Source organism: Moschus berezovskii, chromosome 14 (assembly GCF_049115385.1).
Source record: "Moschus berezovskii isolate FMDL1 chromosome 14, NW_MosBer_1.0, whole genome shotgun sequence".
Taxonomy (NCBI): Eukaryota; Metazoa; Chordata; class Mammalia; order Artiodactyla; family Moschidae; genus Moschus; species Moschus berezovskii.
Window position 1 is genome coordinate 58,853,320 of NC_142473.1, and position 104,243 is coordinate 58,957,562.

At 45.6% G+C, this 104,243-nt stretch overlaps 1 protein-coding gene and 2 pseudogenes across 1 annotated transcript; all 3 read left to right on the top strand.

The window, feature by feature from the left end:
* The first annotated feature begins 16,586 nt into the window (after positions 1–16,586).
* On the top strand, positions 16,587–30,802 carry LOC148775631 (2-acylglycerol O-acyltransferase 2-like). The gene is made up of 6 exons (XM_088843499.1): positions 16,587–16,750; positions 23,351–23,529; positions 26,661–26,865; positions 27,182–27,356; positions 28,431–28,630; positions 29,888–30,802. The coding sequence occupies exons 1-6, from the start codon at positions 16,660–16,662 to the stop codon at positions 30,040–30,042; spliced, it is 1,005 nt and encodes a 334-aa protein (XP_088699625.1). The 5' UTR covers positions 16,587–16,659; the 3' UTR covers positions 30,043–30,802.
* A 21,807-nt stretch (positions 30,803–52,609) lies between these two features.
* On the top strand, positions 52,610–64,510 carry LOC148775632 (2-acylglycerol O-acyltransferase 2-like; annotated as a pseudogene).
* A 10,001-nt stretch (positions 64,511–74,511) lies between these two features.
* Positions 74,512–88,298, top strand: LOC148775633 (2-acylglycerol O-acyltransferase 2-like; annotated as a pseudogene).
* Positions 88,299–104,243: the final 15,945 nt, after the last annotated feature.

Here is a 104,243-nt window from a genome sequence, read left to right on the forward strand (position 1 = left end):
CTTCAGTCTTGAGCTTGACACAAAGGGAGGTCCATAATATCAGTTTGTCAATGAAAGGATTCTGTTTCAGCCTTGTTCTCTTCTTCCACCGTACTCCCCAACTGGGAACACTGATCAAAGCCTCCCATTTAATCCCAGCCTGGCCCTGCAGCCCTGCTTCCATGTTTCCCCTCCCACATGGTGAATCCCGTGGGCCACAGAATAGCATATTGCCTGTTCCTCCCTGACCAATAAGCTCCAAATTACCACCTCTGCCCTGTTCTGGGGGAGACAAGGGGGAGGCTGTGTACAGACACAGGACAGACCAGGAGGAGAGGGAAAATGAAGAGTGAATGATCCTCTGTATCTGCAAGCAGGGAAGACGAGGACATGCCTCTGATGAGAGGTATTCTGGGCCACTGGTCAGTGACACACACATAAGGGAGGGGACAGGATGGGAGCATAGGGCCAGTATTGTAAGCTGTAACAGCTATATGGGAAAATAGCTTTTCTTCCAACAGAAGCTAACACCACCAATAACTATGAACGTGGTCCATCTCAAGAATGCAAATATGTGTCCAAGCCTGACCTAACCTTTATCAGTGACCATGTGCAAGTCACCACCCCTCCAAGCCTCACTTTTGTTATTAGAGAAAGAAGCATTACCATGTGCACCCCGAATCTTAGGAGTGGAATAGAGTTAATTAAATAATTAACCATTCTACACTTTGTGAGGAAGAGTGGGAAAGTGAAAGTCACTCTGGCATGTCCAAATCACTGGGATCCCATGGACTGTAGCCTGTCAGGTTCCTCTATCCATGGACTTTTCCAGGCTAGAATACTGGAGTGGGTAGCTGTTTCTTCCCCAGGAGATCTTACCGACACTGGGTTTGAACTCAGGTCTCCTGCATTGCAGGTGGATTCTTTACCATCTGAGCCACTAGGTAATGTTGGGGGGCAGGTGTAATTAGAATTTAGGTTGTACATGTGCCCAGCATCTCATGATGGTCTGTTCTGACCTGATCAGGTGGGTGCTATATGTTCCCAAGAGAAGTGGGAATCAAGAGAAATAGGTTTGAAATGGGGAATGATGATTTCCACAAGAGAAGACGAAGGAGGTAGCAAGTGGGCACGACCATGAAGGCAAGGTAAGATTAGCTAAGGAGATAAATTCCTGCCCACAGCAATTTTCCATTCTTGGGTAAGAAACCATCATAGACCTTAGTGTTTGAAGGCAGCAAGGCGTTATTATGTCTTTACTCTTGTAGGTGGCTGGGTGGTTCTTCTATGAGTTCCTGCTCTCTCACCTACTGTGTTCTGGGACCTGCTGACTTCTTTCCTTGGACACCTTGTCTCCTCAGATTGGTCAGTGACTGTCCCCTCCTTTGTCACATCAGTTCCACACCCGCCACAATCCCAATCCCTTTCCATCCCAGCTCACTCTCCTGATCACAGTCAGTGACTCGTGCTGTGGGCTCGCTTGGGGTGAAAGGTCATGAGCATTAATGGATGAGTGATCAATTATGTACCCTGGGCACTGGGAGCAACTGAGGCTTCCCACTAACTTCATTCATGAGGAGGCAGCCACCTGTTCTAGTGTGGGGGGGAAAGAGCTTTGATTTGGACTGGAGGACCCACTCTCAACCTCATTCACAAAGCTCTGGCAGAAGGCTTCAGAGCCCTGCTTGTGGGCTTGTCAATTACCTGGTAGTTGCCACTGACCAGACTTCTCCAGAGCAAGCCTGTCACGAAGGAGAGACAGAGGCTGAGAGAATGAGAGAGCAGCACACACCTTCTAGTACCTAAACTCTCAGTCACTTGGCATCAGTTCTGCCTTATTCTCTCAGTTGGATTCGAGTCCCTAAGTCCATTTTACACTCAATTGGAGGATGTGACACCTGGAGGTGATGTCACTGGAGGCATCTTGCCGGCATTACCACAGTGATAGCCCATGAGCCCTCAGAGGCTAGATTAGGCAACTCAAGTGCTGTGGGTGCTGCTGGAGGCAGTCTGCCTGCAGGACAAAGGCTGAGATTTTCACACCGCAGAGCCCTATGTGGGGCAAAGTTGTGAGCACAGGTCAGAGGTAAGAATCATGGTTGTGATCCCAGGCCTGGCTGGAACACAGTACAAGGTGCCAATCAGACTTAGGTCACCTGGATGGGGGTTGAGGGATGGGGAGAGACTGGCTGGGCCAGAGGGAAGGAGATCCCCTCATTCACCACAACCTTGAGCCACACACAAAAAAAGCAGAAATCCTGAACTCAGAGGAGTGCCGCCTAGTGAGGAACCCAAATAGTTACATCCGCACTGGAGTTTATGTGAACAAAGATGTGCTTCAGTGTGTTAAGCACTGACACTGGGCTGCTTGTTCTGCAGTCGGCATTACCATGGATACAGAGAGCCAGGGGCTGCACAGCTAGGGTCCAACACTACACAGACCCTGCTCCCTGACAGCCCGCAGTGCTCTCAGTCTGCCTGTAGGGACTTGACCTCATAGGAAGATCTCCCCCCAACAAGCAGGCTGACTCAGACAGTCCAAGGACCACAGGAGCTGTCAGGTATGGCAGGGAGGCTCAGAGGCCCTCAAGATTGGGTAGAGCTGGAGTCTCCTCTTGAAATCAGGCTGCTGTTGACCTGGAACAAGTTCTCAGACATCATGACCCACAGCGGACAAAGGACCTGCTGGGGTCTAACCTGGTGACACTCCTGGATGGTAATGAAGTGACAGTTGACACGGGGTCAGTCAGAACAGATCTGTCTGCAACCACGTGGGCTGGTCAAGCTTCACCCTTGCATGTGGAATGGACTTTGCTAGGGTCAGGAGATGGGAGAGGTTGGAGCATGGGAGCTGCGAGAGAGCAAAGGCAAAGAGGAGGGAGCAGTCAAGGCACACGTGGGTGAGATTTTGTGGTAAGAATCAAAGTCAGAGTTTTAGGAAACAGGAGGCCAAGGTTTAGGCCTTTGTGCAGCAAACTTCTATGGAGATGAAGTGGGCTGTCAGACAGGGTCCCTGTGAATTACTGCCTGCTGTCTGGGGGACTACTGTCCTGTCCAAGGGTTAGGAATTCATCCCGGGGTAGGGAGGAGGCCTGGGAGGTGCCTGGGCTGAAGCGAGTCATGGACCAGATAGAAGGGCAGTGGATGCCTCAGGCTGGACCGAGCGTCTGTCTTAGTTTCCCCACAGCAGGGCAGAGTCAGCTGCCTGAGCAACTTGCTAGTGAGCGCCTACTCTGAGCTGGCTCTGGGTGTCCGCTACACATGCAGGATCTCAGTGTAACTAACTGACCTCCTCATAGAGATGAGGCTCACAACAGAGGCTAAAGACCTTTCTAGAATCCTGGTCCCATTATGAAAGCTGTCTGCCCAGGTGTCCTGCTCTCCCCTTGCCTTCTGTGTCTTCAGTCTTGGTGGAATTGTACACTGAAAACCGCAATGGAATCAGCTGGGTTCACGCCCCACCCACCTGACCCACCTGCTGGCTGCATGTCCCCTCACACACTCATTCCCTCCCATCTGCATCTATAAATGGTTCATCCACAACTGAGGGTCCAACTAATGCCTGCTCTTCCTCATCTGTTCTTTTCATAAATGCTTCCAAATGGTTTTAAAGACCTGAGAGGGTTTGTATCACTCACCAACTAGGTATGGACTTTTTAAAAATTCCATGTCTTCCTCTCACTCCCTACCAGAGAGCTGACCTGAGTGTTTCCTTCTTCTACAAGTTGAACTGGTGCCACGTCCCTCAAGTTACATCCCTAGTGAGAGCTTAGACAGAAATAGATGGGCAGGAAGATTCCTTCTCTCAGCTATTTTATGAGGGGCCCTGAATGTAACAAGAACAGCATCAAGCACTGGTCTTTTTTTTTTAATTTTAATTTTATTTATTTTAAATTTATTTTATTGGAGTCAAATTACCTTACATTAATATATTGGCTGGTTTTGAAATACATTGACACGAATCTGCCCCGGGTGTACATGTGTTCCCTTTCTTGAACACCCCCCCCACTTCCCTATTCCCCATACCCTCCCTCCAGGTCATCCCCGTGCACCAGCCCCAAGCATCCTGTATCATGCGTCGAACCTGGACTGGTCACATATGATAATGTACATGCTACAATGTCATTCTCCCCAATCATCCCACCTTCACCCTCTCTCATAGAGTCCCAAAGACTGTTCTGTATACCTATGTCTCTTTTGCAGGCTCGTATACAAGGTTAAGGTTACCATCTTTCTAAATTCCATATATATGCGTTAGTATACTGTATTGATGTTTTTCTTTCTGGCTCACTTCACTCTGTATAATAGGCTCCAATTTCATCCACTTCATTAAAACTGATTCAAATGCATTCTTTTTGATGGCTGAAAAATACTCCATTGTGTATATGTACCAAAGCTTTCTTATCCATTCATCTGCAGATGGACATCTAGGTTGCTTCCATGTCCTGGCTATTATAAACAGTGCTGCAGTGAACATTGGAGTACATGTGTCTCTTTCAATTCTGGTTTCCTCGGTGTGTATGCCCAGGAGTGCGATGCTGGATCATATGGCAGTTCTATTTCCAGTTTTTTGAGGAATCTCCACACTGTTCTCCCTGTGAGAATGGGTTAGCATAAGAACGGCCATCTTAGAGGCCGGAAAAACCATTTTTACTGAGTACGTGACTTGAGGGGTGAAGAACTAGATAAAACCTGGAAGACAAGTTAATCTTAAGTACCAGGAAGGCAAGTTAACCTTAAATACCAAGAATGTGGGCAGCTTCGATGCTGAAAATTAGGTAAACAGGTCTGATAAACTTATCTCCTTAAGACTCCAGGAGAGAGATAGGCACAGCTGTGTGTGTGTGTAAAGAAAATTCCTGTGAGTTAGGTAATTTAGAAATATCATGATCTGAAAATGCTATATAACCCCTTGGCTCTGAGTGCTCGGGGTCCTTGTTGAAACCCGCTGCGTCGGGCGGACACTTGGACCCCAGCTAGCTGGAAATAAACTTCCCTGTGTGTCTTGCATTATCGTGAGTGTCCTCTGTTCCTTTGAGGGAAGGGCGACTCCGGACTCTAACACTCCATAGTGGCTGAACTAGTTTGCATTCCCACCAACAGTGTAGGAGGGTTCCCTTTTCTCCACACCCTCTCCAGCATTTATTGCATGTAGACTTTTGGATAGCAGCCATTCTGACTGGTGTGAAATGGTATCTCATTGTGGTTTTGATTTGCATTTCTCTGATTATGAGGGATGTTGAGCATTTTTTCATGTGTTTGTTAGCCACCTATATGTCTTCTTTGGAGAAATGTCTGTTTAGTTCTTTGGCCCATTTTTTGATTGGGTCACTTCTTTTTCTGGAATTGAGCTGCAGGAGCTGCTTGTATATTTTGGAGATTAATCCTTTATCAGTTGCTTCATTTGCTATTATTTTCTCCCATTCTGAGGCTGTCTTTTCACCTTGCTTAGAGTTTCCTTTGCTGTGCAGAAGCTTTTGATTTTAATTAGGTCCCATTTATTTATTTTTGCTTTTATTTCCAATATTCTGGGAGGTGGGTCTTGGAGGATCCTGCTATGATTTATGTCGGAGAGTGTTTTGCCTACGTTCTCCTCTAGGAGTTTTATAGAATCTGGTCTTACATTTAGTTCTCTAAGTCATTTTGAGTTTATTTTGGTGTATGGTGTTAGGAAGTGTTCTAGCTTCATTCTTTACAAGTGGCTGACCAGTTTTCCCAGCACCACTGGTCTTATCAGTAAATATCAGTGCTGCAGGTTTAAAAGGGCTACCACCCTCACTGTCAGGATGCATTTAGCAGGAGGCTTCCTGTGTGCTCTTTTGGATCTGTCATGAATCCTCTGTTCCTTATTAAATCCTGAATATTCAGGAATTAAGAGGAGTGGCAAACCGCTCCTGGGGCTGAGAAATGCATGCATTTCCTTCGTTAGTTTTTCCATATGGTGATAAGTAACTATTTATGACCCTCTTCCTTTTTATGAACCATAGTGTAAAAGTGATTATTTACAACCCTCTCTCTTTGATATGGATTGCTTTATGTTTCCTTGATAGTTTTTAAGTCTGGACTTTTGATCTTTATCTTTGCTGAACAAAGCCACCTTGTAAGACAGTATATATGTCCACACTATGTTGAACAAAACACCCTGGTTCCATCAGAACTTGGGTCCCCGTATCTTTCTTTCTTTCTCTCTCTCTCCCCAGCTAATTCTCTGGAGCATAGCAACCTGTTATGCTCACTCTTCTGCCTGGGCTTCTAAGACCCTCTCAAAAAGGCGCACTGTGCCTTCAGCCCCTTGAGAGGGCATCCGGTGCCTTCGTGAGCGACGCAAGCCCTGTGTCAAGAGCTTTATTGGTTTTCTGCGCAAACCAAGGAATATCAGCCTCTTTCTCTCTTTTACTTTCTTATCGTTGACTCCAGACCACCAGGTTCTGGTCCATTAAAGGACCTCAACAAGTAGCAGCCTGGTACACATCGCCAATTCGGACGGAGTGACTCCAAGGACCTATGGAGGTCGGTAAGTACTAAGACATGGGTCAAAGGGCTGGAAAGACCCATCACTTTTCTACTTTACTTCGTCACTTATTTAAAGTTCAGGGACTTGCAGTTTCACACCAGCTAATAGACGCTTGCCTTCAGAGAGCGGTTGAATGTAACCCTTGGTTCCCTGATGAATGTAGTTTTGATTTAGAGATTTGGCACCAGGTCAAAGAGAATGTTGAATGAGTCGCCAGACAAGGAAAACATTCTGATAGATTTCTGTCCCTATGGGCTCTCATTAAAGCTGTGATTCTGCCATTTCAAGGTAATTTTAGCCCTCCTGATATTCGGCAACAAACAGAACACTTATTACATGAATATGAATTAGATGAAGCAACCTTCCAAAAGGCCCAATTAGAACAACACAAAATATTTCAGAGTTTTCCTACAAGCCCTGCCCCAGTTGCTCCAAGTGCTCCTCCCCTGCCAGAGGGCACAAATCCCAAACTCTCTCCCTTGCTAGAACCTAATGATTCTAGCAGTTCAGTTCAGTTCAGTCACTCAGTCGTGTCCAACTCTCTGAGACCCCATGAATCACAACACGCCAGGCCTCCCTGTCCATCACCAACTTCTGGAGTTCAATCAAACTCATATCCACAGAGTTGGTGATGCCATCCAGCCATCTCATTCTCTGTCGTCCCCTTCTCCTCCCGCCCCCAACCTTTCCCAGCATCAGAGACTTTTCCAGTGAGTCAACTCGTTGCATGAGGTGGCCAAAGTATTGCAGTTTGCAAAGTATTGCAGTTTGCAAAGTATTGCAATACTTTGGCCACCTCATGCAACGAGTTGACTCACTGGAAAGCAACGACTCCCCTAAGACACCTTTTGACATTAAAGCTGACAACACCTTTCTGAATGACAATAAGTTTTTACCACATACTCTTAATTGTAAAAATTTGCTGCCTACTCACTCTCCTTCACGACAGAGGCTCTCTGAATTGCTGGCTTTGCAATCACAAGTCTCTGAAGCCGATGGTTTCTCCGCCTTTCCAGTTTTTAGAAATCCTAACGATCAAGGGTACATAATACCTCAATATGAGGGTATTAACTTTTATCACATGCAACAAATTAAAAAAAATATAACTATGTATGGCCCATTTTCACCTTTTACTAAAGCACTTCTAAATTCTATAACATCCTCTATTGGAAATTTTATTCCCCATGATTGGTGAACTTTAATAAAAGCTCTCCTTAAACCAGGAGTATATCTTCAGTGGATAATGTGGTTTCATGATATAGCCAGAGATCATACTAACAGAAATGCTCAAGCTGGCGCTCCCGAAAATCAAATTACTTTTGAGATGCTAACTTGTACAGGACAGTTTGACGCTATAGAAGCTCAAATACAGTGCCCTCCTTTGTTACATGAACAGTTAAAAACAGTGGTCCTTGAAGCTTTGGATCGAATTACTCCTCAAGGGGAGCCTACAGGTAGCTACACTAAAATTTTCAGGGACCTAATGAAACTTATGCTGATTTTTTAGCTAGATTCAGTTCAGTTCAGTTCAGTCCCTCAGTCGTGTCCGACTCTTTGCGACCCCAATAATCACAGCACGCCAGGCCTCCCTGTCCATCACCAACTCCCGAAGTTCACTCAAACTCATGTCCATCGTGTCGATGAGGCCATCCAGCCATCTCATTCTCTGTTGTCCCCTTCTCCTCCCACCCTCAACCTTTCCCAGCATCAGTCTTTTCCAGTGAGTCAACTCTTCTCATGAGGTGACCAAAGTATTGGAGTTTCAGCTTTAGCATCAGTCCTTCCAATGAACACCCAGGATTGATCTCCTTTAGAACGGACTGGTTGGATCTCCTTGGAGTCCAAGGGACTCTCAAGAAGGAATATAAAGTCTTTTACACTAAATTTCATTCTGCTTAACAAAATAAATTATATGCTCTTATTCAAGTTATTTGCCTACATCCTTACCCCATTAATATAGTCTCTGACTCTATATATTCAGTTTTTGTATTAAAAAAATATAGAAACCACCACCATAAACTCGAATCAACCTATTATTTGACAACTCTTTTTCGAACTACAATCTGTTGTTAGAAACCGTAGTTCTCCCACTTATATTACACATATCCGAGCACATTCTTGCCTTCCCGGCCCCATGACTTACGGTAATGAGCAGGCTGATAAACTGGTTTCCTTTGCTACTCCGGAAGAACAGCATGCTGTGTTGCATAGCAATGCTGGCTCCCTACACCAGCTATGGAAAATCCCATACTGCCAGGCTAAAGAAATTATTAGTGATTGCTCTACTTGTAGACCCCTACATCTTCAACCCATCGCACAAGGTATTAATCCTCGCGGTTGGCAACCTAATGAACTATGGCAAATGGATGTAACTCATTGGCTGAACTTTCTCCATTTTCTTTCTACATGTCTGTATCGACACTAATTCTTCTTTTATTTGGGCCACACGTCTTCACAGTGAGGCTACACAACATGTTATAACTCACTTATTAGCTTGTTTTGCTGTAATGGGAACTCCTAGTTCTATAAAAAGACAATGGCCCCGCCTATATTTCTAGACACTTTAAACAATTTTTACAGTCTTTTTCTATTAAACATATTACAGGTATTCCTTATAATTCACAGGCTCAAGGCATAGTCGAATGAGCACATCACACAGTAAAGCCACAAATAAAAAAATTAAAAAGGGGGGAATACACAGGAACACTACTGTCTTCCTTATCTAAAGCAGACTTCATTAGATTCCAACATAAGATATTTTCTAAACCTATAAGTATTGTTAACACAGCTTTATTTGTTTTAAATTTTTTAAACTTACCACAGGGAGATATCTTAACAAGAGCAGAAAAGCATTTCAAGGAATTGAAGGACACTTCTCTTCCTCTGCCCATTTGGTACCAAGATGGGTTAACGAAACAATGGAAATCTGGGAAACTAATCTCACAGGGAAAGGGGTATGCTTGTATTTCCCCAGATAGATTCAACGAACTCACATGGCTTCCTCCTTGGAAGATTCGACCCAAGAGGGCCCCCGGCCTTCAAAATAGAGATGAAGCAACAAAACCGCCAGGAGGAAGAAATTCCAATATGGGCCATGGTGGCTCTAAAGATCTCCAGGAAGCACCGCTCTTGGCGGCATCAACCTTATGATCTCCCCACTTGGGTACAAATAAAAACCCTTTCTAATCGAGCTGAAAATTTGGTCTCTAAACAGGGAATGCCTTGGAGTCCTGAATACATTCTCCTGGCAATGCTCAGTCTCCTGGCCTGTGCCTCCCCGGTTCAAGCTTTAACTAATCATACTTACTGGGCTTACATACCCAAGCCCCTCTACTACAGGTGGTCAAATGGACGGAGAGAGGACCAATCATTTCAACTAATGACTCTATACATATGCCTTCTCCCTGGAGCATTAAAGGGCCCTCACACCCTGAAGAAGAAGGAAAACCAATTAACATTTCTCTAGGTTATGAAGTCCTTTCTTTGTGCATGGGCCCAGCAGAATTATGCATAAACGTTAGCCAACAAACTTGGACTTTCGCCCTGCCTCCCAAAAAGGATTTTCAGATGTTGCTTGGATTATTTACTGCCCTTTCTTTGTCTGTGAACCATGTTTATACTACTGAGGCTTTAGGGAAAGAGCTAGGGAAAGAACAAAAAGCATCATGCAAAGGGTTTACTTATAAGAACTTTATATACACTCCTGTTCATTGGGACAAATATCAAGGCAAATCTGCAAAATTAATGTTTGTGGCTAACCATACAATTGTTGATTGGGGACCCCATAGTATGTGATTATCTAACTGCTCCGAAAATGTTAATAGCACTGTGTGTGACTATGCTACTCAAGTGGCATGGAATATTAATGACACTATGATGGCGCATTTCCATGACAAAAGACTTCTTGGGTGGCTTGACAGTGGATTAGCCCCACCTTGTCCTAGGATCATCCTCGATAAACAGAGTGGGCCTGAGCAATGGGACATTTGGAAACTTGTTTCGAGCACCAAAGAACTTGGAACTTGAACTGGACATTTCACAGGGACTAGTCGTAGTCGTAGTAACTACTTCTTTCGCTTTAATCAATCATATTTTATACAGGCCTGTGTCCCTCTTCCTTTGTTATAGCCATAGGAAATTTACAATTTAATAAGACTTTACATTCTGTAACTTGTATTAATTGCAAACTATATACTTGTCTTAAGTCCTCTATTTCTTTAAGAAATGATTCCCTTTTGATTCCTCGATCTTGATGTAATTTCTGGTTACCAATAAATCTTCAACGACCCTGGGAAGAAGGTCCCATGGCTGGACTTGAATCCAGATTACTTACTAAACTGCTCCAATGATCTAAACGATTTGTTGGATGGCTGATTCTCGGCATTTTGGGGTTAATAGCTATTTGCACTTCTGCTGCCTTTGCCAATGCTGCTTTACATACTTCGATTCAAACTCATAATTTTATCCAAAATTGGACTGAAGATGCTCATAATATGTGGGCTACTCAGGCTCAGATAGATGAGGATATTCAAGAGGAAATACAGGAACTAAAAACAGCCATCAAATGGGTCGAAGATCAATTAACAGATTTGCAAAAACAAGTGACACTAAAATGTGATTGGAATTCTACTCACTTTTGTGTTCCTCCTCTTCATTTCAATCATAGTGCCTACAATTGGGAACAAATCAGATTTCATTTACAAAACATGCATGATAATGCCTCTCTGAATGTACAATTACTGCAAAAGGAAATCTTTGAAACCTTTTCTAAACGTCTGCCCTCTTCTGCTAATTTGGAATCTTTAGCTGAACAACTAGCTGATCAATTATCTGGGCTAGACCCACGAGAATAGTTTCAAAGTATTACCCACAGCATCAGGTCTGGAACTGTAACTTTGGTGATTGTCTTGGTAATTATATTTGTTGTTTATCGTTGCCTTTCTATAAGGTTGGTTAATACTAAACAATCTCAATTGGTCAGGACCTTTTTTACAAATATAATAAAATAGGGGGAATTGTCAGGAAGCATTTAGCAGGAGGCTTCCTGTGTGCCCTTTTGGATCTGTCATGAATCCTCTGTTCCTTATTAATTCCTGAATATTCAGGAATTAAGAGGAGTGGCAAACCGCTCCTGGGGCTGAGAAATGCATGCATTTGCTTCGTTAGTTTTTCCATATGGTGATAAGTAACTATTTCCGACCCTCTTCCTTTTTTATGAACCATAGTATAAAAGTGATTATTTACAGCCCTCTTTCTTTGATATGGATTGCTTTATGTTTCCTTGTTAATTTGTAAGTCTGGACTTTTGATCTTTATCTTTGCTGAACAAAGCTACCTTGTAAGACAGTATATATACTCACACTAAGTTGAACAAAACGCCCTTGTTCCATAAGAACTTGGGTCCCCGTATCTTTCTTTCTTTCTCTCTCTCTCTCTCTCTGGCTAATTCTCTGGAGCATAGCAACCCGTTGTGCTCACTCTCCTGTCAGGGCTTCTAAGACCCTCTTGAGAAGGCGCTCTGTGCCTTCACCCCCTTGAGAGGGCGCCCGGTGCCTTCGTGAGCGATGCAAGCACTGTGTCAAGAGCTTTATTGGTTTTCTGCATAAACCAAGGAATATCAGCCTCTTTCTCTCTTTTACTTTCTTATCACTGACTCCAGACCACAAGGTTCCGCTCCATTAAAGGACCTCAACACCTCACATTGTGTTAAAAATGTCAGATGTTCTTATAGTAGTTACCCTAGATTAGTGGACCTCCCTTGTGGCTCAGCTGGTAAAGAATCCACCTGCAATGTGGGAGCCCTGGGTTCAATCCCTGGGTTGGGAAGATCCCCTGGAGAAGGGAAAGGCTACCCACTCCAATATTCTTGCCTGGAGAAGTTCATGGACTCTATAGTCCACGGGTTCACAAAGAGTCCACACTATTGAGCTACTTTAACTTCACTTGAATAGTGGGAAATGTTACCTCAATGTGTTATGTTAAAGGTTGATATTTTTGTATTATTTCTTTTTTCTAACCTACCACAAACTTATTTATTTTTAATTGCTTTTGTTGTGTTGACGGTAAATCGTGTCCAACTCTTTGTGATTCCATGAAGTGTAGCCCGTTAGGCTCCTCTGTCTATGGGATTTCACGGGCAAAATTACTGAACTCAGTTACCATTTCCTTCTCCAGGGGATCTTCCTGACCCAATGTCGACCCTTCGTCTCCTGCATTAGCAGGCAGATTCTTTACCACTGAGATACCAAAGAGGCCCATCCATTTGCAAAATACAATATAAATTACCAAAGAAATGAAGAGAACAAACAGTTCAAATCCAGTTTTTAATTGTTAGTTTCATACACATAGAACTGCTTTGCCACATTGCTCTAAGGTTTCTGAGCAGTTACTCTCCAACTCTGTACTTACCTTGTCCGGTACCAGTAATAGGCAGGTGGTGGACAAGGCAGGTCCTCAGACCACTCAGGAGCCACACTGGCCCAGGACATAGAGTGCTCCCTGGTTGTTTCCTTGTAAGGAGGTTGTGAGGTGAAGGGCACAGAACCCTGGTGGACTGCTGAGCACTGTATATGGATCAGTAGGGGGCCCCATCTTAGCCCCTGATGACCAGTAGGATGAGGAGCTCTGAGAAGGGAAGGACTTGTCTGAAGTCACATAGCTGAGAGGTGGCCAATACAAGACTGGTCTCAGCTCTCATCCAGGGCTCTTCCAACCTGTTTTGAGTTAGGACCGTGGAAAATGACTGCTGGATGCACCTTCAGGAAGGCGGGGTGATCCCAGCTGCAGAGTTTCCTGAACAGGGTAACTCATCCTAGACAGATCCAGGTGGAATGTCACCTTTGGCCACTTTAGCCCAATTCAGGACTTATCTGAGAACCTATTTTGGTCCAGCTTCTCCCTCTGCCTAATTTCACTGTCTTTTTGCTCATAAACTTTCCAGTAGGAAGAATGCAATGAATAAAGTCATATTCACCATTCATGAAGAGGAAATGGAAATCAATACTATGCCCTGATATCACTTTCAGTTCAATTCAGTTCAGTTCACTTGCTCAGTCCGATCCAACTATGCAAGCCAAAGGACTACAGCACGCCAGGCTTCCCTGTTCATCGCCAACAATGGGAGTTTACTCAAACTCATGTCCATAGAGTCAATGATGCCATCCAATATCTCATTCTCTGTTGTCCACTTCTCCTCCTGCCTTCAGTCTTTCAAGCATCAGGGTCTTTCCAATGATCTGTTCTTTGCATCAGGTGGCCAAAGTATTGGAGTTTCAGCTTCAGCATCAGTCTTTCCAATGAATATTCAGGATTGATTTCTTTTAGGGTTGACTGGTTGGATCTCCTTGCAGTCCAAGGGACTCTCAAGAGTCTTCTCCAACACCACAGTTCAAAAGCATCAATTCTTCTGCACTCAGCTTTCTTTATAGTCCAACTCTCACATCCATACGTGACTACTGGAAAAACCATAGCTTTGACTAGACAGACCTTGGTTGCCAAAGTGCCATCTCTGCTTTTTAATATGCTGTCTAGGTCGGTCATAGCTTTTCTTCCAAGGAGTAGTGTCTTTTAATTTCATGGCTACAGTCTCCATCTGCAGTCATTTTGGAGCCCCCCAAAATAAAACGTGTTTTTGTTTCCATTGTTTCCCCTTCTATGTGCCATAAGTGATGGGACCAGATGCCAAGGTCTTAGTTTTCCGAATGTTGAGTTTTAAGCCAACTTTTTCATTCTTTTTCACTTTCATCAAGAGGCTCTTTGGTTCTTCTTCACTTTAAGCCATAAGCATGGTGTCATCTGCATATCTGAGATTATTGATATTTCTCCCGGCAATCTTGATTCCAGCTTGTGCTTTTCTAGCCCGGAAATTCTCATGATGTCCTCTGCATATAAGTTAAGTGAGCAGTGTGATAATATACAGCCCTGCCATACTCCTTTCCTGATTTGGAACCAGTTTGTTGTTCCATGTCCAGTTGTAACTGTTGCTTCTTGACTTGCATACAGATTTCTCAAAAGCCAGTCAAGTGGTCTGGTTTTCCCATCTCTTTAAGAAATTTCCACAGTTTGATGTGATCCACATGGTCAAAGGTTTTAGCATCGTCAATAAAGCAGAAGTAGATGTTTTTCTGGAAGTGATTTCTTTTTCGATGATCCAATGGATGTTGGCAATTTGATCTCTGGTTCTTTTGTCTTTTCTAAATCCAGCTGGAACATCTGGAAATTCACAGTTCATGTACTGTTGAAGCCTGACATGGTGAATTTTGCCTGTTACTTTTGACTTTTCCATTCCTGTGGTAGGTGCTGAGTTTTCCAAATTTGCTGGCACATTGAGTGCAGCACTTTCACAGCATCATCTTGTGGGATTTGAAATAGCTCAACTGGAAGTCCATCAACTCCACTAGCTTAGTTCGTAGTGATGCTTCCTAAGTCCCAAGATGTTTGGCTCTAGGTGCGTGATCACACCATCAAGATTATCTGGGTCATGAAGATTTATTTTTTACAGTTCATCTGTGTTATCTTGGCACTTCTTCATAATATCTTCTGCTTCTGGTAGGTCCATACCTTACTGTCCTTTATAGTGCCCATCTTAGATGAAATGATATCACTCTACACACCAGCAAATAAGACCTCTGACTACGCAAGTGCCAGAGAAGATATGTATCTGGACACTGCATATATTCTGTTCAAAGTCTACATTGGTGCTACAGTTTTCTGCAAAGGCCTGGCACTACTGCTCCTTAGCTTGTGCAATCACATACCCAGCAGTCCCTCTGGCTTGTGAGTCAGTGGGAGGAATAAGGGCACAAGGACAGGGACTCGTGAGAATGTCATCACAGTCCGTCAAAGTGGCTGGCTGTGGTAGTGGAAAGCAGCTTTTCATCACAAGAGATATTTAAATCAATAAAGAGCAGAACATGAACTTGATGAAATTATATTTAAAGACTTGTAAACATTTTCAAGCATACTCACTATGATTAGGAAACCACTGTAACCACAATGAAATTTCTAGGACACCTAGGCCATCAGCCATGAAAGGCAGCGTCATAAGCACTGGATGACCAGGATAATCCCTGTGTGACCACTTTGGAAAGCCCTGTGGCTATGTGGAGACTGTAGCATGGACAGGTGAGGGGAAGTCAAGTTCAGTTTTAGACGGGCTGTGATGGAGGTGCCACACAGGTCGTGAGCGAAGATGTCAAGTTCCCACGTACATAGTCAAATCTGGAGCTCGCAGGGAAGTCAGGGCTAGAGATACAGTTTGGAAGTGCTCGTCATGTGGACAGACTCTAAGGCTGTGAGCCTGGAGGAGGTCTCTGGAGCGGGGAGGGTGGAGAGAAGAGGGAAGATCCAAGGACTGAGGGCCCTGAAACACTTAGACTGGTGAAGGAGAAGAGTCACCATGGAGACGCAGATGTAGATGGAGGGGCAGGAGGGGAACCAGGAGAGGGTGGTGTCCACAGATCAAGTGGTTTCAAGGAGGAGGGAAGAAGCAGTTGTGTCTGAGGCAGCTGAGAGGTCAAAATGAGAGCTGAGAATTGATCACTGTATTCAGCAGTGTGAAGGCCACTTGTGAAGTTGTCAAGGGTAGTTCCATGGAACAGTGGCATCTGAGATCTGGAAGTGGGAGGACAGATTGGAGGAGAGGGCATGGAAATTAGACGGCTCTTCTGTGAGTTTTTCTGTCCAGGCAAACTGAGGAAAAAGCCAGATGAAGAGATAGTGGGGCCTAGAGATATTTATATGGTAGCTAATAGTTCTTATATGTAAAGGGGAACCGTGCACCTCTCAGGTGAAAGGAGACAATTACTGCAGCCAGATAGTTGTGTAAGTGTAAAGAGAACAGGATTGCCCTATACTTCCTGCTTTATTTGCCAAGTAATGGGCAAGATTTGAGCAAAGGTGATCTGGCAGATAATGTATTGCCTGAAGAGTCCAGTGCACTTCTCTTCCTCTGTAGTAAGTTTAGTCCAGGCCAGGTGATTTTAAATATTTCACCTAGGATACTGCACCCTGCCAGGGTAGGTGCAATGAGACTCTACGGCTGGCTGGTCACCCTTCCTCTCCACTCCCACAAATACTGAACAACCTCTGGCAGCAACAAAAAGCAGCAGGTGTCTCAGACCACAGCAGAGCTCAGAGAAGCCTCCAGAGCAAGCAGAGGAATCAGCATGGTGGAGTTTGCACCTTTGTTTGTGCCACTGGAACGCAGGCTGCAGACCTTTGCAGTCCTGCAATTGATCTTCTCTTACTTGGCCCTGCGTAAGGAAAACTGAGATGGGTTTGGGAGGCCTTGGGCACTTGCCACTTCAGGTGTACATGGTGCATTGATGCGGAAAGATACAGGTCCTAAGGTGGATGCTGAACCTAGTGCCTGGGGATCACCTGGGCTGAGGGACATCTTGTTCACATGGCCTTGGGGAAGCTTTGCCAGCTAGAATTGTCTGACTGTCCATGCCCACATCAGCCCAGCCTGGGACCTGGGGGTATCTAGAGGAGGACAGAGGGTCAAGTTCCTTGAGTCTGGAATTAGAAGAAGGACAGGTGAGAAAAGGCATCCGAACCCTCTGATGCCATGAACAGTAGCTTGTACCTTGTACCTTATCTCAAGGGCAAAGGGGATCCCCAGGAAGCCTTTAGGTACAGGAGTGACAAGGTCCAATCTGTGGGAGACAAGCTGTAATTTAGGGATCTTCTGTGTTGGAGTGTTGGGGGTGACAGATGACAGGGAGCCTTTGTTAGCAAATCATATTTGAGTCTACTTATCTGAATAGGGTAAAGCTCCTAAATGATAGTGGGTTGTGGTGAAAGAAAGTGTAAGCTTTATTACAGGGGCCAAGCAAGTAGTCCAGAGAGTTAAGCCGCAAAATGCATGAAACCCCTTTGATTACCTGGGACCAGTGTCTAGAGACTGAATGAGGTAAAATTGCTGGGCGCATGAACAGCTCTTAGACAATCGTCTGATTGCTTGTTGATGAGGTAACTGGGAGTCACCATCATCAACCTTCTGGTTTGCCCTGGTCTATGGGCTGGTGAGCAACTTCTTCCATCTGCTGGGAGTTCAGTATTTGCAAAGCTGCTCAATGATGAGTCTCAATATTATCTATGGCTCTTGGGAACAAATTAAATTCTTTGAATTTGTGGAACGGTTAAACTGTTATTTATTGATTGATTGGGAGTGTTTTCTTTCTGTATTTATGATTTCTGTTAATAATTTTACTTTTGAAATTTGGGGAAGGCTTAGGAAGCTGAAGATTTTCTACAAATCAGAGGCAGGCAGAGAACATGAGGGACCTTTCCCAGGAAGGCTGCGTAGGTCCTGCTCAATTACACAGTCACAGTCTACATCAGGGGTCACCATATAGATCCATGATCGAAATCCAGGTCCCTGATTGTTTTTGTGTTTGTACAGCCCATAAGCGAAGTATGTTTTTTTTTCCATTTTAAATGCTTGCATTTTAAATGATTCTGTGCCTATGCGATATCCTCCAAGTTTCCTTTTGAGCCCCAGTGTCTGAAATGCTTACAATTTGGCTCTTTAAAAGATTGCTTACCCTGGTCTATGGAGGCTGGCCTTGGGTGGAGAGAAGGGGCTTTTTCCCAAAGATATTAGGAATAAATCTAGAAGGCGAATTGTACAGGCCTTCAGGAAAGTTAAGTTTTCCCAAGAGGCCAGTAAATGCTGCACGTATAGTGAAGAGATGGTTCATACTGGCCTAGTATGAGCAGTTGTTTGTTGCTGCTGCTGCTGCTAAGTCGCTTCAGTCGTGTCCGACTCTGCGCGACGCCATAGACGGCGGCCCACCAGGCTCTGCCGTCCCTGGGATTCTCCAGGCAAGAACACTGGAGTGGGTTGCACAGTTGTTTGTGTAGGGGCAAAGATGTGGCCAGAAAGTTCCACCGGAACCTGTTACTGAGGACTCAGGCCCCAGCAACAAATAATTTCCAGTGGGTTATTTGTATAATCTGTTTCTTTCCTCTTTTTTAATTCACACACTCACACAGGAAGGTAAGCTCCTTTCAGATAGTTGGTCTTGTTCTCATCGCATCTCAATCTCCAAAAGAGTTAATGTTGAATAATGCTTTGTGAATGAATGAATGTTGGGAGCATGATATGGACATAATAGTAGACTTGAAACCACCACTCATCCTACTGGCTTTCTGTATGAGGTTAGCTAACCTGAATACCCTCTCTGGGTCTTGGTAAAGTGGGATCTTACGTGTTTCCTTCTTGGTATTATGAGGGGAAAGAAGGTGTTTCCTTTCTTTAGGGTCTGAAAAGGCACCCAAGTTAAGATTTTGCCTGCTGACAGTACTTAAAGGAGAGGTCAGAGTGAGGGAGACGTTTAGATGGGGGAGTTCTTTTGGATGAAGTAGAAATACCCACATTTATAAATTATTTTTTCTGACTGAAAAGCAAATGCATGCTATTTTAACACATTGAAACAAAATGTGTGTTCTAAGAGTCAAAGATTTTGCCCAAATCCTACCCTACAATGAACAGCTATTAACACCTTGGTCTTATTCTCTCAACCTAGATGGAAGTTCTAATTTCTGGGTACAGAGTTTCAGTTTAGGAAGATGAAAAGAGTTCTAAGATGAAGGTTGATATAGTTACACAACAATGTGAATTAATTACACCAAATTGACTCTCAAAAATCAATTCGAGTATATGTCCATGAGAGGGGTTGCTGGGTCCTATTGTATTCTAATAGTTTTATAAGAAATCTCCATACTGTTCTACTTAAGGCCTCTGTCATGAGCCCATAATTTGGAAGGAAATAATCTCCCCAGTGTTCATAATAGCACATTAACAATAGCTAGGAGATGGAAGCCACCTCAACATCCATTCAGTTCAGTTCAGTCGCTCAGTCGTGTCCGACTCTCCGCGACCCCATGAATCACAGCACGCCAGGCCTCCCTGTCCATCACCAACTCCCAAAGTTCACTCAAACTTACGTCCACAGAGTCGGTGATGCCATCCAGCCATCTCATTCTCTGTCATCCCCTTCTCCTCCTGCCCCCAGCCTTTCCCAGCATCAGAGTCTTTTCCAGTGAGTCAAATCGTCGCAAGAGGTGGCCAAAGGATTGCAGTTTCAGCTTTAGCATCAGTCCTTCCAATGAACACCCAGGATCGATCTCCCTTAGAATGGACTGGTTGGATCTCCTTGCGGTACAAGGGACTCTCAAGAGTCTTCTCAAACACCACAGTTCAACAGCATCAATTCTTCGGCAATCAGCTTTCTTCACAGTCCAACTCTCACATCCATACATGACCACGGGAAAAACCATAGCCTTGACTAGACGGACCTTGGTTGGCAAAGTAATGTCTCTGGTTTTTAATATATGATCAAGGTTGGTCATAACTTTCCTTCCAAGGAGCAAGCGTCTTTTAATTTCATAGCTGCTATCACCATCTGCAGTGATTTTGGAGCCCCAAAAAATAAAGTCTGACACTGTTTCCACTCTTTCCCCATCTATTTCCCATGAAGTGATGGGACCAGATGCCATGATCTTCATTTTCTGAATGTAGAGCTTGAAGTCAACATTTTCACTCTCCTCTTTCACTTAAATCAAGAGGACTTTGAGTTCCTCTTCACTTTCTGCCATAAGGGTGTTGTCATCTGAATATCTGAGGTTATTGATATTTCTCCCAGCAAGCTTGATTCCAACTTGTGCTTCTTCCAGCCCAGCGTTCCTCATGATGTACTCTGCATACAAGTTAAATAAGCAAGCTGACAATATGCAGCCTTGATGTACTCCTTTTCCTATTTGGAACCAGTCTGCTGTTTTATGTACAGTTTTGACTGTTGCTTCCTGACCTGCATACAGGTTTCTCAAGAGTCAGGTCATATGGTCTGGGATTCCCATCTCTTTCAAAATGTTCCACAGTTCATTGTGATCCACACAGTCAAAGGCTTTGGCATATTCAATGAAGCAGAAATAGATGTTTTTCTGGAACTCTCTTGCTTTCTCCATGATCCGGCGGATGTTGGCAATTTGATCTCTGATGCCTCTGCCTTTTCTAAAACCTGCTTGAAAATCTGGCAGTTCACAGTTCACATATTGCTGAAGCCTGGCTTGGAGAATTTTGAGCATGACTTTACTAGCGTGTAAATTGTGCGGTAGTTTGAGCATTCTTTGGCATGGCCTTTCTTTGGGATTGGAATGAAGACTGACCTTTTCCAATCCTGTGGCCACTGCTGAGTTTTCCAAATTTGCTGGCATATTGAGTGCAGCACTTTCACAGCATCATCTTTCAGGATTTGAAATAGCTCAACTGGAATTCCATCACCTCCACTAGCTTTGTTCGTAGTGATGCTTTCTAAGGCCCACTTGACTTCACATTCCAAGATGTCTGGCTCTAGGTCAGTGATGACATTATCGTGACTATCTTGGTCATGAAGATCTTTTTTGTACAGTTCTTCTGTGTATTCTTGCCACCGCTTTTTAGAGTAATGCATAAACAAGATGCCATAATACAGGCAATGGAATATTACTCAGTCACAAAAAGGAACATATTAACACCATTTTCAGCACATGTGTGAACCTGGAGATGGTCAAACTGAGGGAAGATAGTCAAAGAAAGACAAATATCACATGATATCACTTATATGCAGAATCAAAAAAGAGGTACAGATCTACTTATTTACAAAACAGAAGTAAGAAAAAAACACAATGTTAACAGGGGATAGGGGCGAAGGATAAATTGGGAGATTTGGATTCACAACACTACCCTCTGTATAATAGATAATAATAAGAATCTGCTGTTAAGCACTGGAATCTGTACTCACTACTCTGTAATGATCTGTATAGGAAAGGAATTAAAAAGCAAACCAGTCAATATGTGAATGAGTTTAACAGATTTACTTTCCTATACAACTGAAACTAATACAACATGTAAATGAACTATACTCTAATGGAAACTTTAAAAAAAAGTACCAAAGAGTCACTTTGATAACTGGTATATGATAAACATATTTTGCCATCATTATCATTGAAAGGACAAAACAAAGTGCTCCAAACACAACCCTGAAGCCAGCACAAGGAGGGCAGGAATTTCTGGCCATTGTTCATGGCTTAACCACTGGCACCCGACAGGTTGGAAGTGCTCTGTAGAAAGCGAACCTCTGTGAGCCCCAAACTACTTTGATTTATGCATTTTGCTACTATTCTGACTGGGCTTTCCCAGTGCCTCAGCAGTAAAGAAACTGCCTGCATGCAGGAGCCACAGGAGATGCGGGTTTGATCCCTGAGTTTGGAGAGTCCCTAGTGGAGAGCATGGCAACTAAAACGAGTGTCCTTGTCGGGAGAATCCCATGAACAGTGGAGCCATGAGGGCTACAGTCCACAGGGTTGCAAAAAGTCAGACAACACTGAAGCAACTTAGCACCCATTCATGCAAGATTCAGACTGGGTCGAAAGACCCCTCCTCCAGGAAGTCGGACATGAATGAGTCTCGGTTTACCCTACTTTCAAACAGACTACAGGTGGGGGACGAACTTCTTTATGAGTATGAGCAAAGGGTGTCGAGTGGAGACAACGGAATGGAGAGAATGCAATATTCTCTAACAGAGAGGCTCAGTCAGCATCAGATCAGAGACAGCCCCGAAGACCACCTAACCCTGAGTCAAAACCAGGATTAGCCTGTGAAGAGACTCAGAATCATAAGTCTCGGAGGTATTGCTCACCGGGGCTGTTTCTAGCCCTGCTGCAGTCCTGATGAAGAAGCCAAGCATGAGTTGCCCTCTTCCTCCCTCCTTTCTTCAGTGGGACAGGGCCTGGCAGCAAAGGAAAGAGCTCAGCAAAAGCTAGAGCTCAGGGAGTTGTATCAACAGAGCCGCTTAGTGTAGCTGGAACGTGAGGCATGAGCCGGAACATGGTGAGTGAGACTGGAACAAGAGAGGGTTTGAGCCACCAGTGGGGAGTATGAGCTCAGGCTGAGCTGCTTGAGCTGAGTGTCAAAGTTATAAGAAGTCATGGGGGCACTTTACCTAAAGAGGGAATGTGGTGGGATGTATCTATGGAAAGATGGGCTGGGAGTAGAGAGGAGCTGGGCTGGGTAGAGAGAATACCTTTCCTCTGGGGTTCTAAAGATTGGGTACCAGAAAAGTTCAAGCTATCACATCTCCATCAGGCCTTTAGTGAGCATCTGGTGGATACAGAGAGAAAAAGAGGTGGAGGGGGAAGACTCAAATGAGTAAGCAATCTGGTGCAGTGGGTCAATGCGAGTTTGAAATTAGGCCAACTGGTTTCAAATCCAAGCTCTCAATGTGCTACTGGTGATGTTGACAACATTCTCCCTTCCTCCAAACCTTGGGAAGCTGATCTCTTCCTCCTAGGAGTGGGGCTGGAATGGATAGTGCTGCTTCAGTTCAGTTCAGTTCAGTCGCTCAGTCGTGTCCGACTCTCCGCGACCCCATGAATCACAGCACGCCAGGCCTCCCTGTCCATCACCAAATCCCGGAGTACACTCAAACTCATGTCCACAGAGTCGGTGATGCCATCCAGCCATCTCATTCTCCGTCGTCCCCTTCTCCTCCCGCCCCCAACCTTTCCCAGAATCAGAGTCTTTTCCAGTGAGTCAACTCGTCTCATGAGGTGGCCAAAGTATTGGAGTTTCAGCTTTAGCATCAGTCCCTCCAATGAACATCCAGGATTGATCTCCTTTAGAATGGACTGGTTGGATCTCCTTGCAGTATAAGGGACTCTCAAGAGTCTTCTCCAACACCACAGTTCAAAAGCATCGATTCTTCGGCGATCAGCTTTCTTCACAGTCCAACTCTCACTAGAGCTGGGTAAACAGGGAGAGCTTGTTCCTTCGTATCTCTGACCACTAATGGTCCCTCTTTCTTTTCCCAGACTTTGTCTGTAGCATAGTCTTCATTGGACTCCTGTTCACAAGATTCTGGTTGATCAGTATCCTGTATGCAATCTGGTGGTTCCTGGATCGAGACAGGCCATGGCAGGGGGGCAGGCAGAGTGCTTTCATAAGGCGCTGGACCATATGGAAGTACACGAAGGACTATTTCCCCATCTCGGTGAGTATGGGGCTGACTAGGGAGTGGTCAGGACCACAGTCTCCACGTGTCCATGGGGATGCTTGACCCTCTGTGCAGTGAGTAGAATACTGGGCCAGGAGCAGGAGACAGGCTTCTACCACTATATGGCTAGGGGAAGAATCAACTACTGTCTGACTATAGTTGTCTGACTTCAGTGAGGTGAGGCCACTATGACAAATGATGAATGAACAGGATTTGAGGAATGGCAACCCACTCCAGTAGTCTTGCCTGGAGAATCCCATGGACGGAGGAGCCTGTAGACTACAATCCATGGGGTCGCTAAGAGTTGGACACGACTGCGCGGCTTCACTTTCACTTTTCACTTTCATGCATTGGAGAAGGAAATGGCAACCCACTCCAGTGTTCTTGCCTGGAGAATCCCAAGGACAGGGGAGCCTGTTGGGCTGCCATCTATGGGTTTGCACACAGTTGGACACGACTGACGTGACTTAGCAGCAGCAGTAGGCCATGTAGTGCCGCTCACTTATGTATCTTAGAGGTGTAAATCCCTCAACAGTCTAAGTTTGGGGTGAAGCAATCTGTAATGGAAACAAGATTTTCAGAGCATCTGGATGACACTTTATCAGATGAGGATACTGATACCCTGAGAGAGAAGAAGGTGTGAGCAAGATATAAAGCAGCTTCTGTTACTGCTTTTAAAGTGTGTGCATTGGCTCTGAGAATAGAAACAGAGCAGAGAGCCCTCAGGGTGACCCTGTCTGTTTGGTATGTTGTGTGTCCTTGGACAGAGCTTTGCTTATTCTCAATCTCAGCTTCCTCCGGCATCCACTTAACAGTCCAGTTCCTCCTCTTCTGCCTATCTCTTAATCTCTGATCTCTGGCTCATGGTACCTCACGTCCATTTTGTACACTGAACTCTGGACCAAGGATCAATCCTTAGGGATGCAGGTCCCTGAATTTTAGGGACTGATGTTTGCTCCATTCTGAATCCCTGACAGACTGAACGCTTGGATGTCAGCAGCTGTGATGGCTGATTATCTAGTGGGACCAGGAAGAGGGAGGCAGCGAGCACACAGAGAGGAGCCAGGCAGGGACAGGCGGCCCTCTCTGGACACAGGAGAGAAGGATGTATACAGTGACACCTCTGCGAGTGGACATCATAGGTTCTAATACAGGGTCTGCAACACGCCCGTTGTACGACCTTGGGTGAGTTACACATGCTCTCTGATCTTCAATTTTTTCATGTGTAAAGTGGAAATCCGCCACATTCATCACTGGCTTGCGTGGATTCCAGGAGACATCAGGTGATCCTGGGGCTTGCAAGGACAGCATCTGGCTCTCCTTTCACCCCTGCAACTGCTGTCATTTGTACATCTGGCAGAAAAACTCTGCTGAGCGTCTCTATGCTGTTCTTATCTATGTCTGTTCTGTTCCTCCTTTAACCAGGTTTCTCCCCCAGAGGATTTCTCAAATAGGACACTACTGACAATGTGGCAAACATTTTTGCAGAAATTTCATGAGCACAGTGTTCCGATTTGTAGGCCACTGCAGTCCTGTGGCAACAACAGCTGCAGATGGCGGGCAGTACCAATGAGTGGCCAGCAGAGGGAGAGATGACATGCACTTCCACCGTCCTGTCCTGGACTGGGGCCTGCAGGAGGTGCTGCGGCTCACAGATTCTGGACTCTTGTCACCTCCCAAGACAACTTCCAAATCATCCACACACCTTAGCAGAGCAGGCCCTGCAGGAATCTTTGGTTGGCAGTGGATAGGGGCGTCAGAGAGTCTCTGCTATCTACTGGAAACAAGTGTACAACCTTAGGGTTGTCAGGTGTTTTGTTCTGAGGCCTTACTGAGGACTGTATTCAGAGACAGCCTCTCAGAAATCTCTGAGGAGCTGTTCTGAAAGGGAAGGGAGAAGTCAGTACTTACGGGGCTTTGTTGGAAAAAACAAAACAAAACAAGCCATGTGGCTAAACATCAAAAGATTGCTGCCAGTCAAAAAGCAGACATCTCCAGTTAATGATTTTCATGTTATCCTACAAATGGGGAGATACAAAATCTGGGCTCACTGCAATTATTCCTGTGATGTGCATGCTCACTCTCTGTGACCAGTATCCTATTATCTTCCATCCCAAATTCCTTTCAAGGCCCATTGTCAATTGCAGCTACAGTGGTGGCTGACTTGAAGGCAGGCAAGCAACATCCCTTGTCCTAACAACTCTGCTGGGATTACTCCACTCACAGTCTCTGTGCTGTGATTTTATGAGCTAGTGCCTAATGGTAGAGTTTCTAGAGAATTTAGGAGACTACTTCTGAGCACTGGAGCATCTTAATGCACCTTATGGACTTCCTACAGAGGTAATGGTGGAGAATCAGGCCGTGCTTCCCCAAGGACAATTGATTCCCCCTCATCCTGTGATCAGTTCAGGAGCTGGGTTTATGTGTAAGATATCATTTTCCAGGAACAGAAGTGTCTACACAGTCCAAGACCTGACAGGGGTGCAGTGCTGTTGGCAGGCTGTGACCTGGTATCAGGAAGTGCTGCAGACTTGACAGGATACCTCCCTGACCCCTCTCCACCCACACCTGCGGGCATCACTAGAGACTTCATGGCCCTCCTCCCAGCCTCTACCCCCTATACCCTGGGGTCTCTTACACAGAGTCACAGGGTCTCAGGTTTCCAGCTCTTTACCCAGAATAGAACTCCAAATGCCACAAAACTTGGTGAGAGGCTCACTCCCTCCTGTTCTGGCTCCTTCATTTTGGTCAGGCTCTCCCTGGGACATGGTCTACCTTCATATAGGACAGTGGCTTGTCTCCTGTCTTCTTCCTAGGTGTCCTACCTCTGCATTGTGCAGGGTTCTTCCTTTCCTGGCATACGGCATTGGCCTCATCCATTCGGGGTACTGTGTTCTCTGTCTTCATTCCATAGCCTCCCTGAGTATCTCCTCTGTTTCATGCTTGCACCAGGGACAAGGATCCTCAGACAAGTCATCTCTCATCACAGGACACTCACATGGAGTGTGATAGCACTTGGGCTCAGGGGACACATAGAAGAGGTCAGCCCAGAAACTTAGCAGGCAGACAAGAGTGGGGTTTGGGGGGAGTGGGTGCAGCCCCGATTCATCTGATTGCCGTCCCTACAGCTGGTCAAGACTGCTGAGCTGGACCCCTCCCGGAACTACCTCGCTGGCTTCCACCCTCATGGGGTCCTCGCGACTGGAGCATTTACCAACCTGTGCACAGAGAGCACGGGCTTCTCCTCAGTTTTCCCAGGCATCCGCTCACATGTGATGCTGCTGCACTGGTGTTTCTGGGCCCCGTTCTACAGGGATTACATCATGTCTTCAGGTGAATTTTTCCACTCTTTCTATCCCAGGACTATGGGGGCTGAATTCATGAGGAGGGATTTGTAAGGAGAATGGCCAATTGTTCTGTACTTCTTCCAAGTGAAGGTGCAGTGGACAAGGAGATGAGACCCAAGGAAGCATTTCCCATAGCTCTGTGCTCAGTGATGAGCTTGGTGGGAGAATTGGGAAAAGGGGTAGTGCTTGCTGCCTATCATTAGGGGACTGCCAGCTGGGGAGTGGGGAGAGCCCAAGTCACATACTCCTGAACTGTGCTTGCCACCTTCACACTGTACGTGACCAATTTCCTCTCTCCCCAGGACTGGTCTCATCAGACAAGGAGAGTGCTACTCACATTCTGAGCAGGAAAGGAGGCGGCAACCTGCTGTCCATTGTTGTTGGGGGCGTCAAGGAGTCACTGAATGCCAGGCCGGGAACCTACAAGCTGGTGCTGAGGAACCGCAAGGGCTTCATCAGGCTCGCCCTGATGCACGGGTATTGGGGAGAGGATTCTGGTTCAGCTGGAGATTGGCAAGGATTATAGTTTGGAGGGAAGACTGCAGAGGCAAATGTAGGTCCTATTTTGGCAGGTAAAGTCTCCATTCATTAACAATGAAGAGTGTATGTTGGTGATAGAAGCACTGTCTCAGGCCCACATACCCAGAGAAGATTCTAGAAGGAAAATTTTGTGACTAAAGGGATTAAGTCTTAAAGGTCATATTGCTGAAAGTTTGCATTCCATCTGATATCTAGGAACTCTAGAGAATGGAGCTTGGGACATAACTTAAAGCTATTCTCCTATCTTTAAACATCTGTGAAGAATACAAAGCTAGCTGGAGGAGATTTTTCCCAGAAAGTCTGCAGATTTTTTTTTTTTTTTTAAATCCTGGAGGACTCACAGCAGCATTCTGGTTTGTCTCTCATGATCCAGTAACCAGAAAGGGTTAATCTTGGACTTGTGCTGGTCCTGCTTCTGTAACTTTAACCCTCATCTTGCAGCTTTTGTTACTGTGGGAACATATAATGGGCTACCTAAGGAAGGTAACCTGAGCTGCCCTGCTGTAAAGGACTGTAAGGAAGTGAAAATTAAACATTCTCCTGCCTGAGGATCCCCATTCTTGGGGACATTTGCAAGGATCAAATAGTCTTTTCAGTTTGTTTCCTCACCTATATCCCAATCTATGATCCATGAAGAACTTGGCAACCTGGCCCTTCAGGATGGTTATTTGGAGGCACTAGTGTGCCATCTTCTTGGTCAGCCACTACGAATAAAGTCCCTTCCTCATCCCAACACTTCATCTCAGATCACTGGCCTATCTTGTGGCAAGCAGAGTGAGCATGGACTCAGTAACAATCAAGTGCCAGTCTTTGGCCCTGAGAAGAGCCAAGACCTGCTTGAAGTTCTAAGACAAGACTGTGGCAGTTCTGGGAGAAACTTGAGGCCTCTTACTCTTGTCCCAGGGCTCTGTCCTCTGCTCCAGTTCCTGCTCACTAGGTCCCTTCAGGGGGCTAGTTGACCAGCTATGCCTTCTTGCCCCTCCACACGCCCTCTCTCCTGTCTCCCTCTAGGGCAGCTCTGGTGCCGATCTTCTCCTTTGGGGAGAATGACATATATGACCAGGTTGAGAACTCTCCTGGTTCCTGGTTGCGGTGGTTTCAGGACCGACTTCACAAGAGCACTAGATTCTCCATCCCTCTCTTCTATGGCCGTGGAGTCTTCCAGTACAGCTTTGGTCTTATGCCCTACCGCCGACCCATCACCACTGTGGGTGAGCCTAGACCCGGGCTGGGAGGGAAAGGGCTATAGAGAAAGAGGCCTGGGCTTGTGCTGCAAGGAGACCTGGACACAGAGCAGCGCACCCTTCACTTTGTGGAGCACAAGTTCTAGAGTTTGAGACAGACACAGAGGCAAGTAACCCTATGAAAGGCAGTCTAGAATGAGAAGAGTAACAGGGGCGTGAAGCCCAGTAGCCACTACTGATTCCTGAGCCCCTGCAGTGTCAGGCACTGCACTGGCTCCTAACATGTGGCAGCTTAGTTTTCCCAACAACTTGTGAGGAGGGACTCTCATCCCCATTTTTTTGATTGCAAACACAGACCCACAGAAGGTAAATCACTTCCAAGAGATCAGGCTGCCCTTGGTATCAAAGTTGAGGTTTGATAGGGGTATTTGACTTTTTATTATGCAAGAGAAGGAGGGTATAATTCTGACTACAGGATCTAATGACAGTAATTAGAGAGGGTGGATACATGACCATGGCAGGTCTGTTAGAACTGTGTGTAAAATGGAAATCAGCAGGCTTTGAAGGAGAGCCAGAGGAATTTCCTTGTAAATAGTGGGCATGGGCTCTAGTCCATAGACTTAGCACCATCTTTCAGCTATTTGCTTTCTTCTTGAATTCCAGCTGGGTTCCAAGGCAGTACTAATAGAGCTGTTCACCTCTACTCACCCAGTCATTTCTTAGTTGAGTTCAGGCAACCCCCTCTAACAAACTTTCTTTACATTGTGTGGTGCATTCCATGAATGTTTATAGTGCTGCTTCCTCCAGACCATTCCCAAGAAAGAAGACATGGCAGCTGCTTTCTGATCCACCTCCTCCCATAGCCACAAGTTCTTCCAATCACGGCATCTGAGAATCCCAGATTCATCTTTCCCTGAAGCTAAGCGCACATCCCAAGGGCTTACACCCTGGTACTGATTGTTCCTGGCTATGTGACCTTGAACAAGCTATTTAACCTCCCTGGGCCTCATTTCCTCAGCAGTCAAATAGGAATAATACCAGGTAATATCCCCATAGGGTTGTTAAGATGACATAAGAGATAATGCATGGAAATGCCTGCTGGCTGTGTTGTTGATATATCAGAATCTTGAAGTTGACCTTACATCTTAGTAACACAAAAAAGAATTGAAAGGGAGGGAGTTAGAGTGCTTACCTGGTCAGATGACCATTGCAGTGGGAACACCAAGGTCCCTGTGCCTTCAGTGATTCCTCATCTGGACCACCACTCACCTCTGTGTCTTGCAGTGGGGAAGCCCATCGAGGTGCAGAAGACACCACATCCCTCCCAGGAGGAGGTGGACAGTCTTCACCAGCGCTACATGAAGGAGCTCGAAAATCTCTTCGAAGCCCACAAGCTCAAGTACAACATCCCCAGAGACCAACACTTGGAGATCTGCTGAGCACCTCCCCAGAGTAGGGGCTCCTCCAAAAGGCAGGGCTGGAATTAGGGAGGATGGAGGGAGGTGCTGTGATCTGAGAAGGCTTCCTGGAGGTGTCTGTTGAACACATCTCTAGAGCCTTCACTGACCTCTGAAGCTCCACCCCACACCAGGCCTTGGGTCACAGCTGGCTTCTGGGAGAGGAGACCAACTCTGGCATCAGTGATTTACTCTTTTGCTGTGACTCCTGTGTAATGGGTCCTCTTCATGTCTGCCCACCTGAGAAAAGGGAGAGATGCTGGGAGAGTATGATGTCTGTGTCTCTGTCCTTTGTGATCCTGACACTCAATAAGCGGGACAAAGAGCAGCTCCAGTGAGCAAGTTTCTCTTCCTCTGCCTTGAGTGACAGCACAGACAGACAGCAAGTGCAGGGCTTCTCCTAGAAGCTCCTGCATCCTGCATCGTTCCTGTCCCAACTCCTCCCTCCCAGAGCTGGAGAGGAAGGCCAGGCCACAACCTCTTGATTCATCCAGGCACCTTTGAGTTTCTGATCGTATGAGCCCCAGGCTGGCAGCCAGAGGGGCCCGTGAGGTGCGGAAGGAGAATTCAGCTCTGTCACTGGCTAAATGACCATGAACAGACTTCTTCACCCTTCTTCTGAGTCTCTGTTTTCCTGCTTGACTAAAGTGAGCTCTCACCTCACTCTATGTCACAAGAGTTGAGAGCTCCATGAGATAGCCCCTACTCATCCTTTGTAACTTCAGCCCTGAGCTTGACACAAAAGGGAGCTCCATAAATGTCAGTTTATCAGTGAAAGGATTCTGTTTCAGCCTTCTCCTTTTCTTCCTCCCTACTCCCCAACTGGGAACACTGATCAAAGCCTTGCATTTAATCCCAACCTGGTCCTACAGCCCTGCTGCCATGTTTCCCCTTCCCACATCATGGATCCAATGGGGCACAGAATAGCATGTTGTGTCTTCCTCCCTGACCAGTCAGCTCCAACTTACCACCTCACCTCTGCCCAGTTCTGTGGGAGACAAGGGAGAGGCTATGTACAGACACAGGGCATACCAGCGAGAGAAGGAACATGAAGAGTGCATGGTCCTGTGTGTCTGCAAGCAGGGAGGGCAAAGGCATGATCTGATGAGAGATATTCTGGGCCACTGGTCAGTGATACACATCATAAGGGAGGGTACAGGATGGGAGCGTTGGGCCAGTAGTCTGAGCCCTAAGACACATGTGGGCACTGGGAGCAACTGAGGCTTCCCACTAACTTCATTCATGAGGAGGCAGCCAACCCGTCCTAGTGTGGAGGGGCAAGAGCTTTGACTTGGGCTGGGGGACCCACTCTCAAGCTCACTCACAAAGCTTCTGGCAGAAGGCTTCAGAGTCCGGCTAGTGGGCTTGTCAATTACCTGGTAGTTGCCACTGACCAGACTTCTCCAGAGCAAGCCTGTCACGAAGGAGAGACAGAGGCTGAGAGAATGAGAGAGCAGCACACACCTTCTAGTACCTAAACTCTCAGTCACTTGGCATCAGTTCTGCCTTATTCTCTCAGTTGGATTCGAGTCCCTAAGTCCATTTCACACTCAGGAGGAGGAGGTGACACCTGGAGGTGATGTCACTGGAGGCATCTTGCCGGCATTACCACAGTGATAGCCCATGAGCCCTCAGAGACTAGACGAGGCAACTCCAGTGCTGTGGGTGCTGCTGGAGGCAGTCTGCCTGCAGGACAAAGGCTGAATAGTCCACACAGCAGAGCCCCATGTGGGGCAAAGTTGTGAGCACAGGTCAGAGGGAAGAATCATGGTTGTGATCCCAGGTCTGGCTGGAACACGGTACAAGGTGCCAATCAGACTTTGGGCACCTGGATGGGGGGTGGGGGATGGGGAGAGACTGGTTGGTCCAGAGGGAAGAAGATCCCCTCATTCCCACGACTTTGGGAAAAAAGGAAGCAGAAAGCCTGAACTCAGAGGAGTGCAGCCTAGTGAGAACCCAAATATTACATCCGCACTGGAGTTTATGTGAACAAAGATGTGCTTCAGTGTGTTAAGCACTGACACTGGGCTGCTTGTTCTGCAGTCGGCATCACCATGGATACAGAGAGCCAGTGCTGCACAGCTAGGGTCCAACACTACACAGACCCTGCTCCCTGACAGCCCACAGTGCTCTCAGTCTCCCTGAAGGGACTTGCCCTCATAGGAAGATCTCTCCCCAACACACAGGCTGACTCAGACAGTCCAAGGAGCACAGGAGCTGTCAGGTATGGTAGAGAGGCTCAGAGGCCCTCAAGATTGGGTAGAGCTGGAGTCTCCTCTTGAAATCAGGCTGCTGTTGACCTGGAACAAGTTCTCAGACATCATGACCCACAGGGGACAAAGGACCTACTGGGGTCTAACCTGGTGACACTCCTGGATGGTAATGAAGTGACAGTTGACATGGGGTCAGTCAGCACAGATCTGTCTGCAATCACGTGGGCTGGCCAAGCCTCACCCTTGCATGTGGAATGGACTTTGCTAGGGTCAGGAGATGGGAGAGGTGGGAGTATGGGAGCTGTGAGAGAGCAAAGGCAGAGAGGAGGGAGCGGTCAGAGCACACGTGGGTGAGATTTCGTGGTAAGAGTCAGGGTCAAAGTGAGGTTTAGGAAACAGGAGGCTAAGGTTTAGGAAACAGCAAACTTCTATGGAGATGAAGTGGGCTGTCAGACAGGGTCCCTGTGAATTACTGCCTGCTGTCTGGGGGACTACTGTCCTGTCCAAGGGTTAGGAATTCATCCCGGGGTAGGGAGGAGGCCTGGGAGGTGCCTGGGCTGAAGCGAGTCATGGACCAGATAGAAGGGCAGTGGATGCCTCAGGCTGGACCGAGCGTCTGTCTTAGTTTCCCCACAGCAGGGCAGAGTCAGCTGCCTGAGCAACTTGCTAGTGAGCGCCTACTCTGAGCTGGCTCTGGGTGGATGCTACGCATGCAGGATCTCAGTGTAACTAACTGACCTCCTCATAGAGATGAGGCTCACAACAGAGGCTAAAGACCTTTCTAGAATCCTGGTCCCATTATGAAAGCTGTCTGCCCAGGTGTCCTGCTCTCCCCTTGCCTTCTGTGTCTTCAGTCTTGGTGGAATTGTACACTGAAAACCGCAATGGAATCAGCTGGGTTCACGCCCCACCCACCTGACCCACCTGCTGGCTGCATGTCCCCTCACACACTCATTCTCTCCCATCTGCATCTATAAATGGTTCATCCACAACTGAGGGTCCAACTAATGCCTGCTCTTCCTCATCTGTTCTTTTCATAAATGCTTCCTAATGGTTTTAAAGACCTGAGAGGGTTTGTATCACTCACCAACTAGGTATGGACTTTTTAAAAATTCCATGTCTTCCTCTCACTCCCTACCAGAGAGCTGACCTGAGTGTTTCCTTCTTCTACAAGTTGAACTGGTGCCACGTCCCTCAAGTTACATCCCTAGTGAGAGCTTAGACAGAAATAGATGGGAAGGAAGATTCCTTCTCTCAGCTATTTTATGAGGGGCCCTGAATGTAACAAGAACAGCATCAAGCACTGGTCTTTTTTTTTTTTTAATTTTAATTTTATTTTTTTAAAATTTATTTTATTGGAGTCAAATTACCTTACATTAATATATTGGCTGGTTTTGAAATACATTGACACGAATCTGCCCCGGGTGTACATTTGTTCCCTTTCTTGAACACCCCCCCACTTCCCTATTCCCCATACCCTCCCTCCAGGTCATCCCCGTGCACCAGCCCCAAGCATCCTGTATCATGCGTCGAACCTGGACTGGTCACATATGATAATGTACATGCTACAATGCCATTCTCCCCAATCATCCCACCTTCACCCTCTCCCATAGAGTCCCAAAGACTGTTCTGTATACCTATGTCTCTTTTGCAGGCTCGTATACAAGGTTAAGGTTACCATCTTTCTAAATTCCATATATATGCGTTAGTATACTATATTGATGTTTTTCTTTCTGGCTCACTTCACTCTGTATAATAGGCTCCAATTTCATCCACTTCATTAAAACTGATTCAAATGCATTCTTTTTGATAACTCTAGAAGGAATAAAGGGATGGAGCCAAAGCAAAACCAATACCCAGTTGTGGATGTGACCAATGATAGAAACAAGGTCCGGTGCTGTAAAGAGCAATATTGCATAGGAACCTGGAATGTTAGGTCCATGAATCAAGGCAAATTGGAAGTGGTCAAACAGGAGATGGCAAGAGTGAACGTCGACATTCTAGGAATCAGTGAATTAAAATGGACTGGAATGGGTGAATTTAACTCGGATGACCATTATATCTACTACTGTGGGCAGGAATCCCTTAGAAGAAATGGGGTAGCCATCATGGTCAACAAAAGAGTCCGAAATGCAGTACTTGGATGCAGTCTTAAAAATGACAGGATGATTTCTGTTCGTTTCCAAGGCAAACCATTCAATATTACAGTAATCCGGCCTATGCCCCAACCAGTAATGCTGAAGAAGCTGAAGTTAATCGGTTCTATGAAGACCTACAAGACCTTTTAGAACTAACACCCAAAAAAGATGTCCTTTTCATTCTAGGGGACTGGAATGCAAAAGTAGGAAGTCAAGAAACACCTGGAGTAACTGGCAAATTTGGCCTTGGAGCACGGAATGAAGCAGGGCAAAGGCTAATAGAGTTTTGTCAAGAGAATGCACTGGTCGTAGAAAACACCCTCTTCCAACAACACAAGAGAAGACTCTACACATGGACATCACCAGATGGTCAACACCGAAATCAGATTGATTATATTCTTTGCAACCAAAGATGGAGAAGCTGTATACAGTTAGCGAAAACAAGACCAGGAGCTGACTGTGGCTCAGATCATGAACTCCTTATTGCGAAGTTCAGACTTAAATTGAAGAAAGTAGGGAAAACCACTAGACCATTCAGATATGACCTCAATCAAATCCCTTATGATTATACAGTGGAAGTGAGTAATAGATTTAAGGGACTAGATCTGATTGATAGAGTGCCTGATGAACTCTGGACGGAGGTTCGTGACATTGTACAGGAGACAGGGACCAAGACCATACCCATGGAAAAGAAATGGTGGGGCCTAGAGATATTTAAATGGGAGCTGGTACTGATTATTTGTAAAGGGGAACCATGAACCTGGCAGGTGAAAGGAGACAATAATTTAGCCAAGTAGTTGAGTAGCTGGGAAGAGGGCAAGATTGCCCTATACTCGCTGATTCACTTGCCAAGTAATGGGCAAGATTTGAACAAAGATGATATGGTAGATAATGTATTGCCTGAAGAGTCCATTGCACTTCTCTATCTCTGTTATAAGTTTATCCAGGCCAGGTGAATTAAAAGTTTTCACCTAGGATACTGGTCTCTGCCAGGGTAGGTGCAATGAGATTCTAGGGCTGGCTGGATACACCAGAAGAACACCCCAGCCCCCACAAATGCTTCGCAACCTCTGGCAGCAAAAAAACCCAGGAGGTGTCTCAGACCACAGCAGAGCTCAGAGAAGCCTCCAGAGGAAGCAAAGGAATCAGCATGGTGGAGTTTGCATCTTTGTTTTTGCCACTGGAACGCAGGCTGCAGACCTTCGCGGTCCTGCAGTTGATCTCTTTCTTGGCCCTGCAAAAGGAAAGCTGAGATGGGTTTGGGAGGCCATGGGCACCTGCCGCTTTAGGTGCACATGGTGCATTGATGGGGAAAGATACAGATCCTAAGGTGGATGCTGAACTTAGTGCCTGGAGATCACCTGGGGTGAGAGACATCTTGCTTACATGGCCTTGGGAGAACTTTGCCATCAGGAGTGTGTCTGACTGTCCATGCCCAGTTCAGCCCAGCCTGGGACCTGGGAGTGTCCAGAGGAGGATAGAGAGTCAAGTAACCTTGGGCCTGGAGCTAGAAGAGGGCAGCTATAAAAGGCATCCGGACCCTCTGATGCCAGGAACAGCAGTTTGTACTTTGGCCCTTATCTCAAGGACAAGGGGATCCCCAGGAGGGCTTTAGGTACAGGAATGACAAGGTCCAACCTGTGGGTGACAAGCTGAAATTTAGGGATCTTCTGTGTTGGGGTGTTGGGGGAGACAGATGACAGGGAGCAGTTGTTAGCAAATCAGATTTGACTCTGCTCGTGGGAACAAGGTAATGCTCTTAAACTGACAGTGGCTTGTGGTGAAACAAACTGCAGGCTTTATAGGAGGGGCCAAGGAAGGAATCCAGGGAACTAAGGCTCAAAATGCCTGAAACTCCTTTGATTACCAGGGAACAGGGTCTAGAGACTTTGTGAGGTAGAGTTTCTGGGCACATGATCAGCTCCTAGAGAGTCATCTGATTACTTGGTGGTGAGGTAACTGGGAGCCACCATCATCAACCTTCTGGTTTTTCCTTGTCTGAGGTCTATGGGCTGGTGAGCAACTTCCTTTACCTGCTGGGGGTTCAGTTTCTGCAAAACTTCTCAAAGATGAGTCTTAGTATTATCTTCGGGTGTCAGGAACAAACTAAAATCTTTGAATCTGTGGAATTGTTAAATTCTTACTTCTTTTTCTTGCTTGACTGTTTTCCTTTCTTTCTGTGTTTATGATTTCTCTCAACAATTTTATTTTTGAAATTTGGTGAAGGCTTAGGAAGCTGAAGATTTTCAACAAGTAAGAGGCAGGTAGAGAACATGAGGGATCTTTCCCAGGAGGGCTGCATAGGTCCTGCTTGATTACAAGGTCACAATCTACAAAGGGGTTCAACATGTAGACTCAGGGGCCAAAACCAGCCCCCTGATTGTTTCTGTATTTGTAGAGCCCGTGAACGAAGAATGGTTTTTCCATTTTAAATGCTTGCATTTTAAATAATGTTGTGCCTATGCAATATACTTCAAGTTGCCTCTTGAGCCCAAATGTCTGAAATATTTATGATTCAAAAAGGTTTACTTGGTTCTGGTCAAGTGAGACTGGCAGTGGGTGGAGAGAAGGGGCTCTTCTCCAGTGATAGTAGGAGATGAGTCTACAGGGCAGAATGCACAGGCTGGCATGAAAGTAAGGGTTTCTGGGGGTCAGTAAACACTGCAAATATAGTGACAAGCTCGTTCACGTTGGGCGTAGAGCCGGTGATTGGGGAGGGATGAAGTGGCCAGGAAGGTCACTGAAGACTGGGATGTCACTGAAGACTCCGATCCCAGAAAGAAATAGTTTCCAGTGGGTTACTTGTTTAATCTGTTTCTTTCCTCTTCTCTATAATTCACAAACTCACGCAGGAAGGTAAGCTTCTTTCAAATAGTTGGTCTTGTTCTCATCTGCATCTCCATCTCCGAGAAGAGTTGATGTTGATAAATGTTTGCTGAATGAATAAATCTTGGGAGCATCATATGGACATGATAGTAGAGTTGAAACCACCACTCATCCTACTAGTTTTCTATGTGAGTTTATCCAATCTGGATATCTTCTCTGGGTTTCAGGAAAGTGGAATATTACATTTTTTCCTTCTTGGTGTTATGAGGGGCAAAAAGGGGTTTCCTTTCTTCAGGAATTGGAAAATACACCCGAGTTAGGATTTAGCCTGCTGACAGGGCTAAAGGGTGAGCCCAGAGTGAAGGAGATGTTTAAACGTGGGTAGTTCTATCTAATCAAGTGGAAATGCCAGTGCTTTTAAGTTCTTTATTTCTGACTAAAAAACAAATACATACTATTTTAGCACATCCAAACAAAATGTGTGTTCTGAAAGTGAAAGACTTCCACCAAATCCTATCCTACAAGTAACTGCTATTAACAACTTGGTTTTCTTCTCTCAACCTGGATGGGAATTTCTGTTTCATGGGTACAGAGGTTCAGTTTAGGAAGATGAAAAGAATTCTGAGATACAGGCTAGTATACAACAGTTGTGAATTAATTTATTGCTGCCAAATTGTCTCTCAAAAATCATTTTGAGTATATGCCCAGGAACAAGATTGCTGGGTCCTATGGTTACTCTAGTTTAGATTTACAAGGAATCTCCATCAGTTCAGTTCAGTTCAGTCGCTCAGTCGTGTCCGACTCTCCGTGACGCCATGAATCACAGCACTCCAGGCCTCCCTGTCCATCACCAACTCCCGGAGTTCACTCAAACTCATGTCTACAGAGTCGGTGATGCCATCCAGCCATCTCATTCTCGGTCGTCCCCTTCTCCTCCCGCCCCCAACCTTTCCCAGCATCAGAGTCTTTTCCAGTGAGTCAACTCGCCACATGAGGTGGCCAAAGTATTGCAGTTTCAGCTTTAGCATCAGTCCCTCCAATGAACACCCAGGATTGATCTCCTTTAGAATAGACTGGTTGGATCTCCTTGCAGTATAAGGGACTCTCAAGAGTCTTCTCCAACACCACAGTTCAAAAGCATCGATTCTTCGGCAATCAGCTTTCTTCACAGTCCAACTCTCACATCCATACATGACCACGGGAAAAACCATTGCCTTGACTAGACGGACCTTGGTTGGCAAAGTAATGTCTCTGCTTTTTAATATACTATCTTGGTTGGTCATAACTTTCCTTCCAAGGAGTAAGTGTCTTTTAATTTCATGCCTGCAATCAGCATCTGCAATGATTTTGGAGCCCCAGAAAATAAAGTCTGACACTGTTTCCACTGTTTTTCCATCTATTTCCCATGAAGTGATGGGACCAGATGCCATGATCTTCGTTTTCTGAATGTTGAGCTTCAAGCCAACCTTTTCACTCTCCTCTTTCACTTTCATCAAGAGGCTTTTGAGTTCCTCTTCACTTTCTGCCATAAGGGTAGTGTCATCTGCATATCTGAGGTTACTGATATTTCTCCCAGCAATCTTGATTCCAGCTTGTGCTTCTTCCAGCCCAGTGTTCCTCATGATGTACTCTGCATATAAGTTAAATAAGCAGGGTGACAATATACAACCTTAACGTACACCTTTTCCTATTTGGAACCAGTCTGTTGTTCCATGTCCAGTTCTAACTGTTGCTTCCTGACCTGCATACAGGTTTCTCAAGAGACAGGTCAGGTGGTCTGGGATTCCCATCTCTTTCAGAATGTTCCACAGTTTATTGTGATCCACACAGTCAAAGGCTTTGGCATAGTCAATGAAGCAGAAATAGATGTTTTTCTGAAACTCTCTTGCTTTCTCCATGATCCAGCGGATGTTGGCAATTTGATCTCTGGTGCCTCTGACTTTTCTAAAACCTGCTTGAACATCTGGGAGTTCACGGTTTACATACTGCTGAAGTCTGGCTTGGAGAATTTTGAGCATGACTTTACTAGCGTGTGAGATGAGTGCAATTGTGCGGTAGTTTGAGCATTCTTTGGCATTGCCTTTCTTTGGGATTGGAATGAAGACTGACCTCTTCCAGTCCTATGGCCACTGCTGAGTTTTCCAAATCTGCTGGCATATTGAGTGCAGCCCTTTCACAGCATCATCTTTCAAGACTTGAAATAGCTCAAGTGGAATTCCATCACCTCCACTAGCTTTGTTCGTAGTGATGCTTTCTAAGGCCCACTTGACTTCACATTCCAAGATGTCTGGCTCTAGGTCAGTGATCACGTTATCGTGACTATCTTGGTCGTGAAGATCTTTTTTGTACAGTTCTTCTGTGTATTCCTGCCACCTCTTCTTAATATCTCCTGCTTCTGTTAGGTCCACACAATTTCTGTCCTTTATCGAGCCCATCTTTGCATGAAATGTTCCCTTGGAATCTCTAATTTTCTTGAAGAGGTCTCTTGTTTTTCCTATTCTGTTGTTTTCCTCTATTTCTTTGCATTGATCACTGAGGAAGGCTTTCTTATCTCTCCTTGCTATTCTTTGGAACTCTGCATTCAGATGCTTATATCTTTCCTTTCCTCCTTTGCTTTTCACCTCTCTTCTTTTCACAGCTATTTGTAAGGCCTCCTCAGACAGCCATTTCGCTCTTTTGCATTTCTTTTCCATGGGGATGGTCTTGGTCCCTGTCTCCTGTACAATGTCACGAACCTCCGTCCAGAGTTCATCAGGCACTCTATCAATCAGAAAGGAATCTCCATACTGTTCTCCATAAGGTCTCTGTCATGAGCCCATAATTTGAAAAGATAAAAGCACCCCAATGTTCATAAAACACATTTAAAATAGTTAGGACATCGAAGTCACCTACCTATCCTTTGAGTAATGGATATAGATGATGTGGTATTATGATAATGGAATATTACTCAGTCATAAAATATGAACAAATTAATTCCATTTCCAGTAGCATATATAGACCTTGAGATTGTCAAACTGAGTGAAGATAGTCAGAGAAAGACTAATATCACATGATATCACTTATATGCACAATCGAAAAAAGGTATACTAATGCACTTACTTACAAAACAGAAGTAGAGAAAAAAACTTATAGCTACCAGGGGCTAAGGGAGAAGGATAAATTGGGAGATATAGATGGACAAAGAACACTACTATATATACAATAGATGACAATAAGAACCTCCTGGATAGCACAGGGATCTCTACTCAGTGCTCTGTAATGGTCTATATAGGAAAAGAATTAGACAAAAACAGAGTGGATATATGTATGTGTATAACAGATTTACCTCTCTATACACCTGAAACTACTACAACATTGTAAATGAACTATACTCAAAGAAAACTGTAAAACAACACTAAAATACCAAAGTCATTTCAATGAAAAGTATTTTGTTAAAGGTATTTTACCACCATAAAAATTGAAAGGATAAAATAAAGTGCCCCAAACACAACACTGAATTCAACAGCACGAGGGCAGGAATTCCTGTCTGTTTTACACGTCTGTGCCGCTGGCACCTGGCACTGTAGGTACTCTGTAGAAAGAGCCTCTGTGAGCCCTGACCTGCTTTGGCTTATGCATTGGACTACTATTCAGACTGGGCTTCCCAGTCGCTCAGCTGTAAGAATGTGCCTGCAATGCAGGAGCCATAGGAGGTATGGGTTCTATCCCTGGGTTGGGAAGATACCCTGGAGGAGGGCATGGCAAGTCCTTCCAGTATTCTTGCTGGAGAATCCCACAGACAGAGGAGCCTGGCTGGCTATAGCCTATACAGTTGCAAAGAGTCAGACACAACTGAAGCAACTTGGCACCCACACATGCACTATTCAGACTGGGTCAAAAGTCCCCTTCTCCAGGAGGTAGGCTATGAATGACAGGCCCGGTTTACCCTACTTCACGTGGAGAATGAACTTCTTTAAGAGTATAAGCACAGGGTGCTGAGTGGAGGGAATGGAACAGAGAAGATGCAACATTCTCTAACAGTGAGGCTCCATTGGCATGAGATTAAAGACAGATCCACAGACCACCTGACTCGGAGTCAAAGCAGGGATTCATCTGTGAAAGGGACTCAGAATCATAAGTGTGGGAGGAGTTGCTCACTGGGGCTGTTTCTAGCCCTGCTGCAGTCCTGATGAACAGTCCAGGCACGAGTTGTCCTCTTCCTCCTTCCTTCCTTCTGCAAGACAGGGCCTGGCAGCAAAGGAAAGAGCTCAGCAAAATCTAGAGCTCAGGAAGTGGTATCAGCTGAGCAGTTTTGTGTAGCTGGTGTAAGGTCGCGGAAACAGGCGTCTCAAGCTGTAGGGAAATAACCCAGACACCAAGGGAAAGTAACAGGCTTTATTGGCAGTGCACTCCAGGGCAGAATCCACTGACCGCAAGAATGGCCACGAGGAGTTCTGCCCCGAACAAAGGCAGGGTGCGATTTTTATGCCTTCGGGGCAGGAAGTGGCATCATATAACCTGGACAGGCCTAAGATAAGGTAAAGCTCGGGAATGCGAGATTGTGAGTGGTCAGCTAGACCGGGTTGGTCACTCTGGAGGTCAGGAAGGGCGGGATAGATCTCTGCAGAGGGTTATTACGTCAGGAATTCCTCAGCGGTTTGGCGGGACTTTTTCCCTCCAGCAGGGGATGGAGAGGGGAAGAAGGAGCCAAGATAGCCACCGGGAAGGGGAAGCCAAGAAGGCCACCAGGGTCCGACCTTACAGTTGGAACATGAGGTGCATGTGGTGAGTGAGACTGGAACAAGAGAGGGTTGGGCCACCATTGGGGAGCATGAGTTCAGGCTGAGCTGCTTGAGCTGAGCCTCAAAGTTATAGGAAGTCACGGGGCAATTTTAACTAAAGGAGGAATGTGGTGGGATTTATCTATGAATAGATGGGCTGGGGGTAGACAGGAAGTAGGCTGGGTAGACAGAAAACCTTTTCTCTGGGGTTCTAAAGAATGGATACCAGAAAGAGTTCATCCTGTCATATCTCCATCAGGCATTTATTGAGCACCTGGTGAATACAGCCAGAGAGTGAGGTGGAGGGGGAAGATGCAAGTGAGTAAGCAATCTGGTGCAGTGGGAAAATGCGAGTTTGAAATTAGGCCTGCTGCTGCTAAGTTGCTTTAGTTGTGTCCAACTCTGTGCAACCCCATAGAAAGCAGCCCAGCAGGCTCCCCCATCCCTGGGATTCTCCAGGGAAGAACACTGGAGTGGGTTGCCATTTCCTTGTTCAATGCATGAATGCGAAAATGAAAGCACGCAGCCATTCTCCTCTAAGCGCAGCCGCCGGTTCTCCCTCCAAGCGCACAGTCATTCTCCCTCTAAGCGCCGCAGCCGGTTCTCCCTCTAAACGCCGCAGCCGGTTCTCCCTCTAAGCGCGGGCGCCGGTTCTCCCTCTAAGCGCAGCCGCCGGTTCTCCCTCCAAGTGCACAGCCGTTCTCCCTCTAAGCGCTGCTGCCCAAGCCGCCCTGCCCAGCCCCCGCCTGCTAGTGAGGGGCGCGGGCGTCTGCACCGCTTCTCTGCTGAGAGTTTCCTCTGGGCACTTAGTCTGTGAGTTTTAATTATTTATGTCTTTTGTCTCCCAGTTATGCGGCCCTCTGAGGTTCCACTCGCCAGTGTTTCCAGGTGTTTGGAAACTTCTCTCTCTCTCTTTTTTTTTCTTTTTAAGCCCCCCTCCCAGGAGGGAGCTCCATCCCTCCCTCTTTTGTCTCTCTTTTTATCTTTTTATCTATTTCCTCCTTCCTTTCGACGACTATGGGCTGCTTTTCTGAGTGCCTGATGTCCTCTGCCGGTATTCAGAAGGTTTTTTGTGGGATTTACTCAGCGTTCAAATGTTCTTTTGTTGATTTTGTTGGGGGAAAAGTGGCCGCCCCGTCCTATTCCTCCGCCATCTTCCCATGCTCTTCCCAAGTAGTTTCCAATGGCAGAACTAATAGAGCTGTTCATTCCTGCTCACACAGTCATTTCTTAGTTGAGTATAGGCAAACCAACTACCAAACTTTCTTTGCATTACGAGGTGATATTCTCATGTATGTTTATAGTGCTGCTGTCTCAGGACCATTCCCAAGAGAAGAAGACATGGCAGCTGCTTTCTGATCCACCTCCTCCCACAGACACAGTTTCTTCAAATCAGGGCGTCTGAGACTCCCAGATCCACCTTTCCCTTGAGGCTAAGAGCACATCCCCAAGGCTTATACCATGATACTGATTGCTCCTGGCTATGTGACCTTAAACAAGTTACTCAATCATCCTAAGCCTCATTTCCTCAGCAGTCAAACAGGAATAATAGCAGGTCTCTCTTCCTAGGATTGTTAGGATGACAGAAGAGATATTGCATGCACATGCTCATCTCATAGGCTAGCAAAGAAATGCCAAAAATTCTCCAAGCCAGGCTTCAACAGTACGTGAACATACGTGAACTGTGAACTTCCAAATGTTCAAGCTGGTTTTAGAAAAGGCAGAGGAACCAGAGATCAAATTGCCGACATCTGTTGGACCATCGAAAAAGCAAGAGAGTTCCAGAAAAACATCTACTTCTGCTTTATTGACTATGCCAAAGCCTTTGACTGTGTGGATCACAACAAACTGTGGAAAAGTCTTGAAGAGATGGGGATACCAGACCACCTGACCTGCCTCTTGAGAAACTTGTATGCAGGTCAAGAAGCAAGTTAGAACTGGACATGGAACAACAAACTGGTTCCAAATTGGGAAAGGAGTACATCAAGGCTGTTTATTATTTAGCTTCTATGTAGAATACATCATAAGATACTGGACTAAATGAAGTACAAACTGGAATCAAGATTGCCAGGAGAAATATCAATAACCTCAGATATGTAGATGACACCACACTTATGGCAGAAAGCAAAGAGCTAAGGAGCCTCTTGATGAAAGTGAAAGAGAGTGAAAAAGTTGGCTGAAAACTCATTTCAGAAACTAAGATCATGACATCCGGTTCCATCACTTCATGGCAAATAGATGGGGAAACATTGGAAACAATAAGAGATTATTTTTTGGGGTTCCAAAGTCACTGCAGATGGTGACTGCAGCCATGAAATTAAAAGACACTTTCTCATTGGAAGAAAAGCTATGACCAACCTAGTCAGTGTATTAAAAAGCAAAGACATTACTTTCCCAACAAAGGTCCATCTCGTCAAAGCTTGATTTTCCCAGTAGTCATGTATGTTTGTGAGAGTTGGACCATAAAGGAAGCTGAGCACCAAAGAAATGATGCTTTTGAACTGTGGTGTTGTTAGAGAAGACTCTTGAGAGTCCCTTGGACAACAAGGAGATCCAACCAGTCCATCCTAAAGGAAATCAGTCCTGAATATTCATTGGAAGGGGTGATGCTGAAGCTGAAACTCCAATACTTTGGCCACCTGATGCAAAGAGCTGACACCTTGGAAAAGACCCTGATGCTGGGAAAGATTGAAGGCAGGAAGACATGGGGACAACAGAGGATGAGATGGTGGGATGGCATCACCGCTGCAATGGACATGAGTTTGAGTGGTCTCTGGGAGTTGGTGATGGACAGGGAAGCGGGGCATGCTGCAGGCTATGGGTTGCAAAGAATCTGACAGAACTAAGCGACTGAACTGAAACTGAATGCGTGCAAATCCCTGCTGGCTGTATTGTTGATATATCAGAATCTTGAGGTTGACCTAATAGAATTGAAAAGGAGGGAGAAAGAGTGCTTACCTGCTCAGATGACCATTGTAGTAGGAAAACCAAGGGCGCCTGTGCCTTCAGTCGTTCCTGCTCTGGGTCATGACTCACCTCTGTGTCTTGCAGTGGGGAAGCCCATCGAGGTGCAGAAGACACCATATCCCTCCCAGGAGGAGGTGGACAGGCTGTACCAGAGCTACATGAAGGAGCTGGAAAATGTCCTTGAAGCCCACAACCTCAGGCACAATGCCCCCAGAAACCAAGACTTGGAGATCTACTGAGGGCCTCCCAGAAGAGGGGCTCCTCTAAAATGCAGGGCAGGCATTAGGGAGGATGGAGGGAGGTGCTGTGATCCCAGAAGGCTTCGTGGGGGTGTCTGTTGAACACATCTCCAGAGCTTTCACTGACCTCTGAAACTCCACCCCACACCAGGCCTTGGGTCAGAGCTGGCTCCTGGGAGAGGAGACCAGATTCTGGTATTAGTGATTTACTCTTCTGCTGTGACTCCTGTGTAATGGGTCCTCTTCATTGTCTGCCCACCTGAGAAATGGGAGAGATCCTGGGAGAGAATGATGCCTGTGTGTCTGTCCTTTGTGATCCTGTCACTCACTGAGCGGGACAAAGAGCAGCTCCAGTGAGCAGGTTTCTCTTCCTGTCTTGAGTGACAGCACAGACAGACAGCAAGTGCAGGGCTTCTCCTAGAAGCTCCTGCAATCTGCATCCTTCCTGTCCCCCCTCCTCCCTCCCAGAGCTCGAGAGGAAGGCCAGGCCACAACCTCATGATTCATCCAGGCACCTTTGAGTTTCTGAATCATCTGCGCCCCAGGTTGGCATCCAGAGGGGCCCATGAGATGGGGAAGGAGACTTCAGGTCTATCACTGGCTAAATGACCACACGCAGACCTCTTCATCCTTCTTCTGAGTCTCTGTTTTCCTGAGTGAGTAAGGTGAACTCTGACCTCAGCTCTGATATCACATGAGTGGAGAGCTCCGTGAGATAGACCCTACTCATCCTTTGTAACTTAAACCTTGAGCTTGACACAAAAGGGAGCTCCATAATGTCAGTTTATGAGTGAAAGGATTCTGTTTCAGCCTTCTTCTTTTCCTCCACCCTACACCCCGACTAGGAGCACTAGTCAAGCCTCCCATTTAATCCCAACCTGGCCCTGCTGACATGTTTCCCCTTCCCAGATGGTGGATCAGATGAGCCAGAGAATGGTAAGTTACCTCTTCCTCCCTGACATGTCAGCTCTAACTTACCACCTCTGCCCTATTCTGTGGGAGACAATGGGAAGCCTATGTAGAGACAGACCATCCAGAGACGGAACATGAGGAGTGAATGGGCCTATATGTCTGCAAGCAAGGCAGATGGGGACATGTCTCTGATGACAGATATTCTGGCCCACTGCTCAGCAACACACATCATAAGTGAGGGGACAGGATGGTAGTATAGGGCCAGTACTATTGAGCTCTAACACCTGGTGTGGGAAAATAATTTTCCTTACCACAGAAACTAACAACTCTAATAACTATGAATTAGGGCCATCTCAAGAATGTAAATACGCATCCAAGCCTGGCCTAGCCCTTTTCAGTGACCATGTGCAAGTCACATCCCCTCCAAACTTCAGTTTTGTTATCAGAGAAACAAGTATCACCTGTGCACCTCGAATCTTAGGAGTGGAATAGAGTTAATGAGATAATTAACCATTCTACATCCTGTGAGGAATGGTGGGAAAGTGAAGTCACTCAGTTGTGTCCAACTCTTTGGGACCCCATGATACAAGCCTGCCAGGCTCCTCTGTCCATGGACTTCTCCAGGCCAGAATACTGGAGTGGGTAAGCTGTTCCCTTCTCCAGGGGATCTTACCAACCCAGGGGTGATCTGAGGTCTCCTGCATTGCAGATGAATTCTTTACCATCTGAGCCAACAGGGAATGTTGGGGGCAGGTGTAATTAGAAGTCAGGTCATATATGTGCCCAACATCTCATGAAGGCCTGTTCTGACCTGACCAGGTGGGTGCTATTCTTTCCCAAGGGAGGTGAAAATCAAGAGCAGGAGGCTTGAGAAGGAGAATGATGGTTTCCACTAGGGAAGAAGGAAGAGGTAGGAGGTGGGTGGGGCCACAAAGGCAAGGCAAGATTTGTCAAGGAGATTAATTCCCACCCATTGCTATTTTCCAGTGTTTGGTAATGAAGCACTGAGATCTTAGTGTCTGAAGGGAGCAAGAAGGTATCATGTCCTCACTTTTATGGGTGGCTCGGTGGTTCTTCTATGAGTTTCTGCTCTCTCACATACCATGTCTTGGGACTTGCTGATTTCTTTCCCTGGATGCCTTATCTCCTGAATTTGGTAAGTCAAGTTCGCCTCATTTGTCAAGTGAGCTCCGCACTACCCCATGATCCCGATCCCCAGCTCTCCAACTAACGGTCCTGCTCACAGTCAGTTAGTTACTCCTGTCGTGGGCTAACTTGGGGTAGAAAGACCGTGAGCATTAATGGATGGGTAATCAACTACATGCCTTGGGGGCTGAGAGCAACTGAGGCTTCCCAATCAGTTCATTCATGATGAGGCAGCCAACCTGTTCTAGTGTGGGGGAACAAGAGCCTTGATTTGGACTGGAGGACCCACTCTCAAGCTCACTCACAAAGCTTCTGGCAGAAGGCTTCAGAGCCCTGCTTGTGGGCTTGTCAATTACCTGGTAGTTGCCACTCATCAGACTTCTCCAGAGCAAGCCAGTCATGAAGGAGAGACAGAGGATGAGAGAATGAGAGAGCAGCACACACCTTCTACTACATAAACCCTGAGTCACTTGGCATCAGTTCTACCTTATTCTCTCACTGGCATTCGAGTCCCTAAGTCCAAGCCACACTCAATAGGAGGATGTGACACCAGGAGGTGATTTCGCTGGAGACATCTTGTCGGCATTACCACAGCAATAGCCCACGAGCCCTCAGAAATTAAACTAGGCAACTTCAGTGCTGAGGAGGCTGCAGGAGGCAGTGTGCCTGGAGGACACAGGCTGAGATGCCCGCACATCAGAGTCCCAAGTAGGGTAAGGTGTGAGCCCAGGTCAGAGGTGGGAATCACGGCTGTGAGCCCAGGACTGGCTGGGATGCAGTAGAAGGTGACCATCAGACTGAGGGCACCTGAGGTGACACTGTTGGGAGGTGACACTGTTGGAAGTTGACTAGTAGGACAAATGATAAGCAGTACAAGTCTCCAGCAGCCAAGTGGCCCCACACAACCTCAGCATCTCAGAGAACTGGGCTTTACTAGGTATCAGGAGGAGGCAGAAGTGGGAGCATGGGAGCTGCTGAGGGAACAAAGGCAGAGAGGAGGGAGAGGGCAGAGCACATGTAGGTGAGACTTCCTGGTGAGGGTCAGGGTCAAGGTGAGGTTTAGGGAACAGGAGGCTGAGGTTTAGGCCTTTGTGCAGGGAAGTTCTATTGAGATAGAAGGGGGCAGGGCAGACGGGGTCCCTGAGGATGCCTGGTCTGCTGTCTGGGGTCTGCCTCCAGTCCAGGGGTCAGGAATTCATCCCCAGGTTGGGAGGAGCCCTGGGAGGTGCTTGAGCTGGAGCAGGTCATGGACCAGATGGAGGGGCAGTGGATGCCTCAGGCTGGACTGAGCATTTGTCTTAGTGACCCCATAGCAAGGCAGAGTCAGCTCCCTGAGCCACTACCCAAGAACCCACTACATGCTGGGCTCTGGGAGGATGCTACACACAGAGTATCTCAATGTAACTGACAGTGACCTCTTCATGCAGATGAGGTTCGTATCTAGAATCCTGGTCCCAGTGTGAAAGCTGCCTGCTCAGGCATCCTGATCTCACCTTGCCTACTATGGTCTCAAACTCGGAAGAACTGTACATTGCAAACAGCAATGGCACCAGCTGCAGGCACGGACTCCCAACAGCACCTGCACTGTGTGCCCACACAACTCTCTCTCCCTCCCGTCTTCACCTATAACAGCTTCATCCCTAAATGAGGGTACAGCCAATGCCAGCTCTTCCTTATCCCTTCTGTTTGTAAATGCCTGGAAATGGATTTAAAAGACCTGAGAAGGTTTGCGTCAATCACCAGCTTAGTTTGCACTTTTTTTAGATTGATGTCTTCCCCTCACTCTCTGCCAGAGAGCTAACCTGAGTTTCCTTCTTCAACAAGTGGAACACTTGCCAGAAAAGTCATGTTATATCCCCAGTGAGAGAATGAATAGAAATAGATGGGCCGGAAAATTCCTTCTCTCAGTTATTTTAAAAGGGGCCCTGAACAGAACAAAACATCAAACCCTGGTCTTATCAGTAAATATCAGTCATGAAAGATCAAAAGGGCCACCTCCCTGAAATAGTGTTAAAAATGTCTGATGTTCTTTTTGGAGTTGCCCTAGATTAGTGGGCTTATCACCTCCATATGTTGTGGTACAGGTCCAGATTTTTGTATTATTTCTTTTTTCTAACCCGCCATGGCCTTTTCTTTGTTGTTATTTAATCACTAAGTCATGTCCATCTCTTTGCGATCCCATGAAGTGTAGCCCACCAGGCTGCTTTGTCCATGGGATTCCCCAGGCCAAGATACTTAACTTGGTTGCCATTTGCTCCTCCAGGGGATCTTCTTGACCAAGGGATCAATCCTGTGCCATCTGCATTGGCCAGCAGAATCTTTACACCTGAGCTATCAGGAAACCCATCTATTTGTAAAATACACTATAAATTACCCAGAAATGAAGAAAACAAAGAAAATGAGTTCAATCCAATTTTCATTTATTGGTTTAATTACACAGAGAACTGCTCTGTCACGTTGCTCAAAGGTTTCTGAGCAGTTCCTCTCCAACTCTGTACTTACCTTGTCAGGAACCAGTAACAGGCAGCTGGTGGACACAGGCAGGTCCTCGGACCACACAGGAGCAGCACTGTCCCAGGAAGTATGGTGCTGCCTGGTTGTTGAACTGTAAGGGATTGTGAAGTGAGGGACACAGAAACCCCAGTGGACTGCTAAGCACTGCACACAGGTCACTAGGGGCTATCATCTCAGCCCCTGATACCTGGTAGGATGAGAGGCTCTGGGAAGAGAAGGAGTTTTCTGAGGTCACACAGCTGGAAAGTGGCGAATGCAGGACTGGTCTCAGCTCTCATCAGGGCTCTTCCAACTTGCCTTGAGGGGGGACCCTGGAAAATGACTCCCAGATGCACCTTCAAGGAAGGAAGGGTGGTCTGAGCTGCAGAGCTGCCTGCACAGGGGCAACTGATCTAAGACAGATCCAGGCTGGATGTCAGCCTTGGCCACTTTAGCCCAGTTTGGGCCCACTCTGATGGGCCACTTTGGTTTGCCTTTGCCCTCTGCCCAATTCCACCGTCTTCCTTCTTCACAAACTTTTCACACAATGGAAATGCAATGAATAAAGTCATGGTCACCATTCATGATGTTAAATGGAAATCAAGACCCCCAACTTGGTATCTCTTTAACACCAGCAAATAAGATGTCTGAATTTACCAAGGAGGAGACATGATCTGCATCCTTGGGACACTGATATATTCTGAGTAAGATGTAAATTAGTACTGCTGTTTTGGGAAAGCCTGACACCACTACTCTGTAGCTTGCGCAATCGTGTAGGCTTGGACCCAGCCGTCCCTCTGGCTGTTGAGACTGTGGAAGGGAGAAAGGACACAGAGACTTAGACCAGTGAGAACACTGGCGTCAGCGAGAATCAAAGAGGCTTTCTGTGGGGATGGGAAGCAGCGTTCCCATGCAAGAGATACGTACATCAACAAAAACTAGAACACGAACTTATAAAATGATATTCAAATGAACAGTGAACACTTTTTTTTTCACAGAAACTTTTTAATGCTCAGCTCTTGGCAATATGCATGGGAACAGTGTGTTTATTAAGTCCAAGAGAAAAGATAATTCACTGACAGAATGAAACATTCAAATATCTTCTTTTAAAATTTAGAAGTACTTTAACTATAGACAGATTCAGGTAGAGCAGAATTCTAATCCAGAACCTCCCATATTGTTTCTATCTTTCAGAAAAGTCTCTTCTTGACAGAATTGCTTTTCCTGTAAGTTTAGTAGGTTCTGGAGCAGCTCATTACTGTGTTCACTCAACCCCAACAATTGCCCATGACCAGCTAAGTGGAGAACCATACAACGAAGCCTCCAGCACCACTTTACACCTGTGCAGGGGATCTTTCAACACATGATTTCTGATTTAATGAGACAGCTATCACTGAGAAGGGCAGCAATTTCATCAGACACTGACTGAAGCTTATTTGGGAGAATGGTGTTCTTCCTGAGATATTGATCCATAGCCTCTCTATTCATAGGCCTTTTTCTTCTATTCTGAAGATGCATATTTTCCAGTCCATAAGTAACTTCAAACTTAGCCTGAAGCTGATGAAGGAACAACCTGCTGGACGATCTCCAGCAGAGAGCCCAGGATGGAGGCTGCCATGTTGTCCTGGCCCATTAATATTTTTAAATATTCTCAACCTCTGTTAAGCGTTAAGAAACCACTGTTAAACCTAGTGAAGTACACATGGAACCCCAGACAGAGCAGTGAAAGTTCAGAGTCCTAACAAGTTGACCACCAGTGTAACGTGTAATGACTTTAGACAATTCTATGGCTATGTGGAGACTGTAGCAAGGGCAGGAGAGAGGAAGTCAAGTTCAGTTTTAGACAGGCTGTGCTGGAGGTGCTGAGGAGACTAGCAGAGAGGATGTCAGTACCCACCTTCAAAGTCAAGTCTGGAGCCCAGGGGGAGGTCAGGCTGGAGATGCAGTCTGGAAGTGCTCATCCTGTAGACAGACTCCAAGGCCATGAACCTGGATAAGGTCTCTGCTGGAGAGAGGGTGGAGAGGAGAGGGAGTGTCCAGGGACTGAGGGGGCAGGAGGACCCTCAAGCACTTAGTCTGCTGAAGGACAAGAGCCACTGTGGAGACCCATGAGTATCCAGAGGGGCAGGATGCAATCCAGGAGAGGGTGGTGTCCACAGGCCAAATGATTTCAAGGAGGAGGGTGGGAACAGTTGTGTCTGAGGCTGCTGAGAGGTCACGATGAGAGCTGAGAACTGACCGCTGGATTCAGCAGTGTGGAGGCCACTGGTGAAATTGTCAAGGGCAGTTCCATGGAAGAGTGGTGTCTGAAGTCTGGAGGAGGGAGGACAGAATGGGATCAGAGGGTGTTTAATGCAGATGGCTCTTCTTAAGTTGTGCTGTGCAGGTGAGCTGAGGAATAAAGCAGGAGAGGGAGGAGATGGTGGGGCTGATGGATATTTATATGGCAACTGTGAAGGGAAGATATGTGAAGAGGAACCATTGACCTGGTAGGTGAAAGGAGACAATTACTACAGCCAAGAAGTTCTGTAAGTGAAAAGAGGGCAGGATTGCCCTATACTTGCTGCTTCACTTGCCAAGTAATGGGCAAGATTTGAGCAAATGTGATCTGGCAGATAATGTATTGCCTGAGGAGTAAACTGTACTTCTCTTCCCCCATACTCACCTAGGTTCAGACCAGGTGCTTTTAAAGATTTCTCCTAAGAAACTTGTTCCTGCAATGACACCTTACGGTTGGCTGGTAACCCACCCCACCCCACACAAGTGCTTAGGAAACTGCTGGCAGCAATGAACCAGAGGTGTCTCAGACCACAGCAGAGCTCAGAGAAGCCTCCTGAGACAGCAGATTAAACAGCATGGTGGAGTTCGCCCCCTTGTTTGTGCCTTGGGAACGCAGGCTGCAAGCATTCGTGGTCCTGCAGTGTGTCAGCTGTTTCCTGGCCATGGGTAAGGTGAGCTGTTTGGAAACCGGTAACCTTGGGCACCTGTCACTTCTGGTGCACACAGTGCTTTGATGGGAGGAAAATGCAGATCCTAAAGGGGTTGCTACCTCAGCACCTGGTGATCACGGGGATGAAGGACATCCTGCTCAAGTGGCCATTGGGAGATTTACCAGAAGGAGTGTGTACGACTATCTGTGTCCACGCCCAGGCCAGCCTGGCCTCTGTGACCATCAGGAACAGCACAGGGAGGTCTAGTAGCCCTGAGCCTGGAGCTACAGTAAGGGAAGCTGAGAGATGGAAGGTGAGCCCACCAGTGCCAGAAACAAGAGACTGTACCTTGTCCCTTTTCCTGAGGGCAAAGGGTAGCCCCAAGAAGGCTTTAGGTACTGGAGTGACATGGTCCAATCTGTGTGTGACGGGCTGCAATTGAGGGATCTCAATTGTGTTGTGGTGTCTGGGGGAGGCAGATGACAGGGAGAAGTTGTTACTAAATCAAATTTGGGCCTGCTTTCCTGAGCACAGTAAAGCTCATATACTGATATTTGGTTGAGATAAGTTTTTAGAAAGTGCAATACTTATTGCAGGAGCCAAGAAAGAAGTCTAAGTATGTACGGCTCAAAATTACAGAACCTCCCCCCCCCATGAATTTCAGGGAATGGTATCTAGAGACTGGGTGAGGTAGAGTTTCTGGGCACATGATCAGCTCCTAGACAATCGTCAGATTGCTTGGTGGTGAGGTAACTGGGAGCCATCATCAACCTTCTGGTTCCCCCTGGTCTGAGGTCTACAGACTGATGAGCAGCTTCCTCTACCTGGCGGGGGTTCAGTATCTGGAAAAGAGCTGAAAGATGAGGCTCAGAATATTATCTATAGCCCTTGAAGAGTTACTAAAATTTCTTGATTTGTTGAATAAGTTAAACTATTATTATTAATATTTTCTCTTGTTGACTGTTTTCCTTTCTTTCTTTGTTTATCATTTCTCTGGTGAATTTTACCCTTTAGAACTTTGGGAAACCTTATGGGGCCACAGTATTTCTACAAATGAGGGGCAGACTGAGGATATGAGAGGTCTTTTCTAGGAAGGCTGCATATGTCCTGCTCAGGTACAAGGTCACAGTTAACACCAGGGGTCACAACGTAGGTCCATGGGCCAAATACAGCCCCCTGATTGTTTTTGCATTTGTACAACCCAAGAGTCAAAAATGGTTTTTACAGTTTAAATGCTCTCATTAGAAATGATTTTGTACCTATGCAATATCCTCCTAGTTGCCTCTTGAGCCCCACATTCTGAATTATGGCTCTGAATTCTGAAAGGATTCCTGACCCTGATCTAGGGAGGCTAGCAGTAGGTAGCGAGATGGGGCCCCTTTTCAAAGATTCTTAAGAGATTGTCCACAGGCAAAATGTACAGACTGGCAAGAAAGTAAGGGCTTGCAGTGGGCCATAAATGCTGCACATGTAGTGAACAGCTGGCTCATGCTGGACATACAGCTGGTATTTGGGGGAGGGGCAAAGAAGTGGCCAGAAAAGTCAACAGGGACATGTCACCACAGACTCAAGTCCCAGACAAATACTTTCTAGTGGGTTACTTGCTTACACTGTTCTTTTTTTTAATTCACACTCTCACACAGGAAGGTAAGCTCCTTTCAAACGGATGGTCTTGTTCTCATCTGCATCTCCAGCTCCTTGAAGAGTTGATGTTGGTATATGTTTGTTAAATGAAAGATTGTTGGGAGCATAACGGAGCCAAAATAGTAGAATTGAATGCCAGGTCCCATCCTACTAGCTTTCTGGGTGACCTAGCCAAACTGGTCTCAGTGAAATGGGGTTTTGCATTTTTCTTTCTGGGTGTTAGAAGGGGAAAGAAGGGATCTTCCTTTCTCAGGGACTGGAAATACTCCCAAGTTTGGCTTTGCCTGCTGACAGGAGTTAAAAGGTGAGCCCGAGGTGAGGTATACTGAGGTGTAGGAGAGTTCCTTTGGTCAAGTGGAAATGCCAGCTTTTTAAAATCTTTTTTCTTTTTCTGAGTGAAAAATGAATCCACGCTATTGTTACTCATTCAAACAGAATATGTAGTTTAAAAATGAATCCAGGGAAAAGTGAATCTTACCCTGCAGGGAGCCACTATGAACAACTTGGGTCTTATTCTCTAGACCAGACATGGGAGTTCTCATTTCATGGGTACTGAGGTTCAGTTTGGGAAGATGAAAAGAGTTCCAGAGATGAAGGATGGTGATTGTTACACAGCAATATGATGAATTAATGCCATCAACAATACACTAAAAATCATTTCAGGTATATGCCCGGGAGTAGGAATGCTGGGTCTTATGGTAGCTCTATTTTTGGTTTCATAAGGTATCTCCATTTAGTCCTCTATAGTGCCCATGTCAAGAAAACCATAATATGAAAAGATCCATGCACCACAATGTTCATTGCAGCCCTATTTACAATAACTAAGACATGGAAACAATCTAAATGTCCAATGACAGAGGAATGGATATAAATGGAATATTACTCAGTCATTAAAAAAGCACAAATAATACCATTATAGCAACATGGATAGACCTAGAAATTGTCATAGTGAGTGACGTAAGTCAGACACAGAAAGACAAATATTGTATGATATCACTTATATGCAGTATCAAAAAAGGGTACAAATAAATTTTTTTATTTACATAGCATATGGACATTGAAAACACATTTATGGTTACCAGGGGACCAGGAGGGAAGGGAAAATTAGGGGATTTGGATTGACATATACACACTCAGTTCAGTTCAGTTCAGTCGCTCAGTCATGTCCGACTCTCCGCGACCCCATGAATCACAGCACGCCAGGCCTCCCTGTCCATCACCAACTCCCGGAGTTCACTCAAACTCATGTCCATCGAGTCGGTGATGCCATCCAGCCATCTCATTCTCCATCGTCCCCTTCTCCTCCCGCCCCCAACCTTTCCCAGCATCAGAGTCTTTTCCAGTGAGTCAACTCGTCGCATGAGGTGGCCAAAGTATTGGAGTTTCAGCTTTAGCATCAGTCCCTCCAATGAACATCCAGGATTGATCTCCTCTAGAATGGACTGGTTGGATCTCCTTGCAGTATAAGGGACTCTCAAGAGTCTTCTCCAGCACCACAGTTCAAAAGCATCAATTGTTTGGCAATCAGCTTTCTTCACAGTCCAACTCTCACATCCATACATGACCACAGGAAAAACCATAGCCTTGACTAGACGGACTGCACATTGGGCCTGTCCTATAGCCCTGCTGCACTCCTGATGGACAGGCCAGGCATAGATTGCCCTCTTCCTTCCTCCCTCCTTCAGCAGGAAATGGCCTGGCAGCAGAGCAAAGAACTGAACAAAACCTAAAGAACTCAGGGAGTTGTATCCACACTGAGCAGCTTAGCGTGGCCAGAACAAGAGGCACATGTGGTGAGTGAGGCTGGAGCAAGAGGGGATCAAGTTAGCAGTGGGGAGGCTGAAGTCAGGCTGAGCTGCTGGAGCTGAGCCTCAGCTATGAGAAGTCATGTGGGGACTTCAGCTAACGGGGAGACATATCTATGGAATATAGGATTTATCTATGGGAAGATGGGCTGAGGTAAACAGGAAGTGGGCTAGGTAGAAAGCTTCTTCATTCACAGGACGGATGCTCGAAAGATTTCATCCTGTCCCATCTCTACCAGGCACTTATTGAGCACCTGGTGAATACAGACTACTGAATAGGGCAGAGATGGCGGTAGAGGGAGAAGACTGAAAGGAACGAGGTGTCTGGGAAAAAGCGTCGTGGGAAAAAGCCAGTTTGAAGTTAGGTCTACCTGTTCAAACCCAATCTCCCAGTGTGACATGGGACAGGCTCATCTCTTCTTCCTTTAAGGCAGAGTAGGCCGACCCCTTCCTCTTGGGGCGAGGCCTGGACAGGACTGTGCTGCTAGTGCTGGGCAAATGGGGAGAGCTCGTGCCTTCATACCTCTGATCACTAATGCTCCTGCCTCCCTCCCCAGGCATTGTCTGCTCTGTGGTCTTCATAGGCCTCCTGTTCACAAGATTCTGGATCTTCAGTATCCTGTATGCGATCTGGTGGTATGCGGATCGAGCCAAGCCCTGGCAGGGGGGCAGGCAGAGTGATGTACTAAGGCACTGGGTCATATGGAGGTACATGTAGGACTATTTCCCCATCTCGGTGAGTAATGGGGGTGGTTGTGTTGTGGCCAGGATTGAAGTCCCCAAGTGTCCATGGGGAAGCACGTCCCTGTGTGCAGTGAGCAGAATACTGGGCTGGGAGGCAGGAGACAGGCTTTTACCCCTTTGTGACCTGAGAATAGTCGGTTTCTGTCTGGGTATGGTGTCCCACGTGTAGAGATGTGGAGCCAATACGAGGACTGATGTATGAAAGAGATTTGAAAGTTCTGTGGGCCAGGTAGTATGGCATATACACGTATCTTAGCACAGAGGTGTAAAGTTTTAGTAGTGCAAGGCAGGGACAGGCCCTCATCTGGAGGCAGGCACTCCTCTGGACACGGAAGAGAAGCGTGTATAGCGTGTAACCTCTGAAGGTGAACATCACAGATTCTAATACAGGGTCTGCAACATGCCGGCTGTATGACCTTGGGTGAGTTATACATGCTTGCCGAGCCTCGACGGCTTCATATGTAAAGTAGAGATGCTGCCACATACCTCATTGAGTTATGTGGATTCCATGACACAGCAGGTCCTCCTGGGGCCTTTAAGAACAACATCTGGCTCTCTTTTCACACCTGGAGCTGTGATCAATCCCACATCTGAAAGAAAAGTGGTGCCGAGTTGCTCTGTGCCTGTCTTATCTGCATCTATTCTCTCCCTACTCTGACAAGCTATCTCTCCCAGAGTATTTCTCCGCCTGGGCACTATTGATCTTGTGGGAAACTGAACCTGATTTCCAGAAATTCCACGTGCACAGTGTTCAGAACTGTAGGCCACTGCAGTCCTGTGGCATCAACACCTGCAGAGGGCGGGCAGTACCGCCAAGTGTCCAGCAGAGGGAGAGATGACATGCACTTTGATCTCCCTGTCCTGGACTGAGGCTGGAAAGGGGGCTACTGTTGGCAGATTCTGGACTCTGTCACCCCTCAGGAGAACTTCCAAGTCATCCTCACCCCCTTACAGAGCAGGCCCTGCAGGAATTTTAGCATGGCAGGAGGTAGGGCAGCCAGGGAGAGAGTCTGCTGTCCACTGGAAACTAGTGCACAACCTTAGAGTTGTGAGGGGTTTTGTCCTTCGATGTTACTGAAGACTGTGGTCAGCAGAGAGCCTCGCAGCAACCTCTGAGGAGCTGTTCTAAAAGGCAAAGGAGGCTCAAGACTTATGGGTTTTGCTGGGGAAAAAAAACCACCTATGTTGACAAACATCAAAATATTACTGCCAGTCACAAAAAGCAGACAACTCAAGTAATTGATTTTCATGTTTTTCTCTGTGTGGGGAGGTGCAAAATCTGGGCTCACAGCAGTCGTTTCTTTGGTGTGCATCCTCACTCACTCTGACCAGTATCCTCTTTTCCTCCATCCTGAGTTCCTTTCCAGCCCCATTGTCAGTGGTGGCTACGGTGGCTGCTAGCTTGAAGGCAGGCAAGCAACATTCCTTGTGTCAACCACTCTGCTGGGCCTACTCCATAATACAAACTTTTCCACTGCGATTATATGAGCTACTACCTAATGATAGAGTTTCTAGTGAAATTAGGAGACTACTTCTGAGCACTAGAACTTTCTAAACACACCCTATGGGCTTCCTGAGGAGCTAATGGTGGAGAATCAGGCATTGTTTCCCCCAGGACAAGCTACCTTCACCTCATGCTGAAGATCAGTCCAGGATCTGGGTTTCTCTGTGAAGATTTCATTATCCTGGAACAGCAGTGTCTGCAAAGACTAAGCCCTGAGCAAGAGTATAGTGCTGTGGACAGGCCGTGACCTGCTGTAAGGAAGTGCTGCAGACTTGGCAGGACACCTCCCTGACCCCTTCCCACCCACGCCTGTGGGCATCACCAGGACTTCATGCCCCTCCTCCTGGCCCCCATTTCCTTCCACACAGGAGTCTCTTACACTGAGTCATGGGGGCTCAAGGGTCAGCCCTGATCCGGGTCAGAGCTCTGGATGCCACAGCCCTTGGAGAGATGCTCACTCCCTCCTGTGATGGCTCCTTCATTCTGGGGGAGCTTTGCCTGGGATTAGGTCTCCCTTCACATAGGACAGGGGCTTGGGTCCCTGTCACCATCCCAGGAGTCTCACCTCTGCCTTGGGCAGGGGCCTTCCTTCCCTGGTGGGATGTATCGGCTTCATCCATTCATGGGTCTGTTCTCTCTCTCTTCATCCAACAGTCTCCCAGAGCATCTCCTTTGCCCCAGACTGGCACCAAGAACAAGGATCCTCAGATAAGCCATCTCTAATTTCAGGACACTCACATGGGGGTGTCATATCCCTTGGGGACACATAGAAGAGGTCAGCACAGACAGTTAGCAGAGACTGGGGAGGGCCTGAGGTGCAGCCCCGATTCACCAGGCTGTTCTCCTTGCAGCTGGTCAAGACTGCCGACATGGACCCCTCCCGGAACTACCTCGCTGGCTTCCACCCTCATGGGATCGGGGTGATTGGAGCTTTTACCAACCTTTTCACTGAGAGCACAGGGTTCTCCTCAGTTTTCCCAGGCATCCGCTCACATCTAATGATGCTAAACTTGTGGTTCTGGGTCCCTGTCTTCAGGGAATGCATCATGTCTGTGAGTGAGTCTTCCCAAATCTGGCCAGCCCGAGAGGTGAGGGCTGGAGACATGGAGGAAGGGTGTCAGGGAGGGCTGCTAAGATTTCTGTACTTCCTGAAGAGCATGTGCAGTGGAGAAGGAGGCTAGACCCAAGGAAGCATTTCCCACAGCTCTGTGCCCAGCAATGACCTTAGTGAGGGGTTGGAAAGAAGGGAATGATAGAGTCCCAGCCCTCAGGAAACTCCCAGCTGCGAGAGGAGGGTGAGTGGAGACCTGCCACACGTAGCCCACAGTCTCTCCCTGTCACCCCATACCTAACCACCTTCCTCTCTCCCCAGGGCTGGTCTCAGCAGACAAAGAGAGTGCTGCTCACATCCTGAGCAGGAAAGGAGGTGGCAATCTGCTGTCCATTGTTGTTGGGGGCGTCCAGGAGGCACTGAATGCCAAGCCTGGAGCCTACAAGCTGGTGCTGCAGAAATGCAAGGGTTTCATCAGGCTCGCCCTGATGCACGGGTATTGGGGAGAGGGCTCTGTGTTCAGCCTGAGGTTGGCAAGGATTGTGTTTTTGTGGGATACACCAGAGATTAAGGCAGATTCTATTTTGGCAGGTAGATTCTCAATCCATTGACATTGAAGAGTCTATCTTGGTGATCGATATTTTGTCTCATTTCCAAATACCCAGAGAAGATTCTAGAAGGGAGTTTTGGTGATTAAAGGGAATAAGTGTCAAAGGTCATATTGTTGAGAGCTTGCATTACATCTGAGTCGAAGGGACTTGGACAATAAAGTTTGAGACATAGCTTAGAGCTGTTCTCCTATAGCATCTTTTTTCAGAAAATTTGGAGATATTTTATATCTAGGAGGACTCTCTGCGGCATTCTGGACTCCCTGTCATGTTACAACAGTGAGACAGTGGCCCCGAGACAGGCCAGATCCCAAGGCCTTGGCAGGTCTGAGACACACACAAAGCCTCCTACTCTTGTCCCAGGGCTCCGTCCTCTGCTCCAGTTGCTGCTCACTAGGTCCCTACAGGAGGCTAGGGGACCATTTTTTGTGCCTTCTTGCTCCTCCACACGCCCTCTCTCCTGTCTCCCTCTAGGGCAGCTCTGGTGCCGATCTTCTCCTTTGGGAAGAATGACATATACGACCAGATTGAGAGCTCTCCTGGTTGCAGTGGTTTCAGGACCGACTTCACAAGAGCATTAGAGGCTCCATCCCTCTCTTCTATGGCCGTAGAGTCTTTCAGTACAGCTTTGGTCTTGTGCCCTTCCGCCGACCCATCACCACTGTGGGTGAGCCTAGACTCGGGCTGGGAGGGGAAGGGCTATAGAGAAAGAGGCCTGGGCTTGTGCTGCAAGGAGACCTGGACACAGAGCAGCGCACCCTTCACTTTGTGGAGCACAAGTTCTAGAGTTTGAGACAGACACAGAGGCAAGTAACCCTATGAAAGGCAGTCTAGAATGAGAAGAGTAACAGGGGTGTGAAGCCCAGTAGCCACTACTTATTCCTGAGCCCCTGCAGTGTGTCAGGCCCTGCACTGGCTCCTAAAATGTGGCAGCTTAGTTTTCCCAACAACTTGTGAGGAGGGACTCTCATCCCCATTTTATTGATTGCAAACACAGACCCACAGAAGGCAAATCACTTCCAAGAGATCAGGCTTCCCTCGGTATCAAAGTTGAGGTTTGATAAGGGTATTTGCCTTTTTATTATGTGAGACAAGGAGGGTATAATTCTGACCACATGGTCTAATGACAGTAATTGGAGAAGGTGGATACAAGGCCATGGCAGTTCTGTTAGAATTGTGTGTAAAGTAGCATTCAACAGGTTTTGAAGGAGAGCCAGAGGGATTTCCTTGTAAATAATGGTCATGGGCTTTAGTCCATAGACTTAGCACCATCTTTCAGCTATTTGCTTTCTTCCTGACTTCCAACTAGGTTCCAACGGCAGAACTAATACAAGTGTTCATCTCTACTCACCCAGTCATTTCTTAGTTGAGTACAGGTAACCTCCTCTACCAAATTTTCTTTGCATTGTGTGCTGATATTCTCATGAATGTTATAATGCTGCTGCCTCTAGACTATTCCCAAGAGAAGAAGACATGGCAACTGCTTTCTGATCCACCTCCTCCCACAGCCACAGTCTCTTCCAATCATGGCATGTGAGGCTCCAAATCCACCTTTCCATGAGGCTAAGAGCACATCCCTAGAGCTTGCAACCTGGCACTATTGTTCCTGGCTCAGTTCTGTTCAGTCCCTTGGTCGTTTCCTATTCTTTGCGACTTCATTAATGGCAGCATGCCATGCCTCCCTGTCCATCCCTGACTCCAGGAGTGCACCCAAATTCATGTGCATTGAGTCGGTGATGCCATCCAGTCATCTCATTCTCTGTCATCCCCTTGTCCTCCTGCTTCCAATCCCTCCCAGCATCAGTCCTTCCAATGAACACCCAGGACTGATCTCCTTTAGGATGGATTGATTGGATCTCCTTGTAGTCCAAGGGACTCTCAAGAGTCTTCTCCAGCACCACAGTTCAAAAGCATCAATTCTTTGGCACTCAGCTTTCTTCACAGTCCAACTCTCACATCCATACATGATCACTCAAAAAACCATGGCCTTGACTAATGGACCTTTGTTGGCAAAGTAATATTTCTGCTTTTTAATATGCTATCTAGGTTGGTCATAACTTTCCTTCCAAGGAGTAAGCTTCTTTTAATTTCATGGCTGCAATCAGCATCCTCAGTGATTCTGGAGCCCCCAAAAATAAAGTCTGACACTGTTTCCACTGATCCCCCATCTATTTCCCATGAAGTGATGGGACCAGATGCCATGGTCTTAGTTTTCTGAATGTTGAGCTTTAAGCCAACTTTTTCACTCTACTCTTTCACTTTCATCAAGAGGCTTTTGAGTTCCTCTTCACTTTCTGCCATAAGGGTGGTATCATCTGCTTATCTGAGGTGATTGATATTTCTCCTGGCAATCTTGATTCCAACTGGTGCTTCATCCAGCCCAGCGTTTCTCATGATGTACTCTGCATATAAGTTCAATAAGCAGGGTGACAATATACAGCCTTGACGTACTCCTTTCCCTATTTGGAACCAGTCTTTTGTTCCATGTCCAGTTCTAACTCTTGCTTCCCGATCTGCATATAGGTTTTCAAGAGGCAGGTCAGGTGGTCTGGTATTCCCATCTCTTTCAGAATTTTCTACAGTTGTTTTGATACACACAGTCAAAGGCTTTGGCATAGTCCATAAAGCAGAAATAGATGTTTTTCTGGAACTCTCTTGCTTTCTCCATGATCCAGCGGAGATTGGCAATTTGATCTCTCGTTCTTTTGCTGTTTCTAAAATCATATTGAACATCTCGAAGTTCATGGTTCACATATTGCTGAAGCCTGGCTTGGAGAATTTTGAGCATGACTTTACTAGCGTGTGAGATGAGTGCAATTGTGTGGTGGTTTGAACATTCTTTGGTATTGCCTTTCTTTGGGATTGGAATGAGGACTGACCTTTTCCAGTCCTGGGGCCACTGCTGAGTTTTCCAAATCTGCTGGCATATTGAGTGCAGCACTTTCACAGCATCATCTTTCAGGATTTGAAATAGCTCAACTGGAATTCCATCACCTCAGCTAGTTTTGTTTGTAGTGATGCTTTCTAAGGCTCACCTGACTTCACATTCCAGTATGTCTGGGTCTAGGTGAGTGATCACACTATCGTGATTATCTGGGTCATGAAGTTCTTTTTTGCACAGTTCTTGTGTATTCTTACTCCCTCTTCTTAATATCTTCTGCTTCTGTTAGGTCCATACCACTTCTGTCCTTTATTGAGCCCGTCTTTGCATGAAATGTTCCCTTGGAATCTCTAATTTTCTTGAAGTGATCTCTAGTCTTTCCTATTCTGTTGTTTTCCTCTGTGTCTTTGCAATGATCGCTGAGGAGGGCTTTCTTACCTCTCCTTGCTATTCTTTGGAACTCTGCATTCAGATGGGTATATCTTTCTTCTTCTCCTTTGCTTTTCACTTCTCTTGTTTTCACAGCTATATGTAAGGCCTCCTCAGACAGCCATTTTGCTTGTTTGCATTTCTTTTCCATGGGGATGGTCTTGGTCCCTGTCTCCTGTACAATGTCATGAACCTCCGTCCATAGTTCATCAGGTACTCAATCAGATCTAGTCCCTTAAATCTATTACTCACTTCCACTGTATAATCATAAGGGATTTGATTTAGGTCATATCTGAATGGTCTAGTGGTTTTCCCTACTTTCTTCAATTTAAGTCTATATTTGGCAATAAGGAGTTTATGACCTGAGCCACAGTCTGATCCTGGTCTTGTTTTTGCTGACTGTATAGAGCTTCTCCATCTTTGGCTTCAGAGAATATAATCCATCTGATCTTGGTTTTGACCATCTCGATGTCCATGTGTAGAGTCTTCTCTTGTGTTTTTGGAAGAGGTTGTTTGCTATGACCAGTGTGTTCTCTTGGCAAAACTCTATTAGCCTTTGCCCTGCTTCATTCCGTATTCCAAGGCCAAATTTTCCTGTTACTCCAGGTGTTTCTTGACTTCCTACTTTTGCATTCCAGTCCCCTGTAATGAAAAGTCTACATGTTCCTGGCTACATGACCATAATCAAGTAACCTTAAACAAGTTCTTTAACCTCCCTGAACCTCATTTCTTCAGCAGTCAAACAGGAATAATAGCAGGTTCTGACCTCCTCAGATTGTTAGGATGACAGAAGAGATAATGCATGCAAATGCCTGCTAGCTGTATTGTTGATATATCAGAATCTTGGAGTTGCTAACATCTTCAAATCTATGACTCAAAATAGAATTGAAAGGGAGGGAGAAAGAATGTTTACCTGCTCAGATGACCATTGTGATGTGAACATCAAGGGCCCCTGAGCCTTCAGTGGTTCCTGCTCTGGGCCACACTCACCTCTGTGTCTTGCAGTGGGGAAGCCCATTGAGGTGCAGAAGACACCGCATCCCTCCCAGGATGAAGTGGACTCTCTCCATCAGCGCTACATGCAGGAACTGGAAAATGTCTTTGAAGCCCACAAGCTCAAGAACAGTGTCTCCATAGACCAACACTTGGAATTCTGCTGAACGCCCCCCTAGGGGAGGGGCTCCTCCAAAGGGCAGGACTGGCATTAGGCAGGATGGAGGGAGGTGCTGTTGAAGCTGAAAAGTTAAAATTTTACATAACCTCCTGCTCCTTCTGCCTCTGTAACTCAGCTTGCTCCTTGCAAAGTGTGGATCCCGTAGGTCTCAGATAGTGGGGACTCGCAATATTAGGAACTGGAGCTTATCTCACTCACCCTTGTCCTTCTCTTTGCAATTTCCCAGCCCCTGGAAACCCACAAACCCACTTATTCATGGCTGTCTGTGTATCAAACTCTGTAATCCCTTTGTTCGTGGCTCAGAGCTTGGAGTGTTAACTCCTCTGGCCCACAGGCATAACAACGCTGAGTTCTCCAACTCTCCAAGTATGTGCTTGGTTTCTCAAGTACTGGTTTCTGCAACATTTCTGGATGCCCCAGCGACATTCCAACCGTGTCGGACCCTTGAGCCACTGGACTGGTGGCTTGGCCAGGCTGGAGTGAAGGATCCCCAGATGAACAAGGAGGCCATTCTGGAGGGATTCTGGGTTCTCTTTCGGGCCGGTGTTCCGAATCTCCCGATGGCCGAGCCCCGACTGGACTCATTGGAGGGATGGACCAACTCACCAGGAATGGCCACAGGATCAGTAAGGCCCCGGGGCCAGTCCCCAGTCAGATCCTACCCCAATGGGCAGAAGAGGAGATTGATCACCTTCTTGGAGCTCCCATGAAGGGAGCAACAGTTAAGGAAACCTGAGGACTTGGGAGAAGGGAGCCTTTGTGACAGACTCTGAATGATTGTGAGTGCGTGATTGCTGATTGAACAGAGTGAGAGAAATTTTTCTTTTTGGAAACTGCAAAACTAATTCTTTCTGCATATGCAATTAAAAACAACTAGCTTGTTAAAAGTCTTGCGAGGAAAAAGCTTGATGTTAACCCTTTCCATGTCCTTGAAATACAGAGCCAACTTTACCTGAGACCTCAGCCTTGGGCAGATTAGAACTTCAAGCAAAGAAAAAAAAAAGTGTCAAAGGGATATTTTAAATCTCACACAGAATACTATAAGATCTCTGTCAGTCTGTCTGTCTGGTTTTATGTATGTCTCAGTGTATGTCTTTTGTTTTTTTTTTCATGATAATATTGTTGAAGTTGTAAATGAGTTTAATTTAATTGGCCTCAAGGAAAGTAAGTGCTAAAACTCCTAGAGGAGAACATAGGCAAAACCCTCTCCGACATAAATCACAGCAGGATCCTCCATGCCCCAACTCCCAGAATATTGGAAATAAAAGCAAAAATAAACAAATGGGATCTCATTAAAATTAAAAGCTTCTGCACAGCAAAGGAAACTATAAGCAAGGTGAAAAGACAGCCTTCAAGAAGGGAGAAAATAATAGCAAATGAAGCAACTGACAAAGGATTAATCTCCAAAATATACAAGCAGCTCCTGCAGCTCAATCCCAGAAAAATAAACAACCCAATCAAAAAATGGGCCAAAGAACTAAACAGACATTTCTCCAAAGAAGACATACAGATGGCTAACAAACACATGAAAAAATGCTCAACATCCCTCATAATCAGAGAAATGCAAATCAAAACCACAATGAGATACCATTTCACACCAGTCAGATTGGCTGCTATCCAAAAGTCTACATGCAATAAATGCTGGAGAGGGTGTGGAGAAAAGGGAACCCTCTTACACTGTTGGTGGGAATGCAAACTAGTACAGCCACTATGGAGAACAGTGTGGAGATTCCTTAAAAAACTGGAAATAGAACTGCCATATGATCCAGCAATCGCACTCCTGGGCATACACACCGAGGAAACCAGAATTGAAAGAGACACATGTACTCCAATGTTCATTGCAGCACTGTTTATAATAGCGAGGACATGGAAGCAACCTAGATGTTCATCTGCAGACGAATGGATAAGAAAACTTTGGTATATATACACAATGGAGTATTACTCAGCCATTAAAAAGAATACATTTGAATCAGTTCTAATGAGGTGGATGAAACTGGAGCCTATTTTACAGAGTGAAGTAAGCCAGAAAGAAAAACACCAATACAGTATACTGACGCATATATATGGAATTTAGAAAGATGGTAACCTTAACCCTGTATACAAGACAGCAAAAGAGACACAGGTGTATAGAACAGTTTTTGGGACTCTGTGGGAGAGGGTGAGGGTGGGATGATTTGGGAGAATGGCACTGAAACATTATCATATGTGAAATGAATCACCAGTCCATGTTTGACGCATGATACAGGATGCTCAGGGCTGGTGCACGGGGATGACCCTGAGGGAGGATAAGGGGAGGAGGGAGAAGGGGAACACATGTACACCCAGGGCAGATTCATGTCAATGTATGGCAAAATCAACCAACATAATATTGTAAAGTAATTAGCCTCCAATTAAAAAATATATATATATAATAAAAAAAAGAAAAGTAAGTGCTTACAAATCAAACAACTCTAAATAGAAGAAAAATTAATCTAAATAAATTTCAGATTCATGTAAACTAGGAAATATTCAATATTAAATATCTAGTATTAATGTTTGTTTTCTAATCTAATAAGGAAGTAGGATGTATGTTTTTAAGAAAGAAGATATAAAAAATGAAATAATGTTGTATAAAGGGAAAAGAAAGTGGGTCTGACGTATAGCTGGTTGCTACAAAAAGTCATTAAAACGTTTGTGGAAAGTGGACCCTGAAAAAAGTTTTGTGCTTGGTTAGGACTGACTAAGTTTAAAATAAATTCAATTAAGTTTACCTAAATGAGTTTAAAGTAAGCTGGTGCAAAGAACTTGACCTTTCTCTCTGTTAAGAAAACATAGTTTATTCAGTTGTTGAACTGCTTTTAATAACACATTTAAATTTCTTTACCTCTTAATTGATCTGTTTTATATTTACCCTTGAAATCTTTTGTTAACTTTGACTAAGTGAATAACTTATTTCACCATAATTTATATGATCCTACCTGACTGAATGTTATAAACCCTTTCGACATGTATTGACAAAGCTTCCTAAATATCTTGATTTCTAGCTAACTTTGGGATGCTTCAGAGGGCCCCTGAGACATCCCAGAGAGCTATTAAGCTACCTGGGTTCACTGATCGTGTTGAACTACCTGAGAAGCACTGCTGAAGGGGTGACAAATCTTCTCAGGTTGTACTGTATGGCTGATGTTACTAATATAGATATCCTAAAATTATGTGATATTCATATAGATCTGATTGCCTGATAAGATATGGTCAATTATAATTCTAGTTGTCATATTAAAGTTTATGAACAGGTTTCTTTGTTTATTGCAATAGAATCAGATTTTAAACATGCCTTGTATGCTTTTCCTGTCATGCCTTTGGAAGAATACTGCTAGTTCTTCAAAATTTATGGAAAAGACTTTCTAAGATTAAGCAGATAAACTACTTTTGTTACTAACAGTAAGTTGATACCAGACTGGAATTTGGTCTTCACTCAGTTTAGAGAACAAAGTTTTCTTAGAATGCAGCTTTTGATAACAGATTATGAGTTTCTTTGCCTTTAAGTGATTTATATTTGTTTTAAAAATCTTTTTGCTACTTTGGTAGAGAAAATAAACATTATTCAAGATTATGGTATGTGTAGACAAAGCTCATTCTGCTTGTACAAAAAATAACCCCTCACAGTTAGACATTTGCTACCTTGATGTACATGAAACATGACAATAGTTTGCTTCTAAATCAGGAAATTAAAAATGGATAAACAATAGCTAAAGATCAAAGAGCCAGGGCTATAGGAAATCCAAGATGGCCACTTGGCTTTTCTCTGCTCACTGACAGACCACATTTTTATTTGACGGGTTAAAGCCTTCCCTGGCTACAGTATTAATGCCCTCACAATGAGTTCTCCAAAAAAAGAAAAAAATAGGTTTCACTGAATATTAAGTTCTAGTTTTGTTAATTAAGGTCTGTGCTTACTAAGATTCACTTCTGAGATAGTTCTTTGTTACACTGTTAAAAGTTTTATTTAAGGACACTCTAAGGTTGTTTCTAAAGCTTATCTCAGTAACCAATCTTTATTAAAGGTCAGATGCTCCCTGATGTACAACCAGGGATTAACTGTAAGACTAGAGATCTTGTCAAGAAAATTAGAGATACCAAGGGAATATTTCATGCAAATATGGGCTCAATAAATGACAGAAATGGTATGAACCTAATAGAAGCAGAAGATATTAAGAAGAGGTGGCACGAATACACAGAACTATATAAAAATGATCTTCAACACCCAGATAATTATGATGGTGTGATCACTCACCTAGAGCCAGACATCTTGGAATGTGAAGTCAAGTGGGCCTTAGGAAGCATCACTATGAACAAAGCTAGTGGAAGTGATGGAATTCCAGTTGAGCTATTTCAAATCCTGAAAGATGATGCTGTGAAAGTGTTGCATTCAATATGTCAGCATATTTGAAAAACTCAACAGTGGCCACAGGACTGGAAAAGGTCAGTTTTCATTCCAATCCCAACGAAAGATATTGCCAAAGAATGTTCAAACTACTGCACAATTGCACTCATCTCACAAGCTTTCAAGGTAATTCTCAAAATTCTCCAAGTCAGGCTTCAGCAGTACGTGAACTGTGAACTTTCAGATGTCCAAGCTGAATTTAGAAACTGCAGAGGAACCAGAGATCAAATTGCCATCGGTTGGATCATCGAAAAAGAAATCCAGTTACAGAAAAACATCTGCTTCTGCTTATTGAATATACCAAAGCCTTTGACTGTGTGGATCACAACAAACTGTGGAAATTTCTTAAAGAGATGGGAACCAGACCACCTGACCTGCCTTCTGAGAAATCTGTGTGCAGGTCAAGAAGCAACAGTCACAACTGGACACGGAACAACAGACTGGTTCCAAATAAGGAAAGGAGTACGACAAGCTGTATATTGTCATCCTGCTCTTTTAACTTATATGCAGAGTACATCCTGAGAATTCCTGGGCTAGGTGAAGCACAAGCTGGAATCAAGATTGTCAGGAAAAATATCAATAACCTCAGATATGCAGATGACACCACCCTTATGACTGAAAGTGAAGAAGAACTAAAAAGCCTCTTGATGAAAGTGAAAGAAAGTGAAAAAGTTGGCTTAAAGCTCAACATTCAGAAAACTAAGATCATGTCATCCGATCCCATCGCTTCATGGCAAATAGATGGGGAAACGGGGGAAACAGTGGCTGACTTAATTTTTCTGGGCTCCAAAATCACTGCAGATGGTGATTGCAGCCATGAAATTAAAAAACGCTAACTCTTTGGAAGGAAAGTTATGACCAAACTAGATAGCATATTAAAAAGCAGAGACATTACTTTGCCAGCAAAGATCCATCTAGTCAAGGCTATGGTTTTTTCAGTGGTCATGTATGAATGTGAGAGTTAGACTATAAAGAAAGCTGAATGCCGAAGAATTGATGCTTTTGAACTGTGGTGTTGGAGAAGACTCTTGAGAGTCCCTTGGACTGCAAGGAGATCCAACCAAGCGCTCCTAAAGGAGATCAGTCCTGGGTGTTCATTGGAAGGACTAATGTTGAAGCTGAAACTCCAATACTTTGGCCACCTGATGCGAAGAGCTGCTTCATTTGAAAAGACCCTGATGCTGGAAAAGATTGAGAGCAGGAGGAGAAGGGGGTGACAGAGGATGAGATGGTCGGATGGCATCACCAAGTCTATGGATTTGGGTTTGGGTGAACTCCCAGAGTTGGTGATGGACAGGGAGGCCTAGCATGCTGTGGTTCATGGGGTAGCAAAGAGTCAGAGATGACTGAGCGACTTTCACGTCACTTGATTAGTGGCAAATAATGCCTCAATATGTTATGTTAAAGGTTGAGTTTTTTGTATTATATCTTTTTTCTAACCTACCACAATGTAATCTATTTTTAGTTGCTTTTGTTGTTGTTTTGGCAGTAAGTCGTGTCCAATTCTTTCCGATCCCATGAAGTGTAACCCATTAGGCTCCTCTGTTCATGGGATTTCCAAGGAAAAATACTGAACTCACTTGCCATTTCCTTCTCCAGGGGACCTTCCTGACCCAATACGATTCCTTGTCTCCTGCATCGGCTGGCGGATTCTTTACTACTGAGCTACCAAAGAGGACCATCCATTTGTAAAAAAGGATAAATTACCAAAGTAATTAAGAAAACAGTTCAAATTCAGTTTTTATTTGTTAGTTTCATACATATAGAACTACTCTGCCACGTTGCTCTAAGTTTTCTGAGCAGTTACTCTCCAACTCTGTACTTACCTTGTCAGGAACCAGTAACAGGCAGGTTGTGGAAAAGGCCGGTCCTCATACCACACAGGAGTCACACTGCCACAGAATATAAGCTGCTCCATGCTTGTGTACTTGTAAGGGGGTTGTGAGGTGAAGGGCACAGAACCCTGGTGGACTGCTGAGCACTGTACATGGGTCCGTGGTGTCCCCATCTTAGCCCCTGATACCCAGTAGGCTGAGGAGCTCTGAGAAGGGAAGGACTTGTCTGAAGTCACATAGCTGGGAGGTGGGCAATACAGGATTGGTCTCAGCTCTTATCTGTGGCTCTTCCAACCTGTTGAGGGAGGACCCTGGAAAATGCTTGCTAGATACACCTTCAAGACTGAGGGGTGATCCCAGCTGCAGAGTTGCTTGCACAGGGGAGATGATTTTGGAGCCCCCAAAATAACCCCTGTCACCTTTTCCACTGTTTCCCCATCTATTTGCCAAAAAGTGATGGGACCGGATGCCATGATCTTAGTTTCCTGAATGTTGAGCTTTAGGCCAACTTTTCCCCTCTCTTTCATTTTCATTAAGAATCCCTTTAGTTCTTCTTCACTTTCAGCCATAAGAGTGGTGTCATCTGCATATCTGAGGTTATTGATATTTTTCCCGACAATCTTGATTCCAGCTTGTGCTTCATCTAGCCCGGGAATTCTCATGACGTACCCTGCATATAAGTTAAATGAGCAAGATGACAATATGCAGCCTTGCTGTACTCCTTTCCTTATTTGAAACCAGTCTGTTGTTCCATGTCAAATTCTAACTGTTACTTTTTGACATGCATACAGATTTCTCAGAAGGAAGGTAAAGTGGTCAGTATTCCCAGCTCTTTAAGAAATTTCCACAGTTTGACGTGATCCACAGGGTCAAAGCCTTCAGCATAGTCAATAAAGGAGAAGTAGATTGTTCTGGAACTGGCTTTCTTTTTCGATGATCCAGCAGATGTTGGGTATTTGATATCAGTTTCTTCTGCTTTTTCTAAATCTAGCTTGAACATATGGAAGTTCACAGTTCATGTACTGTTGAAGCCTTGCTTGGAGAATATTGAGTATTACTTTGAAAATGTGTGAGATGAGTGCAATTTGTGGTTGTTTGAATATTCTTTGGCATTGCCGTTCTGTGGGATTGGAATGAAAACTGACTTTTCCAGTCCTGTGGCCACTGCTTTGTTCGTAGCGATGCTTCCTAAGGCCCACTTGACTTTGTTTTCCAGAATGTTTGGCTCTAGGTGAGTGATCACACCACCGTGATTATGTGGGTCGTGAAGATTTTTTTGGATAGTTCTTCTGTGTTTTCTTGGCACTTCTTATTAATATCTTCTGCTTCTGTTATGTCCATACCATTTCTGTCCTTAATAGCACCCATCTTTGATGAAATGATATCACTCTATACATCAGCAAATAAGATGTCTGACTACACAGAGAGCCAGAGAAGATATGTATCTGGACACTGCATATATTCTGGTCAAAGTCTACATTGGTGCTCCAGTTTTGTGCAAAAACCTAACTTGTGTAGTCACATACCCAGCAGTCCCTCTGGCTTACGAGTCTGTGGGAGGAATAAGGGCACAGGGACAGGGACCAGCGAGAACGTTGTCATCACAGTCCTTCAAAGTGCCTGGTTGTGGTGGTGGAAAGCAGTTTTCCATTGCAAGAGATATTTAAATCAACAAAGAGTAGAGCATGAACTTGATGAAATGATATTTAATGACCTGTAAACATTTTCAATAACCTCAGATATGCAGATGAAATCACACTTATGGCAGAAAGTGAAGAGGAACTAAAAAGCCTCTTAATGAAAGTGAAAGAGGAGAGGGGAAAAGTTGGCTTAAAGCTCAACATTCAGAAAGCAAAATCATGGCAAATAAATGGGGAAACAGTGGAAACAGTGTCAGACTTTATTTTTTGGGGTTCCAAAATCACTGCAGATGGTGATTGCAGCCATAAAATTAAAAGCAGCTTACTCCTTGGAAGGAAAGTTATGACCAACCTAGACAGAATATTAAAAAACAGAGACACTACTTTGCCAACCAAGGTCCATCTAGTCAAGGCTATGATTTTCCAGTGGTCAGGTATGGATATGAGAGTTGGACTGTGAAGAAAGCTGAGCACCAAAGAATTGATGCTTTTGAACTGTGGTGTTGGAGAAGACTCTTGAGAGTCCCTTGGACTGCAAGGAGATCCAATTAGTCCATCCTAAAGGAGATCAGTCCTGGGTGTTCTTTGGGGGGACTGATGCTGAGGCTGAAACTCCAATACTTTGGCCAATTCATGGGAAGAGTTGACTTATTGGAAAAGACCCTGATGCTGGGAGGGATTGGGGGCAGGAGGAGAAGGGGAAGACAGAGGATGAGATGACTGGATGGCATCACTGACTCGATGTACATGAGTTTGAGTGAACTCCGGGAGTTGCTGATGGACAAGAAGGCCTGGTGTGCTGCGATTCATGGGGTCACAAGGAGTCGGATATGACTGAGTGACTGAACTGAACTGAACTGAAACATTTTCAGGTATACTCACTACCTTTAGGAAAGCACTATAATCACAATGAAATTTCCAAGGCACCTAGGCCATCAGCCATGAAAGGCAAAGTCCTAAGCACTGGATGACCAGGATATTTCCTGTGTGACCATTTTGCAAAGGTCTGTGGCTATGTGGAGACTATAGCATGGGCAGGTGGGGGGAAGTCAAGTTCAGTGTTAGACGGGCTATGATGGAGATGCCAAGCCAACTATCAGGGAGGATGTCAAGTACCCACCTACATAGTCAAATCTGGAGCTTGTGGGGAAGTCAGGGCTAGAGATACAGTTTGGAAGTCTTCATCCTGTAGACAGACTCCAAGGCCATGAGCCTGGAGGAGTTCTCTGAGTCAGGGAGGGTGGAGGTAAGAGAGAAGTTCTAAGAACTGAAGGGACAGAAGGGCCCTGAAATACTTAGCCTTGTGAAGTTGGGAAAAGAGCCACCATGGAAACCCAGAGGTAGACGGAGGGCAGGAGGGAAACCAGGAGAGTGTGGTGTCCACAGATCAAGTGGTTTCAAGGAGGAGGGAAGAGACAGTTGTGTCTGAGGCTGCTGAGAGGTCAAAATAAGAGCTGAGAATTGGTCACTGTTTTCAGCAGTGTGGAGGCCAGTGGTGAACTTGTCAAGGGCAGTTCATTGGAACAGTGGCATCTGACGTCTGGAGGGAGGACAAATTGGAGGAGAGGGCGTGGAAATCAGACGGCTCTTCCGTGAGTTTTACTGACCAGGCAAACTGAGGAAAAGGCAGCCAGATGAGGAGATAGTGGGGCCTAGAGATATTTATATGGGAGCTCATAGTTCTTATATGTAAAGGGGAACCATGGACCTGTCGGGTGAAAGGAGATAATTACTGCAGCCAAATAGTTGTATAAGTGTAAAGAGGGCAGGTTTGCCCTATACTTGCTGCTTTTTTTGCCAAATAATGAGCAAGATTTGAGCAAAGGTGATCTGGCAGATAATGTATTGCCTGAAGAGTCCAGTGAACTTCTCTTCTGTAGTAAGTTTAGTCCAGGCCAGGTGATTTTAAATATTTCACCTAAGATACTGCTCCCTGCCAGGGTAGGTGCAATGAGACTCTACGGCTGGCTGGACACCCTTCCTCCCCACTCCCACAAATACTTAACAACCTCTGGCAGCAACAAAACCCAGCAGATGTCTCAGACCAGCAGAGCTCAGAGAAGCCTCCAGAGGAAGCAGAGGAATCATCATGGTGGAGTTTGCACCTTTGTTTGTGCTACTGGAACGCAGGCTGCAGACCTTCGCGGTCCTGCAGTTGATCTTCTCTTACTTGGCCCTGCGTAAGGAAAGCTGAGATGGATTTGGGAGGCCATGGGCACCTGCCACTTCAGGTGCCCATGGTGTATTAGTGGGGGAAAGATACAGGTCCTAAGGTCATGCTGAACCTAGTTTCTGGGGATCACCTGGGATGAGGGATATCTTGCTGACATGGCCTTGGGGGAGCTTTGCCAACAGGAGTGTGTGTCTGACTGTCCATGCCCACCTCAGCCCAGCCTGGGACCTGGGAGTATCCAGAGGAAGACAGACAATCAAGTAACCTTGGGCCTGGAGCTAGAAGGAGAGGAGCTGAGAAAAGGCATCTGGACCCTCTGATGCCAGGAACAGTAGCTTGTACCTTGTCCCCTATCTCAAGAGCAAAGGGGATCCCCAGGAGAACTTTAGGTACAGGAGTGACAAGGTCCAATCTGTGGGTGACAAGCTGTAATTTAGGGATCTTCTGTATTGGGGTATTGGGGGAGACAGATGACGGGGAGCAGTTGTTAGCAAATCAGATTAGGGTCTGTTTGTGGGAACACAGTAAAGCTCCTATACTGACAATGGTTGTGGTGAAAGAAAGTTCAGGCTTTGTTGCAGGGACCAAGCAAGGAGTCCAGGGAACTTATGCTCAAAATACCTGAAACCCCTTTGATTACCAGGGAACAGTGTCTAGAGACTGGGTGAGGTAGAGATGCTGGGTGCATGATCATACCCTATAGAATTGTCTGGTTGCTTGGTGGTGAGGTAACTTGGAGTCACCATCATCAACCTTCTGGTTTCCTTCTGAGTCTGCAGGCTTGTGAGCAAATTCCTTCCACCTGCTGGGAGTTTAGTATCTGCAGAACCGCTCAGTGATGAGTCTCAGTATTATCTATGGCTCTTGGGTACAAACTAAAAGTGTTTGAATTTATGTAATGGTTAAAGCGTTATTTATTTTTTTGCTTGACTGTTTTCTTTCTGTGTTTATGATTTCTCTTAAAAATTTTATTTTTGAAATTTGGTGAAGGCTTAGGACGCTGAAAATTTTTGACAGATAAGAGGCTGGCAGAGGACATGAGGGCTCTTTCCCAGGAAGGCTGCAGAGATCCAGCTCAAATACAAGGTCTCAGTCTACAACAGAGGTCACCATATAGACCCATGATTGAAAACCAGCCCCCTGATTGTTTTTGTGTTTGTATAGCCCATGAGTGAAGTATGGTGTTTGAGTATTAAATGCTTGCATTTTAAGAGATTTTGTGCCCATGCAATATCCTCCAAATTGCCTCTTGAAGCACAGTGTCTGAAATACTTACAATCTGGCTCTTTGAAAAAGATTACTTACCCTGGACTAGGAAGGCTGGCAGTGGGTGGAGAGAAGGGGCTCTTTCCCAAAGATATTAGGAGATGAATCTACAAGGCAGAATGTACAGACCTTCCGGCAAGTAAGTTTTCCCAGGAGGCCAGTAAACATTGCACATATAGTGAAGAGATGGTTCATGCTGGCCTAGTGCAGTTGTTTGAGGAGGGGTGAAATGTGGCCTGAAAGGTCAACAAGGACGTGTTCCTGAGGACTCAGGCCCCAGCATCAAACACTTTCCAGTGGATTCCTCGTTTTATCTGTTTCTTTCCTCTTCTCTGTAATTCACAGACTCACACAGGAAGGTAGTTCCGTTCTGTTCAGTCACTCAGTCATGTCCAACTCTTTGTGATTCCATGGACTTCAGCACACCAGACCTCCCTGTCCATCACTAACTTTCGGAGTTTACCCATACTCATGTCCATTGAGTCGGTGGTGCCATCCAACCATCTCATACTCTGTCACCCACTTCTCTTCCACCTTCAATCTTTCCAGCATCAGGGTCTTTAAAATGAGGCAGCTCATTTCATCAAGTGGCCAAAGTATTGGAGTTTCAGCTTCAATATCAGCCCTTCCAATGAATATTGAGCACTGATTTTCCTTAGGAAGGACTGGTTGGATCATCTCCTTGCAGGCCAAAGGACTCTCAAGAATCTTCTCCAACACCGCAGTTCAAAAGCATCAATTCCTCTGCGCTCAGCTTTCTTTATAGTCCAACTCGCACATTTATACATGGCTACTGGAAAAACCATAACCTTGACTAAATGGACCTTTGTTGGCAAAGTAATGTCTCTGCTTTTTAATATGCTCTCTCAGTTCAGTTCAGTTCAGTCGCTCAGTCGTGTCCGACTCTTTGCGACCCCATGAATCACAGCACGCCAGGCCTCCCTGTCCATCACCAACTCCCGGAGTTCACTCAAACTCATGTCCATCAAGTTGGTGATGCTATCCAGCCATCTCATTCTCTGTCATCCCCTTCTCCTCCCGCCCCCAATTCCTCCCAGCATCAGAGTCTTTTCCAGTGAGTTAACTCTTCGCATGAGGTGGCCAAAGTATTGGAGTTTCAGCTTTAGCATCAGTCCTTCCAATGAACACCCAGGACTGATCTCCTTTAGAATGGACTGGTTGGATCTCCTTGCAGTCCAAGGGACTCTCAAGAGTCTTCTCCAGCACCACAGTTCAAAAGCATCAATTCTTTGGCGATCAGCTTTCTTCACAGTCCAACATACATACATGACCACTGGAAAAACCATAGCCTTGAACTAGATGGACCTTTGTTGGCAAAGTAATGTCTCTGCTTTTGAATATGCTGTCTATGTTGGTCTTAACTTTCCTTCCAAGGAGTAAGCATCTTTTAATTTGATGGCTGCAGTTACCATCTACAGTGATTCTGGAGCCCAAAAAACTAAAGTCAGCCACTGTGTCCACTGTTTCCCCATCTATTTGCCATGAAATGATGGGACCAGATGCTATGATCTTAGTTTTCTGAATGTTGATCTTTAAGTCAACTTTTTCACTCTCCTCTTTCACTTTCATCAAAGGCTTTTTAGCTCTTCTTCACTTTCTGCCATCAGGGTGGTGTCATCTGCATATCTGAGTTTACGAGGGAGTGATGGAAATGTGAGAGTGAGGGAGATGTTTAGATGGGGGAGTTTCTGATCAAGTAGGAATGCCCACAGTTGTAAATTATTTTTTCTGACTGAAAAACAAATACGTGCTATTTCAACACATTGAAACAAAATGTGTGTCCTAAAACTCAAAGATTTCCCCCAAATCCTACCCTACAATGAACCACTATTAACAACTGGTTTTACTCTCTCAACCTGGATGGAAAAAGGAGCAGGAAGGTAAGCTCCTTTCAAAGAGCTGGTGTTATTCCCATCTGTATCTGCATCTCCTAGAAGAGTTAATGTTGATAAATGCTTGTTGAATGAATGAATGTTTGGAGCATGATATGGACATAATAGTAGAACTGAAACCACCACTCATCCTACTGGCTTTCTTTATGAGGTTAGCTAACATAAATACCCTCTCTTGGTCTTGGTAAAGTGGGATTATACATCTTTCCTTCCTGGTGTTATGAGGGGAAGGCAGGTTTCCTTTCTTAGGGACTGAAGATATACCAAAGTTAGGATTTTGCCTGCTGACAGTAGTTAAACGAGAGGCCAGAGTGAGGGAGATGTTTAGATGGGGGAGTTCTTTCTGATCAAGAGGAAATGCGCACATTTTAAAATTTTATTTCTGACTGAAAAACAAATACATGCTATTTTAACACACTGAAACAAAATGTGTGTTCTAAAAGTCAAGGATTTCCTCCAAATCCTACCCTACAATGAACCGTTATTAGCAACTTGGTTTTATTCTCTCAAATTGGATGGAAGTTCTAATTTCTGGGTACAGAGGTTCAGTTTAGGAAGATGAAAAGAGTCCTGAGATGAAGGCTGGTTTAGTTACACAACAATGTGAATAAATTTAATTATACCAAATTGACTCTCAAAAATCATTTCGAGTATATGTCCTTGAGAGGGACTGCTATAGTATTCTAATAGTTTTATAAGAAATCTCCATACTGTTCTCCATAAGACCTCTGTCATGAGCCCATAATTTGGAAAGATACAATCTCCCCAATGTTCATAATAGCACATTTACAATAGCTAGGACATGGAAGCCATCTAAAATCCATTAGAGTAATGCATAAAGAAGATGCAGTAATACAGGCGATGGAATATTACTCAGTCATAAAAAGGAACATATTAACACCATTTTCAGCAACATGTGTGAACCTAGAGATTGTCAAACTGAGAGAAGATAGTCACAGAAAGACAAATATCACATGATATCACTTAAATGCAGAATCAAAAAAGAGATACAGAAGTACTTATTTACAAAACAGAAGTAGGAAGAAACCTATGGTTACCAGGGGGTAAGGGAGAAGGATTAAATGGGAGATTTGGATTGACAAATAACATTACTGTATGTAAAATAGATAACAATAAGGACATTCTGTGTAGCACAGGGATCTCTACTCAGTGCTCTGTAATGATCTGCATAGGAAAGGAATTAAGAAAAACAAACAAATCAGACTTGATATGTGTATGAGTTTAACAGGTTTACTTCCTACACAACTGAAACTAATACAGCATGTAAATGAACTATACTCTAACGAAAATTTAAAAAGAATAATAAAACACCAAAGAGTTATTTCGATGACTAGTGTATGTTAAACACATCTGCTGCTGGTGCTGCTGCTGCTGCTGCTAAGTCGCTTCAGTTGTGTCTGATTCCGTGCGACGCTACAGACGGCAGCCCACCAGGCTCCCCCGTCCCTGGGATTCTCCAGGCAAGAACACTGGTGTGGGTTGCCAATTCCTTCTCCAATGCATGAAAGAGAAAAGTGAAAGTGAAGGCGCTCAGTCGTGTCCAACTCTTCGCAACCCCATGGACCGCAGCCCAGCAGGCTCCTCCATCCATGGGATTTTCCAGGCAAGAGTACTGGAGTGGGTTGCCATTACCTTCTCCGATAAACATATCTAACCAGCGTTAAAACTGAAAAAAACGAAGTGCTCCAAACACAACCCTGAAGCCAGCACTAGGACGGCAGGAATTCCTGTCCGTTGTTCATGGCTGTAGTTACACAACACCAGCACATGACACGTTGGAGGTGCTCTGTAGAAAGAGAGCCTCTGTGAGCCCCGAAATACTTGGATTTATGCATTTTGCTACTATTCAGACTGGGTTTCCCCACTGCCTCAGCAGTAAAGAATCTGGCTGCAATGCAGGAGCCACAGGAGATGTGGGTTTGATCCCTGGGTCTGGGAGATCCTCTAGAGGAGAGCGTGGAAACTCACTCCAGTATTCTTGCCTGGAGAACATGAACAGTGGAGCCTGGAGGGCTACAGTCCACAGCGCAAAGAATCCTGTGGAAGTGGGCTGGGTAGAAATAATACCTTTTCTCTGGGGTTCTAAAGAATGGATACCGGAAAAAGTTCATCCTACCACATCTCCATGAGGCATTTATCAAGCATGGGGTGAATAGAGACAGAAAAGGAAGTGGAGGGGGAAGACCCAAAAGAGTAAGTAATCTGGTGCAGTGGAAAAATGCGAGTTTGAAATTAGGCCAACTGGTTTCAAATCCAGGCTGTCAATGTGACACTTGTCGTGTTGACAGCATTCTCTCCTCCTCCAAACCTTGGGAAGCTGATCTCTTCCTTCTGGGGTAAGGGCTGGACTGGACAGTGCTGCTAGAGCTGGATATATGGGGAGAGCTCATTCCTTCATACCTCTGAAAACTGCTTCCCTTCCCAGACTTGATCTGCTGCGTAGTCTTCATTGGCCTCCTGTTCACAAGATTCTGGATAATCAGTATCCTGTACGTGATCCGGTGGTACCTAGATCGAGACACGCCATGGCAGGGGGGCAGGCAGACTGCTTTCATAAGGTGCAGGACCATATGGAAGTACACGAAGGACTATTTCCTCTTCTCGGTGAGTAAGGGCTGACTAGGGAGTGGTCAGGACAATAGTTCCCACGAGTCCATGGGAATGTTTGACCCTGTGTGCAGCGAGCAGAATACTGGGCCAGGAGCAGGAGACAGGCTTCTACCGCTATATGGCTAGGGGAAGAATCAGCTTCTGTCTGACTATGGTTGTCCTACTTCAGTGAGGTGAGGCCACTATGACAACTGATGAATGAGCAGGATTTGAGGAACCCAGTAGGCCATGAAGTGCAGCTCACTTATGTATCTGACAGGTATAAACCCCTCAACAGTCTAAGTTTGGGGTGAAGGAATCTGTAATGAAAACAAGCTTTTGAGAACTTTGGTTGACGCTTTATCAGATGAGGATACTGATACCCTGAGAGGGAAGAAGATGTGAGCAAGATACAGAGCAGCTTGTGTTACTGCTTTTAAAGTGTGTGCATTGGCTCTGAGAATAGAAACAGAGCCGAGAGCCCTCAGGACGTATCCTGACCCTGTGTGTTTGGTATGTTGTGTGTCCTTGGACAGAGCTTTGCTCATTCTCAATCTCAGTTTCCCCAGGGATCCACTAAACAGTCCAGTTCCTCCTCTTCTGCCTATCTCTTAATCTTTGATCTCTGGCTCATGGTACCTCATGTCCATTTTGTACACTGAACTCTGGACCAAGGATCAATCCTTAGGGATGCAAGCCACGAATTTCAGTGAACTGACTTTTGCTCCATTCTGAATCCCAGACAGGCAAAACCCTTGGATGTAAGTGGGGATAGGAAGAGGAAGGCAGTGAGGACACAGAGAGGAGCCAGGCGGGGACAGGCGGCCCTCTCTGGACAAAGGAGACGAGAATGTATGCGGTGTTACCTCTGGGAGTGGACATCATAGGTTCTAATACAGGGTCTGCAACACGCCAGTTGTAAGACCTTAGGTGAGATACACATGCTCTATGAGTTTCAATTTCTTCATGTGTAAAGTGGAAATGCTGCCACATTCGTCATTGGGCTGTGTGGATTCCATGAGACATCAGGTGATCCTGGGGCTTCCAAAGACAGCATCTGGCTCTCCTATCACCCCTGGAATGCTATCATTTGTACATCTGGCAGAAAAACTCTGCTGAGCGTCTCTGTGCCGGTCTTATCTGTGTCTGTTCTGTCTCTCCTATAACCAGGTCTCTACCCCAGGGGATTTTTCAAATAGCACACTATTGATATTGTGGAAAACCGAACCTGATTTGCAGAAATTTCATGAGTAGAGTGTTCAGGATTGTAGGCCCCTGCATCCTTGGCAACAACAGCTGCAGATGGTGGGCAGTACCACTGAACAGCCAGCAGAAGGAGGGATAACATGCAGTTCCACTGCCCTGTCCTGGACTGAGGCCTGCAGGAGGTGCTGCAGCTTACAGATTGTGGACTCTAGTCACCTTCCAGGACAACTTCCAAGTCATCCACACACCTTAACAGAGAGGCCCTGCAGGGATCTTTGGTTGGCAGTGGATAGGGGGGTCAGGGAGTCTCTACTGTCTACTGAAAACAAGTGTACAACCTTAAAGATGTCAGGTGTTTTGTTCTGAGGCCTTACTGAGGACTGTATTCAGAGATAGCCTCTCAGAAATCTCTGAGGAGCTGTTCTAAAAGGGAAGGGAGAAGTCAGTACTTACGGGGCTTTGTTGGAAAAAATAAAACAAAACAAGCCATGTAGCTAAACATCAAAAGATTGCTGCCAGTCAAAAAGCAGACATCTCCAGTTAATGATTTTCATGTTTTTCTGCATTTGGAGAGATACAAAATCTGGGCTCACTGCAGTATTTCCTGTGATGTGCATCTTCACTCTATGTGACCAGTATCCTATTTTTCTCCACCCTGAATTCCTTTCAAGGCCCATTGTCAGTGGCAGGTACCATGGCTGCTAGCTTGAATGCAAGTAAGCAACATTCCTTAACCTAACAATTCTGATCGGACTTCTCCACTTCACAAGCCTTTATGCTGTGATTCTATGAGCTAGCACCTAAAGGCAGAGTTTTTAGAGAATTTAGGAGACTACTTCTGAGTACTGGAGCTTTCTAAATGCACCCTATGCGCTTCATAAAGAGGTAATGGTGGAGATCAGACAGTGTTTCCCCGAGGACAATTGATTCCCCCTCATCCTGAGGATCAGTTTAGGAACTGGGTTTCTGTGTAAGATTTCATTATCCAGAGAAGCAATGTCTACACAGGCCAAGGCCTGAGCAGGGGTGCAGTGCTGTGGGCAGGCTATGACCTGGTGTCAGGGAGTGCTGCAGACTTGACAGGACACCTCCCTGACACCTCTCCACCCATACCTGCAGGCGTCACTAGAGACTTCATGGTCCTCCTCCCAACCTGTAGCTTCAGCACCCTGGGGTCTCTTATACTGAGTCACGGTGACTCAGGGATCCAGCTCTTTACCTGGGACATAACTCCAGATGCCACAAAACTTGGTGAGAAGCTTACTCCCTCCTGTGCTGGCTCCTTCCTTCTAGTTATGCTCTGCCTTGAAGAAGGTGTCCTTCTCTGTTACATGCTTCCACTGGGGTCAAGGATTCTCAGACAGGTCATCTCTCATCACAGGACACTCACATGGAGTGTGAAAGCACTTGGGCTCAGGGGACAGATAAAAGAGGTCAGCACAGAAACTTAACAGGGAGACTGGATCGGGGCTGGGGGGTACTAGGTGTAGCCCCGATTCACCTGATTGCTGTCCCTGCAGCTGGTCAAGACCGCTGAGCTGGACCCCTCCCGGAACCACCTGGCTGGCTTCCACCCTCATGGGGTCCTCGCCACTGGAGCTTTCACCAACCTGTGCACTGAGGGCACGGGCTTCTCCTCAGTTTTTCCAGGCATCCGCTCGCATCTGATGATGATGCACTGGTGTTTCTGGGCCCCTGTCTTCAGGGATTGCATCATGTCAGGGGGTGAGTCCTGCCACTCTTTCTAATCCAGGAAGATGAGGGCTGAAGGCATGAGGAAGGGGTTTAAGGAGGGCGGCCAACTGTTCTCTACTTCTTCCAAGTGAATGTGAAGTAGACAAGGAGATGAGACCCAAAGAAGCATTTTCCATTCCTGTGTGCTCAGTGATGAGTTTCATGGGAGTATTGGGAAAGGAGGTAGCACTCAGTGCCTGTCATCTGGGGACTCCCAGTTGGAGAGTCGGGTAGAGCCCAAGTCATACTCCTGAACCAGGCTTGCCCCCTTCACACTGCACGTGACCACTTTCTTCTCAACCCAGGGCTGGTCTCATCAGACAAGGAGAGTGCTGCTCACATTCTGAGCAGGAAAGGTGGTGGCAACCTGCTGTCCATCATTACTGGGGGCGTCCAGGAGTCACTGAATGCCAGCCCTGGAACCTACAAGCTGGTACTGCGGAACCGCAAGGGCTTCATCAGGCTCGCCCTGATGCACGGGTATTGGGGAGAGGGCCCTGGGTTCAACTGGAGATTGGCACGGATTGTAGTTTGGAGGGAAGACTGCAGAGGCAAATGCAGAACTTATTTTGGCAGGCAGAGTCTCCATTCATAACAATGAAGATTGTATATTGTTGATAGATACACTGCCTCAGGTCCACATACCCAAAGAAGATTCTAGAAGAAAGATTTTGTAACAAAAAGGGTTAATCTCAACGGTCATATTGCTGAAAGGTTGCATTGCATCTGAGATCTAGGAACTCAGGGAGAATGGAGCTTGGGACAAAGCTTAAAGCTATTCTCCTATCTTTAAACATCTGTGAAGAATACACAGCTAGCTGGAAGAGATTTTCCCAGAAAGTCTGCAGATGTTTTATATCTGGGAAGACTCTCAGCACTCTTCTGGTTTCTCTCATGATCCTGTAACCAAAAAAGGTTAATCTTGAATTTTTTCTGTACCTGATCTGTGACTTTAACCCTCATCTTGCGGCTTTTGTTACTGTAAGAACGGATAATGGGCTGCCTAAGGAAGATAACCTGAGTTGCCCACCTGTAAAGGACTGTAAGTGAAACTAACACATTCCCCTGCCAGACACTCGCCTTCTATTAGACATTCGCAAGGATCAAATAGTTTTTTTAGTTTATTTCCTCACCTATATCCCAATCTATGATCCATAAAGAACTTGGCAACCTGGCCCTTCAGGATGGTTATTTGGAGGCACTAGCGTGCTGTCTTCTTGGTCACTAAATTCGAATAAAGTCCCTTCCTCATCCCAAAACTTCCTCTCAGATTCACTGGCCTATCTTGTGGCAAGCAGAGTGAGCATGGACCATCCCAGTGCCAGTCGTTGGCACTGAGAAGAGCCATGACCTGCATGAAATTATAAATCAAGAACGTGGCAGTTCTAGATGACACCCGAGGCCTCCTACTTTTGTCCCAGGACTTTGTCCTCTCCTCCAGTTCCTGACCCCTAGGTACCTAAGGGAGGCTAGGCGACCAGCTTGTGCCCCTCCACATGCCCTCTCTCCTGTCTCCCTCTAGGGCAGCTCTGGTGCCGATCTTCTCCTTTGGGGAGAATGACATACATGACCAGGTTGAGAGCTCTCCTGGTTCCTGGTTGCGGTGGTTTGAGGACCAACTTCACAAGAGCACTAGAGGCTCCATCCCTCTCTTTTATGGCCGTGGAGTCTTCCAGTACAGCTTTGATCTTATGCCCTACCGCCGACCCATCACCACTGTGGGTGAGCCTAGACCCGGTCTGGGAGGGGGAAGTGTTATAGAGTTAGAAGCCTGCACTTGTGCTGCAAGGAGACATGGACCAGAACACCCTTGACATTGTGGAGGACACTTTCTAGTGTGTGAAATAGACACACAGGCAAGTAACCCTATGAAAGGCAGTAGAATGAGAAGAGTAACAGGGACACAAAGGTCAGTAGCCAGTACAGATTACTGAGCCACTGCAGTGTGTCAGACACTGTACTTAGTCCTTACATGCAGCAGCTTATTTTTCCCAATAACTTGGGAGGTAGGATTCTCATCCACATTTTATTGCTTGGAAACCCAGATCCACAAAAGGTAAATCAATTCCAAGAGATCACCCTGCCCTTGGTAACAAAGTTGAGGTTTGATAAGAGTACTTGCCTTTCTATTATGCAAGATAGTTCAGTTCAGTTCAGTTGCTCAGTCGTGTCCGACTCTTTGCGACCCCATGAATCACAGCACGCCAGGGTCTCTATCCATCACCAACTCCCTGAGTTCACTCAGACTCATGCCCATCGAGTCGGTGAAGCCATCCAGCTATCTCATTCTCTTTGTCCCCTTCTCCTCCAACCCCCTATCCCTCCCAGCATCAGAGTTTTTTCCAGTGACTCAACTCATCGCATGAGGTGGCCAAAGTATTGGAGTTTCAGTTTTAGCATCAGTCCTTCCAATGAACATCCAGGATTGATCTCCTTAGAATGGACTGGTTGGATCTCCTTGCAGTCCAAGGGACTCTCAAGAGTCTTCTCCAGCAACACAGTTCAAAAGCATCAATTGTTTGGCGCTCAGCTTTCTTCACAGTCCAACTCTCACATCCATACATGAACACGGGAAAAACCATAGCCTTGATTAGACGGACCTTTGTTGGCAAAGTAATGTCTCTGCTTTTAAATATACTATCTAGGTTGGTCATAACTTTCCTTCCAATGAGTAAGCGTCTTTTAATTTCATGGTTGCAATCAGCATCAACAGTGATTTTGGAACCCCCAAAAATAAAGCCTGACAGTGTTTCCACTGTTTCCCCATTTATTTCCCATGAAGTGATGGGACCAGATGCCATGATCTTCGTTTTCTGAATGTTGAGCTTCAAGCCAACTTTTTCACTCTCCTCTTTCAATTTCATCAAGAGGCCTTTGAGTTCCTCTTCACTTTCTGCCATAAGGGTGGTGTCATCTGCATATCTGAGGTTATTGATATTTCTCCCGGCAATCTTGATTCCAGCTTGTGCTTCTTCCAGCCCAGCGTTCCTCATGATGTACTCTGCATATAAGTTAAATAAGCAGGGTGACAATATACAACTTTGACATACTCCTTTTCCTATTTGGAACGAGTCTGTTGTTCCATGTCCAGTTCTAACTGTTGCTTCCTAACCTGTATACAGGTTTCTCAAGAGGCAGGTCAGGTGGTCTGGTATTCCCATGTCTTTCAGAATTTTCCACAGTTTATTGTGATCCACACAACCTTACAAATAACTGTGAAAAGAAGAGAAGCGAAAAGCAAAAGAGGAAAGGAAAGATATAAGCATCTGAATGCAGAGTTCCAAAGAATAGCAAGGAGAGATAAGAAAGCCTTCCTCAGCGATCAATGCAAAGAAATAGAGGGAAACAACAGAATAGGAAAGACTAGAGATCTTTTCAAGAAAATTAGAGATATCAAGGGAACATTTCATGCAAAGATGGGCTCGATAAAGGGCAGAAATGGTATGGACCTAACAGAAACAGAAGATATTAAGAAGAGGTGCCAAGAATACACAGAAGAACTGTACAAAAAAGATCTTCAAGATGAAGATAATCACAATGGCGTGATCGCTCACCTGGAACCAGACATCTTGGAATGTGAAGTCAAGTGGGCCTTAGGGAGCATAACGACGAACAAAGCTAGTGGAGGTGATGGAATTCTAATTGAGCTATTTCAAATCCTGAAAGATGATGCTGTGAAAGTGCTGCACTCAATATGCCAGCAAATTTGGAAAACTCAGCAATGGCCCCAGGACTGGAAAAGGTCAGTCTTCATTCCAATCCCAAAGAAAGGCAATGCCAAAGAATGTCAAACTACCACGCAGTTGCACTCATCTCACACGCTAGTAAAGTCATGCTCAAAATTCTCCAAGCTAGGCTTCAGCAATATGTGAATAGTGAACTTTCAGATGTTCAAGCAGGTTTTAGAAAAGGCAGAGGCACCAGAGATCAAATTGCCAACATCCGCTGGATCATGGAGAAAGCAAGAGAGTTGCTTGATAAGGAGGGTTTAATTCTGACCACAGGGTCTAATGACAGTAACTGGATAAGGTGGATACAAGACCATGGCAGGTCTGTTAGATCTGTGTTTAAAGTAGCAATCAGCAGTCTCTGAAGGAGAGCCAGATGGATTTCCTTCGAAATAAAGGACATGGGCTTTAGTCCATAGACTTAGCACCATCTTTCAGCTATTTGCTTTCTTCTTGAATTCCAACTAGGTTCCAATGGCAGAACTAATAGAGCTGTTCATCCCTGCTCACACAGTCATTTCTCAGTTGAGTACAGGCAAACCAACTACCAAACTTTCTTTGCATTATGTGGTGATAGTCTCATGAATGTTTATAGTGCTGCTGCCTCAGGATCATTCCCAAGAGAAGAAGACAGGACAGCTGCTTTCTGATCCACCTCCTCCCACAGACACAGTCTCTTCCAATCATGGCATCTGAGACTCCCAGATCCACCTTTCCCTGAGGCTAAGAGCCCATCCCCAGGGCTTAAATCCTGGTACTGACTTTTTCCTGGCTACGTGACCTTGAACAAATTATTTAACCTCTGTGGGCCTCACTTCCTCACCAATCAAACAAAATAATAGCAGGTATATCCCCACAGGATTGTTAGGATATCATAAGAGATAATGCATGCAAATGTCTGCTGGCGGTGCTGTTAATACAGAGATTTTGAAGTTAACCTAACATCTTGGATTCTATAACCCAGAAGAGAATTGATAGGGAAGGATTTAGAGTGCTTACCTGCTCAGATGACCATTGTAGTGGGGACACCAATGTCCCTGAGCCTTCAGTGGTTCTGACTCTGAGCCACCACTCACCTCTGTGTCTTGCAGTGGGGAAGCCCATCGAGGTGCAAAGGACACTACATCCCTCCCAGGAGGAGGTAGACAGGCTTCACTAGCACTACATAAAGAAACTGGAAAAACTCTTCGAAACCCACAAGCTTAAGTACAATATCCCCAGAGACCAACAGTTAGAGATCTGCTGAAAGCCACCCAGAGGATGGGCCTCTCCAAAATGGAGGGCTGGCATTAGGGAGGATGGAGGGAGGTTCTGTGATACCAGAAGGCTTCCTGGAGGTGTCTGTTGAACACATCTCTAAAGCCTTCACTGACTCCTGAAGCTCCACCCCATGTTAGTCCTTGCGTCACAGAAGGCTCCTGGGAGAGGAGACCAGACTTTGGCATCAGTGATTGTTCTCCTGCTGTGACTCCTCTGTAATGGGTCCTCTTCATGTCTGCCCTGCTGAGAATGGGAGAGATTCTGGGAGACAATGATGTCTGTGTCTCTGTCCTCTGTGATCCTGTCACTCAATGAGCAGGACAAAGAACAGCTCCAGTGAGCAGGTTTCTCTTCCTCTGCTTTGAGTGACAGCACAGAAGCCACCAGCAAGTATAAGGCTTTCTCTTACAAGCTCCTCCAGCCAAAACCTCCTGATTCAACCAGGCACCTTTGAGTTTCTGAGTCATTTGAGCCCTGGGCTGGCAGCCAGAGGGGCTCATGAGGTGGGGAAGGAGACTTCAGCTCTGTCACTGGCTAAATGACCATGAACATACGTATTCACCCTTCCTCTGAGTCTCTGTTTTCCTGAGTGGCTAACGTGATCTCTGACCTCTGGTCTGATGTCACATGAGTGGAGAGCTCCATGAGATAGCCCCTACTCATCCTCTGTAACTTCAGTCCTGAGCTTGACACAAAAGGGAGCTCCTAAAGTCAGTTTGTCAATGAAAGGATTCTGTTTCAGCCTTCTTCTTTCCTTCCACCCTACTCCCCAACTGGGAACACTGATCAAAGTCTCCCATTTAATCCCAGCCTGGCCCTGCAAACCTGCTGCCATGTTTTCCCCTTCCCACATGGTGGATCCGATGATCCACAGAATGGCATGTTACCTCTTCCTCCCTGACCAGTCAGCTCCAACTTACCACCTCTGCCCTGTTCTCTGGGAGAGAAGGGGGAGGGTATGTACAGACACAGGGCAGACCAGGAGGAGAAGAAACATAGGAGTGAATGGCCCTTTGTATCTGCAAGCAGGGAAGAGGAGGACATGCCTCTGATGAGAAGTATTCTGGGCCACTCGTCAGTGACACACACCATAAGGGAGGGGACAGGATGGGAGCATAGGGCCAGTATTGTGAGCCCTAACAGCTATGTGGGAAAATAGCTTTTCTTCCAAAAGAAGGTAATACCACCAATAACTATGAATGTGGTCCATCTCAGGAATGCAAATATGTGTCCAAGCCTGACTTAAACCTTATCATTGACCATGCGCAAGTCACATCCCCTGAAAACTTCAGAGAAACAAGCATCATGATGTGCACCTCGAATCTTAGGAGTGGAATAGAGTCAATGAAATAATTAACCACTGTACATCTTGTGAGGAACAGCGGGAAAGTAAAAGTCACTCAGGCATGTCCAACTCTTTGGGACTCCATGGACTGTAGCCTGTCAGGTTCCTCTATACATGGACTTCTCCAGGCCAGAATACTGAGTGGGTTGCTTTCCTTCTCCAGGGGATCTTACCAATCCAGGGATTGAACTCAGTTCTCCTGCATTGCAGGTGGATTCTTTACCATCTGAGCCACTAGGTAACCAACAGGTTGGCAGGTGTAACTAGAAGTCAGGTCGTATATAACCCAACATCTCATGATGGCCTGTTCTGACCTGATCAGGTGGGTGTTATATGTTCCTAAGACAAGTGGGAATCAAGAGCAATAGGTTTGAGATGGGGAGTGATGGTTTCCATCAGGGAAGACCGAGGAGGTGGCAGGTGGGCACGAACATGAAGGCAAGGCAAAATTCCCCAAAAGGATAAATTCCTGCCCACTGCAATTTTCCATTCTTGGGTAAGAAACCACTGCAGACCTTAGTGTCTGAAAGCAGCATGGAGTTATTATGCCTTCACTTTTCTGGGTGGCTCGGTGGTTTTCCATGTGTTCCTGCTCTCTCATCTACTGTGTTCTGGAACCTGCAGATCTCTTTCCTTGGACACCTTATCTCCTCAGATTGGTCAGTGACTGTCCCCTCCTTTGTCACATCAGCTCCACGCTCCCCACGATCCCAATCCCTTTCCGCCCCAGCTCACTCTCCTGATCACAGTCAGTGACTCGTGTTGTGGGCTTGCTTGGGGTGAAAGGTCATGAGCATTAATGGATGAGTGGTCAATTATGTACCCTGGGCACTGGGAGCAACTGAGGCTTCCCCTCAATTCATTCATGGGGGGGCAGCCAACCCGTCCTAGTGTGGGGGGACATGAGCTTTGATTTGGACTGGAGGACCCACTCTCAAGCTCACTCGCAAAGCTTCTGGCAGAAGGCTTCAGAGCCCGGCTACTGGGCTTGTCAGTACCTGGTAGTTGCCACTGACCAGACTTCTCCAGAGCAAGCCTGTCACGAAGGAGAGACAGAGGGTGAGAGAATGAGAGAGCAGCACACACCTTCTAGTACCTAAACTCTCAGTCACTTGGCATCAGTTCTGCCTTATCTCTCAGTTGGATTCGAGTCCCTAAGTCCATTTCACACTCAGGAGGAGGAGGAGACACTTGGAGGTGATGTCACTGGAGGCATCTTGCCGGCATTACCACTAGACTAGGCAACTCCAGTGCTGTGGGTGTTGCTGGAGGCAGTCTGCCTGCAGGACAAAGGCTGAATGCCCACACAGCAGAGCCCCATGTGGGGCAAAGTTGTGAGCACAGGTCAGAGGTAAGAATCATGGCTGTGATCCCCGGCCTGGCTGGGAAACAGTACAAGGTTCCAATCAGATTTAGGGCACCTGGATGGGGGGTGGGGGATGGGGAGAGACTGGCTGGGCCAGAGGGAAGGAGATCCCCTCATTCACCGCAACATTGAGCCACACAGAAGGAAGCAGAGAGTGTGAACTCGGAGAAGTGCTCAGTAGTGAGGAACCCAAATAGTTACATCCCCACTGGAGTTTATGTGAACAAAGATGTGCTTTTATGTATTAAACACTGACACTGGGATGTTTTTTGGCATTGCCATGGATACAGAGAGCCAGGAGCTGCACAGCAAGGGTCCAACACTACACAGCACCTGCTCCCTGACAGCCCGCAGTACTCTCAGCCTGCCCGAATGGACTTGCCCTCATAGGAAGATCTCTCCCCAACACACAGGCTGACTCAGACAGTCCAAGGAGTACAGGAGCTGTCGGGTATGGCAGAGAGGCTCAGAGGCCCTCAGGGTTGGGCAGAGCTGGAGCCTCCTCCTCAAATCAGGCAGCTGTTGACCTGGAACAAGTTCTCAGACACTACTACACACAGGGGTCTAACCTGGTGACACTCCTGGATGGTAATGAAGTGACAGTTGACATGAGGTCAGTCAGCACAGATCTGTCAGCAAACACGTGGACTGGTCAAGCCTCACCCTTGCATGTGGAATGGACTTTGCTAGGGTCAGGAGATGGGAGAGGTGGGAGCGTGGGAACTGTGAGAGAGCAAATGCAGAGAGGAAGGAGCGGTCAGAGCACACGTGGGTGAGATTTCGTGGTAAGAGTCAGGGTCAAAGTGAGGTTTAGGAAACAGGAGGCTAAGGTTTAGGAAACAGCAAACTCCTATGGAGATGAAGTGGGCTGTCAGACAGGGTCCCTGTGAATTTTGCCTGCTGTCTGGGGGACTACTGTCCTATCCAAGGGTTAGGAATTCATCCCCAGGTAGGGAGGAGGCCTGGGAGGTGCCTGGGCTGAAGCGAGTCATGGACCAGATAGAAGGGCAGTGGATGCCTCAGGCTGGACCGAGCGTCTGTCTTAGTGACCCCACAGTAGGGCAGAGTCAGCTGCCTGAGCAACTTGCTAGTGAGCGCCTACTCTGAGCTGGCTCTGGGTGTCCGCTACACATGCAGGATCTCAGTGTAACTAACTGACCTCCTCATAGAGATGAGGCTCACAACAGAGGCTAAAGACCTTTCTAGAATCCTGGTCCCATTATGAAAGCTGTCTGCCCAGGTGTCCTGCTCTCCCCTTGCCTTCTGTGTCCTCAGTCTTGGCAGAATTGTACACTGAAAACAGCACTGGAATCAGCTGGGTTCACGTCCCACCCACCAGACCCACCTGCTGGCTGCATGTCCCCTCACCACACTCATTCCCTCCCCTCTGCATCTATAAATGGTTCATCCACAACTGAGGGTCCAACTAATGCCAGCTCTTCCTCATCTGTTCTTTTCATAAATGCTTCCAAATGGCTTTAAAAGATGTGAGAGGGTTTGTATCAATCACCAACTAGGTATGGGCTTTTTAAAAATTCCATGTCTTCCTCTCACTCCCTACCAGAGAGCTGACCTGAGTGTTTCCTTCTTCTACAAGTTGAACTGGTGCCACGTCTCTCAAGTTATATCCCTAGTGAGAGCTTAGATAGAAATAGATGGGCAGGAAGATTCTTTCTCTCAGCTATTTTACGAGGGGCCCTGAATATTAACAAGAACATCATCAAGCACTGGTCTTATCAGTAAATATCAGTGATGCAGGATTAAAAGGGCTACGTCCCTCACAAGGTGTTAAAAATGTCAGTTGTTCTTATTGTAGTTACCCTAGATTAGTGGGCCTCCCTTGTGGCTCAGCTGGTAAAGTATCCGTCTGCAATGTAGAAGACCTGGGTTCAATCCCTGGGTTGGAAAAATCTCCTGGAGAAAAGAAGGGCTACCCACTCCAGTATTCTGGGCTGGAGAAGTCCATGGACTGTATAGTCCACAGGGTCACAATTCACTTCACTTGATTAGTGGGAAATATTACCTCAATATGTTATGTTAAAGGTTGATATTTTTGCCTTATTTCTTTTTTGTAACCTACCACGAAGTTATTTATTTTTAATTGCTTTTGTTGTTGTTTTGGCAGTAAGTTGTGTCCAACTCTTTGTAAGCCCATGAAGTGTAGCCTACCAGACTCCTCTATTTATGGGATTTCACAGGCAAAAATAACTGAACTCAGTTGCCATTTCCTTCTCCAGGGGATCTTCCTGACCCAGTGTTGATCCCACATCTCTTGCATTTGCAGGCAGATTCTTTACCACTGAGCTACCAAAGAGGACCATCCATTTGTAAAATACAATATAAATTACCAAAGAAATGAGAAAACACACATTTCAAATCAAGTTTTTAATAATTAATTTTATACACCTACAACTTTTTTGCCACATTGTTCAAAGGTTTCTGAGCAGTTACTCTCCAATTCTGTACTTACCTTGTCAGGAACCAGTAACAGGCAGAACCAGACAAAGCAGGTCCTCAGACCACAGAGGAGTCACACTGCCCCAGGACATAGGGTGCTCCCCGGTTGTTTACTTTAAGGGGGTTGTAAACAAGTTGACTCACTGGAAAAGACTCTGATGCTGGGAAAGGTTGGGGGCGGGAGAAGAAGGGGACGATAGAGAATGAGATGGCTGGATGGCATCACCGACTCTGTGGACATGAGTTTGAGTGAACTCCAGGATTTGGTGATGGACAGGGAGGCCTGGCGTACTGTGATTCATGGGGTCGCGGAGAGTCGGACACGACTGAGCGACTGAACTGAACTGAACTGAATGTGAAGGGCAAAGAACAGCTGGTGGACTGCTGAGCACTGTACATGGGTCAGTAGGGGCTCCCATCTTAGCCCCTGATACCCAGTAGGATGAGGAGCTCTGAGAAGGGAAGGACTTGTCTGAAGTCACACAGCTGGGAGGTGGCCAATACAGGACTGGTCTCAGCTCTCATTCAGGGCTCTTCCAACCTGTCTTGAGGGAGGACCCTGGAAAATGACTGCTAGATACAACTTCAAGACAGATGGGTGGTCCCAGCTGCAGAGTTTCCTGCACAGTGGTAACTGATCCTAAGACAGATCCAGGTGGAATGTCAGCTTTGGTGACTTTAGCCCAATTCAGAACTTCTCTGAGAACCTATTTTGGTTCAACTTCTCTCTCTCAATTTCACTATCTCCTTTGCTCATAAATTTTCCAATAGGAGGAATGCAATCAATAAAATCATGTTCACCATTCATGATGAGGAAATGGAAATCAATACCATGATCCGATCACTCTCAGTTCAGTTCGGTTCAGTCGCTCAATCATGTCCAACTCTTTGTGATCCCATGGATTGCAGCATGTCAGGCTTCCGTATTCATCACCACGTCCCAGGGTTTACTCAAACTCATGTCCATAGAGTCAGTGATGCCATTCAATATCTCATTCTCTATTGTCCACTTCTCCTGACTTCAATGTTTCCCAGCATCAGGGTCTTTTCCAGCAAGTCATTTCTTCGCATCAGATGGCCAAAGTATTGGAGTTTCAGTTTCAGCATCAGTCTTTCCAATGAATATTCAGGATTGATTTCCTTTAGGATGGACTGGTTGGACCTCCTTGCAGTCCAAGGGACTCTCAAGAGTCCTCTCCAACACCACAGTTCAAAAGCATCAATTCTTTGGCGCTCAGCTTTCTTTATAGTCCAACTCCCACATCCATACATGACTACTGGAAAAACCGTAGCTTTGACTAGATGGATCTTTGTTGGCAAAGTAATGTCTCTGCTTTTTAATGTGCTGTTTAGGTTAGATGACCATTATATCTACTACTGCGGGCAGGAATTCCTTAAAAGAAATTGAGTAGCCATCATGGTCAACCAAAGAGTCCGAAACGCAGTACTTGGATGCAATCTCAAAAACAACAGAATGATTTCTGCTCATTTTCAAGGAAAACCATTCAATATTATAGTAATCCAAGCCTATGCCCCAACCAGTAATGCTGAAGAAGCCGAAGTTGAATAGTTCTATGAAGACTTACAAGACCTTTTAGAACTAACACCCAAAAAAGATGTCCTTTTCATTATAGGGAATTGGAATGCAAAAGTAGGAAGTCAAGAAACACCTGGAGTAACAGGTAAATTTGGCCTTGGACTAAGGAATGAAGAAGGGCAAAGGTTAATAGAGTTTTGGCAAGAGAACGCACTGGTCATAGCAAACAGCCTCTTCCAACAACACAAGAGAAGACTCTACACATGGACATCACCAGATGGTCAACACCAAGATCAGGTTGATTATATTCTTTGCAGCCAAAGATGGAGAAGCTGTATACAGTTAGCAAAAACAAGACCGGGAGCTGACTGTGGCTCAGATCATGAACTTCTTATTGTCAAATTCGGACTTAAATTGAAGAAAGTAGGGAAAACCATTAGACCATTCAGATATGAGCTAAATCAAATCCCTTATGATTATACAGTGGAAGTGAGAAATAAGTTTAAGGGACTAGATCTGATAGACAGAGTGTCTGATGAACTATGGACGGAGGTTATTGACATTGTACAGGAGACAGCGATCAAAACTATCCCCATGGAAAAGAAATGGAAAAAAGCAAAATGGCTGTCTAGGAGGCCTTAAAAATAGCTGTGAAAAGAAGAGAAGCGAAAAGCAAAGGAGAAAAGGAAAGATATAAGCATCTGAGTGCAGAATTCCAAAGAGTACCAAGGAGAGATAAGAAAGTCTTCCTCAGAAATCAATGCAAAGAAATAGAGGAAAACAACAGAATAGGAAAGACAAGAGATCTCTTCAAGAAAATAAGAGATACCAAGGGAACATTTCATGCAAAGATGGGCTCCATAAAGGACAGAAATGGTATGAACCTAACAGAAGCGGAAGATATGAAGAAGAGGTGGCAAGAAAACACAGAAGAACTGTGCAAAAAAGATCTTCACGACCCAGATAATCACAGTGGTGTGATCACTCACCTAGATCCAGACATCCTAGAATATGAAGTCAAGTGGTCCTTAGAAAGCATCACTACGAACAAAGCTAGAGGAGGCGATGGAATTCCAGTTGAGCTATTTCAAATCCTGAAAGACGATGCTGTGAAAGTGCTGCACTCAATATGCCAGTAAATTTGGAAAACTCAGCAGTGGCCACAGGACTGGAAAAGGTCAGTCTTCATTCCAATCCCAAAGAAAGACAATGCCAAAGAATGTACAAACTATCGCACAATTGCACTTATCTCACCCGCTAGTAAAGTCATGCTCTATATTCTCCAAGCCAGGTTTCAGCAATATGTGAACTGTGAACTTCCAGATGTTCAATCTGGCTTTAGAAACGGCAGAGGAACCAGAAATCAAATTGCCAATCTCCGGTGGATCATGGAAAAGGCAAGAGAATTCCAGAAAAACATCTCTTTCTGCTTTATGGACTATGCCAAAGCCTTTGACTGTGTGGATCACAACAATCTGTAGAAAATTCTGAAAGAGATGGGAATACCAGACCACCTGACCTGCCTCTTGGAAACCTATATGCAGTTCAGGAGGCAACAGTTAAAACTGGACATGGAACAACAGACTGGTTCCAAATAGGAAAAGGAGTACGTCAAGGCTGTATATTGTCACCCTGCTTATTTACCTTATATGCAGAGTATATCATGAGGAACGCTGCGCTGGAAGAAGCACAAGCTGGAATCAAGATTGCTGGGAGAAATATCAATCACCTCAGATATGCAGATGACACCACCCTTATGGCAGAAAGTGAAGAGGAACTAAAAAGCCTCTTGATGAAAGTGAAAGAGGAGAGTGAAAAAGTTGGCTTAAAGCTCAACATTCAGAAAACGAAGATCATGGCATTGGCCCCATCACTTCATGGGAAATAGATGGGGAAACAGTGGACTTTATTTTTTTTGGCTCCAAAATCACTGCGGGTGCTGATTGCAGCCATGAAATTAAAAAATGCTTACTTCTTGGAAGAAAAGCTATGACCAACCTAGACAGCAAATTAAAAAGCAGAGATATTACTTTGCCAAGAAACGTTCTTCTAGTCAAGGCTATGGTTTTTCCAGTGGTTTCATGTATGGATGTGAGAGTTGGACTGTGAAGAAAGCTGATCTCTGAAGAATTAATGCTTTTGAACTGTGGTGTTGGAGAAGACTCTTGAGAGTCCCTTGGACTGCAAGGAGATCCAACCAGTCCATTCTAAAGGAGATCAGTCCTGGGTGTTCACTGGAAGGACTGATGCTAAAGTTGAAACTCCAATACTTTGGCCACCTCATGCGACGAGGTGAGTCACTGGAAAAGAGTCTGATGCTAGGAGGGATTGGGGGTTGGAGGAGAAGGGGACGACAGAGAATGAGATGGCTGGATGGCATCACCAACTTGTTGGACATGAGTTGAGTGAACTCCGGGATATAGTGATGGACAGGGAGGCCTGGCGTGCTGTGATTCATGGGGTCACAAAGAGTCGGACATGACTGAGTGAACTGAACTGAACTGAACTGAGGTTAGTCATAGCGTTCCTTCCAAGGAGCAAGTGTCTTTTAGTTTCATGGCTGCAGTCTCCATCTGTAGTTATTTTGAAGCCCCCCAAAATAAAGCCTGTCACTGTTTCCATTGTTTCCCCATCTATTTGCCATGAAACGATGGGACCAGATGCCATGATCTTAGTTTTCTGAATGTTGAGTTTGAAGCCACACTTTTCACTCTCTTTCACTTTCATTAAGAGGCTGTTTAGTTCTTCTGCACTTTCTTGCATAAGGGTGGTGTCATATGCATATCTGAGGTTATTGATATTTCTCCCAGCAATCTTGATTCCAGCTTGTGCTTCATTTAGCCTGGGAATTCTCATGATGTACTCTGCATATAATTAAATGAGCAGGGTGACAATATATAGCGTTGATGTACTCCTTTTCCTATCTGGAACCAGTCTGTGTTCCATGTCCAATTCTAGCTGTTGCTTTTTGACATGCATGGAGATTTCTAGAAGGCAGGTCAGGTGGTCGGTATTCCCATCTCTTTAAGAAATTTCCCCCTTTGATGTCTCTTGCCTTTCTTTAATGGACCAGAACCTGGTGGTCCAGAGTTGACGATGAGAAAGTGAAAGAAGGAAAGAGACTAATATCCCTGTGTTCCACATAAAACCTATAAAGCCCTATACTCTGTGTGAGTATATATACCGTTTTAGAAGGTAACTTCTTCAGATAAAGATCAAAAGACCAGACTTTACAAGTTACCAAGGAAGCAAGGAGTAATAGAGACCATAAAGCCAAAAAGACAAACCATATCAAAAGAGGGTCGTAAATAATTACTTTCACCACATGGAAAAGCTAATCAAGGAAATCCTATACATGCATTCCCTCTCATGATCTCAGTCCTGGGAGCAGTGTGCCACTCTGCTAGTTCCTTTCCGGAACTGATAAGGAACAGCGGGCTCATGAGAGACTGGAAACAGCACACAGGAATCCTACCGTTAAATATTCCCTGACAGATGTCATCCACAAGGTCAAAGGTTTTGGCATAGTCAATAAAGCAGAGGTAGATGTTTTTCTGGAACTGGATTTCTTTTTCGAGGATCCAATGGATGTTGGCAATTTGATCTCTGCCTCAAAGAGATCAGCCTCTTCTAAATTCAGCTTGAACATCTGGAAGTTCACAGTTCATGTTCTGTTGAAGCCTGGCTTGGAGAATTTTGTGTATTACTTTGAAAGCATGTGACATGAGTGCAATTTGTGGTTGTTTGAACATTCTTTGGCATGGCCTTTCTGTGGGATTGGAATGAAAACTGACTTTTCCAGTCCTTTGGCCACCGCTGAGTTTTCCAAATTTGCTGGCATATTGAGTGTAGCACTTTCACAGCATCATCTTTTAAGATTCGAAATAGCTCAACTGGAATTCTATCACCTCCACTCGCTTTTTTTCATAGTGATGCTTCCTAAGGCCCAGGATGTTTGACTCTAGGTGAGTATTCACACCATCATGGTTATCAGGGTTTTGAAGACTGTTTTCGAAAGGTCTTCTGTGTTTTCTTGCAATTTTTCTTAATATCTTCTGCTCTGTTAGGTCCATACCATTTATTTTTTTAATATAAATATATTTTAATTGGTGGCTAATTAATTTACAATATTGTATTGGTCTTGCCATACATTGACATGACTCCACCATGGGTGTACATGTGTTTCCCATCCTGAACCCCCCTCCCACCTCCCTCCGCATTCCATCCCTTAGGTCATCCCAGTGCACCAGTCATGAGCATCCTGTATCTTGCATCGAACTTGGACTGGCGATTCCTTTCACATTTGATAATATACATGTTTCAATGCCATTCTCCCAAATCATCCCACCCTCACCATCTCCCACAGAGTCCCAAAAACTGTTCTATACACTTGTGTCTCTTTTGCTGTCTCGTATACAAGGTTAAGATTACCATCTTTCTAAATTCCATATATATGCGTTCAGTCAGTTCAGTTCAGTCGCTTAGTCGTGTCTGACTCTTTGCGACCCCATGAACCACAGCACACCAGGCCTCCCTGTCCATCACCAACTTCCGGAGTTCACTCAAACTCATGTCCATCGAGCCTGTGATGCCATGTCAGCCATCTCATTCTCTGCCGTCCCCGTCTCCTCCTACCCCCAATCCCTCCTAGCATCAGATACTTTTCCAGAGAATCAACTCGTAGCATGAGGTGGCCAAAGTATTGGAGTTTCAGCTTTAGCATCAGTCCTTCCAATGAACATCCAGGATTGATCTCCTCTAGAATGGACTGGTTGGATTTCCTTGCAGTCCAAGGGACTCTCAAGAGTCTTCTCCCGCACCAAGTTCAAAAGCATCAATTCTTTGGCACTCAGCTTTCTTCACAGTCCAACTCTCACATCCATACATGACCACTGGAAAAACCATAGCCTTGACTAGATGGACCTTAGTTGGCAGAGTAATGTCTCTGCTTTTCAATATGCTATCTATGCTGGTGATAACTTTCCTTCCAAGGAGCAAGCGTCTTTTAATTTCATGGCTGCAATCAGCATCCGAAGTGATTTTGGAGCCCAAAAAAATAAAGTCTGACACTGTTTCCACTCTTTCCCCATCTATTTCCCATGAAGTGATGGGGCCAGATGGTATGATCTTCGTTTTCTTAATGTTGAGCTTCAAGCCAACTTTTTCACTCTTCTCTTTCACTTTCATCAAGAGGCCTTTGAGTTCCTCTTCACTTTCTTCCATAAGGGTGGTGTCATCTGCATATCTGAGGTGACTGATATTTCTCCTGGCAATCTTGATTCCAGCTTGTGCTTCTTCAAGCCCAGCGTTCCTCATGATGCACTCTGCATATAAGTTAAATAAGCAGGGTGACAATATACAACCTTGACGTACTCCTTTTCCTATTTGGAACCAGTCTGTTGTTCCATGTACAGTTCTGACTGTTGCTTCCTGACCTGCATACAGGTTTCTCAAGAGGCAGGTCAGGTGGTCTGGGATTCACATCTCTTTCAGAATGTTCCACAGTTTATTGTGATCCACACAGTCAAAGGCTTTGGCATAGTCAATGAAGCAGAAATAGATGTTTTTCTGGAACTCTCTTGCTTTCTCCATGATCCAGCAGATGTTGGCAATTTGATCTCTGGTGCCTCTGCGTTTTCTAAAACCTGCTTGAACATCTGGAAGTTCACGATTCACATATTGCTGAAGCCTGCTTGGAGAATTTTGAGCATGACTTTACTAGCATGTGAGATCAGTGCAATTGTGCGGTAGTTTGAGCATTCTTTGGCATTGCCTTTCTTTGGGATTGGAATGAAGACTGACCTCGTCCAGTCCTGTGGCCATTGCTGAGCTTTCCAAATTTGCTTGCATATTGAGTGCAGCACTTTCACAGCATCATCTTTCAGGATTTGAAATAGCTCATTTGGAATTCCATCACCTCCACTAGCTTTGTTCATCGTGATGCTCTCTAAGGCCCACTTGACTTCACATTCCAAGATGTCTGGTTCCAGGTGAGTGATCACACCATTGTGATTATCTTCATCGTGAAGATCTTTTTTGTACAGTTCTTCTGTGTATTCTTGCCACCTCTTCTCAATGTCTTCATGCAAAGATGGGCTCGATAAAGGACAGAAATGGTATGGACCTAACAGAAGCAGAAGATATTAAGATATGTGAATCGTGGATCACAATAAACTCTGTGGATCACAATAAACTGTGGAACATTCTGAAAAAGATGGGAATCCCAGACCACCTGACCTGCCTCTTGAGAAACCTGTATGCAGGGCAGGAAGCAACAGTCAGAACTGTACATAAAACAACAGACTGGTTCCAAATAGGAAAAGGAGTACGTCAAGGTTGTATATTGTCACCCTGCTTATTTAACTTATATGCAGAGTACATCATGAGGAACTCTGGGCTGGATGAAGCACAAGCTGGAATCAAGATTGGCAGGAGAAATATCAATAACCTCAGATATGCAGATGACACCACCCTTATGGAAGAAAGTGAAGAGGAACTCAAAGGCCTCTTGATGAAAGTGAAAGAGGAGAGTGAAAAGGTTGGCTTGAAGCTGAACATTCAGAAAACGAAGATCATGGCATCTGGCCCCATCACTTCATGGGAAATAGATGGGGAAACAGTGGAAACAGTGTCAGGCTTTATTTTTTTGGGCTCCAAAAAAACTTCGGATGCTGATTGCAGCCATGAAATTAAAAGACGCTTGCTTCTTGGAAGGAAAGTTATCACCAGCCTAGATAGTATATTGAAAAGCAGAGACATCATCTAGTCAAGGCTATGGTTTTTCCAGTGGTCATGTATGGATGTGAGAGTTGGACTGTGAAGAAAGCTGAGCGCCGAAGGATTGATGCTTTTGAACTGCGGTGCGGGAGAAGACTCTTGAGAGTCCCTTGGACTGCAAGGAGATCCAAACAGTCCATTCTAGAGGAGATCAATCCTGGGTGTTCACTGGAAGGACTGATGCTAAAGCTGAAACTCCAATATTTTGGCCACCTCATGCGACGAGTTGACTCACTGGAAACCTGTCTGATGCTGGGAGGGATTGGGGGTAGGAGGAGATGGGGATGGCAGAGAATGAGATGGCTGGATGGCATCACCGACTCGATGGACATGAGTTTGAGTGAACTCCGGAAGTTGGTGATGGACAGGGAGGCCTGGCGTGCTGTGCTTCATGGGGTCGCAAAGAGTCAGACACGACGGAGCGACTTAACTGAACTGAACTGAACTTCTCAATATCTTCTGCTTCTGTTAGGTCCATACCATTTCTGTCCTTTATCGAGCCCATCTTTGCATGAAATGTTCCCTTGATATCTCTAATATTCTTGAAAAGATTTCTTGTTTTTCCTATTCTGTTATTTTCCTCTATTTCTTTGCCTTGATCGCTGAGGAAGGCTTTCTTATCTCTCCTTGCTATCTTTGGAACTCTGCATTCAGATGCTTATATCTTTCTTTTTCTCCTTTGCTTTTAGCTTCTCTTCTTTTCACAGCTATTTATAAGGCCTCCTCAGACAGCCATTTTGCTTTTTTGCATTTCTTTTCCATGGGGATGGTCTTGGTCCCTGTCTCCTGTACCATGTCACGAACCTCCGTCCAGCATTCATCAGCACTCTATCACATCTAGACCCTTAAATCTATTTCTTACTTCCACTGTATAATCATAAGGGATTTGATTTAGGTCATATCTGAATGGTCTAGTGGTTTTCCCTACTTTCTTCAATTTAAGTCCGAATTTGGCAATAAGGAGTTCATGTTCTGAGTCACAGTCATCTCCTCGTCTTGTTTTTGCTAACTGTATACAGCTTCTCCATCTTTGGCTGCAAAGAATATAATCAATCTGATTTTGGTGTTGACCATCTGGTGATGTCCATGTGTAGAGTCTACTCTTGTGTTGTTGGAAGAAGGTGTTTGCTATGACCCGTGCGTTCTCTTGGCAAAACTCTATTAGCCTTTGCCCTGCTTCATTTCGTGCTCCAAGGCCAAATTTGTCTGTTACTCCTGGTGTTTCTTGACTTCCTACTTTTGCATTCCAGTCCCCTATAATGAAATGGACATCATTTTTGGGTGTTAGCTCTAAAAGGTCTTGTAGGTCTTCATAGAACTGTTCAACTTCGGCTTTTTCAGCGTTACTGGTTGGGGCATAGGCCTGGGTTACTGTTATATTGAATGGTTTACCTTGGAAGCGAACAGAAATCATTCTGTCGTTTTTAAGATTGCATCCAAGTACTGCATTTTGGACTCTTTTGTTGACCATGATGGCTACTCCATTTCTTCTAAGGGATTCCTGCCCACAGTAGTAGATCTAATGGTCATCTGAGTTAAATTCACCCATTCCAGTCCATTTTAGTTCACTGATTCCTAGAATGTCAACGTTCACTCTTGCCATCTCCTGTTTGATCATTTCCAATTTGCCTTGATTCATGGACCTAACATTCCAGGTTCCTATGCAATATTGCTCTTTATAACATCGGACCTTGCTTCTATCACCAGTCACATCCACAACTGGGTATTTGTTTCACTTTGGCTCGATCCCTTCATTCTTTCTGGAGTTATTTCTCCACTGATCTCCAGTAGCATACTGGGCAACTACCGACCTAGGGAATTCCTCATTCAGTATCCTATCATTTTGCCTTTTGATACTGTTCATGGGGTTCTCAAGGCAAGTATACTGAAGTTGTTTGCCATTCCCTAGTTAGACAGGGCTGTGGTCCATATGATCAGATCAACTGGTTTTTTGTGATTATGATTTCAGTGTGTCTGCCCTCTAATGCCCCCTCCCAATACCTACTGTCTTATCTGGGTTTCACTTACCTTGGTCGTGGAGTATCTCTTCACAGCTGGTCCAGCAAAGTGCATCCGCTGTACCTTACCTTGGACGAGGGGTATCTCCTCAAGGCCACCCCTCCTGACCTTGGTTGTGGAGTAGCTCCTCTCGGCCCTCCTGTGCCCGCGCAGCCACCGCCTCTTGGACATGGGACAGCTCCTCTCAGCCACTGCCCTGACCTTGCACGTGGGGTAGCACCTCTTGGCCGCTCTTCTGTGCGTGGTCGGTTATGCCGAGCCAGTGGCTCTCGCGTTAGTATACTGTATTGGTGTTTTTCTTTCTGGCTTAATTCACTCTGTATAATAGGCTCCAGTTTCATCCACTTCATTAGAACTGATACAAATGTATTCTTTTTAATGACTCAGTAGTTCTCCATTGTGTATATGTACCAAAGCTTTCTTATCCGTT

Coding starts and splice junctions, on each gene's coding strand:
- LOC148775631 (XM_088843499.1), top strand. CDS start 16,660: ATGGTGGAGTTTGCACCTTTGTTTGTGCCACTGGAACGCAGGCTGCAG. Junction 16,751..23,350: donor CTTCTCTTACTTGGCCCTGC/GTAAGGAAAACT, acceptor TTCTTTTCCCAG/ACTTTGTCTGTAGCATAGTC. Junction 23,530..26,660: donor AGGACTATTTCCCCATCTCG/GTGAGTATGGGG, acceptor CCGTCCCTACAG/CTGGTCAAGACTGCTGAGCT.